The 121,896-nt window shown below is 41.3% G+C and overlaps 1 protein-coding gene across 1 annotated transcript; it reads left to right on the forward strand.

The window, feature by feature from the left end:
- The first annotated feature begins 55,565 nt into the window (after positions 1-55,565).
- On the forward strand, positions 55,566-119,386 carry LOC118388993 (V-set and transmembrane domain-containing protein 2-like protein). The gene is made up of 4 exons (XM_035778643.2): positions 55,566-55,903; positions 111,678-111,844; positions 114,440-114,484; positions 114,643-119,386. Exons 1-4 carry the CDS (start codon positions 55,786-55,788, stop codon positions 114,955-114,957), a joined length of 645 nt encoding a protein of 214 aa, XP_035634536.1. The 5' UTR covers positions 55,566-55,785; the 3' UTR covers positions 114,958-119,386.
- The last annotated feature ends 2,510 nt before the right edge of the window (positions 119,387-121,896 follow it).

Below are 121,896 nucleotides of genomic sequence, written 5' to 3' on the forward strand. Positions count from 1 at the left end.
ATCTAGAGAGGGAGGGACAACAAACAGATCCAGAGAGGGGGAGGGACAACAAACAGATCCAGAGAGGGGGGGACAACAAACAGATCCAGAGAGGGAGGAACAACAAACAGATCCAGAGAGAGAGGGACAACAAACAGATCCAGAGAGAGAGGGACAACAAACAGATCCAGAGAGGGAGGGACAACAAACAGATCCAGAGAGAGAGGGACAACAAACAGATCCAGAGAGGGAGGGACAACAAACAGATCCAGAGAGGGAGGGACAACAAACAGATCCAGAGAGGGAGGGACAACAAACAGATCCAGACAGGGAGGGACAACAAACAGATCCAGACAGGGAGGGACAACAAACAGATCCAGAGAGAGAGGGACAACAAACAGATCCAGAGAGAGAGGGACAACAAACAGATCCAGAGAGAGAGGGACAACAAACAGATCCAGACAGGGAGGGACAACAAACAGATCCAGACAGGGAGGGACAACAAACAGATCCAGAGAGAGAGGGACAACAAACAGATCCAGAGAGAGAGGGACAACAAACAGATCCAGAGAGGGAGGGACAACAAACAGATCCAGAGAGGGAGGGACAACAAACAGATCTAGAGAGGGAGGGACAACAAACAGATCTAGAGAGAGAGGGACAACAAACAGATCTAGAGAGGGAGGGACAACAAACAGATCTAGAGAGGGAGGGACAACAAACAGATCCAGAGAGAGAGGGACAACAAACAGATCTAGAGAGGGAGGGACAACAAACAGATCTAGAGAGGGAGGGACAACAAACAGATCCAGAGAGAGAGGGACAACAAACAGATCTAGAGAGGGAGGGACAACAAACAGATCTAGAGAGGGAGGGACAACAAACAGATCCAGAGAGGGAGGGACAACAAACAGATCTAGAGAGGGAGGGACAACAAACAGATCCAGAGAGGGAGGGACAACAAACAGATCTAGAGAGGGAGGGACAACAAACAGATCCAGAGAGGGAGGGACAACAAACAGATCCAGAGAGAGAGGGACAACAAACAGATCCAGAGAGGGAGGGACAACAAACAGATCTAGAGAGGGAGGGACAACAAACAGATCCAGAGAGGGAGGGACAACAAACAGATCCAGAGAGGGAGGGACAACAAACAGATCCAGAGAGGGAGGGACAACAAACATATCCAGAGAGGGAGGGACAACAAACAGATCTAGAGAGGGAGGGACAACAAACAGATCCAGAGAGGGAGGGACAACAAACAGATCCAGAGAGGGAGGGACTTCCATTCAGCTACAAGAGCATTAGTGAGGTCGGGCACTTATGTTGGGCGACCTCACTAATCGGACGCTTATGTTGGGCAATTAATCCCAAAGGTGTTTGATGGGGTTGAGGTCAGGACTCTGTGCAGGCCAGTCAAGTTCTTCCACACCGATCTTGACAAACCATTTCTGCATGGAACTCGCTTTATGCACAGAGGCATTGTCATGCTGAAACGGGAAATTGCATTCCCCAAACTGTTTCCACAAAGTTGGAAGCACAGAATAGTCTAGAATGTCATTGTGTGCTGTAGTGTTAAGATTTCCCTTCACTGGAACTAAGGGGCCTAGCCTGAACCATGAAAAACCGCCCCAGACCATTATAACTCCTCCAGCAAACTTTACAGTTGGCACTATGTATTCGGGCAGGGAGTGTTCTCCTGGCATCCACCCAACCCAGATTTGTCTGTCAGACTGCCAGATGGTGACGTGTTCTCTGGAGTGACGAATCACACATTTCCACTGCTCCATAGTCCAATGGTGGCAAGCTTTACACCACTATATCTAACGCTTGGCATTGTACATAGAGATATTAAGCTTTTTATTTGGCTGCTCGGCCATGGAAAACCATTTCATGAAGCTCCAGATTAACAGTTCTTGTGCTGACGTTGCTTTCAGAGGCAGTTTGAAACTCAGTAGTGAGTGTTGCAACCGAGGACAGACACTTTTTATGCGCTTCAGCAGTAGGCATTCCCATTCTGTTAGCTTGTGAGGCCTACCACTTCGCGAACTCACTTGTTAGAAACGTGGCATCCTGGGACAGCTCCACATTTAAAGTCACTGAGCTCTTCTGTAAGGCCATTCTACTGCCAATGTTTATGTGCTCGATTTTTATACACCTGTCAGCAACAGGTGTGGCTGAAATAGCCGAATTCACTCATTCTATGGGATGTCCACATTCATCCTCCAAGGGAAAGGGGGATACCTAGTCAGTTGTACAACCGAATGCATTCAATTGAAATGTTTCATCCGCATTTAACCCAACCCCTCTGAATCAGAGGGTCTTCAGCACCTGGGGAACAGTGGGTTAACTGCCTTGCTCAGGGGCAGAACGACTGATTTTTTACCTTGTCAGCTCGGGGATTCGATCTAGCAACCTCTTGGTTTTTGGCACAATGCTCCTACCCGCCAGGCTTACCTGCCCAGGAAGATATGAGGTAAAGCAAAGAGCAAGCCGGGGCTAATTAAACAAAGTAAAGTGTCATAAATCCCACAGGCTGACATCATAGGAAAGGTCAGGTATGTTTGAGCTCAGCCGAGCCTTCAGCAGCCCGCAATACTTTTCAAAGGCAAATGCAGCCGGGGCTCAACATTTCCACCCGGATCACATAACTCTTTGTGTCCTCCTATCTGAGCTCTCCCCAGTGCAAACACTAAATGAGAAGGTGTGTCTATGTGGCACGCCGCATCACACGAGGGGATTTGAATTGTTTGTCACACTGATGCTTTACTGCCTTGAAAGGGAAATGTGTATTGTAGAAACACAGGGATGGATATGAAGACAGCCTTTGATGGTGGAGGAGTTGAAAGGGGCTATCAGTTACATCACATTAACATTACAAAGCTGTCTCGGAGCATTGATTAATCAATAAGAAAAATAAATAGAAATAGAGAGAGAGAGACAAAGAGAGGGAGGAGGAGGAGGAGTAAAGAGGAGAAACACAATCAGTTCCATTCAAGAGAAGGACGTTTGTCAAGGTCTTGATGAGCCAATATAGTACTTTAGAAAAGATTCCAGCTTCAGCGCTGTCACAGCAGGCCCTTTCATGGAAGACGTTCTTCACCGACATGAAGTTAAATGCAATTTATGCGTGTATTATGAATGTAGAATACATGTCGGTGTTCCCATATTCCTATATTGGATCACTGGCAGAATTGTTAGAATATGTTATAATGCCTCATTTGAAAAAGAGAGGTATGATCACCCTATACCAGAGAGGCTTTTGTGTGGAGGGTGTCACAGGTTCGAGAAGAAACTGATCAGTCTCGCCATCTGTACAGACAGGGATGCTGGGTGAAAAAAACAGCATGTCCTCTGTGGAGAAGTAGAGCACATCTCCATGTAATCCCTTAGAAAATGAATATGCACAAAGCACGGGAGCCGTCAAAGGAACAATAGCCTGCAGATAGACTTACCCAAAAAAAACTAATGGCGAGATAAGCCTCCTAAAGGGAATGAAGACATACTTGCCACAATCACAGTGGCTATGTAAACAAAACAATAACGTACCTGGCGTTGACAACTATATGAATGGATAGGATACTTGCTGCACTTGCTCTTGGCCTTTAATCACACATTTCTTATAAGGAGCACATTCCTGCTCGGTCGTGACCATTAACCAAATGGATTCAAATCAAATTCTATTTGTCACATGCGCAGAATACAATGAGTATAGACTAAACCGTGAAATGTTTGCTTGCGAGCCCATCCCAACAATGCAATTATAAAAGAAAAAGAAAGATAGTAAAACGAGGAATAAAATACACAAGAATGCACATTAATACACATTAATAGACATTGGGGATTCGAGAGCGCCATATGATGCCTCAATTGGACTACGGCGTGGTGTTTCATATGGAAGCTTCAATCACTGGACTGATCTGAGGTCAGTTATGTGTAACAACTGCAAACATCAAATGTTAGGTGGGTGTAAACCATGTAAATAATGGGAGTTTAGTATTTATGAGCAAATGCCAACCAACATACCTTTGTATATACTGTATAGTGTATGTGGACACCCCTTCAATTTAGGGGATTTGGGTATTTCGGCAACACCCGTTGCTGACAGGTGTATAAAATTGAGCACACAGTCAATCGAGCACACAGCGAAGTAGTAGGCCACACAAGCTCACAGGACGGGACCAGCAGAGTGCTGAAGCGCGTAGCACGTAAAAATCGTCTGTCCTCAGTTGCAACACTCCCTATCGAGTTCCCAACTGCCTCTGGAAGCAACGTCAGCACAAAAATTGTTCGTCGGGAGCTTCATGAAATGGGTTTGCATGGCTGAGCAACTGCACACAAGCCTAAGATCACCATGCGCATTGCCAAAGTGTCGGCTGGAGGGGTGGTAAACTCACCTCCATTAGACTCTGGAGCAGTGGAAACGTGTTCTCTGGAGTGATGACTCATGCTTCATACACACACACAAACACTTGGGTATATTTGTATGCAAGCAGAATATGCAAGATCACTTAAAACACATCTAGCCGTGCCTGAATATCTCCCAGCCAGCCTATCATTAGCTAGTCCGACAGCAGTCCATCAGCACAACTCTGATCTGCTCATTTGAGATAAAAGAAGGCAGGCCAGCTCTCCAGGGCATTAACAAGCACTCCTACACCTTACCATCTCTCAATCCACCTCTCAGTCCTCACTGTGTCATTTCAGTTAGAGCCATCTCAGGGAGAAAAATACAGCAAAAGTATGAGCCAACTATATTAAAGGAGCCGCAAATGAACATAACTTTGGCTGCTCTTTTTTTGGATGCCCTTGAATAATTCATAACACTTTCGAGATGGAATATGAAATCATCAGCATATCCACAAATCATATCCAGTTTTGACAGGGCTTTAATCCAGCCCTGAAAAATGTATGGTTTTAAAATAAATATGAGGTGTATATGAATAAGGCCTCCAACTACAGAGGAGACAAGGAGTTCATGATCACTAGCCTAGAGTCATACACATTCTTTCACAATGATGATCATTTACTGTATTTTGCCCGAGGATCTAGCACAGCTAGCTTTTCCTAAAACATTATTTTACAACACAGTTTCTCATAAGGCTTTATATGCTGCACTGTGGGTTATGGCCAGCCCAGTTCCAAAGCTGCTTGAGACTAACACATTCCTTGGTACTAAAATATATATTGTGGACGTTTAAAGAGCCACTGAACACTGAACGATTTGCACATGTGTTTTTTTGTTTGTTGTTCATTCGAAAAACGAGATTTCAGTCTTGGAGGTGTGTGCCCCCCATGAGACACGGTAGACACGGAAGCCTATTTCACATCCTCAAAATCCCCTAGAATGAATCAAAGATAACTCAAGAAATCTGTCATAAATGTTGACGTTTTTGCCGAGGATGTTTTAGTTGCGCAATTTCACCTCAAACTATGGTGTTTATAGTACAGTATTTCTCAAGAGATAAATGTGCGACGTGTAAACAAAGTCGGTGCTGCTGGGCAGGTCTGTCTCACGGTCTGTGCTATTGGATAGAGAAAAATCACCGCAGCTGTTCACCCCATGTTAGTGGGCAAATGAACATCATCAAATCCAAACCCAACCTTCATTTACCAGTTGTGATGCATGGATGTTCCAAGACAGACTATGACCAAAATGATCCTATTTACACTTTGTAGTCAATTTTGACACTAGAATAACTGTTTCTGACTCATAACGATGCTGTCTGTCTTCAGAGGGATTGGTTACTTTGTAAAGGCAGTCACTCTTTAAGCCACTGCATCTTAAAAATATTTTAAGTGAATCCCAACCGTGGAATTAGGCTTCATCGTTTACGCATATTGTGCACTGCCGGCCATATTCTCGAGGACTCTCTGTCTCCCAACACATCAATAGTACTACAGTATTTTGCATGCAACCAAGCATAGCTCTAAACCTGACTACTCAACACCACAAACACATTAGTCTTTCATCTTATTTGAAGGCAATTTTACCTCAGATTTTCTGTTTAATGTGTCAAAAACAACACAATCACGAGCTTCGATTTCAAGTTTCCCTATCTGAAGGCTGTGGGGTAGAGTTATAATTTAATCGTTCTGGCTATTGTTATTTAGCAAACACGTATAATGAGATTTGGTTTCATTCTGAAAGTAATATCTCCTCCTGTTCCCTGCAAAGGAAGATTATGTGAGCCAATGAACTGGAAAAGCATGATGAAGTCATTACTAAACTATTATTCTAACATAATGATGTGCATAATGATTAATATATGATAAGCCACATAATGCATGATAACTACCTATTTGAATATCATAATATTTGTTTTCTCTACGCCAATCTGAATAAAATTGATGAAATAAATGAATACTAGATCTCTAGACCAAGAATCCACCCTGCAGTGCCTTTGTTGCGTTACAGCCTGAATTTGAAATAGATATTTTTTTTTATTCTCAAAAAATGTTTGCAAATGTATTGAAAATTAAATACAGAAATATTTAATTTACATAAGTATTCACATCACTGAGTCAATCAGTGGCGGTCAGTGCCGTTTATTATGAGGGAGGATGATTTGTTTTTTCATGAGCATGGCCTTATTTCTAATACAGAATGTTGGATGACTGTCATTCATATTCCATTCACCCAGTTCAATGTACAATCGATAGGTTTAGGCTACTACATGATGCTCGAATTTTCCAAATACCCATCATGAGGTTGCTACAACCTAGCCAATGAAATAAAGTTTACAATGTAGGTGCACACAGGTTTAGAGAAAAATTTGAGATGACAGACAGTGACACGTGGACAGACAGTGACACATTCAATACCGCCTGTCACAGTCTTACCTGCAACTTGCTTACCTAGGGTATAATCATTAGCCCAACAGCTGCAAACAAGAGTTTCTATTGGACAAATTCAGGTATTTTTATCCCTTTTCATTTGCTTCTGTTTAAGACATGTTTTTCAACAAAATCCGCAGAGTTAATACAACCTGATCACACATAAACACAGTTCACTTTCATAGCAGCCACATTGTATTCCTTCTCGCCTCTATGCACTTTCCTCCTCTCACCTTTTCCTTTCGTTTCAATGAACAACACATCAGCTGCATGTGACCAGGAGAAAAATAACATTTCCAAGCTAAACTATGTCATAACCGCTACACACAGCCTACATCGTTGTCCCCATATTAGCTAAAGTAACGTCCTAGTCAACATAGCTAATATAACTAATGCCTTAGTAAACCCAATACATTTATGCATGTCACGTTCTGACCTTAGTTCCTTTGTTTTGTCTTTGTTTTAGTATGGTCAGGGCGTGAGTTGGGGTGTGCAGTCTATGTCCTTTTTCTATAATTTGGGATTTCTGTGTTTGGCCTGGTATGGTTACCTAGGTATGGTTCTCAATCAGGGACAACGATTGACAGCTGCCTCTGATTGAGAACCATACTTAGGTAGCCTGGTTTCACCTTTGAGTTGTGGGTGATTATTTTCTGTTGTGTGTTTTTGTGTACTCACCATACAGGACTGTTTCGGTTTCATTTCGTTCTCTTTGTTGTTTTATTCTTTAGTCTTCTGAGTTATAATAAATATCATGAACACTTACCACGCTGCGCATTGGTCCTCCGATCCTTCCTACTACTCCTCCTCCGTTACAATGCAGTCACGTTACAGTGCAGTTACACCGGCGGGCCCCGGTGGCAATAAATCTATAAAACCAAATGCTTACCTTAACTTGGAAGAGTTCCAGTGTTGTGTTGGATAGTCAGCTAGCTAACATAGTATTCCTCTCTAGCATCCCTCTCTATACACTCTCTATACACACACTAGCAATTGAGTTAGGAAGGATGCCTGTAACTTTGTTGTGACTGGTTGTATTGATACACCATTCAAAGTGTAATTAATAGCTTCACCATGCTCAAAGGAATATTCAATGTCTGTTTTTTTTTTTACCCATCTACCAATAGGTGCCCTTCTTTGTAAATCATTGGAAAATCTTGAATCTCTGTTTGAAATTCACTGCCTGAATGAGGGACCTTACAGATAATTGTATGTGTGGGGTACAGAGATGAGATAGTCATTCAAATATCATGTTAAACACTGTTATTTCACACAGAGTCCATGCAACGTATGTGACTTGTTTATCATAGTTTTACTTCCGAACTTAATTAGGCTTGCCATTACAAAGTGGTTGAATACTTGACTCAAGACAGCTTTTCCTTTTTTATTAATTAATAAACATTTCAAAAAACCTAATTCCACTTTGACATTATGGGCTATTGTTTGTTGGCCAGTGACACAAAATCTCAATGAATGAATTTTAAATTCAGGCTGTAACACAACATAATGTGGAAAAAGTCAAGGGGTGTGAATACTTTCTGAAGGCAGTGTATTCCAACATTATTTAGCCATTGTTGAATCAAGTCAAGTTGTTGATTCAATTTCACTTCAATCAGCTTAAAGTTATCGTTTTCTTCCCCGTACTGCAGCCATATAAGTAGCCTCCAGTAAAACCGATAGTCAGTCTCGCAGGGCCTCATACGATGGACAAGAATCTTCAACTTATTCTGGTTCAGTGTGTACCCACTACCCAGCATATCTTGGTGTGACATGAAACAATTTATTCTAAATGTACTACATTATACTTTTGATGAAAAAGTTCAAAATCAAGACCTCGATCAAGATGCAGAATACAAGTAAAGTGTTTAAAAAAAAAACATGATAGCTATTAACACAGTTTGAATAGGTGCTCTTACTTTAAATGTCAAATTTTGATGCCATGGAAACAACTAAAGGTATTAATTTATTTCCCATCTGCTCTCACTAGCTCGTACTCCAAAGCTCTGTATTTGAGGTTACACTGTAGTTACTGTGCAGCACACAGTAAGTTTAACAAATCAAGAGTGCTAACCTAGTACATGAAGACTGCATTTCTACAGTATATATTGCATCTTAGATTTGAATTTAATTTGGGGAAAAAAATACATTCAATTAATCTCGTAAACATTGTGGAAATATACATATATTGGACGGCTTTGCAGGTTTTGTGTTAGGAAATAATTAACTTGTTCCACCTATAGGTTATAGGACACAAGCAGTATAATCATTGCACATAATGTAATCAACTAGCCTGAGGTCAATACTGGTCCCCTTGTATTTTTCAAACTTAAATGTACCCTTTTGTCTTTGAATTTAATCAAATGTTATGCCCCTTTAGGAACGGTCTTATCTCAATTTAGCAAATTAGTTAGCAACAAGGCTTGTCAGAGAGGCAGAAAATGCCTTTTTCAAGTGTGTCATTTGAAGTTTATGAGCACTGGCTGGCAGAGCCGCTCTGGTTGTCACTGTCGATCAGTCAGAGGACGGCGCAGCAGCAATATGCAAACAGGTCATGATTGGCAAAGCAGCCATCCTTGAGAGAACATAGAAGATGGGAAAGTTGAAAGAGTGGTAGAGAGAAAGAGAGGGTTGGTGGGGTAGAGAGAGAGATTGACAGTGAAAGAGAGGAGAAGAATATAGGGTGACAATGCAAGAGTCACTGTGAGAGGAGGGGAAGAAAAGGCAGAAGACCCCCATTCCTCACTTGTTTGCTTTTCCTGCTTAGATGCATCTGTTATCGGCGAGTATAGCCATGGCAACGATGGAAACTGACATTTTTTTACGAGGTTTGTGTAGGCCGTCACATGACCCATTCCACTCCTATTCTGTTCCCATCATTGGCCAAGTCAATGCACATGCAATAAAACTCTTGCCTTTTTTGTTTACGCCACATACTATATACTATATTGTGCACATCCCATTACCAACAATAAAGAAATCACACATTGCTCCCCTCTTGGAAAGTATCTAGATGTGAGGATTCTTGGAGAAAAATGTAGATGTATGCTTACAGAGAGAGATAAGGGGGGCACTGGCAATTTCCTAAAACATCACATCATTAAAAAACTTATTTGGGATCAGTGTCCCTTCCACGGGACTATTGAGCTAATGTAGGCTAATGCAAATAGCATTAGGTTATAAGCAACAAGAACATTTCCCAGGACACAGACATATCTGATATTGGCAGAAAGCTTAAATTCTTGTTAATCTAACTGCACTGTCCAATTTACAGTAGCTATTACAGTGAAATAATACCATGCTATTGTTTGTGTCAGGCTTAGAAGAGTGATGGGTGTGGAGTCAAGTGCAGAGAGCAAAGGATTCGGAAAACCATTTATTCCAGACCAACAACAACGAACAAAAGAGGGTAACTCCGAACACAGGCATAAAACACTCCTAAATGTACAACAACGGTACACACACTGTAAGCGGACATAAATGAAAAGGACACTCAGGAACCAAAAAGAGCTAGCACAGCCATGACAAAGCAGGCTAGCTAAGTAGCTAGCTACATTAGCTAAAAGTCAGAATATTAACTGAAAATACAAATTAGCTAGCTAGCTAGTAGGGATTTCAAAAATATACTTATTCTCCACCATTTTATTCTAAAAACAATATTACCCTTCTTCCCTATAGGCTCAAGAGGGATCAACAGAGCCTAGATAGATAGGTGATGTTTTTTTCTCTGTCTGTCGCAACCGAGAACCAATCAGTTATTTCAGCAATGTTTCCCATATATATATTTATATATATATATATATATACCTTGGGGCAAAAAGTATTTAGTCAGCGACCAATTGTTCAAGTTCTCCCACTTAAAAAGATTAGAGAGGCCTGTAATTTTCATCATAGGTACACTTCAACTATGACAGACAAAATGAGAAAAAAAATCCCAAAATCCAGAAAATCAGCCAGAAATCCTGCTTGTTTGTAGGTGACCAAATACTTATTTTCCACCATAATTTGCAAATAAATTATTTAAAAATCCTACAATGTGATTGTCTGGATTTCTTTCTAATTAAGTACATTTCACCACAGAACTATCTTTAATAGGAATTGCATTATTTCCAAAACAGGAAGCACCTTATCGAAACGAGTAAACCATGTAGTCATCACCTATCATGTCAGTGGGGATGGTCAGGTCTTTTGCTGACATTGGCAGTGAAGTGGGCTATGCTTTTATAGCCCAACAAATGGGAGATTGAATGAGAAAGGGTTGACGCGCTTACCTTAACTGTAAACAACTTTATTTTACATCGTATTTATTTATTCAGAAAATGTATGAATGAAGGTGCTTCTGGCAGCATGACCAATGCATTATTACATTGACATTAATTACATTGACTGAACTGTTGGCCTATTGAAACCATTATCAATTGTGTTGGTATCTATCAAATAAAAATAGCATACTCTATATTTATCGCATGTGGACATTGTAATTTATTACATTTCTCATCTGCTGAGTTGAAATCTCTGGTATTGCGCTACATTTCAAAAGTATCTTATTTCTGTTTTCACAACATACCGTATCTCACATCCTGAAATTGATGTTAACTTGAAATTTACATTTACATTTACATTTAAGTCATTTAGCAGACGCTCTTATCCAGAGCGACTTACAAATTGCCATATCCTGCAGGAATATCAAAATCCTGCAGGTTTTGGTCCTGCATGATTCCTGCAGGAGTGTACTTGGTCCTGCAGGTATTGCCATATCCTGTACGAGTATCACAATCCTGCAGGTTTTTGTCCTGCAGGACTCAACCTGAAATTGACTTGGTCCTGCTGGAATTGCGATATTCTTCAGAAATATTCAACATTTCTGCAGTACAAGCCATACTCCTCCAGGAGTCCTGCAGGAGGACACCTGCACAATCACTTCACAAGAGGTTGAATTCTTGCAGGATTCCTGTAGGACATTTTTGTAAAGGTTGCAACATTGCAGACAATTTAATTAAATTCTGTTTTGTCAGAGGTGTGCTCTATAGACATTATCAACATCAAAATATTTTGATGGTGTTTTAATCTGCTATTCTCACCATAGACTGTAAAAAGAATCGTCATACACTGTTGCACCTACTACACTAATCTGATGAGCACTGTAGGAGCTCCGCCCAAGCAAGGCAATTGATTGGTTTGACATTTAGCGAGGCGTCACTGATTTACACTGGTTTGCCACCCTTATTTCGCTATTATTTGGCTATTTTTTCCCCCATGAACTTCCCCAAGCTTACCTTAAGAGAATTAGAGAAGCCTGGTTCTCAAAAAGGGTAGCTTCGCAGAAACCAAGCCCCGGGCCCTTAGGCTCTATTAGGATACAATACGCATTTCTCAGACTGGCCTCTGCCTGGGGCCTCCAAATCCACCCCTGGAGGGAGGGGAAGGGGAGAAAGAGTGGAAGAGAATGGGAGATAGAGGGATAGAGATAGAGGGAGAACGAGTAAGCCTCCTACCCAAACTGTCACTGTCTCGAACGGAACCAACTCAATTACTGGCACTTGTTTGTCCCAAGGACTCCAAGGCATTCAATCTTCTGATTGGATAGCTCAGGAAATTCCATCACCCTGCTCCATCTCAGAAAATAAATAAAAACATTCATACTCTCTCTCCCAGCCCTCACTTTTGTGTGGGTTGCCTTTCAAACTCAGCCAGTCCAGGTAATATAATGTCAGAGGTTCTGTTGGTAAATGCAGCCAGCTTGGTGGGTGATTAGATCTCTCATGCATGATGTAATTGACAACATTAAAGAAGATTAAAATTGGTTGATCGAAAGCCATCCGTTTTAACATGTGCAGAACACTGTAGAAATGTATTGTAAAGATAAACATTTTTTTGTGTGTATTTCATTAAGTTTCCATAGCTCAGTCCTAGCACTTCTTTGTGGACTTAACTGCCAAGATATTTAAATGGATACCGTAACTCTCACCTGGCCTTGTTGGCGCGTGAAGACAAATTCTTCATAGATCTAAATGAATAGATATGCGGCAAGAACTTGTGTGAGCTTGTAATATGCTAACCGTGATAGCCTTTATAACCTTTTATAATGTTATGGATCATAAGATTGATAACATAATCTGACTTGGTGTCACTACATTGGTGTCAAACGTTGGATCTTTCAAACTATCAAATCTCATAAAATCCTCTTGCATTGAGGTTTGTTAGCACATACGCATGGTTATTATTTCTGCAATATGCAAAAAACAAGACCTCAATGTTTCTTGCTTCAAAAACATCCCGAAGACACTTCAGAACACTTTTCTTTCCCCTACCAGTGTAAACGCTATCCTCTCTGCTTCTCTGTAGTAGAATTGAGCCATATGCTATGAGGAGGGAACACATTTGAGCAAGCCAATTTTTTTATTTTCCAAATTGGCAGCCTGGTGGTCAACACCTCGGTGAAAATGGAAATACCAAATCTCATCCAATGGCACTATTATAGGGCTCTGTTTCAATCAGACAATGAAGTGGCCTCAATGAGATGTGATAAAACTCATACATTTTAACAAAGATGCTGGTCTCCCTCACTGCCCGGCCGCCCTGATTCCAGGACATCCCCTGTCCAGCCCAATCAGCTGAAGTGTGGACAGACACTCTGGGGTTAATCAGTGTCACTAATGGAGGACCGGCCGCTTAGAGACGTGTGGCTATTACCAATGGAGCGCAGGATCATGGGCTACGGAATGGTACAGTCAAAACTAATTGAAGTCAGTTGACTGCATGGGAGGGTAGGAAAGAGAGGGTACGCTGAGAATGTAAATGTCCACTACTTACCAGATAACATATGTAGGAGAAGAAAGAAAATCTGAGACAAGTTTCCAAACTCAATTTGTGTATGAAACAGTTGTTTATTGAAAGATTAAGATTATTTGGATGTATTTCCAAGAGTTGTATACAGTAAAAGACATACTATTTCAGAAATTCAAAATAATTGTATAATAAAAACACAAAAATTGGTACAGTATTATTGTATATAAACGTGACAGAGCCATAATTTGCTGTAATGGATTATTTTGGTTACAGTTCAGTGACAGGTAGGCCATTTTATGACATATTCAAAAGTGCCATCTGTTTGCACGCTGCAGCATACCAACTCTCTTCTGGGGTAGAAACATCTGACCATCGTGCAGCACAATCCTCCATGCCCCAATCAGGCTGTCCTCTCCACCAGTACCCTCTGGTCAGTGATGTGCCATCCACCCAATTGACCCTTCGCTAAGCCCCTCCCCCCTTGGATAGATTTTCCCAGGAATCCTAATTTCCCATTCAACCACTGGCGAAATCCTCTCACAATGATCTCAAACTGTGTTTCTAATAAATAATGATATTAAACACAGACTACCCATTGATAATTAGGAAACTATTGGGTATGGTAAACTGGTCAAATTAGGTCTTTAATGTAGCTCGCCACAGAATGCCACTGAATTCACTGTCAGCATGCAGTCAAAGCTATAATTATTTTGGAACTAACTAGTGCTCTCATTGTATCCTGAGATATCCTGAGATACTGGGAATTACTGGGAATTAGTCAATTCAACTGGTAAATTAGCGAGCTAACACATTTTGAGAAAACAAGTTCGATTTAGTGGCTAGCTAGCTAGCGTTAGCAACGTTTGGTGGTCAATGAGAATAAGCGCTTGCCAACCAGTTGATCTAGCAAACAACGTAACAAAAGTATAATTTCGGATTTGAAAAATACTCCAAGAGCCTCTGCATTTCAAGTACTCTGCATAGCAAGTACTCCTGGTGCACTGTTCAATTATTCAGCCATTTAAACATTTATTTTTTAAAGAAAACTCTCAGATTTTTGTAATTGCCCTCACTTGCATTCATGCGATTTAAGTGAGCTTGTCCAAGTTTTTGGACTTGATGACCGTTACTTCTCTGTATACATCAATGATGTCACTCTTGCTGCTGGTGAGTCTCTGATCCACCTCTACGCAGACGACACCATTCTGTATACTTCTGGCCCTTCTTTGGACACTGTGTTAACAACCCTCCACAGGTAGAGATATTGGTGTGCAAAAGAGCAGAAAAGTAAATAAATATAAACAGTATGGGGAAGAGGTAGGTAAAATTGGGTGGGCTATTTACCGATAGACTATGTACAGCTGCATGGATCGGTTAGCTGCTCAGATAGCAGATGTTTGAAGTTGGTGAGGGAGATAAAAGTCTCCAACTTCAGCGATTTTTGCAAATCGTTCCAGTCACAGCCAGAGAGAACTGGAACGAAAGGAGGCCAAATGAGGTGTTGGCTTTAGGGATGATCAGTGAGATACACCTGCTGGAGCGTGTGCTACGGATGGGTGTTGCCATCGTGACCAGTGAACTGAGATAAGGCGGAGCTTTACCTAGCATGGACTTGTAGATGACCTGGAGCCAGTGGGTCTGGCAACGAATATGTAGCGAGGGCCAGCCGACTAGAGCATACAGGTCGCAGTGGTGGGTGGTATAAGGTGCTTTAGTAACAAAACGGATGGCTCTGTGATAAACTGCATCCAGTTTCCTGAGTAGAGTGTTGGAAGCTATTTTCTAGATGACGTCGCCGAAGTTTAGGATCGGTAGGATAGTCAGTTTTACTAGGGAAAGTTTGGCGGCGTGAGTGAAGGAGGCTTTGTTGAGGAATAGAAAGCTGACTCTAGATTTGATTTTAGATTGGAGATGTTTGATATGAGTCTGGAAGGAGAGTTTACAGTCTAGCCAGACACCTAGGTACTTATAGATGTCCACATATTCTAGGTCGGAACCATCCAGGGTGGTGATGCTAGTCGGGTGATGCTAGTCGGGTGATGCTAACGGTTGAAAAGCATGCATCTGGTTTTACTAGCGTTTAAGAGCAGTTGGAGGCCACGGAAGGAGTGTTGTATGGCATTGAAGCTCGTTTGGAGGTTAGGTAGCACAGTGTCCAAGGACGGGCCGGAAGTATACAGATTGGTGTCGTCTGCGTAGAGGTGGATCAGGGAATCGCCCGCAGCAAGAGCAACATCAACCTGTCGGGCTGTATCACCGCCTGGTACGGCAACTGCTCCGACCACAACCGTAAGGCTCTCCAGAGGGTAGTGAGGTCTGCACAACGCATCACTGGGGGCAAACTACCTGCCCTCCAGGACACCTACACCACCCGATGTCACAGGAAGGCCATAAAGATCATCAAGGACAGCAACCACCCGAGCCACTGCCTGTTCACCCCGCTATCATCCAGAAGGCGAGGTCAGTACAGGTGCATCAAAGCTGGGACCGAGAGACTGAAAAACAGCTTCTATCTCAAGGCCATCAGACTGTTAAACAGCCACCACTAACATTGAGTGGCTGCTGCCAACACACTGACTCAACTCCAACCACTTTAATAATGGGAATTGATGGGAAATGATGTAAAATATATCACTAGCCACTTTAAACAATGCTACCTAATATAATGTTTACATACCCTACATTATTCATCTCATATGTATACATATATACTGTACTCTATATCATCTACTGCATCCTTATGTAATACATGTATCACTAGCCACTTTAACTATGCCACTTTGTTTACATACTCATCTCATATGTATATACTGCACTCAATACCATCTACTGTATCTTGCCTATGCCGTTCTGTACCATCACTCATTCATATATCTTTATGCACATATTCTTATCCCCTTACACTTGTGTCTATAAGGTAGTAGTTTTGGAATTGTTAGCTCGATTACTTGTTGGTTATTACTGCATTGTCAGAACTAGAAGCACAAGCATTTCGCTACACTCGCACTAACATCTGCTAACCATGTGTATGTGACAAATACAATTTGATTTGATTTGATTTGACATAATTGATATATACAGAGAAAAGAGTCGGGCCGAGAATTGAACCCTGTGGCACCCCCATAGAGACTGCCAGAGGACCGGACAGCATGCCCTCCGATTTGAGACACTGAACTCTGTCTGCAAAGTAGTTGGTGAACCAGGCAAGGCAGTCATCAGAAAAACCGAGGCTACTGAGTCTGCCGATAAGAATATGGTGATTGACAGAGTTGAAAGCCTTGGCAAGGTCGATGAAGACGGCTGCACAGTAGAATACGTGGACAACTACAAATACCTAGGTGTCTGGTTAGACTGTAAACTCTCCTTCCAGACCCACATCAAACATCTCCAATCCAAAGTTAAATCTAGAATTGGCTTCCTATTTCACAACAAAGCATCCTTCACTCATGCTGCCAAACATACCCTTGTAAAACCGACCATCCTACCAATCCTCGACTTCGGCGATGTCATTTACAAAATAGCCTCCAATACCCTACTCAACAAATTGGATGCAGTCTATCACAGTGCAATCCGTTTTGTCACCAAAGCCCCATATACTACCCACCATTGCGACCTGTACGCTCTCGTTGGCTGACCCTCACTTCATACTCGTCGCCAAACCCACTGGCTCCATGTCATCTACAAGACCCTGCTAGGTAAAGTCCCCAATTATCTCAGCTCGCTGGTCACCATTGCATCACCCACCTGTAGCACGCGCTCTAGCAGGTATATCTCTCTGGTCATCCCCAAAACCAAGTCTTTCTTTGGCCGCCTCTTCTTCCAGTTCTCTGCTGCCAATGACTGGAATGAACTACAAAAATCTCTGAAACTGGAAACACTTATCTCCCTCACTAGCTTTAAGCACCAACTGTCAGAGCAGCTCACAGATTACTGCACCTGTACATAGCCCACCTATAATTTAGCCCAAAAAACTACCTCTTTCCCTACTGTATTTAATTAATTAATTTATTTATTTTTCTCCTTTGCACCCCATTGTTTTTATTTCTACTTTGCACATTCTTCCACTGCAAATCTACCATTCCAGTGTTTTACTTGCTATATTGTATTTACTTCACCACCATGGCCTTTTTTTGACTTTACCTCCCTTATCTCACCTCATTTGCTCACATCGTATATAGACTTGTTTATACTGTATTATTGACTGTATGTTTGTTTTACTCCATGTGTAACTCTGTGTCGTTGTATGTGTCGAACTGCTTTGCTTTATCTTGGCCAGGTCGCAATTGTAAATGAGAACTTGTTCTCAACTTGCCTACCTGGTTAAATAAATGTGAAATAAAAAAATAAAAAAATAAACTATCTATTGGAGCGTTGCAATTGGTTGCCCAAAATTCTGGGACAGGGCTTAGCGAAAGGGTCAATTCTAGACCTGTTCTTCTCTACTGTTTATGATCACCAGGTCTGCTCCTCTTCTCAGAGAGTCCTGTCTGCTCTCTTCCCAGGTTTTCTTCTTTGTAGAGATGAAGTACAAACTGGACTTGTAATACCCCCATTCCTATTTTACACGTTGTTCTCGCACAGTGAGCTTCGCCTGGAGATATTCTCTCTATGCTTGGGGTTGGTCTCTCTCTTTAGTCATGGCATTGTACCTGGTCTGGAACTGGTCTCTTTCTGTTGAGGAGTTGGTTTTATAAACTAAGATGTTCTCCTCAAAACTGCCCATCACTTCATTATAGTCACACAGAGGCCTATGATCCCAGTCAGTAGGAGAACACACAGAAGTACAAGACACACTGCAGCAGTCTCCTCTCTGAACTCTCAGTACCTGGGTTTTTAGCCCATGGTCTGCTCTTCGGAGTGAAATAATTTTCCTTGCTTTTGGAGTCATGAGAACTGATATAAAGAAGTTATACCATCTTCATTGGTATAAAGATTCTCAACCCGTTCTGCAGCCCCATTATTGTCAACGCCAAACTCATCATTGGTGTAGATCTCGGACATCTCCATTGTCTACCACTGTCTCTGTGATTTTACCTGACAGACTCAATGCTCTAATTTCAGAGCTGTCCAGCTTTCTGGGACTTAACATACCCTATGTTTCACTAACCAGTGCTTAACTTGGGGTGTAGCTCTATTTTTGGGGGGAACTGTGTACTGACTCCTCTATAAAACAATGTAGCCTATCACCGGCCCGGATTCACACACAGTGGCTAAGAGTCTGTTCAAGATTAAGAATGCACACCTTGAGAATGAGCACGATGCGCTGTTTCAAGTTGTCAAATCCAGGGTTGGTATGGTCATGAAAATCCTGGAAAGGTCATCAAATGTTTATTGTTTTTCTGGCCTGGAAAAGTTATGAAAATTAGTTTTAGAATGTAAGGCACACGTACAAATCTACATTGGAGACATACAGGCTTCTCAAAGCCACAGCTCCAAGAGGCCATGGCACTTTCATGTATGTCCATTAGTATTTACACCTGCCCGCTTTTTACATCATCCTTTGCCACAAAAGATGGACTAAGACCTTTTTATCTGTCTTGCTGTCGAGCCTTCATTGACAAAGGACAGCAGAGCACACAAATCACCACATCTTACATACACTTGCAGGGTCTTTGTAATGTAGACGCAGGGATTCAGGAAGCAAGTGCAGTTAGTGAGTTTAATGGCGAAGAACATGGAACAATACAAAACAAGAGAGGCATCTAACATGGAAACATGAACAATATTGCCTGGTGGGTGACAACAAAGGAGTGCTAGATAAAGGGGAAGTAATCAGGGTAGTGATGGAGTTCAGGTGTGCCTCATGATGTGGCGCACGTGTGCATAATGAGGGTTGCCAGGTCTGCGTAATGAAGGATTGCCAGAAGCGGTCGTTAGTAGACCGGCGACGTTGAGCGCTGCAGAGGGGGAGCAGGAGTAGATGTGACAACCAAGGTGGCTGAGTAGAGCAGGATGTCGGCGATATACATGACCTGGCGCCCAAGCATGTCCCAAAACACCTCGTTCACGAATGCCTGGAACACCGACCGAGCATTGGCTCAACCATAAGGCATCACAAAGTACACAGTGCTGAATGTCATCTTCCATTCATGTCCCTCCTGGATGCAGATCAAATTGTAGGCACTCCGCAGGTCCAGCTTGGTAAAAAACGGGCCCTGCGGAGCTGTTCAATAGCGGTGCTTGGTGGCGATGGCATTGAGACCTCTATAGTCAATACACAGATGAAGACCCCCCCCCCCTTTCTTGGCCACGAAGAAGAAACCAGCCCGCGCAGGGGAGATGGATGGGGGGATGAAACCCTGTTAGAGAGCCTCCTGGATGTACGCATCCCTTGGTTTCAGCCACTGACAGGGGGTAGATGTGGCTGTGCTGAGGCGCAGAGTCTGTTAGCAGGTTGATGGTACAATCTCAGGGGAGATGAGGAGGGAGACAAGTGGCACAAGTCTTGGACAAAACCTCCCGGAGATCCTGGTAAACCTCCAGGTCAAAAGAAGGGAAGGAGGCGACGGGAGTGCTGACGCTCCTGGAGGAAGTTATTCAGATGGGTGGCCATCGTGATGAGTGCATCCAATGAGAGAGTGTTATCTCGGCATGCCAGCTCCGACTGGACCTGGCATTTGTATGAAGTCCCATTATATTTGTCTGACAGGGACAAATGGGCATCTCTGACCTGGGCAAACTGCTGAATTGGCTGGGGTTGGGGGTGATGCCCCTTGGGGAAGATCTTGATGATGAAGAATGTGGAGGACCTCATCATTCACCGTCCCCAGTTGTGCCAGCTGATCGTGGTGTTGGCGAAGTTGGTCTCCCTGTTCGCCGACCATCTGGGAGATGTCTTGGTTGGCTGCTGCTTCCATTTTGTGAGGCAATATTCTGTAACATAGACGCAGGGAGTCAGGAAGCAAGTGCAGTTAGTGGTTTAACCTCTTGAGACTAGGGGGCAGTATTTTCATTTTTGGAAAAATAACGTTCCCAAAGTAAACAGGCTATTTCTCAGGACAAGATGCTAGAATATGCATATAATTGACAGCTTAGGATAGAAAACACTCTAAAGTTTCCAAAACTGTAAAACTATTGTCTGAGTATAACAGAACAGATATTGCAGGCGAAAGCCTGAGAAAAATCCAATCAGGAAGTGACTCTTATTTTGAAACCTTTTGCGTTCCTATGCCTCCCTATTGAGCATTGATGTGTCTACAGTCACAAGACATAGTTTCAGGCTTTTATTTTGAAAAATGAGCGTGAACGACAACATTGCGTCAGTGGTCAGCTGGTGGCTATGGGACAAAAGGCCCGCCATGTTAAGCAATCACGAGCAGTCAGAACAAAGGCAGGCCGCGCGCTCAACCAGCGAGCAGCAGACAAAGACTTGTGGAAAAAGACACAAACCAAAGAGTTGTCCTGCATTCAATATTGAGTGTAAAAAATGTGGCAAGATAAATCCCTTTTCAGCTCTGTGTAGGTAAGGGACACGTACTGTCACGAAGTCCATGCCTCTCCTTGTTCGGGCGGTGCTCGGAGGTCTACGTCACCAGTCTTCTAGCCATCGCCGATCCATTTTTCATTTTCCATATGTCTTGTCTTGTTTTCCCACACACCTTGTTCTCATTTCCCTCATTATGTGTTGTGCATTTAACCCTCTGTTTCCCCCATGTCTTAATGTGGTATTGTTTATTCTGTTTCATGTTATGCGCACGTTAGTCTGTTGCACTGCGTTATGTTAGCTTTTATTGTTATTTTGTGTTTACTTTGCCGTGTGCTTTTGGTTCGCCTAAATAAAAAGCTCCGTTGGCTACCCAATATCTGCTCTCCTGCACCTGACTCCCTTACAGCAATTTATGCATACCTGACAGCCCATATAAAGTCTGTTATGACCGAGTATACCTTTTTAAAGAATGTCTTCAATTGGTATTACCAAAAAGAAATGGTAAATCTTTGGGAGCCATGCCATTCTAAAGAGGTTTATTCTACCTGTAAGATTTATGGGAAGATTGTTCCATTAAATTAGATCTGCGTTCATGTTGTTGAGTAATGGGATAAAGTTATCTTTATATATTTGTTGTTTGTTGTTAAGCATCTTGTTGTTAAGTATTTCATATTATTTTGTGGTCCACTTACAGGAATGCTGTAGATCATGAGATATTATTTGTATTTTTCCCATTTCATTTTTTTCCCACATTCACTTCATATCCTGAGATTTTAAGAGTATTCTGAAAATATTTTTTACAAGGGGGGCATTGATTTTTCAATTTTAGTCAGGTATATCAGGAGATCGTCTGCAAATAAGGCTACCTGCCACCCCCAAAAAGCATTTATCAGATAATGTATTATTGGTGTATACTTTTGCTTTACAATATTTACATAATGTTTTTCCAAAATGTATTTGACAGCTTCCAAAGTTTGGACTGAAAAAGGCAATTCAAGACAGTCAAAAGTATTTTGACATCAACAGCTACTATTGATAAATCTACATCGTATTGTGTTATACTGACACATTTATTTGTTAGTGTCTATTTTGAATAAACCCATGTTTGATTAATACGTGTGAAGTCTGGTAAGACTTTTGCCATTCTGTTGCTTATAAGTTTTGTTATTATTTTATTGTTGCAATTTATTACATGTATATGTCTGTAATCTGCAGGGGACTCCAGGTTTTCCTGGTTTTAAATAGAACTGAGATTACTGTTTGATACATGGAACTAGGAAGCACTGAATTGAGTGACGTGTGTTGTCATTTAAGTAAATAGGTGCGCTACTCCCAGAATGCTGAGTAAAATTCTATTGGAAAATATACCTGGTGCCTTTCTCTGCGCGAATGTTTTAACAGTGTCTAACGGAACACATTTCCGTTTGTTGGCAATGTCAACTCTTGCTAGCTGGACCGGCAAAAGCTGCTGAGTACTAAACTCTAAACCAATCAAAACCCATGGACTATCCATGGTACTATCTCTGCTGATCACGTCAGCCAATCACGTTATCGGTACCTAAGGTTGTAGACAGCTGGTCTCCATCCGACAAATTGCTATCGTGATACCATCAATGCAAGCTGTAAAATAATTCCCAATTTAGAATGCAGCAAACTTAGTAACGTAGTTAGCTTGCTAGTTACCTAGCTAGTAATCTCTCGTTGAGAGATTCACATGTAATTGTCTAATTATGTAATTATGAGCAGCAGTAGTTCCTCATTTTGGGTTTTCTTTATTGATTATTTGGACGAATCAGGATTAGCTAGATCCTACAGATGTAACCTGTATAATCCTGGTGTAACTCCCTGTCAGAGAGATTGGAGGGCTAGGCAGGAGGCCCTGGGCCAGCAGGAGGTCAGGGGTGAGGGTTCTATTTCAAGCACACTCACTACCTCTATCCATCTCTTTCCAGACGCTACCGAGCCCGAATGGTCCAAGGACCTCCAGAGCCTTCTGACCAACGACCTGAAATCTCTCCAGAGCACAAAGAAGTAAGCTGCACTCGTAATAGTATACTTGATGTACCCTGTTAAATCTTCTTCACTATAGCAGTCTGCCTGTGTGATCGCATTGTATATTATCCAGGGCGACTCGTTGGATTAGATTTAAAATACACTAGTTATGCTATTTTGGAACCACCAACCTGTAATTCTTGTGTTGATACTTTTCATAACGACAGTGACAAGTTTGACGTCGGATGACAATAGAATGTTCATTATGTCACTGCGACAACTGTTGATAGACGTAGTATAAACCAGCCTTTAGTCTTGAAATCTTTGGTGGTTTAGTACACGGCCTCACATGGGAATCCTTAAAGAGACAGATGGGGCTAAGGCTTAATAGGGTCTGAACGATGGTAAATGGGTGTACACAAAGAAGAGCTCTCCAGTAGGTTTACCAAACAATCCAAGGGCCATTTTCTCAAATGTGAGGTTACAAGTTTATCAACTTTCAAAGCAGAATTACTTTCCCATTGTTCCTCAACTGTAGTGTATGATATCAAATGTTCTAGCTCTGAGTCTTTTATCCTATGTAAAAAACACCATTTCAAATTTTGCTAAATAAGACGTAATCGAGTCGGTCCATCACATATGTTGCACTAAGAGTTGATCAAAGTTGGTAGAATATTATACAAATGATTCACAGCTGTAAAACCCAATATATGCTTGATCCGAAAATGTGGTCAGAAGATTCTTATGGAGGGTGTGGCGCAATTGCGGAGCCTTTGGAGGCACACAGAGGCCTAATTAAGCCCCGTACTGCATCGCCGTGCTCCTCTTAAATTTTGTAACAATGCAGAGTGCTCCTTAAAGCTCTGCATCGAAATGATTGGTTGACAGTAGGTGGGGGCGGTACGTTCTCTATAAACACAAACTCACTTCCTTGACAACTTCCTTCTCAGTAGCTCTGCTCTGCTCCGCTAAGCGCAAAATGTATGAACGCCCTGATGTCTGCTGCGGAGGCTGCATTGCATAAATACAGCCACTTCAGACCACTGATTAACCATGCAAAGCCTTTAAGACTTCCACCAAGTATTAACTCTGGGATGTGAAGACCTACCCAATCAAGACATCTTCATTTTATTAATTAAAGTTAATTAAATGTTTCTTTAACTTTCTATCACTTTCAAAATGTGGAGTAAGATATGCAAATCTGTTGGAGGAAAATCTAATGTAATCCCTTTGTAGATTGAATTTTAAGGCAGCAAAATGTGAAGATTGTGCAAGGGATGTGCAGACGTTCACTTTTTTACTTTGTTGCCGTGCATAAAGCTACCTTTTCATCTACAGTTTCCGCCAGCGATGGGTATCCTGGGGTAAAATAGACTTTATTACAATTACCACCAGTAAAGGGGTAACATGTAATCTCTTGAATCACATGGAGCCCCAACGTTTCACTCCTGCTATGTCCTCCTAACGTGAATGCAGGAACCTTGAATCGCATGGAGTTGCAACGAAGTATCACTCCCGCTACTTTCCCAAACATGACCGCAGCAACCTTGAACCATCTGGAGTTGCACCAAGGTATCACTCACACCACATTCCCCTGACTTAAACACAGCAACCTTGAATTGTGTGGAGTTTCCTCCAGCTGAAGTTTCAACTTAATGGTTTCCACCTCAGCAACTTGTCTTTCATTTTTATTTTCATTCCCCTACATCACATTCACACCCAGCAGTATCCACCAGCTGCACACATATCAGTACAGAGATACTAGAGCTTATTAAACAAAGAGCTGGAGAGCTTATTAAACAGAGATAAGAGTCAAGGCAACGTAACAGAAGAACAAATGCAATAACAGCTAATGCAAAGCAATTGATATTCTACATCTCAAGGCAATAACAGCAAGTTGAATGCTACTGATATATATATATATATATATATATATATATATATATATATATAATTGAATAGATTACAAAACAATTTCACTTAGATCTATCTACCGAGCTATGTGGTTTCTGAGCTAGATTCACCTTCAATATCAGATTTTCACCTTCAGGACCTGTTTTTCCACTTTGTTGTCCTGCACAAAAAGTGTCTAATCAAAATCAAAGATCAGCGGCATATTGAGTTTGTCTTGTGGGAATGTAACAATAGAGACAACCTAGTTATCTTTCATTTACAAATGTCATGACGTGGCTCTGAGACGTTGCTATGAGATATGCTGTGCTAAAGTACTTTGCGGGAATTTTATTTACCTGAGCCTGCTAGCTAGCTAGAAAAATTTCGTATTGGTATAGCTAGCTGGCTAACTAGCTAGCTTATGCTGTTAATGATACCTATGCCAGAAAATAATCATAAATCATTTGTACTATGCAAATTGACGCAAGAAGACCAGACATTTAACAAAAATGTAACAAAATCTTTATAATTTCAAATCTTGATTACATTGGTACACCATCGCATACTGTATTTCTCTGTATTTATGAGTGGAAATACTTGGGGATAGATTTCCTAAAACAATTTTGAGCTGAATACTACAGATTTTACCATTTTTTCTGTTCAAATATAATAATGGTCACAAAACATTGGGAGTCTCGGCATCCTGAGTGGCGCAGAGGTCTAAGGCACTGCATTGCATTGCTAGCTGTGCCACTAGAAATCCTGGTTCTGTCGCAGGCGGCCGGGACCGGGAGACCCATGGGGCGGCACACAATTGGCCCAGCGTCGTCCAGGTTAGGGGAGGGTTTGACCGGCAGGGATTTTCTTGTCCCATCGTGCTCTAGCGAATCCTGAGGCGGGCTGGGTGCAATGCACACTGACACAGTCGCCAGGTGTTAACAATTAACTGTCACGTGTGCTCCCTCTTCGGCCTCTAGGTCAGCAGGCTGCTCGCTTAGGCGCACACCTGTCACCAGTGTTACGTGCATAATGACACTCACCTGGACACTCACCATCACCTCCCTGATTACCTTCCCTATATGTGTCACTCCCTTTGGTTTCTTCCCCAGTCGTCACTGTTTCTGTTTCAGTTTTACGTCTGTGCGTTGTTCTTGTTTCTTGTTTTGTATTATGTTTAGTTTATTAATTAAATCACTCACTCCCTGAACTTGCTTCCCGACTCTCAGTGCACATTGTTACATTAACAAGCTAGTTAGATACCACATGTCCTTGTCAAACTGTCAACAGTTGCTAGCAAGCAACAAGACATGCCAAATAATTGTCTAAAAACCACTTGAGAGCAAATAAATCAGATTTGACACATCACATTGCCAGGAATCAGATTTGTATCTGACTTCAAACCACCTAAGAAGGTGGCTTGGAATATCCGATTCCATTTGCTTTCTGGCTGTTCAGACTACAGGAAAAAGAACAGATTTGAATCGGAAATGCAAATAAATAAAATTTGAGTCACTTCAAACTGCCAATGTGAACATGGCTTAAGAGCTTTCCACACCTGGAAAAGCAACATTTGCCCATTATTGTTTTCAAAATTCTTCAAGCTCTGTGAAATTGGTTGTTTATCATTGCGAGACAACCATTTTCAGCTCTTCCCATAGCTTTTCAAGTAGGTTTAAACTGTAACTCTGCCATTCAGGAACATTCCCTGTCTTCTTTGTATGCAACTCGAGGGTAGATTTGGTCTTGTGTTTTAGGTTATTGTTCTGCTGAAAGGTGAATTAAATCTCCCAGTGTCTGGTGGAAAGCAGCCCGAACCAGGTTTTTGTCTTGGATTTTTCCTGTGCTTAGCTCTATTCTGTTTCTATTTTATCCTGAAAAACGCTCCAGTCTTTAACGATTACAAGCATACCCATAACATGATGCAGCCACCACTATGCTTGGAAATATGCTGAGTGGTACTCAGTAATGTGTTGTATTGGATTTGCCCCAAACATAACACTTTGTATTAAGGACAAAAACGTAATTAGGTTGCCACATTTTGTTTTGCTGTATCACATTAGTGCCTTGTTGCAAACAGGATGCATGTTTCGGGAATAATTGTATTCTGTACAGGCTTCCTTCTTTTAAATCTGTCAATTAGGTCAGAATAGTGGAGTAACCACAACATTGTTGATCCATCCTCAGTTTTCTCCTTTCACAACCATTAAACTCTGGAACTGATTTAAAGTCACGGAAGGACGCCTGTATCTTTGTAGTGACTCGGTGTATTGATACATCATCCAAAGTGTAATTAATAAGTTCACCAATGCTCAAAGGGATATTCTATGTCTGCTTTTTTGGTTTGTACCCATCTACCAATAGATGCCCTTCTTTGTGAGAAATTGGAACACTTCCCTGGTCTTTGTGGTTGAATCTGTGTTTGACATTCACTGCTTGACTGAGGGACTTTACAGATAATTGTATGTGTGGGGTACAGAGATGAGGTAGTCATTCAAAACTCATGTTAAATACAATTTTTGCACACAAGTCACAACTTATTACATGACTTGTTAAGCAAATGTCTACTCAAATTCTTGGTTACATACACGTGTGTAGCGAAATGCTTGTGATTTTAGCTCAGACGGCGCAGTAATATCTAACAAGTAATATCTAACAATTTCACAACATATACCGAATACACACAAATCTAAGTAAAGGAATTAAGTAATTAAGAATATAAAAATATATGGACGAGCAATGTCAGAGCGGCATAGACTAAGATACAGTGGAATAGTATAGAATACAGTATATACATATGAGATGAGTAATGCAAGATATGTAAACATTATTAAAGTGACTAGCGTTCCGTTTATTAAAGTGGCCAGTGATTTCAAGTCTATGAATATAGGCAGAAGCCTATAGTTGCTAGTGATGGCAGTTTAACAGTCTGATGGCCTTGAGATAGGAGCTGTTTTTCAGTCTATCAGTCCCAGCTTTGATGCAGCTGTACTGACCTCGCCTTCTGGACGATAGTGGGGTGAACAGGCAGTAGCTTGGGTGGTTGTTGTCCTTGATGATCTTTTAGGCCTTCATGTGACATCGGGTGCTGTAGGTGTCCAGGAGGGCAGGTAGTTTGCCTCCGGTGATGTGTTGGACAGACCGCACCACCCTCTAAAGAGCCCTGTGGTTGCATGCGGTGCAGTTGCCGTAACAAGCGGTGATACAGCCCGAAAGGATGCTCTTAATTGTGCATCTGTAAAAGTTTGTGGGTTTTAGGTGCCAAGCCAAGGCTCTGTTGCACCCTCTTCACCACACTGTCTGTGTGGGTGGACCATTTCAGTTTGTCAGTGATGTGTACGCCGAGGAACTTGAAGCTTCCCACCTTCTACACTGTGGTCCCGTTGATGTGGATATGGGGATGCGTCCTCTGCTCTTTCCCGAAGTCCACGATCATCTCCTTTGTTTTGTTGATGTTGAGTGAGAGGTTATTTTCCTGGCACCACACTCCCAAAGCCCTCACCTCCTCCCTGTAGACTGTCTCGTCATTGTTGGTAATCAAGACTACTACGGTAGGATCATCTGCACACTTGATGATTGAGTTGGAGGCGTGCTTGGTCACACAGTCTCAGGTGAGCAGGGAGTACAGGAGGGAGCTGAGCACGCACCCTTGTGGGGCCCCAGTGTTGAGGATCAGCAAAGTGAAGGTGTTGTTTTATACATTTACCACCTGGGGGCGGCCCGTCAGGAATTTCAGGACCCAGTTTCACAGAGCGGGATTCAGACACAGGGCCTCGAGATTGGTGATGAGCTTGGAGGGTACTATGGTGTTTAATGCTGAGCTAGAGTCAATGAACAGCATTCTTACATAGGTATTCCTCTTGTCCAGATGGGATAGGGCAGTGCGCAGCCTGATGATTGCATCATCTGTGGATCTATTGGGGCGGTAAGCAAATTGAAGTGGGTCTAGGGTGACAGGCATGTTAGAGGTGATATGATCCTTGACTAGTGTCTCAAAGCACTTCATGATGACAGAAGTGAGTGCTACAGGGTGACAGTCATTTGCTTCAGTTAACTTTGCTTTCTTGGGAACAGGACAAATGGTGGTCATCTTGAAGAATGTGGGGACAACAGACTGGGATAGGGAAAATTGAATATGTCCGTAAACATACCAGCTAGCTGGTCTGCACATTCTCTGAGGACGCGGCTAGGGATGCCGACTGGGCCGGCAAGGGTTAACATGCGAGGGTTAACATGCTTAAATGTCTTACTCATGTCGGCCACGGAGAAGAAGAGCCCACAGTCCTTGGTAGCGGGCCGCTTCGCTGGCGCTGTGTTATCCTCAAAGAGTGCAAAGAAGGTGTTAAGCTTATCCAGTAGCAAGAAATGGCTGGTTTTCCTTTTGTAGTCCGTGATTGTCTGTAGACCCTGCCACATACATCTTGTGTCTGAGCTGTTGAATTATGACTCCACTTTGTCTCTTTTGCCTCCACTTTGTCACTTTTGCCTGTTTGATTGCATTGCGGAGGGAATAACTACACTGTTTGTATTCTGCCATATTCCCAGTCATCTTGCCATGGTTAAATGTGAAGGTTCGTGCTTTCAGTTTTGTGCAAATTCTGCCATCTATCCACGATTTCTGGTTAGGGTAGGTTTTAATAGTCACAGTGGGAACAACATCTCCTATACACTTCCTGATAATCTCAGTCACCGAGTCAGTATACAGTGGGGAGAACAAGTATTTGATACACTGCCAATTTTGCAGGTTGTCCTACTTACAAAGCATGTAGAGATCTGTAATTTTCAACTGTGAGAGACGGAATCTAAAACAAAAATCCAGAAAATCAGATTGTATAATTTTTAAGTAATTAATTTGCATTTTATTGCATGACATAAGTATTTGATCACCTACCAACCAGTAAGAATTCTGGCTCTCACAGACCTGTTCATTTTTCTTTAAGAAGCCCTCCTGTTCTCCACTCATTACCTGTATTAACTGCACCTGTTTGAACTCGTTACCTGTATAAAAGACACCTCGGAAAAATCCAAATAACTTCACAGATCTTCATTGTAAAGGGTTTAAACACTGTTTCCCATGCTTGTTCAATGAACCATAGACAATTAATGAACATGCACCTGTGGAACGGTTGTTAAGACAATAACAGCTTACATACTGTAGGAAATTACGGTCACAGTTATGAAAACTTAGGACACTAAAGAGGCCTTTCTACTGACTCTGAAAAACACCAAAAGAAAGATGCCCAGGGTCCCTGCTCATCTGTGTGAACGTGCCTTAGGCATGCTGCAAGGAGGCATGAGGACTGCAGATGTGGTCAGGGCAATAAATTGCAATGGCCGTACGGTGAGAAGCCTAAGACAGCGCTACGGAAAACTGATCGTCCTCGCAGTGGCAGACCACGTGTAACAACACCTGCACAGGATTGCTACATCCGAACATCACACCCGAGGGACAGGTACAGGATGGCAACAACAACTGCCCGAGTTACACCTGGAATGCACAATCCCTCCATCAGTGCTCAGACTGTCCACAATAGGCTGAGAGAGGCTGGACTGGGGGCTTGTAGGCCTGTTTTAAAGCAGGTCCTCATCAGACATCACCGGCAACAGCGTTGACTATGGGCACAAACCCACCGTCACTAGACCAGACAGGAGTGCTCTTCACTGACGAGTCATGGTTTTGTCTCACCAGTGATGATGGTCAGATTTGCGTTTATCGTCGAAGGAATGCGTTTTACACCGAGGCCTGTAGTCTGGAGAGGGATCGATTTGGAGGTGGAGGGCCGTCATGGTCTGGGGCGGTGTGTCACAGCATCATCGGACTGAACTTGTTGTCATTGCAGGCAATGCGTTACAGGGAAGACATCCTCCTCCCTCATGTGGTACCCTTCCTGCAGGCTCATCCTGACATGATCCTCCAGCATGACAATGTCACCAGCCATACTGCTCGTTCTGTGCGTGATTTCCTGCAAGACAGGAATGTCAGTGTTCTGTCATGGCCAGCGAAGAGCTCGGATCTCAATCTCATTGAGCACGTCTGGGACCTGTTGGATCGGAGCGTGAATGCTAGGGCCATTCCCCCCAGATATGTCTGGGAACTTGCAGGTGCCTTAGTGGAAGAGTGGGGTAACATCTCACAGCAAGAACTAGGAAATCTGGTGCAGTCCATGAGGAGGAGATGCACTGCCGTACTTAATGCAGCTGGTGGCCACACCAGATGCTGACTGTTACTTTTAGTTTTGACCCCGCCTTTGTTCAAGGACACATGACGTTTCTTTTTTTTGCCCGAGTTTACATTTGTTGAAGAGCTCTTCTTTGTCTACACCCATTCAGCATTGTTCACACCCTCTTAAGGTGAAAATGATTTTTTTTAAACTAAGTCAGGGATGTTCTCATCGTCGTATTCATTTTCAGAGTCAGCATGGCATGATCGTCATCCAGAAAGTAATCCATCACAACTTTTCCCCACTGGTCTTTGTCGATAGCGCCTGCTAAATTCAGGGCAGCAATCTTGTTGAGAGCAGTAGCAACACCTTTGCAGTTCTCTATGGCTACTATATCTTCAAAAGATCCACAGTAGCAAGGAATATCTACACTGAGCAGCTCACGTTATAGACAGAAGCATGCTATATGACAGACCAATCTGAACTCATCTCTCGACAAGTCCAGCTCATCCGTTATCTCAGCCAATCATGGCTTGCAGAAAGGTTCCTGTCTTTTTCTGTGGCTACACCAACTAGGCTCGTAATTTAACAATGTTATATGTATTTACAGATGGCTTACACGTTTGTTATTAATGCACATGAACTTTCACATGTTCCAGAAGGCAATTCTTGCTCAAAATCCCATTTTGAATAAAAAAACATTTAAAGAAATGTTCAAATGCCTCTCCTGTGAAGTAGTGATTTGCAACATTTGCCTAGCTTCCTGAATCAGATAACAAATATCAATGACTTAAACACCTCAAACCAACAATAAATTGAGGATATTCATACAAATACTGAAAGCATTTGATGAGAAAACAAAAAGGTGTGCAACATGAACATATGGTCTCATTTACCTTGTGTAATTTATTGATGGTCTGTTACTAGCCTCTGAGATAGGCTATCCATGTCAAACCAACTTTGCAACAGTCACACATCAGCAGCCGCAAGCTAATTGGCTAAATAATTTGGCTAAGTCTTCCCACCTGTAAACACACACGAGACACCCAAATCAAACCACCTCACAAAACCGACTTGTGTTTGAATTAAGTCATGGCCTTTAGCATTTCTTAATGAACAAAATCTAACACGAGGCCAAATCAAGAAGTGCAGTCTTTAATAGTGAAGAAGTGCAGCCTTTAATAGTGCAGCTCTTCAATGTATTACGTGACTCGTTTCAGGAAATTGCAGTTTCAGTGACTCGCATGTCGCAAGTCAGGAGAGGCATTTGAATGTCAACATAATTCAAAAACTCTAAATGTGTTTTTTTTTGCAGAAATCCCTTCTGAAAGACGTGAACTTTCATGTGCCTTAATAACAAACTTGTACTACCTTACTGTAAGTTGTTCTCCACAAGACGAACAGTTTCAGAAAACATCTGTTCAGAGAACTGGACTAACTGGGTAGCAGCCATGTCACAGCCTACTTGAGGGACCATTGGCTATCTTATGCAAAATTGTGGGCCAATTTTAGATCCTTCTTTAACCATAACAGTGAAATGAAAAACAAGGCAGAGAGGTTGGTATTCTTTGTAGCAATACATTGAAGCTAATCTGTACTGTCTGATGTAGTGTAACCAAGAGAGGCAGTTAGACAACCACCCCCCACCATTAAAACATATATATTTTTTGCAGATTTGTCCTTACTCTTAAATATCAATATCTGCAAGGGCAAGCTAATCGTGGCGTGGACGAGCTTCTGCAACTGCTGTGCGGAGATGTACAGAAGTACTACAGGTAATATCCTTTGACTGTTCTCTATGGACTCCTCCTACTATTGTCTTTAATATATCCATCATCCTACCCTGCAGAAATTAGCCAAATATGGGTGTGCTTTGATGGAAGTTGAGTTGTGGGATCGTCCTCTTCTTTTCAATTTTCACCTAAAATGACATACCAAAATCTAACTGCCTGTAGCTCAGGACCTGAAACAAGGAAATGCATATTCTTGATACAATTTGAAGGGAAACACTGAAGTTTGTGGACATGTGAAATTAATGTAGGAGAATATAACATATTAGATCTGGTAAAATATATTTTATTTTGTACCATCATCTTTGAAATGCAAGAGAAAGGCCATAATGTATTATTCCAGGTTAGGCACAATTTAGATTTTGGCCAATAGATGGCAGCAGTGTATGTGCAAAGTTTTAGACTGATCCAATGAACCATTGTGTTTCTGTTCAAAATGTTGTATCAAGACTGCCCAAATGTGTCTAAATGGTTTATTAATACATAACTGTACATAACTGTGCACTCTCCTTAAACAATAGCATGGTGTTATTTCACTGTAATAGCTACTGTAAATTGGACAGTGCAGTTAGATTTACAAGAATTTAAGCTTTCTGCCCATATCAGATATGTCTATGTCCTGTGAAATTTTCTTGTTACTTACAACTTCATGCTTATCACATTAGCCTACGTTAGCTCACCCGTCCCACGGTTGTAACAATCATTCTATTATCATGAAGCTTTTTTCACCTGAAGTCCAAATATTTGGTCTAATGTACATGTAGTTGAGATTAATGTTTTCAGCATCATTGCCTTGAATAGGCATTTCTTATTCCAATTCACCTTCTTCAGAGCGAAAATAAGCTGTCCCCGAATTAACTTCCTGGCACGCTAAAAGAAGAACCCACTAGTTTTTACAATCTAAATTCAAAACTGCTGGTAAGGAAAATAATAGCGAGGGAAGGGTAGTAATGGAACCGTGGCAGGGGGCTTTGTCGACACCCATCAGGGAGAAATCATTACCTCTATTAAACAACCTTTCACACCTTACCACAGGCACCCGCACACACACACACACACACACACACACACACACACACACACACACACACACACACACACACACACACACACACACACACACACACACACACACACACACACACACACACACACACACACACACACACACACACACACACACACATTGAATTAAACTAATCTAAGATGCTGCTGAAAAGCCTTGTTGCAGACCAAATACACTGGAATACTTGTAAAGTATGATTGAATGAGAATATGCAGTTTTCAGGGTATATGCATTATTCATTATCCAAACGTATAGGCACAGAAGCTGGACATTTACCTTCTTTCAGTGGCCTATGCAGTATACCCTTTCAGTAAACACATGCTTTTTCAACTAATGAGCCCAACCTTACAGAGAGAAAGCATTGTGAAAAGAGATGGCATTTGGCATTTGTGCATGGCATGCTGAATTTGTGCATTGATATACTGTGGGACATACAGCATTCTAAACTGAATTCCAAGGGTATGTCCCAAATGGCACCCTATTCCCTGCATAGTGTACAACTTTTCACTAGACTTTGTTCAAAAGTAGTGCACTACATAGGGAATAGGGTGCTATTTGGCACACATTTAAGTATGCAGCTTGGATCAATTCATATCACTGGCCCTTGAGGCTTTACATGTAAGCAGGTCATCCAATGGCAGAATCCAATATGGAATACGCACTCCTTAGCATTCACATAGCATCATTAAAATATATGGCCAGGGAAGCAGGCAATGGCAGAATGCTATTAAAGGGCATACTGTAGCATATCCCTAGGATATACCTATGCTCTTATGATTAATGCCATTGTAATGCATGTTCATGTTTCTCACGCTCTTCACATTCAACAGAAGTCTGTGACATAGTCATTAGCAGTGTATTTCAAGGTCACTGACTTTTTTGAATAGCCTCCTAAAGCGGTATATTGCATTAAAAGGGTCATTGTTGAATTAAGGCTGTCTAATACAGAGCCTTCAGAAAGTATCTCTTTCCACACCTGGATTGTGCAACATTTGCCAAAAAAAAAAATCAGAATTATTCAAGCTCTGTCAAATTGGTCATTGATCATTGCTAGACAACCATTTTCAGGTCTTTATATAGATTCCCAAGTAGATTTCAGTCAAAACTGTAACTCGCCCACTCAGGAACATTCAATGTTTTCTTGGTAGGCAACTCCAGTGTATATTTGGCCCTGTTTTAGGTTATTGTGAATTAATCTCTAGGTTTTCCTCTAGGTTTTTGCCTGTGCTTAGCTCCATTCCGTTTATTTTTTATCCTCAAAAACTCCCGGTCCTTAACGATTACAAGTATACCCATACAATAATGCAGCCACCATTGTGCTTGAAAATATGGAGAGTGGTATTCAGTAATGTGTTGTATTGGATTCGCCCCAAACATAACACTTTGTATTCAGGGCTAAGAGTTAATTGCTTTGCTACATTTTTTGCAGTATTACTTTAGTGCCTTGTTGAACAGGACGCATGTTTTGGAATAGTTGTATTTTGTACATGCTTCCTTTTTACTCTTATCTTTGTAGTGACTGGGTGTATTGATACACAATCCAAAGTGTAATTAATAACTTCACCACGCTCAAAGGAATATTCCATGTCTGCTTTTTTTTACCGATCTACTGTACCAATAGGTGCCCTTCTTTGATAGGTATTGGAAAACCTCCCTGGTCTTTGTGGTTGAATCTGCATTTGAAACTCACTGCTCAACTGAGGAACCTTACAGACAATTGTACGTGTGGGGTACAGAGATGAGGCAGTCATTCAAAAATCATGTTGAACATTACTATTGCACAGTCCATACAATTTATTATGTGACTTGTTAAACACATTGTTACTCATTAACTTATTAGGCTTGCCATAACAAATGAATACTGAATACTTATTTTTGAATACTTATTTACTCAGAATATTTCAGATTTCCATTTTTTATTAACGTGTAAAAAATAAATAAAAATCCACATTGACATTATGGGGTAATGCATGTAGGCCAGTGACAAAACATCTCAATGTAATCCATTTTAAATTCAGGCTGTAACACAACAAAATGTGGGGAAAAATCAAGGAGTGGGACTACTTTCTTGAAGGCACTGCATAGGTGACATATAACCAATACATCTTCATAGGTGACATTTGCCAACATGAAGGAAACGGCAACATAAAGTGTCTTAATATGTCGTTGGGCCACCACTAACTGCCAGAACAGCCTCAATGCATCTTGGCATATGTTCTACAAGTCTGGAATCATATGTTCTACAAGTCTGGAATCATATGTTCTACAAGTCTGGAATCATATGTTCTACAAGTCTGGAATCATATGTTCTACAAGTCTGGAATCATATGTTCTACAAGTCTGGAATCATATGTTCTACAGGTCTGGAATCATATGTTCTACAAGTCTGGAATCATATGTTCTACAGGTCTGGAATCATATGTTCTACAAGTCTGGAATCATATGTTCTACAGGTCTGGAATCATATGTTCTACATGTCTGGAATCATATGTTCTACAAGTCTGGAATCATATGTTCTACAGGTCTGGAATCATATGTTCTACAAGTCTGGAATGTGGAAATACACCATTCTTCCATGGGAAATTCCACCATTTGGTGTTTTGTTGATTGTGGTGGAAAACGCTGTCACAGACGGTGCTCCAGAGTCTCCCATAAGTGTTCAATTGGGTTGAGATCCGGTGACTGAGACACACACACACACACACACACACACACACACACCATTTGAGACCCCTCTTTCAAAGTCACTGAGCTCTAATCTTCTAGCCATGGTAGTCATAATAATGGGCAACTGGGAATTGTTATACATGACCCTGAGCATGATGGGATGTTAATTGCTTAATATTCTCAGGAACCGCACCTGTGTGCTAGCACCTGCTTTCAATATACTTTGTATACCTCATTTACTTAAGTGTTTCCTATTTGAATAATTAAGGTTTTGTACAGCCTGATTTGTTTTGGGGGGTATCTAGATAGGGAGTATCCATTCTGCCTTCCAGCACTGAACAAGCCATGGGCATACGGTTATATAAACACTGTCTCCTGATAATTGGCATGGTAATGGTAAATATACTGTCCCTTTCTCCCTCTCGCCCACCCCTCTCTGTTTCCTCTCTATCTCTCTCTCTCCCTTCGGTGGGGTAACTATTAAAACAGCAGGAGTAGATGAAAAGAGCCGGCTGGGGGTCAGAGAGAGGAGTGGCCTATCTGTCAATGCCACAAAGGCCGTGTGCATGACATGCCAATAGCCTAGCCCACCAGGCTTCTTTCACAATGTCCCATACCTGGGAGACTGAGAGCAGTGTTGGGGTCCTGCAAGAAATATAGAAAGTTAATTTGTTATTCTATAACTACAGAGTATCAGTCATATGGGCAGACCATGTCACTGGTCCAACTCTCTGTGAGGTATTCACTGTGGTGTAAAAAACAATTGACCTTCTCTCTCTGTCTGTGTGTGTGTGTGTGTGTGTGTGTGTGTGTGTGTGTGTGTGTGTGTGTGTGTGTGTTCGCACATTGCACTCTGACCATAAAATTGCATTAGGAAATAGAGATGGATGTCCAAGTACAATATTAACCTCAGTGGAAAAGCGTCAGAAACCTGTGTCTTTCTTCCCTCAAGACACTGTTCCGACAAGGATTCTGTTACATAACCAGGTAGTTCACTGAAATCGTAAATGCTTCTCTTTTCAATTTCAAATCCTACCGGAATAAAGTTTGTCTCTGTCGTAAATCATTCAAATCAACAAACATAAACAGTGTGTATCCGCAAACTGCCATAAAACTGTTACGGCAAACCTTACAGAAGCTGGGGTCACACCATATCGAAAATATTCTATGGAGCGATATCCATCTAGAATTGTATACATTTTGTATTGATTGGCAGCATGACTACGAGAGAGTTAACTACCTTTCCATAACCTCTCCAATATCCCTCGTCTCTTCACCCTCTCTATCCATACCAGAATATCCATCTCATCGATCTGTCTCAGCCTGCAGAAGGACACGCTCATTTCACAGGTCAATTCATTTTAATTACCCAGCATCTCAATAGCCCATCATTGGGGTGGAGTGGTGTGTGTGTGTATGTGTGGTGGGAAGGAGAACTTAATTAACCTTAAAGTTCTGAGACACCTATTCACCCAGGCCACGAGTCAAGACATTTTAAATGTAATTTGACAAGACACGTGCCTCCTTAACTTTTACTTTTAGTCTAGCCTATCTGTACCTTTTTGTCGACAACCTCAATGAATTGTAGCTCTACATGTTCTTGCAGCTATTCGTGTCTGTTGTCATCCCCACCCTCATCCGTTTGCTTAAATGTAGTGGTTTTGTACTTGAGAACACTTGACCTTAACCAATGCTACCAATTGCAATATCTAAGCATTGTGTACCACTTGCGGAAAAAGAACACCATGTTGCTACGCCATCTTCAATTGAGCCAACCCATTTGTCGTCACGAGAGTGTGGAGATTATTTGCCACCGACGAAACGATCGAAGGCTATATTGGCAGAAAAAAAGGTTCTCGATGGAGGTGGGCCAGACAAAGAGCGTTCCGGTCAAAAGACCAGCAAAGACCAGCTAAAGTAGCTCGTTTCTGCACGAACACACCCCACGTTCCAGATCACCGTCCCCTGCCTCAGCTCATTATCCACCTGCTCTCTGCGTTGAAGGTAATTTGGCACCAACTGATTTAGATTAATGCTGAGCCCTGTGCGCAACAGCTGCTGCCAGCCAACCACTTTTTGTTGCTACCCTAGAGCGGCTGTAGCCTGTTACATTGCATTCCAATGAAGGCCATAGTACTTATTCAACATTTACTGTGCAACACTGCGATTGTTACAGCTGATCTCTGATGCTTACTAATAAGGGCAACAGTGAACGCCCAAAGCATACCATCACCATTTGTGTTTACTTTGAACATTTTGGGGTGGGATATGGCTTGGTTTGTAGTGCGCCTCTCGATTTCTTCCAATTCACAGAACTTAAATGAAGTGTCAGAAACAATTTTAAAAAGCACCCGCACGTCTGAGTTATCTTGTGACAGGTGCGTGGGAACAATGCGATAATAAAACGAGAGAAGGAAAACTCACAGACTGCTCTAGCTAGTATAACTTATTTTATTCAATGTTGTCCTTGTGGCCTTCGTCAGAGCATTTTTTTCAGATGTCATATACACTGATGATAGTTCAAGTGGACAAAGCGGTGTTAAACAACTGAAATATGAACTAGATCAAATGCAAATACTGGCTGAGAGAACTTCATTGGCCTACAATTCAGTTATTTTCCGCCTTTAAAACCAAGGCGAGACCCAGATGCAGACACGTGAGTAAAAATAAAGAAAAACCCTGTAATGAGTAGGTGTGTCCAAACTTCTGACTGGTACCGTATATACGTTCATACACACCATATTCACCGACAGACACTCCCAAGACCCTGCAAGAGAAAAGGTACACACACACACACACACTCATCCAATATAAAATATCAAGTAATCAGAAAACCAAGACAGCTCGTCCGGGAAAGATTTCAGGAAATATTCACAAGCATGTGTTTGCGGGAAAAATAAGCTGACGTTTTAGGTTTGAGTCTTTGATATTTATTATAATCCAAAAGGGTAGGCAAGAGAATGGTCGTGGACAGGCAAAAGGTCAAAACCATATCAGAGTCCAGGATGTACATTATGGCAGGCAGACTCAAGGCTAGGGCAGGCAGAAGGGTTAGGCAGGTGGGTACAGAGTCCAGAAAACAGGCAAGGGTCAAAACCGGCAAAGAGAGACAGAAAATACAGGGATAAATACACCGGGAAAATAAGCAACACCTAGAGGGGGTGGAGACATTCACAAGGACAGGTGAAACAGATCAGGGTGTGACACCAAGAGTGAATTGACTCACCGGTGCGTCAATCTAAGTAACATAATAAAAAAATCCCCATCAAAATCTGTCAGTTTAAGCTAGAGATATCTGTTTTTGCATTGGGTTGTATCTCAATCCTCCACAGCCACTGATGTCGCACTTCTGCTTCATCAGGTGGCAGAGCTAGAGCGGTGTTTGTCAGACCATGAGATATCCCAAAAATCAGTTCTCACAAAAATGTGTGTATGGTTAACCTACAAACTAATGTAAAAAAAGGGGAGATTCTCACGAATACGATGGTTTTCTCCGTTTTGCTCTTCGACTCCCACAACTGTCACAGGACTCGCTGGAAGGTAACCGGTACCGGTTGTAAAAAATGAATTGAAGTATGAAGATAGTTTTGTGCCTACCCCCAAAAATTGGTTAAAAAATATATATATACAGTATATTTCCTGATCGTTCTTATATTTCATAGATATAGGACACACTTCAAAACCTTGTTTCTTATCATTTATTTTTGGACTGTCTTTTTTGCCTTTCATTAATGTGTTATTCAATTTGTTTCTCTGGGCTATAGTAGGTAAGGCCATATTCAATATTTGTGACTTGTTTCAGGAAACTAGGAGTATGTCGCACATCACTACTTCACAGGAGCGGCATTTGAACTTAAACATCTCTTTTTTTATCAAAATGTGTTTTTTGGGCAGAAATGCCTTCTGGAACATGTGAACTTTCATGTGCCTTAGTAACAAACTTGTATTCCATCCACAAGCCTAGTTGGTTTAGCCACAGAAAAATGGAGGAACCTTCCAGCAAGCCGATTGGCTGAGATAATGGCGGGGCTGGACATGCCGGTAGACGAGTTTTGATTGGTCTGCCATGTAGAATGCTTTTGTCTATAACGTGAGCTGTTGAGTATGTGTTGACAGTCCTTTCTACCACTCTGTTTTGGAAAGATATAACGTTAGCCATCGAGAACTACAAAAGTTTTGCTACTTTTCTCAACGACATTGATGCCCTGAATTTAGCAGGAGCTATCGACAGACAGAAAAAGTGATGGGCTACTTTCTGCACACGCCACAGTCAGTGTGAACTGGAGTGACTTGACACAATGCTGGCCAAACAAAATGTAGCTACAAACAAAACAGAGTTAAATGGTTCCTGTCTGCTGTGAAGTGGTCATCCATGTATACGCATAAGAGTCTAGCTACATTTTCCGATATATACGTTTCTAATTTTGTCATAGTTGTTTTTATTGCAAGTTAGCTAGCAAATGTTAGCTTGCTGGCTCGCTAGCTAACGTTACGTGTATGATCTGTATGGTAATATTATTTGAATCAGAAATCCATTTGCATTGCTAGTTATAGCCTAATGTTAACTAGCTAACATTGAACCGAGTTTGTTAGCTTTAGGTACCTGCAGATTCACACTGCAGCTATGACAATGTTTGTATTGGTAGTAGTATGAGTCGGGATTATGCCGGTTCATTGTTTAACTAACTAGCTACGTCTAAACAAAGACTCCACTTTGGCCGGATTATTACATTACCCATCAAATTAGCCAGGTGTGTCTGGGGGTGATTATTGCCATTTATTGTATTTCAAGAACAAGTGTACATGTCTAGAAAATAGTGATCCAACTAGATGGGGCTGGGGGGTGGTTAGAGAATTTCCTTCACATTACCCATTAATTTAGGCAAGTGTGTCGGGAAAGCATAATTTAATATTAATTAAATATTGACAAAATATTTTTATCTCGACACTTTCTGTTTTTGATGTTGATACCACTTCACTGTATCATTTACACCTTCTGTATCCTGTGCATATGACAAATAAACCTAGATTTTATTTGATTTACGTAGCTTGTGTTTACCACATGGCCTCACATGTGAATCCTAAAATAGATGGGTGGGGCTAAGGCTTACGAGGGTGTGAACGATGCTGAATGGATGTCGATAAATAATAGTTCCCCAGTAGGTGTACCAAAACATTCAAGGACCTTTTTCTCAAAAGTGAGGTTACAAGTTTATCAAATTTGAAAGCAGAATTACTTTCCCATTGTTCTTCAACTGCAGTGTATGATATACTATTTTGTAGCTCAGAGTCTCTACTTTTATCCAATGTAAAAAACACAATTTCTAATTTTGCTACGTACATTTTTTTATACATAAAGGGGACCTGAAATTCAAAATCAACTAGCTAAAAGATCCATAGTATGACCATCTTAAATCAATTCCATATGTCAGTCAAAACATTAGCATAACAAACAAGGTTTTGAAGTGTTTGTCCTTTGTCTATGAGATATAAGAAAGCTCAGGAAATATTTATAGATTTTTTGTTACACATATTTAACGGCCCGTCTGGAAGTCCAGGATCAGGTTGCAGAGGGAGGTGTTTAGTCCCTGGGTCCTTAACTTGGTGATGAGCTTTGAGGGCACTATGGTATTGAACGCTGAGCTGTAGTCAATGAATAGCGTTCTCAGGTGTTCCTTTTGTCTAGGTGGGAAAGGGCAGTGTGGAGTGCGATAGTGACTGCATCATCTGTGGATCTGTTGGGGCAGTATGCAAATTGGAGTTGGTCTAGTTAGGGTTTCTGGGATGATGGTGATGATGTGAGCCATGACCAGCCTTTCAAAGCACTTCATGGCTTCAGACGTGAGTGCTTCGTTCGGTAGTCATTTAGGCAGGTTACCTTAGTGTTCTTGGCACAGGGACTATGGTGGTCTGCTTAAAACATGTTGGTATTATAGACTCAGACAGGGAGAGGTTGAAAATGTCAGTAAAGACACTTACTAGTAGGTCAGTGCATGCTCACAGTACACATCCTGGTAATCCCTCTGACCCTGCGGCCTTGTGAATGTTTACCTGTCTCTCTAAAGGTCTTACTCTCATGGGCTGCAGAGAGCATGATCACACAGTCGTCCGGTACAGCTGGTGCTCTCATGTTTCGGTGTTATTTGCCTTGAAGCGAGCATAGAAGTAGTTTGTCCGGTATGCTTCTGTCACTGGGCAGCTCTCGTATGTGCTTACCTTTGTAGTCTGTAATGTTTTGCAGGCCCTGCCACATCCAACGAGCGTCTGAGCAGTTGTGGTACAACTCAATCTTACTCATCTATTGACGCTTTGCCTGTTTGATGGAGCGTCGGAGGGCATAGTGGGATTTCTTATAAACTTCCACGTTACGTACTGTCACAGTGGGGACAATGTCATCAATGCACTTATTTATGAAGCCTTATTTATGATGTGGTGTACTCCTCAATGCCATTGTAGGAATCCCGGAACATATTACAGCCTGTGCTAGCAAAACAGTCCTGTAGCTTAGCATCTGCTTTATCTGACCACTTTTTAATTGATCTAGTCACTGGTACTTCCAGCTTAAATTTTTGCTTTTAAGCAGGAATCAGGGTGATGGAATTATGGTCAGATTTGCTCAATTGAGGGAGAGGGAGAGCTTTGTATGCATCTCTGTGTATGGAGTATAGGTGGTCCAGAGTTCTTTTTACCTCTAATTGCACATTTAACATGCTGATATATATTTGGTAACACTAATTGAAGTTTTCCTGCATTAATGTACCCGGCTACTAGCAACACCGTTTCTGGATGAGCGTTTTCTTGTTTGCTTATGGCAGATAATGATCATTCAGTGCTATCTTAGTGCCAGCCTCTGACTGTGGTGGTATGGAAACAACTACAAAGAATATACAGTTGAAGTCAGAAGTTTACATACACTTAGGTTGGAGTCATAAAAACTCGATTTTCAACCACTCCACAAATTTCTTGTTAACCTCCTCAGTGTATGGGGCAGTATTTTGATGTTTGGATGAAAAACTGCATATTTCTCACGCCCAGAATCTAGAATATGCATACACTCTAAAGTTTCCAAAACTGTCAAAATATTTTCTGTGAGTAACTGACATTGCAGGCGAAAACCTGAGGAAAGTTACTTTTAAGGGTGGAACCAGCATGCAGTACTTACAGCAGGCAGAGAGGCAAGAACCATTAATTCGCCCACTCAGGGATATGCAACAATGTTCACAGCCCTGTGTAATGTTCAATATAATGTCATTACTTTACTTTTTGAAACGTAACGTATTTGTATTTTTTTTAAACTTTTTAATTTGACATCCCATGTGTTAGGGATAGGGAGGTTGTTAAGTGGGGGTGGGGTATTAATGGGAAATATGTAAAAATAAAATAAATATATGGTTTAACCTCTCTGGTACAAGTGGGATGCTAGCACAACAGCCAGTGAAATTGCAGGGCTCCAAATTCAAAACAACAGAAATCCCTCAAACATACAAGTATTATACACCATTTTAAAGATAAACTTCTTGTAAATCCAATCACAGTGTCCAATTTCAAAAAGGCTTTACTGCGAAAGCACACCATGTGATTATGTTAGGCCAGCGCCTAGTCACAGAAAACCATACAGCCATTTTCCAGCCAAGGATAGGGCTCACAAAATTCAGGAATAGTGAATAAATTAATCACTAAGCTTTGATGATCTTCATCAGATGTCACTCCCAGGACTCCATGTTACACAATAAATGTGTGTTTTGTCCAATAAAGTTAATCTTTATGTCCAAAAACCTCACTTGAAATTGGCGCGTTATGTTCCGAAATGCATTGTCTCAAACAAACATCCGGTGAAAGTGCAGAGAGCCACATGAAATTACAGAAATACTCATCATAAACATTGATCTAAGATGCAAGTGTTTAACATTAAAGATAAACTTCTCCTTAATGCAACCCCTGTGTCAGATTTCAAAAAAGGCTTTATTGCAAAAGCACACCATGCGATTATGTTAGGTTAGAGCCTAGCCACAGAAAACCATACAACCATTTTCCAACCAAGGAGAGGTGTCACAAAAGTCAGAAATAGCGTTAAAATGAATCACTTACCTTTGATGATCTTCATCTGATGGCACTCCCAGGTTTCCATGTTAGACAACAAATGTTTGTTTTGTTTGATAAAGTTCATCTTTATGTTCAAATACCTCCTTTTTGTTTGCGTGTTTAGTCCAGTAATCCAAATGCAAAAGTCCAGACGAAAAGTCAATCTTTAGGATGTTTTTATCATAAACCTTCAATAATATTCCAACCTGACAATTCCTTTGTCATTAGAAATGAAAGGGAACGGAGCTCGTGCTCACTGCCACGTGCGTGACTAAACTAAAGGCTTTCAGCCTGACCACTGGTTCAAACAACTCTTACTCTCTCCCCTTTCATAGTAGAAGCCTGAAACATGTTCTAAAGACTGTTGACATCTAGTGGAAGCCTTGGGAAATGCAATCTGACCCCATAGACACAGTACATTGGATAGGCATTCACTTGAAAAACTACAAACCTCAGATTTCCCACTTATTGGTTGGACTTTTTCTCAGGATTTCCCCTGCCTCCTCTTCTGTTCCCATGGGTGAATGTGTCATAGACCTGACTGGGCCCAGCACCGCATGGTATGGATTGCTATATTGTCGTGTGGGTGTTTGTGTACTGGGGAACATGGAACTTGGTTACAGAAGAAAGCCACTTTCAATGTCCTTATGTTGGAGGCTTTCATCAAGGTAACATGACTTTAGAGCGTGTGTGATCCTGCAGCACAACACGTCACCCTTCATAAAGCACATGTTTATGTCATGTTCGACATTGGTGATTATGTGACACACTTATGCCACATTTTTGAACACGTTATAAAGCATGACATACAGTTATAGATGATTTGTGACACATTTATGAGACTTCAAAAGGGTGCTTCATCGATCACCGAGTCATATAGAGGCAATGTCAGCGCCTCCGATGAAATCTAATTAGCGTAATAACAAAATCCCTATCAAAATCCATCTGTTTAAGCTAGAGATATCTGGGGGGTTTTGCACCGGATCCGACGATGTCGGCCTTCCTCACCTGCGGTTAAAGGTGACAGAGCTACAGCTGTGTTTATCAGACCAGAAGACTTCTCGAAAATTGCGTCAGTATGGTTTGGCCTACAAAACTAATGAACTCTCTATGGAAAGATGAGATTCTCATGACCACGATGGTGTTCTCCGTTTTGTTACGACCCCCACAAGCATCAGGGGACTCATCTGAAGTTGGTACCGCCGATCTGACAACTTCTGTCTGTAGCGTCCGAACCCTTTGGGCTACACACTAAATTACATCAGAAATAGAGGAAGGACCAAATAGAGGAAAGACTAAAAACAAATAAAATATAACTATTGTAAAATAGATTGTGTCTGTAAAATGCGTATAAGATGTATAAACTGAAGGTAGAAGCCTAAGTGTTATTGTTTTTTAGTTTTTTTAATGTTTGCAGGGAATAATAAAGGTATATTCTAAAAAAGCATGTATGGCTGTATGTGTATATGTATGCATATGTGTATGTATATGGATATTTAAATTTAGCCCCCCAAAATATATGGGGGATTGGAAATGATGCAGACAATTACATTGATGGAAGCAACAATCTTTCCTCAATATTAAGCTGATCCACCTCTTAATATTTAAAAATAAAGAAATAAAACTAATGAACCCTCTATGGAAAGATGAGACTCTCATGAACATGATGGTGTTCTCCATTTTGTTACGCCCCCAAAAACGTCAGGGGACTCATTTGAAGTCGGTACCGCCAATCTGACAACTTCTGTCTGTAGTGTCTAAACAGTTTGGGCTACACACTAAATGACCCCGCCAACGAAAGGTGAGACTGTCACATTCGTTATAAGGATCGGACCAAGGCGCAGCGTGGTATACGTACATTCTTATTTATTTAAAGAATGAAACACTGAACAAACTAACAAAATAGCAAAATGAAACGTGAAGCTATACAAACGAGTGCTGAAAGGCAACTACACATAGACAAGACCCCACACCAGAAAGTGGGAAACAGGGCTGCCTAAATATGATCCCCAATCAGAGACAACGATAAACAGCTGTCTCTGATTGGGAACCATATCAGGCCAACATAGAAATACAAAAACCCCTAGACCTACAACAACCCTAGACATACAACACCCTAGACATACAACACCCTAGACATACAACACCCTAGACATACACTTTAGTGTACGAGACCTTCAGTTTCTTTGCAATTTCTCACGCGGAATAGCCTTCATTTTACAGAATAAGAATAGACTGACGAGCTTCAGAAGAAAGTTCTTTGTTTCCAGCCATTTTGAGCCTGTAATCGAATCCAGAAATGCTGATGCTCCAGATACTTAACCAGTCTAAAGAAGGCCAGTTTTATTGCTTCTTTAATCAGACAACAGTTTTCAACTGTGCTAGCATAATTGCAAAAGGGTTTTCTAATGACAAATTAGCCTTTTAAAATTATAAACTTGGATTTGCTAACACGTGCCATTTGGAACACAGGAGTGATGGTTGCTGGTAATGGGCCTCTGTACACCTAAGTAGATATTCCATGTCAAATCTGCCGTTTCCAACTACAATAGTCATTTACGACATTATCAATGTCTACACTTAATTTCTGATCAATTTCATGTTATTTTAATGGACAAAAAATGAGATTTTCTTTCAAAAACAAGGAAATATCTAAGTGACCCCAAACTTTTGTTTTGCACTAGGATGCCCAAAAGCCTGACAAGACTCATCTGAAGGTAGCCCAGTACCAGTTTAAAAAAATAAATGGAAGTATACACTGAGTGTACAAAACATTAGGATCCTTCCTAATATTGAGTTACAGACCCTTTTGCCTTCAGAACAGCCTGAATTTGTCTGGACATGGACTCTACAATGTGTCTAAAGTGTTCCACAGGGATACTGGCCCATGTTGACTCCAATGCTTACCACAGTTGTGTCAAGTTTGCTGGATCTCCTTTGGGTTGTGGACCATTCTTGATAAACACAGGAAACTGTTGAGCGTGAAAAACCCAACAGCGGTACAGTTCTTGACACACTCAATCCGGTGTGCCTGGCACCTTCTACCATACCCCTTTCAAAGGCACTTAAATATTTTGTCTTGCGCATTCACCCTCTGACACATATCTCAATAGTATCAAGGCTTTACATTTTTTTTTACTGCACCTAATGTCCCCTCCCCTTCATCTACACCAGCGTTTCCCAAACTCGGTCCCCAGGACCCCAAGGGGTGCACGTTTTGGTTTTTCCCTAGGCCTACACAGCTGATTCAAGTAATAAACTAATCAAAAAGCTTTGATCATTTGAATCAGCTGTGTAGTGTTAGGGCAAAAAATCTAAACCTGCACCACTTGGGGTCCCGAGGACTGACTTTGGGAAACGCTGATTTTCACTGATTGGATTTCACTGATTGGAAGTGACATCAATAAGGGGTCATAGCTTCACCTGGGTTCACCTGGTCTTGTTTTGTACACTCAGTGAATATGGAAGTAATGTTCCATCAAATAATTTGTCAAACATTTTTATGTACTTACAGGGGTACTCAAATTCAAAATGAAATATCTAAATTATCCTTGACATGACCTTCTTAAAACAATTCCATATGTTAGCTTAGTAGAAACCCAGCCCCAGACCGTTAGACCTTAGGGGGTTGTACATTAAGTGCAGTAATCAAGCACAGCAGTGTAGGAACAACTCCAGTTACCACCGTAATGCACATACTGTATCGGTGCATTTGTCTCTTGCTTGTCAAATGCAAGTCTCGTAAGATTCTGTGTCTGTTGAGAGCTAACATCCATCCAACTGCCAAATGCATAGGGATACACTGCTCAAGGGATGATCTATAGCAAGGCTTCAATGGGGCCTACAGTGTTTACGATCATTCATATATGGACAAACAAGATCATACAGGTCTCCCCAATGCAGTTGATGTGATGGAATGCCAATTGTGATGCATAATGTTCCCCAAACCGCCAGAGACATCATACGGGATGCACATCATGTGTGGCTCATTCATCACAACCAGTGGCCTCTTTTCATAGCCATATCCATATTAATTTCATGTCTCTGTCAAGCCATATTAACCCTTGGGAGGAAGGCAGTAAATGCTGAAGTTCATGTTCAGAAACTCCAGCTGCAGGGTGGCTGGTTGACATCTCCGCTCTCCGAGGCAGCGAGTTGAAATTGCTCTGGAAATGAACAGCGAAAGATCTACTGGAGCAAGAAGTTATAGTCAGTGAACCAGGAAATGGCCGCGAAGTTTCACCATCATATCATTTTTCCTGAGCGGTCAGCCCGATGACAGGTGGAGACAGAGGAAGGGGCTGACTGGGGTGTGAAAAAAAACATGTATTCCTTCTGTTGAAAACCTGTGTGAAAATATAACGTCATTTAGAGTTCATTTTGGCAAACGCAACACCGTAGCATTTACATCGCTGCAACTGACATATGATGGTGAATACAGAGTAATGAACACCGATTTAGTCTTACAAGTGCTCTTTTAGTGCTATCAAAACAATGTACTGCCACTTTCCTTGTATTGCAATTCATATTTCCCTCCCAGGTTCTAAAATAGAAAACCAGGCCTCCACACATTTACCCCTGTTTCTGTTCCATTATGCTTTTCAGTCTCTCACTGACCCGAGAGAAACTCTCCTCAAAGCATAATCCCTGCACGTCCTTACTGTGCAAAGTTACATTTCCCACTCCCTACATTTGACAAAATAGTCTCCGTTTTGGAGGGGATACCCATGTCATTTACAGTAACTTCAGATAGTATTTATACCCTTTGACTTATTCCACATTTTGTTGTGTTACAGTCTGAATTCAAAATGTATAATATATATATATATATATATATATATATATATATATATATATATATATATCACCCATCTACACACAATAATACCCCATAATGACAAAGTGAAAACATGTTTACAGAATTTTTTACAAATGTAATTGAAAATAATTACAGAAATATCTAATTTACAAAAGTATTCACACCCCTGAGTCAATACATGTTAGAATCAATCATTTGGCCGCGATTACGGCTGTGAGTCTTTCTGGTCTCTAAGAGTGTTGCACACCTGGATTGTACAATATTTGCCCATTATTATTTTCAAAATTCTTTAAGCTCCGCAAATTTGTTGATCATTGGTAGACAACCATTTTTAAGTCTTGCCATAGATTTCAAGCAGATTTAAGTCAAGTCTATAGCTCTGCCACTGGGAACATTCACTGTCTTTTTGGTAAGAAGTGTAGATTTGCCCTTGTGTTTTAGGATGGTGTCCTGCTGAAAGGTGACTTAATCTCTCAGTGTCTGGTGAAAAGCAGACTGAACCAGGCTTTCCTGCTTAGCTCCATTCCGTTTCTTTTTTACCCTGAAAATAAATGCCCTTCTTTGGAAGGCATTGGAAAACCTCCCTGGTCTTTGACGTTGAATCTGTGTTTGAAATTCACTGCTAGACTGAGGGACCTTACAGATAATTGTATGTGCGGGGTACAGACATGTAGTCATTCAAAGGGATTGAAGACTTATTGACTCAAGACATTTCAGCTTTTAATTTTAAATTAATTTGTCACAATTTCAAAAAGCATAATTCCACTTTGACATAGCCATTGGAGCCTTAGCCATTGGAGAATGTAAAGCCCATGGAATTAAACGCCTCCGGACCTAAATCCCTGCTGATCTTATAAAGGATAGCAGCGGCTTCCCTGAACAGCCTCATGACACAGGCAACAATTGAGCACGCAAACAGCTTCACCCACATTGAGCCATTACCTCTTGCAGTAAAGCTCAGGATATTTGGTTTCTCCAAAGCTCGGAGCATTGTTTAATATTCATAAAGGTATCGAGATCTCTGGTCACATGGGAGCTAATATATATTTTGTTCTACCGGCATTAAAATGGTGGATGAGGTAAACAACAGTGGTGAAAAAAGTAACTACACAGGAGAGAAGCCATTTTCAAGACAAACTACAAATTCTTTAGCCTTTTTGGAATATCAGCAGACGTAAACAGAACTTCAAAGCCATCCGAAATCCATCAGAAAATGCTTACAAGTTCCATTGCTTAGCAGAAAGTCTAAAATATAGCCAGACACATTTATGCCTACACATACTGACAACCTGTCTTTGAGAAAGCAAATGATTTATTCCATCGTGAACAATGCCTACAATCATATTTATTTCATGACAGAGGACAAGTAGAAGAAGTACGCATGGTTGAGAGAATCCAAGAGAATAACCATTGTGTTCTACCTGTTGAAGGCGCACTGGCCTTGGAAATAAATTCGCCTCATAAATGTAAAACATTGTATTCAAATGCAGCAGTTAAAAAGTCAACCTATAGTAATGTGTCAGAAACTCAATACATTCCGAGTTTAAAGACCATGGAAAAGCCACAGCTTTGACATTCTTCCAGTTCCACACACACACACACACGCACACATACCTTCCACATCTCTGGATGGGCTGTCTAAAGCATTTAGTGCCGGGAGGTGTGGAGCTCAGGGCTGCCAGGCAGTTGTTATGTCCTTCTCAGTGCCTCACGTCTGCATACATCAGTTTCACTTCCCCCACAGCTCCCCCGGCTACAGCCTGGACATGACACTTCCAGGGAGAGAGCAGAGAGGAGTGGAGCTCCTGGAGAGAAGAAAAAAAGACACGGACCTGACAAAAAGTCAAAATGAGAGAGTTTCTGCAAGACCCTAAAGGTTAACCGCTTTTCAAGGCCTTGACAGGATTTCTGACTTCTCTTCAAAGGGAATGTTGAAATCCTACTGTATGTCTACTTGAGAGAAACAAACATTTCCAGGTTTGATATACTGTATGTTCATTAAATGCTCAAATAGATGATATTCAAACTGAAAAATGTATATCATCTACTCATGTAACAGTATAACTTTAGACCGTCCCCTCGCCCGTACCCGGGCGCGAACCAGGGACCCTCTGCACACATCAACAACAGTCACCCACGAAGCATCGTTACCCATCGCTCCACAAAAGCCGCGGCCCTTGCAGAGCGAGGTCTCAGAGCAAGTAACGTCACTGATTGAAACGCTATTTAGCGCGCACCGCTAACTAAGCTAGCCGATTCACATCCGTTACACTCAGATAAAGCTAAATATAGAATATACACTGAGTATACAAAACATTAGGAACACCTTCTCTTTCCATGACATAGAATGACCAGGTGAATCCAGGTGAAAGCTATGATCCCTTGTTGATGTCTCTTGTTAAATCCACTTCAATAAGTGTAGATGAAGGGGAGGTGACAGTTTAAAGAAGGATTTGTAAGTCTTGAGACAATTAAGACATGGATGATGTACTTGTGCCATTCAGAGGGTTAATGGACAAGACAACATTTTTAAGTGCCTTTGAATGTGATATGGTAGAAGGTGCCAGGCGCACCGGTTTGTGTGTGTCAAGAATTGTAACGCTGTTGGGTTTTTCATGCTCAAAAGTTTCCTGTGTGTATCAAGAATGGTCCACCACCCAAACGACATCCAGCCAACTTGACATAACTGTGGTAAGCATTGGAGTCAACATGGGCCAGCATCCCTGTGGAACACCTGTAGACACCTTTTAGAGTCCATGCCCTGACAAATTGAGGCTGTTCTGAAGGCAAAGGGATCTGCAAGTCAATATTAGGAAGGTTCCTAATGTTTTGTACACTCAGTGTAAATAAAACCACTTCATTGTCATTGACAAGAATAGTTTTATATTGCTCTCTGAAGTTCAACCTCATATGAAATCAGAAGTTCAACAAATGAAATTAAATGGGAAAAATTATGAATAATCTTAATCTGCAAATAATATTACAGACTCATAACTGCATAATTTTGAATGTTCCTAGCAGTTTGTCCACATTGAACATTGTACCGCATATGGAGTTTTGTCAACAGGGTAAATAGTCCTCCTTAGTGCTAATGGTAATTAATAGCCACCCTTTGCCTTGATGAGAGCTTTGCAAACTCTTGGCATTATCTCAACCAGCTTCATGAGGTAGTCACCTGGAATGCATTTCAATTAACAAGTGTGCTTTGTTAAAAGTTAATTTGTGGAATTTATTTCCTTCTAAATGCGTATGAGCTAATCAATTGTGTTTGCGACAAGGTAGGGGTGGTATACAGAAGATAGCCCTATTTGGTAAAAGACCAAGTCCATATTATGGCAAGAACAACTCAAATAAGCAAAGAGAAACAACCGTCCATCATTACTTTAAGACATGAAGGTCAGTCAATGCAGAAAATGTCAAGAACTTTGAAAGTTTCTTCAAGTGCAGTCGCAAAAACCATCAAGCGCTATGATGAAACTGGCTCAGAGTTACCTCTGCTGCAGAGGATACGTTCATTAGAGTAACCAGCCTCAGAAATTGCAGCCCAAATAAATGCTTCACAGAGGTCAAGTAACAGACTGTGTGATTCAGGCCTTCATGGTTGAATTGCTGCAAAGAAATGCTACTAAAGGACACCGATAATAAGAAGAGATTTGCTTGGGCCAAGAAACACGAGCAATGGACATTAGATCAATGATCCTGTCCTTTGGTCTGATGAGTCCAAATTTGATATTTTTGGTTCCAACCGCTGTGTCTTTGTGAGACACATAGTAGGTGAATGGATGATCTCCACATGTATGGTTCCCACTGTGAAGCATGGAGGAGGAGGTGTGATGGTGTGGGGGTGCTTTGCTAGTGACACTGTCAGTGAATTCAATGCACACTTAACCAGCATGGCTACCACAGCGTTCTACAGTGATACGCCATCCAATCTGGTTTGCGCTTAGTGAAACTATCATTTGTTTTTCAACATGACAATGGCCCAACGCACCTTCAGGTTGTGTAAGGGCTATTTGACCAAGAAGGAGCGTGATGGAGTGCTATATCAGATGACCTGGCTTCCACAATCACCCAACCTCAACCCAATTGAGATTGTTTGGGATGAGTTGGACCTCAGGAAGCTGGTTGAGAGAATGTCAAGTGTGAGCAAAGCTGTCATCAAGGCAAAGAGTGGATACTTTGAAGAATCTCAAATATAAAATATATTTAGATTTGTATAACACTTTTTTTGGTTACTACATGATTCCCTATGTCTTATTTCATGGATGTCTTTACTATTATTCTACAATGTAGAAAACAGTAAAAAAGTACAGTAGGTGTGTCCAAACTTTGACTGGTACTGTACTTCTTAGAAACGTATAGAGCTAAATAGGTTCACTGTCTTGTTGAGGCCTGCTAGCAGGTCGGTATGTTTAGTTTGTTGAATTGTTAACAAGAGAATGCTGATTCCTCGAGATACATTATCAATACATGTGTTATTGTATCCAAGCCTTGGTAAGTATGTCAAATAGTCTAGACAGCACATTTTCTGTTTTTGTGTCTGCCTACTGAATACAACCCTGTTGACAATTGAAATGCTTTTAAGTAGATCTCCTCAAGTAATTAGTATGCTGAAACTGGACAAAAATCAAGGAAAATCTATCTTTGCAATGTGCTGTAAAGCTTTCACAGATAGCACAGGTTGTGAGAGAGGGAATGAAGAGGGTAGGCCACTGTGAGGAGACTTTATGTTAACCAAGCCACTGTTGTTTCCGTGAGAGTCGGGACAATTGTAATTGTAAGTACACTTGAAGCTCAGTCTTGTGTTGTGTGTAACTGTAACCAGAGAATCAGAAGGTCTCTGTTAGCTTGTGGTTTGGTGAGACCTCATGACTGTAGGAATTGTGGTTGCTTGAGCAGCTGTACAGCACAGTAAAGCAGCAAAAACTTGCCTTTTCTACAAGAGAAAGGATTGATTTGTCTCTACTAACTAGGGTACCTATTGTAACTTGTGAGTACTTGGGAGAGTGTTTGAGTGAGTGTCCATGTGCTTGCGCAGGTGCCTGTAAGCTGTGACTGCGCCAAGGGCTAAAATATGGTGTGTTGTCTCTTTGTGTGCAGGGCAAATAAAAAGAATCCAACCGGCAGACCTGCAGTTGTGGCAGTGTCCTAATTAAAAGTACACAACGCAGATCGAACCAAGCTACATCTATATGGGGGCAGAACCCGTATTAACTTGTATAGAAGCTAGTGTTGCCAAACGTAGTTCATTCAGTATGACGAACGAGGCTCGCATGCTTTTTTTAAATTAATGCCCTGTGTAGGTGTTCAACTACACTATGTGTTCAACCACATGTGTCCCTTAATTAAGAGCCTGCGAGCTCACTGCATGCCAATACGAGCCCCATAGGAGGAAATGTACGGTTAGGCTAACAGCTGCAGTAGCGCTGAGTCCTAGGTTAATACTGCTGTAAGGCCATGTGTTAGATGTGATGACAGCAGGTTGTATTCCTCTAGTGGTTTGGAAAAGGACAGTCTCGCATAAAGTAGCATTTCTATGGAATCAATCTGTTTGCAGTAGGCTGAGAATCATATGCCTAACCCAATATCACATTTGATCAAATATACCAAATATATCCATTATATTATAGTGGAATGATTTTGAGATGCTTTTTTTCTATGATTTGGGGAGATTTGAATGTCGTGGTCTTTCTTGAATAAACTGATGAATAGATAGATTGCTAAAGCCATGCTAGGTATATGGAATGCAATACAGGCCAACTGCAATTGTAAACGTTGCCTATGCCCAGAAAAATACACATTAGGCTCCCTTTTTGAGTTGCCTATATAGCAAGTAAAAACATATTTGTAAAGAAGTAAGAATAACAGTACAGGAGCTTTGACTATTGAACATATATTTTTTATAATGAGTATTCAGAAAAAAAGGATGTTAAAACCTCAGATCCCCCAATGTAACTTGTTATAAAAGTTAATAACAGTAGGCCTATAATTTTTCTAGATCCCTCCGCCTAATTGACTTTCTCTGCAAGCCACTGCACTTGTCCCCATGTATTTCTCCGTCCGCCTCTACTGGAGGTGCTTGCTTGCAGAAATACAGGGAACCAGTGCTGATAATATCCCGCAGGCGAATAGGGTACACCTTGCGCCTCATAGCGCAATTTTTGTCCGGTGCTATTTTGTATCTAATCTCCGAGGGTGCTGTCATCCAGGAAGAATTTGGATACTATTTAGTGAGCGTGCTCCGCCTAATGTGAGTTTTTCGACCACGACTTGAAACAAGAACAAAAGCAATGGGAGCATTTGGAGTGATAATATGGATTTTACATTATATGGGACTCTATATTCAATTTAACGCCGCTTACAAACCGACTGTGCGAACCGAGGTGGACAATCATATATCTGGAAATGGTAGGTTTAATTCCGTCGGTAATTATGTAGCCAATTCATTATGTTGCATATTTAATACAACTGATACATTGTGCCATGCACTCGCGACTATTCTGATTGGGTGGGGTTGACTGATGTGAAGATGGTGATGAGTATAGAGTATAAAGTTATCTGGGACACACATTAATAGTGTCTTTTAAGCCCATGTGGGCCGGGCACCGGTAGCTAGGTGTATGACACGTAAATAAAATAAATCCTTCAATCATTAACATCTTTATGACAGAATAGCATTTTTAATCAATTTGGCTTTTTGACTTCCCTGGACTGTTGAGCCTGTATCTGTGAATATTGCTTTGTTATTATAATACATTAAACATGTGTGATATTAATGAACGCAACATTCCTTTATATGGCACGTTTGAGTATTGAAAAGGGGGAATGAGTTCATGTCAACCCGGAACAACTGTTACATTAATCCAACTGTGCAATACAATTGTATGACCTCAAAGACCATTTTTGTGAGGGGCAGTTCAAACTTGATATCTGACAATGCTATATTTGGAGCAACTGTTTTGAGCAATTGCTGTTGGATTTCGTATATGGTATTTCCAGTTAGGTAGCGGTGCATCTTGGGCTAATTTACTGACAGAACAACACAGACAAGAGCAAAATCAATGTTCATGTCCCAAAGCTATAAATCATCCATGTCATTTTAAGTTTGTTGGAGGATATATTTTCTTTTTCAACTTTTGCTTCGTTTGCGTGCTGTGAAATCAAGGGTGGCAGGGGGGTGCATTGTTGGCAGAGGTGGGATTTTAAGGGGAGGATTTTTGGAGGGAAGGAGTAGATAGGTGGCAGGTGATTCAGACCCGTACATGGCAGGTGTGAGGGCACTAGTCACGGTATGTTGAGGGTAAATATATGACTTACTTAGGAAGTTACTATGGGAATAACGGGTGAAATAGACCTCACATAGGAGCGCAGTGTGCAGAGTCTCATTTCACTTTCTAATGGATTTTTTTAGTAGCCAGCACCTGCTCAGAGACAATGGATGTGTGTAATCGTTCCCTATTCTAAGGTCCTATGGGAGACATTGGTAATGGATTGGACAGACAAAGCAATAGTTTAAAATCTGTATTAATCAATCATGTTATCTACAAAAATTAGTTTTCAAAATGTTAATGAGCCACCACCCTGAAACCCTGGATTTAGGTTGGGAGGAAACATAAATAAACCAATTTATCTCATTAAGATTTCTGGACTTTCTTTGAATGATTTCATGATTTTTTTTTCAGATTTTCTTTCAGATCCCCATTAGCAGTTGAAGAAGCATCAGCTATTTTTCCTGGGGTTGACACAAAACATAGAACATGACAAAATGCAGAACACAAATGGACAAGAACAGCAATGATATGTTGATGCATTATTTTAACAGCAATACCTTACCAGCAATGAGCGTGCTTGTACATACTCAAATAAAATGTAGCTCAGTAGAAGCTTACTAATTGGTGTGGCACTGCATTTTTGCCATATTCCCTGTCACAAAGATGTTTCTACAGTATTTTGGCTCTAACTGCAGGCTGCTATACAATTTAATTTGATCGTCGGCGATAAACACTTTATCATTGTGTCTCCCTATTCTGTCCCAGGAGCTCTCTCTCTCGCTCTCTCTCTCTCTCTCTGTCCTTAGCGCGTCAGCTTTAGCCAAATCAATATGAATGAGTGTAGCGTATACTGGCGCTGGATGAATTGACAATCTTGGATGGGTAGAAAAATCGATTACACGCATCACTCCCAGAGGGAGTTAATTAAAATGGGGTTTAACTGCAATGTTCTCTCCCCGGTCTTACGTGTAACCAGCCACAAAAGAGAATGGTTCAGGGTGGGGGGAAAGCTCATCACTTCAAAATAGGCTACTGTAGCGTAGCTATAACTCAGATCCTACTATCTTCATTCGCTGTTCTCTCTTTGGTGACCTGGAAAGAAATAGCCTTTTGTTTCACTCTTGGAGGTGACTGGCTTCTCAACCGAAATGAGAGCTGCATCCCATTGAGGTTAAGTCGTACCTCAACGTCAACTAAACAGATTAGCTGATCGTGGACTACAGGAGACAGCAGAGAGGGCATGCCCCCAACCACATCGACGGGGCCGCAGCGGAGAGGGTCAAAAGCTTCAAGTTGCTCTGCGTGCACATCACTGACAACCTGAAATGGTCCTTTCACACAGACAGTGTGGTGAAAAAGCTGCAACAGCGCCTCTTCAACCTCAGGAGGCTACAGATGTACCATTGAGAGCATCCTTCCGGGCTCTATCACCGTACCTATTGGCTATTGAGTAAGTTGAGGAGACTAAACTGGTGGGTGTAACCCTAGATAGCAAGCTGTCATGGTAAAAACATATAGACTAAATGGTCAAGTACCAGTACCCTGCCCTGGGCCCCTGCCCAGCTTTGTGGTCATGTGCAGCTAAGAAGGACATAGGTCAATTGCAGTTGGTCCAGAACAAAGCAGAACGTGTTGCACTTAGATGTAAACAGAGGGAAAGTGTCCGTAACATGCATGTCAGTCTCTCCTGGCTGAAAGTTGAGGAGAGATTCTCTGCATTACTGTTGGTCTTTGTGCAATGTATTGTTGTGTTGAAGGTACCGAACGGTCTGTTCAAGCAGTTGGCACACAGTTTAGACACTCATCGGTACAACACAAGACATGCAACCAGAGGTCTCTTCGCAGTCGTCAGGTCCAGAACAGAGGCTGGGAAATGCAAAGTATTAAGTAGAGCCATGACATCGGCTAACGCTCTTGGTAGCCGATGTGAACAAAGCCTTTAAACAGGTTAACATTCACAAAGCCGCTGGGCCAGACGGACTACCAGTACGTGTACACAAAGCATGCGCAGACCAACTGGCAAGTATCTTCACTGACATTTTCAACCTCTCCCTGACCGAGTCTGTAATACCTACATGTTTCAATCAGACCACCATAGTCCCTGTGCCCAAGAAAGCGAAGGTAACCTGCCTAAATGATTACCGCCCTGTGGCACTCATGTCAGTAGCCATGAAGTGCTTTGAAAGGTTGGTCATGGCTCACATCAACAGCATCCACCAAGATACTCTAGACCCACTCCAATTCGCATACCGTCCCAACAGGTCCACAGATGACACAATCTCAATCGCACTCCACACTGCCCTTTCTTACCTGAACAAAAGGAACACCTATGTGAGAATGCTGTTCACTGACTACAGCTCAGCGTTCAACACCATAGTGCCCTCGAAGCTCATCACTAAGCTAAGGACTCTGGGACTAAACACCTCTCTCTGCAACTGTATCCTGGACTTCCTGACGGGCCACCCCCAGGTGGTAAGAGTAGGCAACAACACATCTACCATGCTGATCCTTAACACTGGAGCCCCACAGGGGTGTGTACTTAGTCCCCTCCTGTATTCCCAGTTCACCCACGACTGCGTGGCCAAACACAACTCCAACACCATGATTAAGTTTGCTGATGGCACAACAGTGGTAGGCCTGATCACCGACAACGATGAGACGGCCTATAGGGAGGAGGTCAGAGAACTGGCTGTGTGGTGCCAGGACAACAATCTCTCCCTCAATGTGAGCAAGACAAAGGACCTGATCGTGGACTCCAGGAAAAGGCAGGCCGAACAGGCCCCCATTAACATTGACGGGGCTGTAGTGGAGCGGGTCGAGAGTATCAAGTTCCTTGGTGTCTACATCACCAACAAACTATCCTGGTCCAAACATACCAAGACAGTTGTGAAGAGGGCACAACAAAACCTTTTCCCCCTCAGGAGAATGAAAAGATTTGGCATGGGTCCCCAGATCCTCAAAAGGTTCTACAGCTGCACATCGAGAGCATCCTGACCGGATGCATCACCGCCTGGTATGGCAACTGCTCGGCATCTGACCACAAGGCGCTACAGAGGGTAGTGCGAATGGCCCAGTACAGCTTCTAGCCCCCACCCCCATTGTACACTGCTGCTACTCGCTGTTTGTTAGGTACCTATGCATAGTCACTTCGCCCCAACCTACATGTACAGATTACCTTAACTAGCCTGTACCCCTGCACACTGACTCGCTACCGGTGCCCCTGGTATATAGCCACGTTATTGTTATTCTTATTGTGTTACTTTTTAGTAATTACCTTCTATTTTAGCCTAGTTGGTAAATATTTTCTTCTTCTTGAACTGCACCATTGGTTAAGGGCTTGTAAGTAAGCATTTTACGGGTAAGTCTACACTTGTTGTATTCGGCGCATGTGGCAAATAAAGTTTGATTTGATTTGACTACATATAACTCTCTGCCACACCAGGTAACTCAAGCTAGAAATAAAACCAGTTTCAGGTTTGAAAAAAAACAGGTAAAAGAACACCTGACTGCACAAATGGGACCGTGAAGCGACAGCCATTTTATATATCTTGTATTGTAATTTGCATTGTACTATGTATTCAGTGGCGATTTTAGCATGTAAATCTTGGTGGGGCATAAAAAAGTGGGATGCATGCCAGCAAAGCCACAGAAAAACATAGCTGATATGGCAGACTTACTGTGGTTTCTACTGACCTTGAGCCTTCTTGGATGGGCACTTCTAAAATAACTTTGTCAGAACCCAAGGGGCAAACATTTTTGAGCACTAACCTTAGAATTGGGAATGATGTACTGTCCATGAGTGACAGAAAACTGAGTCAATCATGACAGAAAACTGAGCCAATCAGGCTCAACTCTCTGTATTTTCTGCTGGCTAGCCCCACCACCACAGAAAGCACTGATCTAGTCTGCCTTACTCAAGGAATAAAAAAAGAGACAATGTTTGTATGTGGCTTTATTAACTCAATTACATTGTTTGCAAGCTGATATGTGACATGTATTAATGCCAAAATATCAAGCAAAACAGACAAGCCCCCCAATTAATAAAACAAAAAAACACTATATATATATATATATTTAATTATTTATGTATTTATAACCTAAAAGTGTGATGCTCAAAACAGGTGGGGCCCACCTGCCCTGAATGACGGGTCGCCACTGTATGTATTAGACCTAGATATTGGGTGTATGTTTTGATATGTAGGCTGTGTGACGTTTTAGGTGTATGTATTTCAGTCCTTGACTAATAATGTTCTGTACTATGTATTATGTCATGTTTCATGTGGATCCCAGGAAGAGTAGTTGAAGCTTTTGCAGCGGCTAATGGGGATCCAAATAAATACCAAATACCAATACCACCTGGTATGGCAAATGCACCGTCCACAACCGTAGTGCTCACCAAAAGGGGGGTGAGGTCAGACTAAAGCATTATCGGGGGCAAACTGCCTGCCCTCCAGGACACCCAGTGTCACAGGAAGGCCAAGAAGTTCATCAAGGACATCCGCCACACAAGCCATGGCCAGTTCACCCCGCTTCCATTTATAAGGGGGACACAGTACAGGTGCATCAAATCTGGGACCAAGAGACTGATCAACAGCTTCTATCTCTAGGTCATCAGCTTGTTAATTCTTATGGCTTGGGGTTCCGCTAGCGGAAACCCTCGACAAAATTCCGCTGAAAAGGCAGCGGAACTTTCATACATTCACAAGTGCAATACACAAAATTAAAGATAAACTCCTTGTTAATCTACCCGTCGTGTCCGATTTCAAAAAGGCTTTACAGCTAAGTACACAATTTGATTATGTTAGGTCAGAGCCTAGTCACAAAAACACACACAGCCATTTTCCAGCCAAAGAGAAGAGTCACAAAAAGCAGAAATAGAGATATAATTAATCACTAACCTTTGATGATCTTCATCAGAAGGCACTCATAGCACTTCATGTTACACAATACATGTATGTTTCATTCGATGAAGTTCATATTTATATCCCCAAATCTCAGTTTACATTGGCGCTTTATGGTCAGTAATGTTGTGCCTCGAAAACATCTGGCGAATTTTCAGAGAGCCACATAAATTTACAGAAATACTCAATATAAACTTTGATAAAAGATACAATTATTATGCACAGAATTATAGATATACTTATCCTTAAACCAACCGCTGTGTCAGATTTCATAAAAGCTTTACGGAAAAAGTAAACCATGCAATAATCTGAGTACGGCACTCAGACACAAAAACATGCAGATACCCGCCATGTTGTGGAGTCAGAAAAGGCAGAAATAGCGTTATAAATATTCACTTACCTTTGATGATCTTCATCAAAATGCACTCCCATGAATCCCAGTTTCACAATACATGTTTTTTTGTTTGATAAAGTCCATAATTTATGTCCAAATACCTCCTTTTGTTAGCGCGTTCGGTAAACATATCCAAACTCACGAGGCACGGGCAAGTCCAGGCGAAAGTTCAGACGAAAAGTTCAAAAAGTCATATTACAGTTCGTAGAAAAATGTCAAACGAAGTATAGAATCAATCTTTCGGATGTTTTTAACATAAATCTTCAATAATGTTCCAACTGGAGAATTCCTTTGTCTTTAGAATTGCAATGGAACGCAGGTCGCTCCCACGTGTGCACGCGTAATCAGCTCATGCCACTCTGGCAGGCCTCTGGTTGATTCAGCTCTCATTCTCCCCCACTTCACAGTAGAAGCCTAAAACAACGTTCTAAAGACTGTTGACATCTAGTTGAAGCCTTAGGAAGTGCAATATGACCCCATAGACACTGTATATTTGATAGGCAAAGAGTTGAAAAACTACAAACCTCAGATTTCCCACTTCCTGGTTGGATTTTTCTCAGGTTTTCACCTGCCATATGAGTTCTGTTATACTCACAGACATCATTCAAGCAGTTTTAGAAACTCAGAGTGTTTTCTATCCAATATTACTAATAATATGCATATATTAGCTTCTAGGCATGAGTAGCAGGAGGTTTACTCTGGGCACGCTTTTCATCCGAACATGAAAATGCTGTCCCCTATCCCAAACAGGTTTTAAACAGTCATCACTAGCCGGCCTCCCCCAGTACCCTTTCCTGAACCTTAGACACTGTTACTAGCCGGCTACCACCTGGTGCTCTACCCAGCACCTTAGAGACTGGACTGCTTCACCCTATGTGTATAGAGAGACATTGAACACTTGTCACTTTAATAATGTTTACATACTTTTTGTGTGTAATGTTTTGTATTGTTAGGTGTTACTGCACTGTTGGAGCAACAAACCTCAGATAATATCTGCAATTGGTGTATCCGACCAATACAATTTGATTTGACTTTATATTTATTCAGTATACTGTATTCTCGTCATGGCTCATCCTATATAACTACTGATGTACAAACCTTTTATATTCATATGCTGCCCATACTGTCTATAACAAGGTTCTCCAACTATACTGTATACAGTGCCTTTGGAAAGTATTAAGACCCCTTAACCTTTTCCACATTTTGTAATGATACAGACTTATTCTAAAATGGATTAAAAAAGAAAATCAGAAATCTACACACAATACCCAATAATGACAAAGCAAAAACAGGTTTTTAGATGTATACCAAATTTTAAACATAAATACCTTATTTACATAAGTATTTCAACCCTTTTTTATGAGACTTGAAATTGAGCTAAGGTGGATCCTTCTTCCATTTTTCATCCTTGGTATGTTTCTACAACACAATTGGAGTCCTGTGGTAAATGCAATTGACTGGACATGATTTGGAAAGGAACACACCTGTCTATATAAGGTCCCATAGTTTACAGTGTATGTCAGAGCAAAAACCAAGCCATGAGGTCAAAGGAATTGTCCGTAGAGCTCTAAGACAGGTGTGACTCGGAAGCCCCTGTCACGGCAGATTTCCTCCTCTTCCTCTGAGGAGGTGAAACAAGGATCGGACCAATATGCAGCGTGGTAGGTGTCCATGGTTTTTAAGAAAAACTGAACATGAACACATATACAAAATAATAAAGTGAACTGGCAATGAACCGGTCCCGTGTGGCACAAACACTGACACAGGAAACAATCATCCACAAAATACCCAAAGAATATGGCTGCCTAAATATGGTTCCCAATCAGAGACAACGATAGACAGCTGCCTCTAATTGAGAACCAATCTAGGCAACCATAGACATACAATTTACCTAGAATGGAGCCAGCCCCATTAACTTACAAAAACCCCTAGACAAGTCAAAACACATAAATCCCCCATGTCACACCCTGACCTAACCAAAATAATAAAGAAAACAAAGATAACCAAGGCCAGGGCATGACAGCCCCTGCACCACTCGGGAGCCCCTCCCCCAACAGACACTGCGAGAAAACCAAGTAACCAAGATATTGATGGTCACTCTGACAGAGCTCTAGAGTTCCTCTGTGGAGATGGGAGAACCTTCCAGAAGGACAGGTCTCTGCAGCACTCCACCAATCAGGCCTTTATGGTGGAGTGGCCAGATGGAAGCCACTCCTCAGTAAAAGACACATTACAGACCACTTGGACTTTTCTGAAGGGCATGTAAAAGTCTCTGAGACCATGAGAAACAAAATTCTCTGGTCTGATGAATCCAAGATAGAACTGTTTGGCCTGAATGCCAAGCTTCACATCTGGAGGAAACCTGGCACCATCCCTACGGTGAAGCATGGTGGTGGCAGCATCATGCTGTGGGGATGTTTTTCAGTGGCAGGGACTGGGAGACTCATCAGGATCGAGGGAAAGATAAATGGAGCAAAGTACAGAGAGATCCTTAATGAAAACCTGCTCCAGAGTGCTCAGGACCTCAGACTGGGGGCAAAGATGCACCTTACAACAAGACAACGACCCTACGCACACAGCCAAGGCAACGCTTCCGGACAAGTCTCGGAATGTCCTTGAGTGGCCCAGCCAGAGCCCGGACTTGAACCCGATCGAACATCTCTGTAGATACCTGAAAATAGTTGTGCAACGATGCTCCCCATCCAACCTGACAGAGCTTGACAGGATCTGCAGAGAAAAATGGGAGAAACTCCCCAAACACACTTTTGCCAAGTTTTTAGCGTCATACTTCAGAAGACTCAATGCTGTAATTGCTGCCAAAGGTGCCTCAACAAAGTACTGATTAAAGGCTCTGAATAGTTACAGTATGTACATGTGATATTTCTGTTTTTCTTATTTTAGAAATTAGCTAAAAATTCGAAACATTTTTGCTTTAACATTACTTGGTGTTGTGTGTAGATTGATGAGGGAAAAAACGATTTAATACATTTTAGAATAAGGCTATAATGTAACAAAATGTGGAAAAAGTCAAGGGGTCTGAATATTTTCTGAATGCACTGTATGTATAATGGTGTGTAAACAGCATGAATACATTTTTTAGAGTAATGTGCAAATATTGTACAATCCAGGTGTGCAAAGCTCTTAGAAACGCACCCAGAAAGACTCATGAATACTTTCTGAAGGCATTGCACTCCTGAGTTTTTACCCCTGAGTCAATACATGATATAACCACCTTTGGCAGCGATTACAGCTGAGAGTCTTTCTGGGTAAAAATCTCTAAGAGTTTTGCACACCTGTCTTGCACAATATTTGCACATTATTCTTGAAAAAATTCTTTAAGCTCTGTCAATTTGGTTCATTGCTAGACAGCCATTTTCAAGTCTTGCCATAGATTTCCAGAACTGTAAATAAGCCGCTTACAAACATTCAGCATTGTCTGTTCAGCAACTCCAGTGTATATTTAGCCTTGTGTTTTAGGTTATTGTCTTACTGAAAGGTGGATTTTTCTCCCAGTGTCTGTGGGAAAGCAAACTGAACCAGATTTTCCTCTAAGATGAGGATGTTGCCAGTGCAAAGCTCTATTCCATTTCTTTTCATGCTAAAGAACTCCCCAGTCCTTGCGAATGACAAGCATACCCATAACATGATGCAACTACCACCATGCTTGTGGCACTCAGCGATGTGTTGTGTTGGATTCGCCCCCAAACAGTTCTTTGTATTCAGGACATAAAGTACATTTCTTTGTCACATTTCTTTGCCTAAATGCAAACAGAATGCATGTTTTGGAATACTATTATGCTGTGCAGGCTTCCTTCTTTTTACTCTGTCATTTAGATTAGTATTAGTATTGTGAAGAAACTACCATGTTGAAACTACCATGCTGTTTTAATGTCATCGTTGACCTCATGGTGAAATCCCTAAGCACATTCCTTCCTCCCCGATTAGGAAGGACTCCTGTATCTTTTGGGGATTCTAAGCTGACATGGAATTGTTTTAAGATGGCCATACCATGGATCATTTAGCTATTTGATTTTGAATTTTAGGACCCCTTTAGGTATCCCCCCAAAATATTAAACAATTATTTGATAAAATGTTGAATTTAACCTTTACTACTATAGCCCATAGAAACATTTTCAATAATACATTCATAAATGGCTAAAAAGACAGTCCAAAATAAATCATAAGTGTCGGTCCTATATCTAGGACATAAAAAAGAAACATCCTCTCACTGTCAACTGCGTTTATTTTCAGCAAAATTCACATGTAAATATTTGTATGAACACAACAAGATTCAACAACTGAGACTTAAAAAAGTTCCACAGACATGTTACTAACAGAAAACATAAGTAACAGTCAGTATCTGGTGTGGCCACCAGCTGCATTAAGTACTGCAGTGCATCTCCTCCTCATGGACTACACCAGATGTGCCACTTCTTGCTGTGAGATGTTACCCCACTATTCCACCAAGGCACCTGCAAGTTCCCAGACATTTCTGGAGGGAATGACCCTAGCCCTCACCCTCCGATCCAACAGGTCACAGACCTGCTCAATGGGATTGAGATCCGGGCTCTTCACTGGCCATGGCAGAACACTGACATTCCTGTCTTGCAGGAAATCACGCACAGAACGATGAAGCTCTGTGAAGTTATTTAATAGTTTATAAGAAAGCTTATTTTTTTTTACACATATGTAACACCTTTTTTGCATAGACACAAAACTACCTCTATACTTACATTACGGTACCAGTTACCTACGGACAAGTCCCGTGACACTCGTGAGAGTCTCCCCTTTCCATAGAGTGGTCATAATCGATTTTACGCCAAGGAGGCTATAGACGTTTTTGTGATAAGACCAGTTTTCAGGATATCTCATGGTCTCACAAACTCCGCTGTAGCTCGGCCACCTTTCACCGCAGATGCGGAAGGCCGCGACAGGCAGATCCGGTGGATTATTAGACAGATATCTCTATCTTAAACGGATAGATTTTGATGTGGATTTTTTAAATTATGTTACTTAGATTGACGCACCGGTGCGTCAATTGACTCTAGAAGTCATTAATAACTTCACCACTGCTCAAAGGGATATTCAATGTCTAGTTTAAAAAATAATACATATATTCATATTATGGAAGTGCTTTAAGATGGTCATACTTATGTATCATTTTGCTATTTGATGTTGAATTTTAGGACCCATTTAGATATACCAGAAAAATATTTTTCAAAACCGGTGCCCCAATCAACTTTTAATAACTTCACCATGCTCAAAGGGATATTCAATGTCTGTTTTTTGACATTTTTACCCATCTACCAAAATGTGCCCTCCTTTGCAAGACATTGGAAAACCTCCCTGGTCGTTGTGGTTGAATCTGTGTTTGAAATGCACTGCTTGATTAAGGGACCTTACAGATAATTGTGTGGGGTACAGAGATGAGGTAGTCATAAAACAATTATGTTAAACGCTGTTATGGTGTATTGTGTGTAGGCCTATGACAAAAAAAATCTCGATTTCATACAGTTTAAATTCAGGCTTTAACACAACAAAATGTGGAAGAAGTCAAAGGGAGGCATAGTATACATATGTCTGTCTCTCTCTCTCTCTCATATATATATATATTTACAGTACCAGTCAAAAGTTTGGACACAAGGGTTTTCCTTTACTTTCTACATCGAAGCTGGTTGAGAGTGTGCAAAGCTGTCATCAAGGCAAAGGGTGGCTACTTTGAAGAATCTCAAATATAAAATATATTTGGATTTGTTTAACACATTTTGGGTTACTACAGGATTCCGTAAGTGTTATTTCATAGTGTTGATGTCTTCAATATTATTTTTGCAATGTATAAAATGTAAAAATAAAGAAATACCCTTGATTGAGTAGGTGTGTCCAAACTTTTGACTTGTACTATATATATATATATATATATATATATATATATATATATATATATATATATATATATATTGTATATATAAAGCTCTGGAAAATATTAAGAGACCAGTGCAAAATGAGTTTGACTATTTATAGGTATGTGTTTGGGTAAAATATTTTTGTTTTGTTTTATTCTATAAGCTACTGACAACATTTCTCCCAAATTCCAAATAAAAAATATTGTCATTTAGAGCATTTATTTGCAGAAAATGACAACTGGTCAAAATAACAACAAAGATGCAGAGTTCCTCAACAACAACAAAAATCTCAAATAATGCAAAGTTCATATTCATTTTCAAACAACACAATACTAATGTTTTAACTTAGGAAGAGTTCAGAAATTAATATTTGGTGGAATAACCCTGATTTTCAATCACAGCTTTCATGTGTGTTGTCCTGCTCTCCACCAGTCTTTCACATCAATGTTGGTTGACTTTATGCTTCTCCTGGCGCAAAAATTCAAGCAGCTCAGCTTTGTTTGATGTCTTGTGACCATCCATCTTTCTCTTGATCACATTCCAGAGGTTTTCAGTGGGGTTCAGGTTTGGAGATTTGGCTTGTCGTGACAGGTTCTTGATCAGGTGCTCCTCCATCAACACGTTGATTGACCTGGCTGTGTGGCATGGAGCGTTGTCCGGCGGGAAAAAGTTTTCTTCCAGGACAACCTTGTACGTGGCTTTACTCATGCGTCCTTCACAAAGACAAATCTGCCCAATTCCAGCCTTGCCGAAGCACCCCTAGATCATCACCGTTCCTCCACCAACTTTCACAGTGGGTGCGAGACCTGGAGAGGCCTACAAGCCACAGTGTCTCGCACCCCGTGTGAAATTTGGTGGAGGATCGGTGATATATATATATATATACTCTGACATTGTTTGTTCTGATATTTCTTCATTTCTTTATTTCTTTATTTTTACTTTTTGGATAACGTGCATATTGTTTTGTTTTGGTTGGTATTATTACTGTACTGTTGGAGCTAGAAACACAAGCATTTCGCTGCACCTGCGATAACATCTGCAAATCTGTGTACACGACCAATAAACTTTAATTTGATTTATCAGGCCAGACACTGATGGGTTGATATATTGACCTGGCACCCAGGAGCTGTGCAGCACCGGCACTTATGTGTGGCTCAGTGGGTAGCGTACCCCGCTTGCAAATGCCAAGGGTTGAGGGTTTGATTCCCCATGGTGCCACCCATATGTAAAATGTATGCATACATGACTGTAAGTTGTGTTGGATAAAAGCATCTGCTAGATGGCATTTTATATTATATTATAGAACACAGCAGCCGATGCAGTGTTCCATAGAGTGTTTGTTTTATTTAGCCCAGGCTCATTTGTATCCAGCCCCAGATAAGTGCATTTGTCCCGGGTTTCGTGGCCCTGCATGGCCACTGCACATCCGACGTGTACAGGTCTGTAGGTCTAACACCTGTGCAGCTAGGCGGAACATTGCATGGCATCGGAAGGGAAGGTGAAGAAGTCAGGTCTAACAACACCTGGCTCCTTTGACACGTGTGTCTGGGTCTGCCCCGGTCTTGCCAATCTCACAGCATCAGGTCTCGGAAGGTTGCACAGAGAAAAGACGAGGGAGGGGGGGCAATGTTGAGTGTGTGTCCATGTGTACCTGGAAGAGCAATAATGAACACAGTACAAGACATAAGATCTACTCTAGTAGGTAACATGCGACATTGGACGTCATAATTGTCTCGTTGTAAATTGGTTCCCTAATAGTAGAGGCATCAGCTTATCACAAGGAAAATATGTATATTTTGTTCACGATGACACCAAGACGTCTAGCAAATGGCACATCATTATCTGTGTCACGCCCTGGCCATAGAGAGGCTTTTATTCTCTATTTTGGTTAGGCCAGGGTGTGACTAGGGTGGGCAATTCTAGTTTCTTTATTTCTATGTTTTCTGTTTCTACGTCTTGGCCGGGTATGTTTCTCAATCAGGGACAGCTGTCTATTGTTGTCTCTGATTGGGAATCATACTTAGGCAGCCTGTTTTGCCACCTTAGTTGTGGGTAGTTGACTTTGTTAGTGGCCTGTATAGCCCTAGTAAGTGTCACGGTTGTTTTTGTTGGTGACATTCAAAATAAAAAGGAATGTACGCTCACCACGCTGCACCTTGGTCTGGTAATTTCATTTCCCTGACGACGTTCATGACAGTCTGGTAAGATATCCAGGTAACAACCATCAGAACAAAAACACCAGACAACACCGGATGATCCGGATCAACACAACACCAGATGTATTTCTCCTGGTCGCTAAAAAAGCATGAAAAAAATCTGTAAGCCTATACAACCTGACCATGACCTCACAATATGTTATTGACGCCATTAAATTCAGTTTGCCCTAGGACACTGTTTTGTTGAATATTCTGCACTGTGACAGCAGTCCAATTTGACAACATTTCAAATCCCGCCCAACAGAACGTCAATGTACTCTGATTTTTCACCATGTAATCATTGTTCACGCTACATTTACCATCTGGACGTACTGTATAAGTTAATTACGCACAAAAAATATTTTTAAATTCTCCTCCACAGTATACCAATACTGACAACGACAACCATCATCAATACTGTCACACCCTGATCTGTTTCACCTGTTTTGGTGATTGTCTCCACCCCCCTCCAGGTGTCACCCATCTTCCCCATTATCCCCTGTGTATTTATACCTGTCTTCTCTGTTCATCTGTTGCCAGTTCGTCTTGTTTGTCAAGGCAACCAGTGTTTTGTCTCAGCTCCTGCTTTTCCCTCATCTCTTTTTCTCATCATCCTGGTTTTGTCCCTTGCCTGTCCCTGAGCCTGCCATCCTGTACCTTTGCCCCTGCTCTGGATAACCTACCTCTGCCTGACCTGACCCTGAAACTGCCTGTCGGCCTGTACTTTTGCCCCACTACTCTGGATTACCAACCCCTGCCTGCCTTGACCTGTCATTTGCCTGCCCCTGTTGCTGTAATAAACATTGTTCAGAACAGTCTGCATTTGGATCTTACCTGAAACGTGATAAATACCTAATCACCACCAAGTTCCTACCTTTTATTCCCTTGTTATCTTCACCAATAAGTAACAATACTATTACTCATATTGGCATTAATCATAAAAGCGGTCATATTAATAGTTATAATAAGAGTAATGATAGTTGTAATTATAATAATAACATCAACGACAATACAATCATCATCCTCACCATCAATAAGTCAAACGAACGGCAAAAACAAGAGTGTGCAGATATTCATATACAGCAGCTCATTATTTTCTCACGTTGTAAGTTGGCAGTCTTCAATCACACAACACAAGGTATATCAGACCATTTTGTTCAGTTCATTAGATTCCCTTGCCAATGAAAATGGAAGAAAAGTTCAGAAACAACATTATAGGCTCACTTAGGCCTAGATTCCATCAGATCAAGCCTTAACCAGTCATAGCAGATGTTGGAACTGCTGATGAAGACAGCTTGGCTGTCGAAAGGTTGGTAATTACATTTTTGCATCTGAGCTCCTAGAGTGTGCGGCTCTCTTTTATTTTCAAGTTGGAAATGCTTTTGCCATCATTCCTCACAAAGCCAAACGTTCAGAACAAGAAAGTGGGCTGCATGGGATTTCTGTTAATGTGACTCTGTTCAGCCACTGGCATTCAAATCAAATCAAATTTATTTATATAGCCCTTCGTACATCAGCTGATATCTCAAAGTGCTGTACAGAAACCCAGCCTAAAACCCCAAACAGCAAGCAATGCAGGTGTAGAAGCACGGTGGCTAGGAATAACTCCCTAGAAAGGCCAAAACCTAGGAAGAAACCTAGAGAGGAACCAGGCTATGTGGGGTGGCCAGTCCTCTTCTGGCTGTGCCGGGTGGAGATTAGAACAGAACATGGCCAAGATGTTCAAATGTTCATAAATGACCAGCATGGTCAAATAATAGTAAGGCAGAACAGTTGAAACTGGAGCAGCAGCATGGTCAGGTGGACTGGGGACAGCAAGGAGTCATCATGTCAGGTAGTCCTGGGGCATGGTCCTAGGGCTCAGGTCAGTTGAAACTGGAGCAGCAGCATGGCCAGGTGGACTGGGGACAGCAAGGAGTCATCATGTCAGGTAGTCCTGGGGCATGGTCCTAGGGCTCAGGTCAGTTGAAACTGGAGCAGCAGCATGGCCAGGTGGACTGGGGACAGCAAGGAGTCATCATGTCAGGTAGTCCTGGGGCATGGTCCTAGGGCTCAGGTCAGTTGAAACTGGAGCAGCAGCATGGCCAGGTGGACTGGGGACAGCAAGGAGTCATCATGTCAGGTAGTCCTGGGGCATGGTCTTAGGGCTCAGGTCCTCCGAGAGAGAGAAAGAAAGAGAGAAGGAGAGAAGGAAAGAATTAGAGAACGCACACTTAGATTCACACAGGACACCGAATAGGACAGGAGAAGTACTCCAGATATAACAAACTGACCCTAGCCCCCCGACACATAAACTACTGCAGCATAAATACTGGAGGCTGAGACAGGAGAGGTCAGGAGACACTGTGGCCCCATCCGAGGACACCCCCGGACAGGGCCAAACAGGAAGGATATAACCCCACCCACTTTGCCAAAGCACAGCCCCCACACCACTAGAGGGATATCTTCAACCACCAACTTACCATCCTGAGACAAGGCTGAGTATAGCCCACGAAGATCTCCGCCACGGCACAACCCAAGGGGGGCGCCAACCCAGACAGGATGACCACAACAGTGAATCAACCCACTCAGGTGAGGCACCCCCTCCGGGGACGGCATTAGAGAGCCCCAGTAAGCCAGTGACTCAGCCCCTGTAATAGGGTTAGAGGCAGAGAGTCCCAGTGGAAAGTCCCAGCATTGTCCCGCTTTAGGTATAATGCCAGGAGCCGCTTGTGGATTTAACAGCTCTGACGCAGTTCCAACTCCGTCACCGTCAAACAACTGCTATGTGGATGTCGGCCAAAGCGGATCTGATTGAATAGAGCCATTATTCACATTCAGACAATCACAATAGAGGAAAGGCAGATCAGCCCAGTTTGTTTCAAGTTCATTAGATCCGAATGTCAGTGAAATGAGAGAAAGAAATTGAAAACAACAAGAGCAGTTTTTAAATGTCCATTACTCACACGTTGGCTATTAGGCAGAGAACATATTTCCACATGCCATCCTTGTTATATTCTAGTATTAAAAATACTCATTTGAAGAACTGGCAATAACTGATAACGGGTATCCGCTTTACACATCACAACACCCTTGAAAGAACACATAATCCTCATTTGGAATCGCCCTTGACACTGAAGGACAAGTATGGTAAAATAATAATACATCTCAATATGCAGATCTGGTAATTGGAGCGATTATTAAATATGTATATTTTAACTGTAGATCTACCTATATGAAATATTATTGTAACGGTTTTCTTTAGGTGAAGTAGAGGCGGACCAAAATGCAGCGTGGTGGTTATTCATGTTCTTTAATAAAAACACTAGACATGAATAAACGAACAAAAACAATAAACGTGGAAAACCAAAAACAGCCCTATCTGGTGCAAAACACAGAGACAGGAACAATCACCCACAAACACAGTGAAACCCAGGCTACCTAAATATGGTTCCCAATCAGAGACAATGACTAACACCTGCCTCTGATTGAGAACCATATCAGGCCAGACATAGAAATAGACAAACAAGACATCCAACATAGAATGCCCACTCAGATCACACCCTGACCAACCAATACATAGAAACATACAAAGCAAACTATGGTCAGGGTGTGACAATTATACCATGACCCCTATTATATCATGACCCCTTTTCCATGATTTGGAAAAGGGGTCGGAGAGAGAAAGGTAGCGTAAACCAAACGAATCAGATCAAAATGTCCTGCCCCATGGAAAGTAGTGGTTTAAAATGTACTTTCTTAAACCAGCTACTGTTGGGTTTACTCATTTAATTTAGGCTAACATTAGTTTGACTCGATGTTAATTCCCCACAACACTTCCCTCCATCAGAAGACCAAGGGGAACAAAGGTAACATTGGACTTCATATCTTCACCTCAACACACTACCTCGTGGAGGGTTTTTCTGGTTCACCTGTAATGGTTAGTGCAGTGCAGAATGGCTACACTTCTACTAATGTGATCAGCATTAAGGTTATGTCTGTCTCTATATCCTTTCCATTGCCTATTGGTTGAACTTAGAGTTTGCTGTTCAGGAGTTATTCACAACTTGAATGCTATGGTTCATGTACCTACAGTACTTACCACAGGTATCAGAGAGTCAAACGTGAAGAATTCCATCTCATGGAACCAGTTTTTTACCACAGATGAAAGTTCAGAATTGCGAATATGGAGTCTTCAATACACCTGTTTGAGTGAGTAATTCACCAGTTTTGCACAGTAAACCCTTTGAGTCTTGAACCTCACATGGGGGATATCCAGGATTTCTGCAGCCAATAATAGATAAGGCCTTGCAGGCTTGCACAAAGCCCAATCCCCCAGGCTCCCTGCTAAGTGTCACGTTCTGTGGACCTATTTATCGAAATGTTACACTGCCTGTGATCTTGATTGCCGAAGACTCCTCTCATCAGATCAAAGGCTCAGAGCATTTCTTTTGATATTCCTTGCCATAAATTCAGTGCCATGTCTAGCCCCAAAGTCCCCAGGAGCCTAATTGTTATTACACCACATTCAATTGATAGCATGGTAGAGAAGCATGTGCCTATTTCAGAATCCGTTTATTGGCCCGACAAGACTCTCGGATGATCGTCATATTGAAATGCAACACATTTATATTTGAAGTATTTCCAACTTCCTGAGACTGAATGTTACAAAATGTGACGTTGGTGACATAGACTTATTTTTGGCGTCAGACTAACAGTAAACATTTGACAGGAAACATGAGATTTCCTAAAAACAGTATAATTCTAACGCACGAACAAATTCCCAGACCAATCTATCATACAGTCATAGAGTCTTAGAGAACTACTTTTGTGTAGAAATCTTGTGGATTGACCCTCCAAGGTTCAATCTTTGCTACAAAGTGGAGCTCCTTTCCCCGGTGTCCTCCTCCAAAACACACCACTGTGCATCACTTCATCCATGTCAGACCTGTCATTCCGCTCCACTCACTCACCAGGTCTCTGTCATGACCCTCTGCTGTGACAGTGTAAATGTCCAATCTGTTGGCCCCTCTCTCACAGCCAGAGCCACATTCAATTGAAAGCCAATGCAAACTGCCTGGGCAGATGAGACTCATTAAATGGACACCAAGCAGAGTGTGTAGGAGGTTTGCAAAGACTTTTTGTGCGTAATTCATTTATACAGTACGCCCAGACGGTAAGTTTAGTGTGAACAATGATTACATGGTGAAAGAGTGCATTGACGTTCTGTTGGGTGGGATTTCAAATGGTGCCAAATTGGACTATGCCCTCACAGCGCAGAATATTCAACAAAAGACTGTCCTCATGGTCAGGTTGTATAGGCCTACAGATGTTGTTGTTTTTTCATGCTTTTTAAGCATACCAGGAGAAATACATCTGGTGTTGTGTTGATCCGGATCATCTGGTGTTTTTGTTCTGATGGTTGTTACCTGGATATCTTACCAGACAATGATGTGCCATCTTTGCTAGACGTTTTGGTGTCGTCGTGAACAATTATGACGTCCCATGTCGCATTTTACCTACTAGGGTAGAGCTTATGTCTTGTACTGTGTTCATTTTTGCACTTCCAGGCACACATGGACACACAATCGACATTGCCTGCCTGCCCCCCACACCACTGCCACTCTCTGTTGTCATCTATGCATAGTCATTTCAATGAACTCTACCTAGATGTACATACCACCTAAACTTATTGGTGCCCCCGCACCAATTGCACTTTAATTACTTGTTACTTTTATCTCTTATTCTTATCCGTATTTTTTGAAGCTGCACTGTCGGTTAGGGGCTCGTAAGTAAGCATGTTCACTGTAAGGTCGCATCGTGTGACTAATACATTTTGATTTGATTTGACATTGCCCCTCCCTCCCCCCGTTTCCCTCGTCTTTTCTCTGTGAATCCTTCCCGATACCTGATGCTGTGAGATTGACAGGACCGGGGCAGGCCCAGACACACGTGTCAAAGGAGCCAGGTGTTGTTAGACCTGACTTCTTCACCTTCCCTTCCGATGGCATGCAATGTTCCGCCTAGCTGCACAGGTGTTAGACCTACAGACCTGTACACGTCGGATGTGCAGTGGCCACGAAACCCCAGACGAATGCACTTATCTGGGGCTGGATACAAATGAGCCTGAACCAAATCTACCAATACTAATACAGAATTATAATAATATACACTTCTCTTTCCATGACAGACTGACCAGGTGAAATCTATGATCCCTTATTGATGTCACTTGTTAAATCTTCTTCAATCAGTGTAGATGGAGGGAATGAGACAGGTTAAAAAAATGATGTTTAAGCCTTAAGACAATTGAGACAAGGATTGTGTATTTGTGCCATTCAGAGGGTGAATGGGCAAGACAAAAGTGCCTTTGAACTGAGTATGGTAGTAGGTGCCAGCAATGCTTAATTTCAGCCATATCCTGCCAGAACAGAGATCCGGCACCTCTCAGGTTTGACCTTGTTCGTTCCGGCACCTCTTTGACTGGCTACGGTACCTTTCACAGCCTTATTTATACAATTTGTTCACTGTTTGCATTGAATTTTTTTTTTTTTTAAGCGATCAGAGTTAAATCAAGTTGCATCCTGGTCATTTCTCCCGCCTCCCTGAAAAACCATAATGTAAAAGCACAGTGATCCTTCTGTGCAACCATCCTATCCTTCCACACTGATTTCAGACCTGCTCTCTTATTTGTACATATAGGTTATGGGGTGGGCCGGCAAGGTAGGTAACTGATTTTGAAGCAGGTCTTGGCAGTGGTGGTCAGCTAGTGAAGAGGTCCCTACGTAATCATGTCAGATAGCATAGGCTAGTAGTCTCCCTACTGAATTTTAAACATGGAAAAGACAAATACAAAATGGATAAGCAAAGGCAATCAACTTTAATGAAGATTTTCAAGTCCAAAAATCCTGAAAAAGATGGTGAATCGAACCTGAAACGAGCCAGAGAACTGTCAATGGCGGATGAGAGGAATGGGTCAGAAGTTTACATACACTAAGTTGACTGTGCCTTTAAACAGCTTGGAAAATTCCAGAAAATTATGTAATGGCTTTAGAAGCTTCTGAGGCTAATTGGAGGTGTACCTGTGCATGTATTTCAATGCCTATCTTTAAACTCAGTGCCTCTTTGCTTGACATCATGGGAAAATCAAAAGAAATCAGCCAAGACCTCAGAAAAAAAATATAGACCTCCACAAATCTGGTTCATCCTTGGGAGAAATTTTCAAATGCCTGAATGTACCACAGTCATCTGTACAAACAAGAGTACACAAGTATAAACACATGGGACCACGCAGCCGTCATACCCATCAGGAAGGAGACGTGTTCTGTCTCCTAGACATGAACGTACTTTGGTGTGAAAAGTGCAAATCCATCCCAAAACAACAGGAAAGGACCTTGTGAAGATGTTGGAGGTAACAGAAACAAAAGTATCTATATCCACAGTAAAACGAGTCCTATATCGACATAACCTGAAAGGCCGCTCAGCAAGGAAGAAGCCACTGCTCCAAAACCACCATAAAACGGCCAGACTACGGTTTGCAACTGCACATGGGGACAAAGTTCGTACTTTTTGGAGAAATGTCCTCTGGTCTGATGAAACAAAAATAGAACTGTTTTGACCATAATGACCATTGTTATGTTTGGAGGAAAAAGGGGGAGGCTTGCAAGCCGAAGAACACCATCCCAACCACGAAGCACAGGGGTGGCAGCATCATGTTGTGGGGGTGCTTTGATGCAGGAGGGACTGGTGCAATTCACAAAATAGATTGCTTCATGAAGAAGGAAAATGATGTGGATATATTGAAGCAACATCTCAAGACTTCAGTCAGGAAGTTAAAGCTTGGTCGCAAATGGGTCTTCCAAATGTACAATGACACCAGGCATACTTCCAAAGTTGTGGCAAAATGGCTTAAGGACAACAAAGTCAAGGTATTGGAGTGGCCATCACAAAGCCCTGACCTCAATCCCATAGACAATTTGTGGGCAGAACTGAAAAAGTGTGTGCGAGCAAGGAGGCCTACAAACCTCAGCTAAACCAGCTCTGTCAGGAGGAATTGGCCAACATTCACCCAACTTATTGTGGGAAGCTTGTAGAAGGCTACTCGAAACATTTGACCCAAGTTAAATAATTTAAAGGCAAAGCTAACAAATACCAATTGAGTGTATGGTAACTTCTGACCCACTGGGAATGTGATGAAATAAATAAAAGCTGAAGTAAATCATTCTCTCTACTATTATTCTGACATTTCACATTCTTAAAATAAAGTGGTTATCCTAACCTACTTAAAACAGGGATTTTTTTACTCAGATTACATGGCAGGAATTGTGAAAAACTGAGTTTAAAAGTAGTTGGCTAAGGTGTATGTAATATTCCGACTTCAACTGTATCTGCTGGTGGAATTGTCCGTAATCTGTTATCTACGTTAGAGGGTATGAAGTTTACTGAAAAAAAACCCTAATTGGAATTGCGTGTGATTGTGCGTCTGTCATGCTGCCATGCAAGAGCGAGGTAGTAACAAGGCTTCAGGCCCTCTTCCCTAATATAAGTGTTTGACACTGCTCGGGCACACAGGCTTGAGCTCGCAGTAGGTAATGTGCTAAAAGAGATTAGAGCAATCAATTATTTTAAAATACCTATGGACAAGCTATATACGGTTCATAGCGTATCCAACATAAAACAAATGGAGCTAAGAGAGTGCACAGAGAGTTTAGACATTCAGCTGTGCAAAAACGGCAGGATCTTTGATCATCCAGTTTTTGAGTTGTAGAGTCTGTGTGGAACAATTACCCAGCTCTTCACAAGCATTTCACCACAGCAGCTGAGGATGCCCGCCGAGTTTAAGTGGTCTTGCCATGCAAGTATCTCCGCATGCGTTTGTTAACAATCTAGGCTTTACGTTTGATGCACTTCAAGAACTACCTGAATTGTCACTCGAGCTCCAAAGGAGAGATTGCACAATTATTACTGCACACAGGGCAGTCATCAGGGAAGCATTGCAATGGCAGAGCAGCCAGGCCGACACACACGACAGCCAGAGAGGGATTGAGAACTCTTTCCAATGAGTCAAACTGAATGGTGGAAGACCCAGCGACAGAGTCCTTAATCAGAGGGATTTTTACAAGGGCTTGGCGAGGAACATGGAGGCTAGAATGTTATCTCAAGGAGGACGGGCGGTGGACAATACAGGATACAGACAGTTCATCAAGGAGCTGAAGATGCTTTACGCGCAATACTGGCCAGAGGACGCAGGATCACTGTACAGAGAAACAGAGATAGAGTCTCTCTGCCAGCGGTTTGGCATTGACAGTCCACTTAGGGTCATACAGGCCTACAGGGAGTACAGGTACTACAGGTACACTCATGGTAACGGTAAAGGTGCCATTCTAGATGGACCTAAAGAGCTGTTGGTGGCCGTCAGCACCAATGTAGAATGCGAGTGAGGATTTGATCATATGAATCTGATTTGCACCTCAACCTGCGCCCCTCTGCATTCCTCCACCATATCAGCACGTTTCTTTCTGAACCTTGTTACCCCCTGATCAAATTCAAGCCAGTTCCCTATGTGAGATCATGGATTTCTAAAGGACACAGATGTCACCGACACCGGGAGCAAAACAAGAAATAGGGAGAAGATGCACAAGGAAATGTGTGTGTGGAGATTTTTGAAAACTAAAAGGTAGGAACATCTTTTTCCTTTGCATACTTGTTCTGCACTGTGAAGTTAATGTGAATATGCACTTCATGTTATCACAAGTAGGAGGCCTATATATTCTGATGTGTGTTCTGCTGTAGCCTACATTGGATACCGAACAGAAATCGTAAAACACAATGTGTCAAGTGTTGGTCCCATGTTTCATGAGCTGAAATTAAAGATCCCTGACATTTTCCATACACACACACAAAGCTTATTCCTCTCAAACATTGTGCACAAATTTGTTAACGTCCCTGTTAGTGAGCATTTCTGCTTTGTCAAGATAATCCATCCACCTGACAGGTGCAGCATATCAAGAAGATGATTAAACAACATGATCATTACACAGGAGGGTTAAATGGTAGGATCCCGATTACTGGGATTTACCGCCCACAATCACACCCTTTTCCCGGGATAAATAACTGTGAGAAACCGGTAAATTATAATAAATGATTTGTATTAACAGCATGGCGTGAAATAGAACTATTATATTATATGTGATGTCTAAATCTGGCTTCTCTATGGCCTCTGCATGATGAATCAACGCTCAGGGTGGGGACAGACAGCCCACCTCAGTATAGAGTGCAGTTCACAATGCATGTAGACCTATCATCTCATCATGGTAATGTTTTTTCTTGTGAGAGGTAGGCCTACATTTGTTACAGCATAGCATAGCCTATGCTACAGTGATATAAAGACCGAATGCGCATCTAATTTACCCATCTCCATCTGACTTTCGGGGGTTACCTTGGTTTTTAATTGTAATGATTTGTTTTTTTTGAGAGTTTTGAGAGTTTTTAAACAGCCAATCACTTAAGCAGTCTTTCTCTCCATCAACTCCATTCAAATCGGATCCAAAATAGATAATCCTGTTCTAGATTGATATATGGCACTAAATATAGATGTCCAAGTCTACCTCTTTCAGGTAATAAATACAATGTAGTATTAGCCTTATATTTAGCTAATTAATGATGGGTTATGCATAATAAGCTTCTGTCTCTTGCGCAATACACACGCAGCTCTGCTCCACTGGCTTCTCCTTAAAAACACTCCTTAGCTCTTGAACTAGAATAGCTTGCTGGACATAATTTTTTTTATTTCTTATACGAATAGACTATTCCAAGAGGGACGCAAGCTCTTTTTTCCTCTATGTTAAATACAGCAGCCAATAGAACTCATGGGTGGTTTGAAAGAATAGTTGAAAGCACGATGGCTGTAGACTATAGCGGTTATTTATTCAAACCCATAAGCAGAGCCCCACCTGTTTTGAGCCCCACATTTTTAGCATTTATTTTTGGGGGGCTTGCCTGTTTTGCATGTTATTTTGGCATTAATACATGTTACATATCAGTTTCCAAACGATGTAAAAAAATAATATATATATTTTTTTTTTGAGTAAGACAGCTCCAAAAGGCAGGTGTTTCAGCCTAGCTCAGAGCTTTTTGTGGTGGTGGGGCAAGCCAGCAGAAAATATGGAGCGCTGCACCGTGATTGTCTCAGTGTTCTGTCACTCATGGGGACTTTACGTCACTGCCAAGTGTAAGAGGAGACATTGAAAATTCTAGCCCTTCGGCTGCTGCCATAGAAGTGCCCATCCAAGAAGGCTCAAGGTCATTGGCCACGGATAAAATGACGTCAAATCACGCTTAATGTACAGTAGCTTATATTGGACTGATCATGTCAACATCACACTTACACAATCTTAGCCTAATAATTTGGTCTATTTACCTCTCTTTAATTTTGCATACTGTTCTACCGTAGCCTATAACCTGTTTTAGATAAATGCAATCATCGAATAGTGTAAGAGTTTTCATTGTCTTCTAATATGCCCCCTTTATTTATTCTACAGTTCTAACTTGGTGTACAGGGAGAGCACTGAAAGAACGGCCCATGTTCTGAATTCTATCGCTGTACATTTCAAAAGTGCTAAAAAAATAGTTATATTTACTAACATTTCGTCTGTCCTAGCTTGCTCGTTGTCTTAGTCGAAATTACGAATTGCCTCTTATGCGCATGTCGTCCCATTATGCCATAGTTTGTACATCTCAATTGTCATTAGAAACCACATTTGCTAAAGCAAGTCAGCCATATCAGCTACGTTTTATTTATTCAGTAAATGAGGTTGAATGAACTGTTTCGCTGCCAGACAAGGCTCCGCTGATAACCAGGTGTAGCAGTGGTAAGATGTTGGGACTAGAGGTCGACCGATTAATCGGAATGGCCGATTAATTAGGGCCAATTTCAAGTTTTCATAACAATCGGAAATCGGTATTTTGCCTTTTTTTATACCTTTCTTTAACTAGGCAAGTCAGTTAAGAACACATTCTTATTTTCAATGACGGCCTTGTCGTGTGTATTGTGCACTAGCCTATATCATATAGCCTATCCTATTGGATAACGACACAATCATTTGGGCTTTTTTTTTCAACAGAACAATGACTCAACACAAGTCCAGCATGTGTAAGGGCTATTTGACCAAGAAGGAGAGTGATGGAGTGCTGCATGACCTGGCTTCCACAATCACCCGACCTCAACCCAATTGAGATTATTTGTGATGAGTTGGACTGCAGAGTGAAGGAAAAGCTGCCAACAAGTGCTCAGCATATGTGGGAACTCCCTCAAGACTGTTGGAAAATTATTCCAGGTGAAGCTGTTTGAGAGAATGCCAAGATTGTGCAAAGCCGTCATCAAGGCAAAGGGTGGCTACTTTGAAGAATCTCAAATATAAAATATATTATGTTTAACACTTTTTTGGTTCCTATATGATTCCATGTGTGTTATTTAATAGTTTTGATGTCTTCCAGATTATTCTACAATGTAGAATATAGTAAAAATTTACTGGTACTGTATATATACAGTGGAAAGTATCAGACCAGTTAACTTTTTCCACATTTTGTTACGTTACAGCCTTATGCAAAAATGTATTAAATTAATTTTTTCCTCATCAATCTGCACACAATGCCCCATAATGACAAAGCAAAAACTGTTTTTTTTAAATACATTTTTGCAATTGTATAAAAATAATAATAAAACAAATACCTTATTTACATAAGTATTCAGACCCTGAGCTCAGGTGCATCCTGTTTCCATTTATCATCCTTGAGACGTTTCTACAACTTGATTGGAGTCCACCTGTTGTAAATTCAATCGATTGGACATGATTTGGAAAGGCACACACCTATCTATATAAGGTCCCACAGTTGACAGTGCATGGCAGAGCAAAAACCAAGCCATGAGGTCAAACGAATTGCCCGTAGAGCTCCGAAACAGGATTGTGTTGAGGCACAGATCCTGGGAAGGGTACCAAAACATTTCTGCAGCATTGTCCCCAAGAACACAGTTGTCTCCATCATTCTTAAATGGAAGAAGTTTGGAACCACCAAGACTCTTCCTAAAGCTGTCCGTCCGGCCAAACTGAGTAATTGGGCGGGAAGGGCCTTAGTCAGGGAAGTGATTAAGAATCCAATGGTCACTCTGACAGAGCTCCAGAGATCCTCTATCGAGATGAGAGAAACTTCCAGAAGGACAACCATCTCTGCAGCGCTCCACCAATCAGGCCTTTATGAAAGTGGCCAGAGGAAAGCCACTCCTCAGTAATAGGCACATGACACCCCACTTGGAGTTTGCCAAAAGGTACCTAAAGGGCTATCAGACCTAGAGAAACAAGATTATTTGGCCTGAATGCCAACCGCCACGTCTAGAAGAAACCTGACAACAGCAGCATCATGCTGTAGGGATGTTTTTCAGCGGCAGGGACTGGAAGAATAGTCAGGATCGAGGGAAAAATGAATGGAGCAAAGTACAGAGAGATCCTTGATGAAAATCTGCTCCAGAGCGCTCAGGACCTCAGACTGGGGTTAAGGTTCATCTTCCAACAGGACAATCATCAAGTCGATTTGACAACATCCGGTGAATTGGCAGAGCGCCAAATTCTGATTAAATTACTATAAATATTAAACTTTCATGAAATCACACATGCAATTCTTGGATGGTTTGTCCTAGGGGTTTCTCCTGCCAAATAAGTTCTGTACTCACAGACATCATTCAAACAGTTTTAGAAATGTCAGAGTGTTTTCTATCCAAATCTACTACTAATAATAATATGCATATCCTAGCTTCTGGGCCTGAGTAGCAGGTAGTTTACTTTGGGTACGCTTTTCATCCGGACGTGAAAATACCGCCCCCTAGCCTAGAGAGGTTAAAGAATCTCTTCCGTGGTGCCCCAAAATCCCAATGAGTTAATTGTTACACAATTAATTTAATCGGATAAAAATTAAACATAGTTAGTGGATTAAATAATAACAGTCTTCAGATTAATGAAAGTAATGTCATGACACTGCAGTAACATGACATACCTAACGCCATGTATCACTCAAAACCTCTCAGTGCTCTTTAAATTACTCTCTGCATGTATAAGACTAACGACTGTGTAATATGTTATTTTCAACAAATTACTCTACAAGCTAGTATCTATTTGATAGTAAATTTCCATGATATGACAGTTCAGTTACAAATTTACAAGCACAGTAACTACACACAATGGTCGAAGCGATCGGAACGTCCAGTGACTGCAACCCTTACTCTTTGTTGACTACGGATGACCATTTAGGATTAATATTTAGGCCTGACGAAAAACAAGTGCAGGAAAGGTGGTCCTTCTGTAGCACAGTTGGTAGAGCATGGCGCTTGTAACGCCAGGGTAGTGGGTTCGATTCCCGGGACCACCCATACGTAGAATGTATGCACACATGACTGTAAGTCGCTTTGGATAAAAGCGTCTGCTAAATGGCATATAATAATAATAGAAAGGAAGCAGGATTGATGGAAAGTGTTGAATGGAATGAGAGAATGTGCAATGACAACACACGACTTTGACAACACAGTGTTTTGTTTTTGTTTTCTGTCACCGTTGTCCGTCTTTTCGCCTGATCAGGCATCTAGTTCTCGGTTCCAGACGTAACGCATATGGCTCTAACCCATGGTAATTAGAGTACTGTGATTTGGCCAAACTCATCCAACTCCCTTTAGAAAGACTGAACGACTGAAAGAGAGAGAGGGAAGGGAGAGAGAGAGAAATAAAAAGAGATTGCCAGATCGACCTCACGCTGGTACTTCCTCGCTGGATTTATCTGTCTAATTTCATGTTCGACTCCCGTGAGGAGGGAGCGAATTTTATAGAGTGGCGTCTCTCGAGATTGAGCTATGTTTACATGAATTGGTTTAGATATTTATTTACTTCAAGCACTTTCCGCTTTATTTAATTATTTATCCCCTTTTCATTTTTAATGAGGTTTCAGGCGACAGCTGCCAGCAGTGTCTGTGTGTTAGGGCCACATTTCTATCATAGTGCTCCAAGTCATACAGTGAAAATGCCACGTGTGCGCAGGGCGTTTAAAAATGCACGTGTTGCATCTTCAAACGAGCATCGTCTGCAACTGCCGGGGGAGGATTATGACACCACTGCCTTTATGAGGTTTTCTGCTTGAAACTGCACAGTAGCAAATTTAAAATTGCTGGCTAGCAAGGCTGACTGTACGTAACATTATTCAAGTTGACTGAACGAGAATGTTTCAATTTAGAAACTGCTCCCCTCTCTTGGAAGGATTTTTGTGGTAGTACGAAATACCACAAAGGTGTCAGTATTGAAATCCAAACGTTGCCGTTTGATTCCCGCTGTCGTTCTCAGTGGCGAGAGGCCGGCGAAGCGGACTGGAGGTATGCAACATGTTGACTTATCATCCAGCCAAGGTTAGAGGATTGATTTCCCACCACACTAATGTGATTTAAGTCACGAACGTGCTGGATGTTTGCTGAGCAGGCCTGTCAGGACCTGACGTTGGCACAAAGCACCCTGGGATATGGCCTGTTTGTCAACAAGTCATGTTTTATACTTCGCTGGAAGAAGGCGCCTGCATACTGAGGTGGAAGGCAATTTGACATCTGTCAGATCAATAAGGCAGGGAGACAGAGAGAGAGAGAAAGAGAGAGAGAGATGCAGAGCCCTTTTCCAAACATTATTTGCTGGTGGTGATGATGTGTTGTAAATAGAAGTGTGTGCTCAGCATGAAGTGTTGATGTGAGTGGGTGGATGGAGATGTGTGTGAGTGAGTGAGTTTGTGGGTGTATTGTATGTACTTGTGTGTGAGTGTATAGGCAGTGCTTTGATGATTGAAAAAAATATATACAGTGCCTTCAGAAAGGACTCATACTCCTTGACTTATTCTACATTTTGTTGTGTTGCAGCCTGAATTCAAAATGGATTAAACAGATTTTTTTATCTCACACATCTACACACAATTAAGTGATAAAGAAACAAGAGGCCGTGCTCTACAGTATGATGAATATAGTCACAGGTAAATGGCATTGTCCGGCCAGACGTGATAGCGGGGGGTCGGTCAACCCATTTACCTGTGACTGTATTCAGGATACAGCACTGCCTCATGTGCCTTATTTCTTTAATGTGTCCCCAACATATTAATAACATATTAATACAAATGAATTACATATTTTCAATACAACTTTATTTTAATAAATACATTCATAAAATGTCATTATTCTACCAGAAAAAAAAAGAAAAAAAAATCTGGTTGTTCATTATTTTGGTCATGTTGCTACAGACAGGAACGACCCAGTTATTCATTATTTTTGTGTAGTCGCTATGCAAACAAAATTGTTGCTATGTAGGCTGGATAATGTTCTAGCTAGCGAGCCAGCCAACTTTTCAGCTAACTCATTCATGTCAAACACTGAACCTGGAATGACAGTACACAAGCTGCATTTTCATTTGTTATATATTGTTTTCTATTGGCATTTACTTGGATTTGTCCATGATAATGACGTTGTTTAGTGATTTCTAACGACGTTGTTGGTTGATTTCATCTAGCTTGGAGAAAGTTGTCTTGTCTTGTCTGGACACTCTCTGTGTTTAGTACAGAGATCAAAATTGAAAAGTTAAATATTGTTTTTGGGCTTATATTAACTCCCACTGTAGCAAACTAAATGCTAGGCTGGAAGCAATGGGAAATAATGTGCGAGTTGAGATAAATACAAGAGATGATTCGGACAGCAGCATGAACATTATATTCTTATGAAGGCATGGGGATAATTTTCAGATGGAACTGTTAGCAGACATAGTGTGCCTGTGCCTGTGCCAGCAAATACAGGGCGGCTCGGAATGCTGCTTGTCCAATCAGAATACAGGGTCAAAACAACTAGTTTTATAATACCCCATAAGGACAAAGTGAAAACATGTTTTCATACATTTTTGCTAATTTATTGAAAATGAAATACAGAAATATCTAATTTACATAAGTATTCTCACCCCTGTGTCATTACATGGCTGTGATTACAGCTTTGAATCTTTCTGGGTAAGTCTCATAGAGCTTTGTACACCTGGATTGTACAATATTTGCACATTCAAAATTTATCAAGCTCTGTGAAGTTGGTTGTTGATCATTGCTAGACAGACATTTTCAAGTCTTTCATAGATTTTCATGCCGATTTAAGTCAAAACTGTAACCAGGCCTGAATCACGTTTTCCTCTAGGATTTTTTTATTAGGGGGGTAGAGCAGCTTTAATATTGCAGACAGATTGTGGCTTCTATAAATGTAATTGTCTGCATCATTTCCAATACCCCATATTGTCACGCCCTGGTCGAAGTATTTTGTGTTTATCTTTATGTATTGGGTCAGGCCAGGGTGTGGCATGGGGTTTTTGTATTGTGGTGTGTTTTGTCTTGGGGTTTTGGTGTTGGTATTGGGATTGTAGCTTAGTGGGGTATCTAGCAAAGTCTATGGCTGTCTGGAGTGGTTCTCAATCAGAGGCAGGTGTTTATCGTTGTCTCTGATTGGGAACCATATTTAGGCAGCCATATTCTTTGAGTTTGTCGTGGGTGATTGTCCTTAGTGTCTTTGTTCCTGTCGCTGTGTTAGTTGACAAGTATAGGCCGTTTTCGTTACGTTTATTGTTTTGTAGTGTTTGTGTTAATTCGTGTTTACGTTTGTTGATTAAACATGGATTGCAATCTACACACTGCATTTTGGTCCGACTCTCCTTCACCAAAAGAAAACCGTTACACATATATACAGTTGAAGGTGGAAGTTTACATCCACTAAGGTTGGAGTCATTAAAACTTGTTTTTCAACCATTCCACAAATGTCTTGTTAACAAACTATAGTTTTGGCAAGTCGGTTAGGACATCTACTTCGTGCATGACACAAGTAATTTTTCCAACAATTGTTTAGAGACAGATTATTTCACTGTATCACAATTCCAGTGGGTCAGAAGTTTACATACACTAAGTTGACGGTGCCTATAAACAGCTTGGAAAATTCCAGAAAATTATGGCCTGGCTTTAGAAGCTTCTGATAGGCTACTTGACATAATTTGAGTCAATTGGATGTGTACCTGTGGATGTATTTCAAGGCCTACCTTCAAACTCAGTGCCTCTTTGCTTGACATCATGGGGAAATCAAAAGAAATCAGCTAAGACCAGAGGGAAAAAAATTGTAGACCTCACAAGTCTGGTTCATATTTGGGAGAAATTTCCAAACGCTTGAAGGTACCACGTTCATCTGTACAAACAATAGTATGCAAGTATAAACACCATGGACCATGCAGCCATCACCCCTCAGGAAGGAGACACGTTCTGTCTCCTAGAGATGTACTTTGGTGTGAAAAGTGCAAATCAATCCCAGAACAACATCAAATGACCTTGTGACGATTCTGTAGGAAACAGGTACAAAAGTATCTATATCCACAGTAAAACGAATCCTATATCGACATAACCTGAAAGGCCACTCAGCAAGGTAGAAGCCACTGCCCCAAAACCGCCGTAAAAAAGCCAGACTACGATTTGCGACTGCACATGGGGACAAAGATCGTACTTTTTGGAGAAATGTCCTCTGGTCTGATGAAACAAAAATAGAACTGTTTGGCCATAATTACCATCGTTATGTCTGGAGGAAAAAGGGGGAGTCTTGCAAGTTAAAGAACACCATCCCAACCGTGAAACATGGGGGTGGCAGCATCATGTTGTGGGGGTGCTTTGCTGAAGGAGGGACTGGTGCACTTCACAAAGTAGATGGCATCATGAGGAAGGAACATCATGAGGATTTATTTAAGCAACATCTCAAGACATCAGTCAGGAAGTTAAAGCTTGGTCGCAAATGGGTCTTCCAAATGGACAACGACCCCAAGCATACTTCCAAAGTTGTGGCAAAATGGCTCAAGAACAACAATGTCAAGGTATTGGAGGGGCTATCACAAAGCCCTCACCTCAATCCTATAGAGGATGTGTGAGCAGAACTGAAAAAGCGTGCGCAAGCAAGGAGGCCTACAAACCTGACTCAGTTACATCAACTCTGTCAGGAGGAATGGGCCAAAATTCAATCAACTTATTGTGGCAAGCTTGTGGAAAGCTACCCAAAATATTTGACCCAAGTTAAACAATTTAAAGGCAATGCTACCAAATATTAATTGAGTATATGTAAATGTCTAACCCACTGGGAATGTGATGAAAGAAATTAAAGCTGAAATAAATCCTTCTCTCTACTGTTATTTCACAGTCTTAAAAACTGACCGACGACAGGGAATTTGTACTAGGATTAAATGTCATGAATAGTGAAAAACTTAGTTGTGTATGGTGTATGTAAACTTCCTACTTCAACTGTGTATACACACACACACACATATATGTATATGTATATGTTCCTTCTTTAGTATTTTCCCCTACCCCTACCACCCCTCCCCTAATTGGAGTAAACTAATTGACAACAATACTGACAACAATAGCATGTGTAAGCTGGAAGTTAAAACCTATATACATTTTATGGAGACAGTATATTTTAGTCATCTTTTTTAAATTATTCAGCTAGCCTCAACCCTTTCTCTCAAACCATCCAGTTTTAATTTCCATATATTTTTCAACTGTGCTGTGATGTTTCACAAAGTTTCTGAACCTTTATATTCTCATAGATTCTACAGATTGTAAATTAAGTGCTACTTGCAAAGTTAGCTCCAGGTAAATGTTTAAAGTCTTCAACCATTCCTGGACCTGTGACCAAAAACAGGCTACATTTCATTTATCACTATTTTCTTTAAACAATTTTGGTCTTTAATGTAGGGCTGACAGACAAGTTCCTTACCTTCTCCCCCTTCCACTTGTCTCTTCCAGTTTTGCGGTAATGCTGCAATCAGTTGAATGTAATTTTCAATTAGTATACGGTGCCTTGCAGAAATATTCATCCCCCTTGGCATTTTTCCTATTTTTTTGCATTACAACCTGTAATTTAAGTATAGTTTTACTTGGATTTCATGTAATGGACATACACAAAAAAGTCTAAATTTGTGAAGTGAAGTCAAAAAAAGAACTAATAATAAATTCAAATAAAAAACGGAAGTGGTGCGTGCATATGTATTCACCCCCTTTGCCATGAAGCTCCTAAATAAGATCTAGTACAACCAATTACCTTCAGAAGTCACAAAATGTATGAAATAATGTCCACCTGTGTGCAATCTAAGTGTCACATGTCACAATCTACCTGTCACATAATCTCAGTATATATACACCTGTTCTGAAAGGCCCCAGAGTCTGCAACACCACAAAGCAAGGGGCACCACCAAGCAAGCGGCACCATGAAGACCAAGGAGCTCTCCAAACAGGTCAGGAACTAAGTTGTGGAGAAGTACAGACCAGGGTTGGGTTATAAAAAATATCAGAAACTTTGAACATCCCACGGAGCACCGTTAAATCCATTATTAAAACATGAAAAGAATATGGCACCACAACAAACCTGCTAAGAGGGGGCCGCCCACCAAAACTCACGGACCAGGCAAGGAGGACATTAATCAGAGAGGCAACAAAGAGACCAAAGATTGGAGTATCTGTCCATAGGACCACTTTAATCCACACACTCCACAGAGCTTGGCTTTACGGAAGAGTGGCCAGAAAAAAAGCCATTGCTTAAATAAAAATAAATAAAAAGCATGTTTGGTGTATGCCAAAAGGCATGTGGGAGACTCCCCAAACATATGGAAGAAGGTACTCTGGTCAGATGAGACTAAAATGGAGCATTTTGGCCATCAAGGAAAACGCTATATCTGGCGCAAACCCAACCCCTCTCATCACCCCAAGAACACCATGCTGTGGGGATGTTTTTAAATCGGCAGGGACTAGGAAACTGGTCAGAATGGAAGGAATGATGGATAGCGCTAAATACAGGGAAATACTTGAGGGAAACCTGTTTCAATCTTCTAGAGATTGAAACAGAGAGACTGGGACGGAGGTTCACCTTCCAGCAGGACAATGACCCTAAGCTTACTGCTAAAGCAACAATCAAGTGATTTAAGGGGAAACATTTACATGTCTTGGAATGGCCTAGTCAATGCCCAGACCTCAATCCAACTGAGAATCTGTGATATGACTTGAAGATTGCTGTACACCAGCGGAACCCATCCATCTTGAAGGAGCTGGAGCAGTTTTGCCTTGAAGAATGGGCAAAAATCCAGGAGGTGCCAAATGTATAGAGACATACCACGAGAGACTTGCAGCTGTAATTGCTGCAAAAGCTGGCTTTACAAAGTATTGACTTTGGGTGGGTGAATGGTTTTGCACACTAAAGTTTTCGATTTGTCTTATTTCTAGTTTGTTTCACAATAAAAAATATTTTGCATCTTTAAAGTGGAAGGCATGTTATGTAAATCAAATGATACAAAACCCCAAAAATCTATTTTAATTCCAGGTTGTAAGGCAACGAAATATGAAAAATGCCAAGGGGGTGAATACTTTCACAAGTTTAACTATAATATTTGTTGTAATATTTGTTCTCTATTTCCTGCTGGATTAAACTGAAATTGAAACCAGCTTTCTATGGCTTGTTTTAAAAATAGCAATATTTTGGAGATTATTTTATTTTCAGACAACCGAAAGGGAGAGGTTGTAAACTGATTAAAGAGAAAAATACCATTCTTGAACATGGGGTGAGACATTTTTACTAATCTGCTACAACTGGTTTTGGATTGAAGTATAGCTTTTGTATGACTGAAACCTTTAGTGAGAGGTCCAATGTTAAAATATTTACTCCTTTCTGCCCTCCAAATTCATATTCGATATATAAATAGGCCTGTTAAATGTTATCTGACTTGTTGTTCCAAATAAAGTGGAATATTTTTTGCTCTTATAATTTAAAAAAACAAGTCATTAGGTGTAGGCAGCGCCATGAGCAAATAGTATACTGGGATATGACTAAAGAGTTAATCAGGGTGATTTTTCCTCAAATAAACAGGTATTGCCCTTTCCATAGTATCAAGATCTTATCTATTTTTGCCAACTTTCTATGAAAATGTATTAGAGTGAGAATTTCTTCCTTTCAGAATAGGAATACTGATTGTATTCCAGAGCGGTTAGAACAAATCTGTGTGGCTGTGCAGCAATCCAAATAAAATCCAAATATAAAAAAAAAACATGTTTTTAAGCCTTGGATTTATAGCACCTTGATATTATTGTTGGATCTGATATTAATAGCTAACATTTCGATAGCCATAAATAGATATGCCTATGGTGGACAACCTTGTTTTACTCCTCAGTTTAATACTTTCTGAGAAGCAGACAATTTTATTTGTACATCTGGGGTTAGTATACATAATTTTAACCCATTGTATAAAAGATTCTCCAAAATGAAAATAGTCCAGGCATGTATATATCAATTCCAAACTTACTTTATCAAAGGCCTTTTCAAAGTCCGCTATGGATACCATGCCTGGTTTCCCAGATTTGTCATAGTATTCTATTGTTTCCAGTACTTATCTTATATTATCTCTAATGTATCATCAATGTAAAACACTTGTCTGATTCGGATTAATATTTAAATCTGTGCTCTATGCATTTTGCATCACAACACGGAAGTGTATGGGGCCTCCTGTTTTTTTTAAATGGACTGGATCTTTATTTACCACCTGGGTCCTGTTTCAGTAATAGTGAAATCGGACCTTCTTGCTGAGAGTCTGACGGTCTACCATTTTTATAGGAATGGTTAAAACATGCTAATAACAGACCCTCTGAGTACACCAAATAATGTTTGATATACCTCAACTAGTATGCCATCCAGCCCTGTAGTTTAAAGCCTTTTATTGCATCACGAAGTTCAGAAAATAATCGGAGAGGATAATTCTGACCCACATACAACAATATCAAGATCACAGAATCAGGATTTTCAGTGCTTTGAACAGGCCTACACCGTGCCATCTACTGGACAGGTTGTGGTACTACTTCCACACTGTCATGGGGAAACAAAAAGTTAACTACATAAATTAAAGTAAGATTTTAAAAATGGTACATCTTTCATATCACTTATAAGTAGATGCATGTATTTTACATGTCTCAATATAACAACTGACCACATACCTATACTAGGGTCAATTTAACATAATGAACCTTTGGTTTTCAGATGTAATGTTTTTTAAATCTCACCTTAGTTACATTGGAATTTCTTGGTTGTGGTGCCTTCCTTTTCAGAGGATCAGAATAAAAATGTCAGTTTTGAAAAACCCAATTCCAACATTTAATCCTATCCGATTGCCGAAATCTGATGAATTCACTTTAAAAAACTGGGCCCTGTGTCAGAGTCTAGGTGATGTGGGTAAGAAGGAGTCAGGCGCAGGACACAGAGATGAGTAATTATAGTAACTTTACTCAAAAATAATCTTCCAAAAAGGAGAACGAAAATCCTGAATCACATAAACGAAACAACTGATAACAATAAACACGCACAAAACCATGATGGCTCCAGAGGGTTAAATAGGGAAATAATTCAAACATTATGGGAACCAGGTGTGTACAATACAGACAAAACAAATGGAAAAAGAAATGTAGATTGGTGGAGGCTAGAAAGCCGGTGACGTCGACCGCCGAACGCCGCCCGTACAAGGTGAGGCACCAACTTCGGCGGAAGTCGTGACCCCCTGGTTTCCTGCACATTAGTAGAATAAATATCACAAACAGGACAATAGGAGAAACAGTGACAAAAGGTGTTGCATTTTAGAAGTCATGGTCCTGCTGGGTTTTTCCACGCTCAACAGTTTTCCACGTGTATCAAAAATGGTCCACCACCCAAAGGTGTATTGGGAATAATTATATTTATTGTTTATCTTTTTACCCCTTTTTCACCCCAATTTCATGATATCCAATTGTTACTTACAGTCTTGTCCTATCACTGCAACTCCTATATGGAGAGAGGAAGGTCGAGAGCCATGCATCCCCCGAAACATGACTGCTTCATGACACACTGCACACTTAACCCGGAAGCCAGCCGCACCAATGTGTCAGAGGAAACACCGTACAACTGGTGACTGAAATCAGCGTGCATGCGCCCAGCCCTCCACAAGGAGTCGCTAGAGCATGATGGGACAAGGACATCCCAGCAGGCCAAACCATCCCCTAACCGGGACGTCGCTAGGCCAATTGTGCGCTGCCTCATGGGTCTCCCAGTCGCGGCCAGCTGCGACACAGCCTGCGATCGAACCTGGGTCTGTAATGATGCCTCAAGCACTGCGCCACTCGGGAGGCTGGGAATTAGTATTTGACATGTGTACATACAGTATATATACAGTGGGGAGAACAAGTATTTGATACACTGCCGATTTTGCAGGTTGTCCTACTTACAAAGCATGTAGAGGGGTTGCAACAATGGCAGCGGATAGTTTTAGAAAGAGAGGGTCCAGATTGTCTAGCCCAGCTGATTGTATGGGTCCAGGTTTTGCAGCTCTTTCAGAACATCTGCTACCTGGATTTGGGTGAAGGAGAAGCTGGGGAGGCTCATGCGAGTAGCTGCGGGGGCGGCGGAGCTGTTGTCCGGGGTTGGAGTAGCCAGCATGTCCAGCCATAGAGAAATGCTTATTGAAATGTTCAATTATCATGGATTTATCAGTGGTGACCGTGTTACCTAGCCTCAGTGCAGTGGGCAGCTGGGAGGAGGTGCTCTTGTTCTCCATGGACTTTACAGTGTCCCAAATCAATTCCCAAAACTTCTTAACCTCATTGAGCATTATGCACTGTGCTCTTGCGGTCATCTTTGCAGGATGGCCACTCCTAGGGAGAATAGCAACAGTGCTGAACTTTCTCCATTTACAGACAATTTGTCTTACCGTGGACTGATGAACATCAAGGCTTTTAGATACTTTTGTCACCCTTTCCAGCTTTATGCAGGTCAACAATTCTTTATCTTAGGTCTTCTGAGATCTCTTTTGTTCGAGACATGGTTCACATCAGGTAATGCTTCTTGTGAATAGCAAACTCAAATTTTGTGAGTGTTTTTTTTTATAGGGCAAGGCAGCTCTAACCAACATCTCCAATCTTGTCTCATTGATTGGACTCCAGGTTAGCAGACTCCTGACTCCAATGATCTTTTGGAGAAGACATAGGGGTTCACATACTTTTTCCAACCTACACTGTGAATGTTTAAATGATGTATTCAATATAGATATGAAAAATACAAAAACATTGTGTTATTAGCTTAAGCACACTATGTTTGTCTATTGTTGTGACTTAGATGAAGATCAGATCATATTTGATGACCAACTAATGCTGAAATACAGGTAATTCCAAAGGGTTCACATACTTTTTCTTGTCACTGAAAGGAAACAAATACTTTGACCCGTGTTTGTTCACAACCATTGCGCTATATCTATCTATCTTTCCATCAGTCTGTTTGTCTTACCATGTGTCTGTCTGTATGTCTGACTGTCTGTCTTTTTAGCCAGATGCTCTTTATCGACACGAAATATACAAAAGTATGTGGACAGCCCTTCAAATTATTGGATTCGGCTATTTTAAAATCTAACACGCAGCCATGCAATCTCCATAGACAAACATTGGCAGTAGAATGGTCTTACAGAAGAGCTAAGGGACTTTCAACATGGCACCGTCATAGGTGGCCACCTTTCCCAAAAGTCAGTTGGTCAAATTTCTGCCCTGCTAGAGCTGCCCCAGTCATCTGTAAGTGCTATTTTTGTGAAATGGAAACAAGGAGCAACAACAGCTCAGCCATGAAGTGGTAGGACACACAAGCTCATAGAACAGTAGCGCCAACACTCACTACCGAGTTCCAAACTGCACTGGGAGCAATGTCAGCACAAGAACTGTTCGTCGGGAGCTTCATGAAATGGGTTTCCATGGCTAAGCAGCCTAAGATCACCATGCGCAATGCCAAGCATCGGCTGGAGTGGTATGAAGCTCATCGCCATTTGACTCTGGAGCAGTGAAAATGCTTTCTCTGGCAGTCCAAAGGACAAATCTGGGTTTGACCGATGCCAGGAGAATGCTGTCTACCCCAATGCATAGAGCCAACTGTAACGTTTGGTGGAGGAGGAATAATGGTTTGGGGCTGTTTTCATGGCTCTGGCTCGGCCCCTTAGTTCCAGCATACAATGACATTCTAGGCGATTCTGTGCTTCCAACTTTGTGGCAACAGTTTGGAAAGGTCCTTTCTGTTTCAGCATGACAATGCCCCTGTGCACAACACGAGTTTCATACAGAAATGTTTTGTCTAGATCGGTGTGGAAGAACTTGACTGGCTTGCACAGTGCCCTGTCCTCAACCCTATCGAACACCTTTGGGATGAATTAGAACATTGACTGCAAGCCATGCCTAATCGCCCAACATCAGTGCCCAACCTCACGAATGCTCTTGTGGCTGAATGGAAGCAAAGCCCTGCAGCAATGTTCCAACATCTAGTGGAAAGCCTTCCCTAGAAGAGTGGAGGCTGTTACAGCAGTAAAGGGAGGACCAACTCCATATTAATGCCCATGATTTTAGAATGAGATGTTCGACTAGCAGGTGTCCACATTACTTACAGGACTCGTGCTCTGTATTTTTAAGCCTGAAGCATTACTGATATGAAACCAGTTATTTTCACATTTCTAAAACAGGCATGAGCAAGCAAAAACAAGATTAAGAAATGCATACAGTACCAGTCAAAAGTTTGGACACACTTACTCATTCAAGGGTTTTTCTTTATTTTTACTATTTTCTACATTGTAGACATAAAAACTATGAAATAACACATACGGAATAATGTAGTAACCAAAACAAGTGTTAAACAAATCTAATACTTGAGATTCTTCAAAGTAGCCACCCTTTGCCTTGATGACAGCTTTGCACACTCTTGGCATTCTCTCAACCAGCTTCATGAGGTAGTCACCTGGAATGCATTTCATTTCACAGGTGTGCCTTGTTACTGTAAACGCTCATTTGATTAATTACAATAACATCACATCAACAACCCTCTACCACTGCATGGTTATGAATTTCAACAACTCTAATTAAGAACGTTACCATGTTGCTGATTTTGCAAAAATAATTCACTGTTTCCTTGCATGTAGTCAATGCATAGAGAATCACTCTTCCGTGTTATTTTTTGTCAATTTCCTATACACGGGGGATACAATGCTTGTTTTCATCTTTGATCTTTGAAATGGTACTAATTCTCTGTAAATTGGTAGGGCCAAGGCTGCATGCATCCTTCCTTTCCTGGAGTATAGAAGGACATCATGGATGGAATTCCTACCTAGAGACGTCCTTTCCACTCTGCACTCACTCACACACACCCACACACAGACACACGTAAGGAGACACATAATCACTAGTGTGCCACTGAGAGCATCACTGTGTACCAGACAGGAGAGGAGGAATAGGGACTGCACACTCAGCGAGAGAGAGAGAGAAAAGAGAGAGATGGGGGGTTATAGAGAGGGAGTGAGTGAGGAGGAGAGAGAGAACAGAGGTGCAGGTGGGTATAGAGTGGGAGGAAGGAGTGAGAGAATAAGAGGAGAGGCAACAGCTCTCAGTAGAGGGGAACCAAGAGGGAGAAACCTGAGGGTTTGTTTTAGAGGAGGAAAGCAACTCAGTGTGAGTGTGAAACTGTAGGTGAGGGAGAGAAAGAAGGAACAAAAAAATAAAAGGATACACACCACAGGAGGTTGGTGGCACCTTAATTGGGGAGGACTGGCTCGTGGTAATGACTGGAGCATAATAAGTGGAATGGTATCAAATACGTTAAACGTAAAATGGTTTGATTCCATTGCATTCCCTCCATTTCAGCCATTATTATGAGCCGTCCTCCCCTCAGCAGCCTCCTCTGATACACACATATGAGAGAGTGAAAGATAACAGTCGAGAGAGAGGGAGGGGAATTTGAGAGAAAATGCTTGAGTCTGCAGAATTAGTATTTTTAGTAAGTGTCTTTTGGGTTGGATTTGAAAGAGCACGGTCTACCTCAAAGCTATAAGAAAGCAATTCCATGGTAACAATTTTGGTTTGTATGGACTTGACCAAATCTGCTCCAATCATAGACATCTATCTTCAACTTTGGACATCGCAGTACAGCACAGTAGAGTATAGTTCACTCTACTCTAGTGTGCACTACTGTACGGTACTGCAATGTATTGTACTGACCTATACTCTACTTTTCTTTACTGTACTGTACTTTGCTGTGCTGTCCAAACTTGTGAAAAAGACATATGTGATTGGTTCAGATTTGGACTACTTTTAAACGCCCATAGACGTCCGGTGTCAGTCTGTGCTTAGTGAGTGAGAGGGCTGGTTCCAGTAAATGGAAATAGAGGGGTCTCATGGGTAGGTAAGAGCGGGAAGAGGTGACATTAACTGAAAAGAGAGAAACAAGGAGAGAGAGAGGGAGGGCAGTCCAGATTGTTTTCACACTTTTGCTTTGACCACCACACAACAGAATGAGAAAGAAAACAGTTATGGGCTGAACATAACAGTATGCCAGTAGCAGGTGACCCAACTGTGGTTTGTGACTACAATGAATTCCCATTGTAGCCAATTCAGTTGAATCATATAAAATCACATTTGATTTGTCACATGCGCTGAGTACAACAGGATTTTAAAAAATTATGAAAAAGGCAATGCCACAGAGTGACATTCTCTACAATCGCACCAAAAAACAATTACTGAAAAAGGCAATGCCACAGAGGGACATTCTCCACAATCACACCATTGTCAAGACTAAATAAAAAGATTGCTTGAGTTTTCTAACATTTTCAAGTTTCCCAAGTGGAATAGAATAGCCCTGAAGGAAAGTTTATATCTTAGAATTTCCTCCCCCACTTTCTCTCCTCATAGACAAGAGTTTTTAAAAATAAAATAGTTTGAATTTTAGAGCCAATCTCAATCGAGATGACCTCCCATTCAAATCAATTATGCTTCTCAGATTTGACATACTAGACCCTACTAGACCCTATCCTACATACTAGACCCTACCCTACATACTAGACCCTACCTTATAGTGAAATGCTTACTTACAAGCGTGGACCTAGTGATGTACTCTACTGAGCCGTACGCACTACCCTCTGTATTGCCTTGCGGTCGGAGGCCGAGCAGTTGCCATAACAGGTAGTGATGCAACCAGTCAAGATGCTCTCAATGGTGCAGCTGTAATCTTTTCAGTCTCCTAAGGGGGAATAGGCTTTGTCTTGCCCTCTTCACAACTGTCTTGGTGTGTGTGGACCATGATAGGTTGCTGGTGATCTGGACACCAAGGATCTTGAAGCTTACAACCTGCTCCACTACAGCCCCATCGATGAGAATGGGGGTGTGCTCAGTCCTCTTTTTCTTGTAGTCCACAATCATCTCCTTGATCACGTTGAGGGTGAAGTTGTTGTCCTGGCACCACACGTCCAGGTCTCTGACCATAGGCTGTCTCATCGTTGTCGGTGAGCAGGCCTACCGCTGTTGTGTCATCGGCAAACTTAATGATGGTGTTGGAGTTGTGCAGTGTTGAGTGAACAGGGAGTACAGGACGGGCCTGAGCATGCACCCAGGAGGGGACCCCATGTTGAGGATAAGCATGCTGGTCAGGAAGTCCAAGATCCAGTTGCAGAGAGAGGTTTTTAGTGCCAGGGTCCTTAACAGAAGTCATTCTTTTTTTTGGTCATTCTGTTACAGATTTGGTTACAGAATGACACGTTTTAATCACTTAAACCAAATGTATATCAGTATAAACACTATAACTAATTGCTAGATCTATCTTGTTATGTGTTGGAATATTATATTCATTTGAGAGAGATTTAGTAATTTCTTCAAAAAATATATATTTTTCAAAATCAATTAATTATTGCAATAATGAAACCGTCGACCTGGCAGTCTTGCCTACCCTTTATAGACCATGCTGTTCCTTATATACCTGTTACTAAGATTGCTCCGTTTTAGCTGGTTCAACCCCTCCCATATAGATTGGGGGCCACTTTGGGTTCCTCCTGTGGGTCATCTGCCAGGATAATAATGAGGCCTTTGTTCTGTTCCTCCAGCCTATCTCTATCTTGGTGGCTCTCACCACATCTGATCTATGGAATGCCAGCTGTAGGTTTTTTATCACCAAGCCATCACTTAACCAGTTGCCAGCCCAAGCTCCATAAAGACTCCTCTCAGTTAACTCAGAACCTTACTCTAACAAATAAAACAACAATTTGGTGCATAAACATAACATTACATTGTAATCCAGCTACCACATTCCCCCATTTTGAGAATTCTCTCAACTTAAAAGCAGAATTATAAGGTTAAAAAAAATTCCGGTTAGTGCCTAATGAACATGCCCTAGGACAAGTATCATGATTCCACCATGTATAAGGCATCGCCTATGGACTCTATGTTCTATTAGCATAAACCTGCTATAGTTCCGGAGTATTATCATTATCAAAAATGACAATTTGGCAATGGATATAAATCCAATAGATTAAGGATCAAATTTACTCTCAGGACCAGAGTTCACCTCTCCATTCCCAAGGCATGCTGAGAATAGCCATTGGTCAACATCTTCAGTACACAACAACTTCTTTACCTATGTCACAATCATCATAACAACAATCAAAACAATCAATCCATAATACATGAATTGCTCCGATTAACATACCAAAAATGTCTCAAATCAATTGGGCAGTTTAAAGAATCATTCTGCTTCCAAATCATAATTAAAACCCAAATAATTATTCTAACAAAGTTTAGAATGACATTGCTCAGTGATTCACATTGGTTCTATCACCCAAAATGAAAACCCTCAACTTAACGCACTGACAGAATGTACATTTATATTACTATACAAAAGATTCATCTCATAATTCTATTATTAAGTTTCGCATCAGGGTTATAATTGCAGATCAGTATCTCCATGCATTCCTAGCCTAAATCACTATACATTTTGCAGTGTATAAACCTCCTCAATCAACCTGATACCCCAAAATAACAATTTTAGAAAAGTCTAAATCAGTTATGGGCACAGGTGACCAACCCCTTCCTTTTCCTGGCCCTCAATCTTGTGGCATTTCTTAATTTTTCTTCTGCAGATAGCTTTACAGTTCAAAGTGGATGGCCCATGACAATGTCCCAATTTCAATGTCTCACTTGAACCCCACCACAACTTCTACTATGTCTTGTCCATTTGCCAACCAGTATACAAGCAATATCAGAGACGTTTTGGAACGGATCTCTCCCCATGCTCACTCCATGTGGACTTCTGTTGTATTCCAGGGAGAAAAGGCATGAGAGAAAAGGCAGTTGATAACTTCAACTGGATGCTGTACACCGATTGCTAAAGTTCGGACTCAGGTCACTCGGTAGAGGTGGTGCAGGACAGGGCCGTAGTGAACACCATTTCTTCATCTGGTTAGAGGATGTTTTGAGGTCCACACCATTTGGTAAAAGTACCCCTCCCGTGCATTTAGATCCCATCTCCACCATAACCTTAAGAAAGGACAGATCAGAACAATAATTTAGTTCAGTGCATCATTGATTCCGTAAATCCAAACAAATGATCTACTGTATGACAAAGTATTAATGCAAATCTCTAAAACACATGTCTTTGGAAAAAAATAACATCACATTCTGTTGAATTTTTTTTTCTCCAATTAGCACTATACTCCCCTTATCACACTGTCAACCTCATGGCAGAGTCATATGATCAGGAAATGATCCCGATCATTCAGCAGACCCAATCTGGTGAGATTTATCGAAACAACCATTTGGTGCATAAATATAACATCATCTTGTAATCCTGCAACCACAGTTACTGCTGCGAAATGTAATTATCTTCCCTCCTCATGAAGGAGAGAAATAGGAAAATATCTTAAAGATAGGTGGGTTTTTTGGAACAGAATGACAATTATTTCTTAAATTTAACAGAAGGCAAATTATTTTTGCAAAGCTAAATATAAACGTTGATATTATTTGGCAGGGTCTTTAATTCAACATGAATGTGTTTTCATGTATTGTTAATACCTTTTAAGACTTTTTATGTTTTCTAAGACTGCTTTTTCATCTGATACCTCTTTGCCTATTCGACATTTTTAGGATGGAAAATGGTTGAATAATGTATATGCCTTAATTTCTCAAAAATATAGAATCTTAGCTTTCATTTTATGTGCTCCTATGAACTTCACGTTAGTGCTCGTGGGGATTTTTTTGACGTGGAAATGTCGAAGACCATCCTACTGTGGTGTGGAATCCCAAATCTAAGCCTCATACAGGACTCGCTGCATATCCCTGTCCTTGAGATGACTTTGTTTACTTTAGGGTTCCATCTATTAGGCTATGGATACAGAAGACTGAGGGCAGCAAAGGCAGTTTGTCAAAATTAGACTTCACTGTCTGCTCACTCACGGCTTTCATGGTTCTTCTCAAGCTGCATGCCTATATGAAAGTGATCACAAACCAAAGCTGTAGTTAATTTTCTCTCTGTCAACCACCATCCTTCACCTATTTATTTGTGCTCGTGTTTATCTTCTTTTAAGTTAGATAATATGAGCAAACAACTGTCTGGTGTATGCTGTTGTCAGTAGACTGCCAAGCACTGTTGCTATCTTGGGTATGCCACACTTTCATTTGGATGTTCCAATAAACCACTTTTAAAAAAGGAGAGTGCATGCCTTCACACTGTTCATGATTCAAAAAATGACAATGAAAGGTCAATGTTTGGGTCACTTTCTGTTCTGTGTGATGCACCCTTTGGAGCGTTTCAAGTGTGTGTAGGCACCCTTTAATTATATGTGTGCAGTTTTCAGACAGTTTTATAATGTAGCATGTACCATGACCATCGCCCTCCAAAAGTGTTGTTGGGTTTATCTCAGCGGTATAAAGTGGAGTATTGGTTTCCACATGTAAGATGGCGCCAACCGATATGGCAGCTCTGCTTCTAGCTCCGAAGAAACTATGCAGTATTTCATTTTTAGTTTTTTTGTTATTTCGTACATTATCAGTCCAGATTTCTTTGGTGTTATTATATACAGCCGGAAAGAACTGTTGGATATCAGAGCGGTGGTAACTCACCAGCATTACGACCAGGAATATGACTTTCCCAAATTGGATCCTATGTTCGTACCCCCCAGGGCAATTTAACTTATTCCAGAGACTGCTCCAAAACACCACTGGCGGAGAAGAGCTATTTGGAGTGGACTTCTGGTCCGACTCAGGAGGCGTGCACACTATCCACCACTTCTGAGTACAATACTAGCTAACGCTCAGTCTTTGGATAATAAAGTAAACAAGCTCAGGGCGAGGATCTCCTTCCAGAGACATCAGGGATTGTAACATACTCTGTTTCACGGAAACATGGTTCTCTCGAGATATACTGTTTCCTTCAATTCAGCCATCTGGGTTGTCAGTACATTGTGCACACAGGAATTAAGAACTCTCCGGGAAGAAGAAAGGCGGTGGTATATGTTTCCTGATTAACCACTCTTGGTATGATTGTGATAACAAACAGAAACTGACGTCCTTTTGTTCACCCGACCTAGAATACCTCACAATCAAATGCCGACCATATTACCTCCCAAAATAATTCTCTTCGGTTGTAGTCACAGCCCTCAAGCCGATACCATGACGGCCATCAAAGAACTACACTGGACTTTATGCAATCTGGAAACCACATATCCTGAGGCCGCATTTATTTATTTTTAACAAAGCAAACGTGAGGAAAACGCTACCGAAGTTCTACCAACACATTGACTGTAGTACTGGTAAAACATTGGACCCCTGCTACTCAACTTTTCAAAATTCCTACAAGGACCTCCCCCGCCCTCCCTTCGACAAATCTGATCACGATTCAATTTTGCTCCTCTCTTACTATAGGCAGAAACTCAAACAGGAAGTACCCGTGCTAAGGTCTATTCAACGCTGGTCTGACCAATCGGGATCCATGCTTCAAGATTGTTTTGATCACGTGGACTGGGATATGTTCCAGGTAGCCTCTGAGAATAACATCAACGAAAACACAGATACGGTGACAGAGTTCATCAGGAAGTGTATAGGAGATGTTCTGTGACTTTTAAAACCTACCCAAACCAGAAAATGTGGATAGATGGCAGCATTCACGCAAAACTGAAAGCGCAAACCACCGCATTTAACCATGGCAAGTTGACTGAAAGTATGGCCGAAAATGAACAGTGTAGTTATTCCTTCCATAAGGCAATCAAACAGGCATCACGTCAGTACAGAGACAAAGTGGAGTCGCAATTCAACGGCTCAGACATGAGAAGTATGTGGCTGGGTCAACAGACAATCACGGACAAAGGGAAAACCAGACACATCGCGACCACCCATCTCTTGCTTCCAGACAAGCTAAACACCTTCTTTATCTGCTTTGATGACAACACAGTGCCACCGACGCAGCCCGCTACCAAGGACTGTGGGCTCTCCTTCTCCGTGGCCAGCACGAGTAAGACATTTAAGTGTGTTAACCCTCGCAATGCTGCCAGCCCAGACGGCATCCCTAGCCGAGTCCTCCCTTATAGGGCCCCCCACAAACTCTGGGTCATGATCCCCACCACAATTGCAACACGGCCGCTCTTCACTCCGATTTTTGTACACTCCACTCGTCTGCACACACTTGAAACATGTCCAAATCCTTTACAGTTTTTACATTGTAGTGGTTTTGGGACAAATGCTCTTATCTCATATACCCTAAGTGCTCACTATCAAAAAATATAGAACTGACATGCTTTCTTCCTTTTCTCCATCTACCATCGGGGTCAAGCGATGAGCACTAATCAAACCTGGGATTCTCGATGCAAGGTTTTCTGCCTTAACTTCCCTCAACACCCTTGAGGTAACTTCCGTCGACACCCCTGGGATGACTCCCTTAACAGATGCCCAACTCTAGAGTTCGAAGCACGTTACTTCAGATGACACGATTCTTGTGAGGCCTGCTGTCCTTGTCCTCTATTCCTCAGGCACATCATTCATTATTAGAACAAGCCCACTCCTGGTCACTCAGATAGATTTCACTTTTCCCGGCAAACAATTCACCCGCTTCATGACCCAGATAAATATCATTGTTAGAAAAAAACATTTTTAACTAGGCAAGTCACACCCCATCCTGTGAACGGGACCGTTGTCATCATCTGACACTAATTAGCATAACGCAACGGACATAAATCTTCCTAGAAAATATTCCTATTCATGAAAATCACAAGTGAAATATATTGGAACACAGCTTAGCCTTTTGTTAATCACACTGTCATCTCAGATTTTCAAAATATGCTTTACAGCCAAAGCTAGACAAGCATTTGTGTAAGTTTATCAATAGCCTAGCATAGCATTATGCCTTGCTAGCACCAGGCAACCTTGTCACGAAAATCAGAAAAGCAATCACCTTTGATGAACTTCGGATCTTTTCACTCACGAGACTCCCAGGTAGATAGCCAAAGTTCATTTTTTCCCAAAAGATTATTTTTTGTAGGCGAAATAGCTCCGTTTGTTCTTCACGTTTGGCTGAGAAATCGACCAGAAATTGCAGTCACTACAGTCACTACAACCCTGAAAAATATTCCAAATTAGCTCCATAATATCGACAGAAACATGGCAAACGTTATTTAGAATCAATCCTCAAGGTGTTTTTCAAATATCTATTCGATAATATATCCACCGGGTCAATTGGTTTCTCAGTAGAAGTGATTGGAATAATGGCTACCTCTGTACTTTACGCAAGATTTTCTCCGGGAGCATCATGTGACCACTTGCGCAATGTAGCCCCCTACGGGTATTCTTCAACATAAATCGTAAAACTACGTCACAATGCTGTAGACTCCTTGGGGAATATGTAGAAAGCACATTCACAGCTCAATGGGGGACTCATTGGCATGCAGCGCTTTCAAAATATGGGGCACTTCCAGATTGGATTTTTCTCAGGCTTTCGCCTGCAACATCAGTTCTGTTATACTCACAGACAATATCTTTACAGTTTTGGAAACGTTAGTTTTAAGAACAAATTCTTATTTTAAATGACAGCCTAGGAACAGTGGGTTAACTGCCTGTTCAGGGGCATAACGACAGATTTGTACCTTGTCAGCTCAGGGGTTTGAACTTGCAAACTTCTGGCTACTAGGCTACCCTGCCGCCCCGATAAGAAGTGAACCCTTGTACGACATACACATATCATACCCTTCAATTTTCGACACCTTTTTCATTCCATTCTTCGACTACTACTGTTGTCTGTTCATCTTCTCCAACTCTGCACTTCTCATTTCAAATTTGACATCCACTTCCACCATGATTCCTCATGGTCCTCGCCCTACTATCGACGCCAAAAAACCATGCATGTAACCAAAATCCACACGTGTTTACTTGGTTTTGAGCATGTGAAATAAATTTAAACGACAGTACCGGTGGGATGAGATAACTTGTGCTCCATAAACCACACCCCAGTGGGCAGAGGCATGTTGCTTGTTCACTGGGACACATTGTACCACGAGAAAGACAGATAGCCCTCTCATTTTACAATGGTCTACGCTAGATAACAAGCCAGACCTGCTTGACATTCCTTCTCTCGTTGCCCTCTGTCCCTCTCTCTCTCCATCTCACAAATGAGGCTGCTCCCTGGCCACGAGCAGTGGAGCGTCGAGGACAGACTTGTGGGAGCTCAGTCAGTCAGTCTGTGCTGAACCTCCCTCCCGAAAGAAAATGTATTTCAATAAACACAATAGCATTTTCATTAGTTTATGCAACTGTAGGCTATATGTGCAAAATAATAAACACTAAAACACCACAATAAAACACCAAAATCCATTAAATAAACAACATCGCAAGGACCATTCATTATTCATTTGTTAAGGGCAGGTCTTAACTCTTGAAATTCTGGGGGCGGTATTTCATTTTTGGATAAAAAACGTTCCCGTTTTATACGGGATATTTTGTCACGACAAGATGCTCGACAATGCATATAATTGACAGCTTTGGATAGAAAACACTCTAACGTTTCGAAAACTGCAAAGATATTGTCTGTGAGTGCAACAGAATGTTACAGGCAAAACCCAGGTAAAAATCCAATCAGAAAGTGCCCCATATTTTGAAAGCACTGCATGCCAATGACTCCTTATATGGCTGTGCATGGGCTACGAGCTTACGCTTTTTACGTATTCCCCAAGGTGTCTACAGCATTGTGATGTATTTTTACGCATTTATGTTGAAGAATAGCCGTAAGGGACCACATTGAGCAAGTGGTCACATGATGCTCCCGCAGAAAATCTTGCGTAAAGTACAGAGGTAGCCATTATTCCAATCGCTTCTAATGAGAAACCAATTGTCCCGGTGGATATATTATCGAATAGATATGTGAAAAACACCTTGAGGATTGAATCTCAACAACGTTTGCCATGTTTCTGTCGATATTATGGAGCTAATTTGGAAAAAAGTTTGGCGTCGTAGTGACCACATTTTCCGGTCGATTTCTCAGCCAAACTTGAAGAACAAATGGAGCTATTTCGCCTACAAAAATAATATTTTTGGAAAAAAGGAACATTTGCTATCTAACTGGGAGTCTCGTGAGTGAAAACATCTGAAGTTCTTCAAAGGTAAATTCTTTAATTTGATTGCTTTTCTTATTTTCGTGAAAATGTTGCCTGCTGCTAGCAGGGCATAATGCTAGGCTATGATAAACTTACACAAATGCTTGTCTAGCGTTGGCTGTAAAGCCTGTTTTGAAAATCTGAGATGACAGTGTGATTAACAAAAGGCTAAGCTGTGTCTCAATATATTTCATTTGTGATTTTCATGAATAGGAAGATTTTCTAGGGATATTTATGTCCGCTGCGTTATGCTAATTCGTTTCAGGCAATGATTACGCTCCCGGATCCGGGATGGCCGCCCCAAGGACAAAGTAGTACATTTTCTGTGTGACATAGGATGTGAAATCTAAAACCACTTGACGCTGGAATGCCACTCTTAGCATTTCATTGGCTCTTCTGACAGTCCATCAACACCCTACATCACAGACACTGACAAAGCACATGCCTGCAATCCATATATTGTAGTGCAGCAGGAGAGAGTGGTTTCACCACTGTAGCACATTTATAACCATTCATCTAAAATATTTTGTACATTTTAAACAAAAAAAAAACACTATGTTTTTCACAGACGGGCAAAATTAATATGAGATGAAAGGTGAGAGCCTAACGAGTTCAGGAAGCCAAGATAAAGCTCTGTGCGATTCACAGCGATTGGGGGCAGGCATTTTGGTCAAGAGAGACCATTTAGAAAATATGCAAATGTTCTCTTACACTAAACATACACATATGTATTTTATAATTATAAGGAAGGTGAAATCTTATAGTTAGTAATTGTATCATTAGATTATACTATATTTATAAAGAATATAAGACATTTCAAGCCTTATTCATGTCACTTTTTTGAATAGGAAATGCATCATATAAAATATTTTGTATTTTCATATTTGAATCATATTTGTACTGTGTACTTGAGCTTGTGTCCTCAAAAGTGACTACACCTCAGCAATTTATAACAATTTGTACCTGCAAGGTGAGGTTTGAACCTTTCTTGGAATATGCAGCATTGCTAGTTATTGTTTATGGCCCTCTCATGATAAATAATAACTTTTGGGGATTACGTAGATTGCATTTTGTAACATTTAGCTGTTTTAAAGGCACTGTTATCACCCTCTTCAGAGGAGCTTTATTTCATAGACTAAAGCATGTTACCTCTCGTGCCCCCAGTCTAGTGAAATACTCGGTCTCTCTGGAAGATAGATGTATCCTATCATAATAAATACACTACTTTGACAGACAGCACCTCCCCTAGCCTACTTTCTACCCACCACGATACCTCGTACGGGTCCCCTTTTCATGGTAAACTTTTCCTTTGAACCGTACTCCAGGTCGCAAGTTTTCATTTCCCAACTTTCTTCCTTCCCACCATTCTCAGGCACAGCAGCAGCTGCACCTTCCAGACCTTCCGCTATTTCTCCACTCTTCGACTCACCCTTACTCTCTACAGCTTTCCCAATCTCCATCTCACTCCCTCTATGATCACTACCATCCAGAGGAGGCTGGTGGGAGGCGCTATAGGAGGACAGGCTCATTGTAATGGCTAGAATGGAATAAATGGAACGGAGTCATAAGTGGTTTCCATGTGGTTGATTTGTTTGATATTACATTTGACATTATTCCAATCCAGCCATTACAGTGGGCCTGTCCTCCTATAGCTCCTCCTCCACTGATACTATCAGAAGTAGAAGGATCAAGGTACTCAAGCTCAGTTTTATTTAATTATTCATGAAAAGCAGGAGGTGTATAAACCGGAGATGTAGGTTTCCTTTTTGGAGATCTACATCCGATTTTCCGCCATCTTTTTTTGCTCATCTTAATTTTGCGTTACTCATCGTGGTCATTATTTTTCTTCTTGTCCTCCATCCTGCTCAAATTCTCACATTTCCGCTCATTTAGCAGCATTTTGCTGTAGTCCGCCCTGAGTAGATGTAGCTTGCTTCGTGATATACCACTCAGGTGTTTATGAGAAGGACCCCGTATAGTGATGAGGTGTCCTCAAACTTGCCTATTTTATGGTTCTAGACGCAGGGAATTCAGAACACAGCCTTTCCTCTCAAGGTTAAAGCATTTGGCTGCTGAAGTACAGCAGTGTTTATGTACCTTTTAACATATTTACCATTTGCCCTCACCAAGAAGAGGTAAGAGTTGAATATCCCTTTGGTAAATGGACAGATGTATAATAATTTCTATTACATTTTAACCATGAGGTTTTCACTCCATCTTTTCGCTATATTTTGTATCCTGTGCAAATTTGAATTGTCTTGGAACTACTCTGCATGATCTGTTTATTTGATAAACAATATTTGTGCAAGAATATAAAATAAACAAATAGGAGTGACCCACTTGTTCAGGACAATGCACTTACTCCCAAAATAACTCACCACTGTAAGTACAAAGTCATATAAAATCAATATGGAGAGAGAGTGAGCAAGAGCGAGAGCTCTTTTTAGTAAAAAATGTGAGACTCAATGGGGTGTGATGAGTGTACAATCACACATGACCTCAGGCTGCTACGCTGTGTAGAGCAGGAACTGAATGTACTGAACATACATCTAGTTTCACCGCTCATTATTAACCACCATCATTAGCGTGACGATAGATCAAATGAAGATAGATCAAAATGATTGATGTGAATGTAATGAACCAGTTGTCATTGTCCTGAAAAGCTACTGGGGATGCAGGCTTTCGTTCCAGCCCAGCACTACCACACCTGATTTAACTTAGCATGGTCCAGATTGAAGATCACGATTAGTTGATTATTTGAAACAGGGATGTTCATGCTAGGCTGAAGCAAATGCCTGCACACCATGAATGGGAATTGGAGACCCCTGGAATATACCTTGATTTAATAGAGGCATGTGACGGTGATAATGTGTATTGTGTTCTCTAAGCGTTTGTCGTGCAGGGATGCGGGGACAATATTTAATCACAACACAAGACAAAGGCTGCTCTATGACCGGTGTAGTGTTTCCTTTATGTTTCTCTATATTCTATACACAAGGGGTCGCTGCAGGAGACATGGGAAAACAATAGGCAGCCAGGAAGGATTGCGAAATGTAATGGACGCAGAAATGCTTACAACCCTTTTCATTCTTTTCCATAGGGGCATATCTTTTCAGGGGCAAATCACTTAGATAAGACACACATTTTTCACAATCGTACTATCCATATCTATTGAAGTAGTTATTTATTATGATACATTTTGTACACATGCTTCTCATTACCTAAAGGGCAACATCCTTAAAAAGCATGACTCAAAATGCGATTAGATGAGCCAGTCGAATTGCAATTGTCTGATACATCTGCAATGTCTTTAAGACACACAAAACATCTCTCCTACTCACATCTCCCTACAGTATACAAGAACATCCCTTCCAAAATCCCCAAAGTGCCCTTCAACTTAACTATCTTCATCCTTGCTGAAGTTTTATCATCATATCAGATGGTGGTGCATGTTAAACAACAAGACATCGCTTAAACAGAATACCAGTGGCTACCTTATCTTTCAAAGACTTGTCTATAAGACTAAAGCACTTGGTGGAGGAAGCCTTTGTGGTGGTGAAGTTATGAAGGATGATTAGTCCATGAATTAGCAATGTGTTTTAAGGGAGCAGTTAACAGGATTTAGCGATGGTCTAATAGCTGGATGTGTGGGGATAGATAGGGGATATGAGGGAGTGATGTCTTTGTTTGAGAGATGTCCCAGGCTACTTTAGCCCTCTGAAGGATCACGAAAACAAAAAAGCCCACAGCAAAGCTGGGTGGTATTCATTAGGTGCCAAATGGAAAACAAACGACTGAAACAGGGAGGGACTAGCTGAAGATGTCCAATAAGAAACACTCTTTTTTTAGTGTTACTGTTCTTTAGCAAAGACTTTTTGACCCTTTCGTGATTTAAAGTCACAAATGTATCACTTTTATTTCCAGTGCTACCCCTGGTTGGTCACTTTTTCTGGTCACTTTTCGGGTGCATACATGCTCAGTCTCTTCACTCTTTCTCCATTAAGCTCTCTTCACGGAGGTCCCTCATGACACTACAACGCATAGCGGTCAGGATGTGGAGATGGCCTGTTCATTCCGAGGGGCGGGGCCCTCCTACTCCCTGGAGATCCAGTGGTGGTACATGAAGAACCACAGAGACTGGCCAGAGAAACCCGCCTGGACCTCCAATCAGGTGAGCCGCTGAGAGGAATGTTACGGTCGGAGGGCGGGACTTGCCTTTTAAGGGGAGATTGTTTTTGGCCGTTGGGTGTTTGGGTGACACGTGAGTCAACGATCCAAGTTACTGTTCTGTGATTCTGTTTGACATAGAGTAGCTGTGGTTGTGTTAGCTCAGGACTTGGTTAGCACAATTAAACAATGTAGTTCCACTCACTAAATATTAGTAACTGTCAATGCTGGTTTGTCTATTGAAAGGTTACAAATGGAGCCCCCAATCACTACTTGAGACACATGTGTCGGTGTGTGTATAACATTTTCCCAACCTCCTAGTGTCAATACAATATTCACTTGAGTTATTTTCTTGTTTCATAAAAGAGTAGCCCTGTATCTGATTATCATTATCATCAATATTTGATTAATTCTCAGCTAAAATATTTATTACCTTTTAAAATGTATTCTAAATGTACAGCAGTCGGGTTTTAGACCAGGTCATAGAACTATCTCTGCTGCATCCACAGTTATAAATGATGTTGTTAACTGTATGAATAAAAAGCAACATTGTGCTGCCCTCTTCATTGACCTGTCAAAGGATTTCAATACTGTTGATCTCTCACTGCTAATTCAGAGGCTTTCCTCAAATTGGCCCAGACCAGGCTGCATGTAAACTAGTTAAAAAATACTATAGATATAAAACTCAATGTACAGTACATTCTGAAAATATTTGAATTAAACATTTTTTGGTGCGTTACGGCCTTATTCAAGAATTGCTAAAATGTTTTTTTCCCCCTCATCAATCTACACACAAGGCAAAAACAGCAAAAACATTTTTGCAAATGTATTTTCAAAAAATGAACTGAAAAATCATTATTTACATACTGTACATTTTCAGACCCTTTACACAGGACTTTGTTGAAGCACCTGGCAGCGATTACAGCCTTGAGCATTCTTGGGTATAACGCTACAAACTTAGCACACCTGTATTTGGGAAGTTTCTCCAATTCTTCTCTGCAGATCCTCTCAAGCTCTGTCAGGTTGGATGGGGAGTGTCACTGCACAGCTATTTTCAGGTCTCTTCAGAAATGTTCGATCAGGTTCAACTCCGGGTTCTGGCTGGGCCAATCAAGTACATTCATTGTCCCGAAGCCACTCCTGCTGAGTCTTGGCTGTGTGCTTAGGGTCATTGTCCTGTTGGAAGGTGAACATTTGCCCCAGTCTGAGGTCCTGAGCGCTCTGTAGCAGGTTTTCATCAAGGATCTCTCTGTACATTGTTCCCTTTACCTTTCCTTCAATCCTGACTAGTCTTCCAGTCCCTGCTGCTGAAAAACATCCCACCATGCTTCACTGTAGGGATGGTGCCAGGTTTCCTCCAGATATGACGCTTGGCATTCAAGTTACCACATCCGGTCTCAGGGATGGCTAATTCTGGAAATCCCTTTGACCTCTATTGAGTGAGGTCAATCAGATCTTAGTTTTCTTGCATCTTATTATTGGAACACTTTTTTTTTAATGTTCTGGTGCCTCTAGGGAAATTCAGAAAGCTGATTGAGGACCTTATTACTGGTGAATGAGTTTGTTTTCTATGACTGTGTTTTTCTTGCATTTTTTGCATGCGTTTTGTATTTATATTTTGTTATGTGTATTTGTTAAGTCATTTATCATGGCTCATCGGTAAAGGAAACCTTGGTCTCAGTATGACTCCCTGAGAAAATAAAGGTTAAATAAAATACATTTAAAAAAATGTTTCAAAAAACATTCATTAAGCCCACATGGACTTTGTTAACACACTATTACCATTCAAAGAGATCATGTTCATTACTGTTGACAGAACTGAATCGACTGAATCCACATTTGTCTATAATACAGCACGCAGAGGGAATACATTACCCACAGCCCTTGGCATTGGAAATAATAGATAATTGCTGATTAGCATTTTACTAGCACTGTGGGAGGAGGTTGACTACTATAACTTATGGAAACTCAAACCCCCTGCTGTGATGCTAGACACTGTAATTGGCACTAAGGAAGGAATAGATTTTCCAAATCTCTGTTTGATGCATAATGCATACCCATGTCCCTAAGAACATTAACAACTTCATAGTTAAGAACACTATAATAATATGGAAGAAAATTAAACATATTCTACAAGAACCAACATCACTCCCTAAAAATACAACCTTATGGAACAATCTTTGGATAGGTTTTCAGAATAAATTATATATATATATATATTTACATTTATTTGAACAGTTCAACAGGGAGTCATGCTGAGACCAAGGTCTCTTTCACAGTTGAGACCTGTATATACATCAATACACTTCAAACACATCGATTTGTTTAGTTTTTTACCTTTATTTAACTGGGCAAGTCAGTTAAGAACACATTATTATTTTCAATGACGGCCTAGGAACAGTGGGTTTGTCAATATACTCTCTGCACATCAATAAACATCAATATACACATCAATATTCACATCAATACACTAAAAGCAAAACACAATCATAGAAAAACATGTGAAGTCATATTTGATTATATCTCAATTGATAATGTATGTCTCTTGCGAATGTTATTTCAGCCATATGCCTGACTTATTTTAACAAATTCCTTATAGGTGGTGCCAATGGAGGAGATGTCTAAGGATGCCACCAAAATAAGTGTGAGGAGACACATGTACAGTCTTCAGTACTGCACTGTAAACTAAATGGACTCTTAACTAAACATGATTAACTCATTATGAACCTAATTATTTCTGTTGAAACCCAGGAATATGATTCATATTCATGTGACTCACAAATACATGATCTCCTGCCACAGGTGGTGAAAGTGGCTGGGAGCAACATCTCCCACAAGCTCCGCCTCTCCAGCGTCAAGCAGTCAGACGAGGGCACATACGAGTGCCGTGTCATCGACTTCAGCGGCAGCGTTGCGCAGCACCACCGCGTCCGGGCCTACCTCCAGGTGGAAGCCGAGAGATGGCTGGGTCACGGGTCAGCAGACACCCAGCCCCAGGAGCCCCGACACAAGGGACAGGGGAGCCAGGTGCACCCCCACCAAACAGAGGACCGGGAACTGAAGAGGCGATCGGCCGATGACAGCACCACGGACTGCACTGAGAGCTGTGTGCTCTAGAGTCTGGTTCTGTGTCCGGATAGGAATAACAGGAGTGCATGTTCCCGATTTATCTTAAGAAGGATGATTATTTTTACACCAGCAGAGGCCTGGACAAAAACTGCTTAATTTATGTTAATTTATGAATCGATTTGTTTGGTTGTTTGTTAATCTGAGATTTGTTTATGTTTGTTTGAATTCGGGTTGTCACAGACCACCAGAGGGCATGATCGTGTTGTCTTGGTTCTTAAATGTAATGTTATTTCTCATCGCCTTTGTTAAATGCTTTGTCCATGATTTCTGACTCTGGAGTTGTGATGGGTGAAGATGAGGGTGTCGTTGGGAGGAAAGGATGCGGGGAAGGCCTGTATCTCAATTAGTATGAAGTATCTTCCTTCCTTTGTCTCCTTTCCTTAATAAGCACGGATCTGAAATGAATGGAAAGGACAAAGCAATATATACTTTCGGGCTCTTGAGTGGCGCAGTGGTCTAAGGTTAAAAGGTTAAATAAATAAAACAATTAAAATACTGAACAAAAATATAAACGCAACATGGAACAATTTCAAAGATTTTATTGAGTTACAGTTCATAGAAGGAAACCAGTCAATTTCATTAAATTCATTTGCTCTAATCTATGGATTTCACATGACTGGCCAGGGGCGCAGCCATGGGTGGGCCTGGGAGGGCATAGGTCCACAATCTTGGGAGCCAGGTCCACCCAGTGGGAAGCCTGGCCCAGACAATCACAATGAGTTTTCCCCCACAAAAGGGATTTCTTACGATCCCGCAGGTGAAGAAGCCAGATGTGGAGGTCCTGAGCTGGCATGGTTACACTTGGGCTGTGGTTTTGTGGCCAGTTGGATGTACTGCTAAATTCTCCAAAATGATGTTATGGCTTATGGTAGAGAAATTAACAGTACATTCTCTGGAAACATCTTTGTTGGATATTCCTGCAGTCACCATGCCAACTTGAGATATCTGTGGCATTGTGTAGTATGACAAAACTGTACATTTTAGAGTGGCCTTTTATTGTCTCTAGCACAAGGGGCTAGTGTAATGATCATGCTGTTTAATCAGCTTCTTGATATGCCACACCTGTCAGGTGGATGGATTCCTGCTCTTGGCAAAGAATAAATGCTCACTAACATGTAAACAAATGTGGGCACATAATTTGAGAGAAAGACACTTTTTTTTTGCATACAGCATGAATCATTTCTGGGTTCTTTTATTTCAGCTCAAGAAAAATGGGGCCAAAACTTTACATGTTATGTTTACAATTTGTTCAGTTTAGTAGCTACCAACCCAGGTATTTCTGTATCTGAAGTTATGAATTAAAGGAGACAATTAGAGGAAGTGATTCAGGAGTATTTAGACCCCATAGTTCATCGAAAGATACATATTGCTCTCGGTGACATACACTTTGAAATACCTTGTTTCTTAATGGTCTTTAATGAATGGAAACATATTCCAAAAAAAGCGACAGTATTTACATGTAAATAACACTTTTAATTGATCAAGCTCTGTGAAAGGACTTTGAAGGTTGTTCTTTGGTTTGTACTTACATTTTGCTTTGATGTTTTGTAAAAAAAAATCTTGATCGAAATGTGTAACTTTCTAAACCACTTCTAGAATATCCAACGTAAACCCAAACATACATGTATGCCTTCATAACATTGAATAAATGGTATATTATCTCCACACTGTACACACACACTTTTCCTATCAGCACGACACAAGGTATCAAGTGCTAATTAACCAAATTAATCATTGCACAATATGGGCCAGTTTCCCAGCCACAGATTAAACCTAGTCCTGGACTAAAATGCATTTTTAATGGAAATTCTCCATTGAGAATGATTGTTAGTCCAGAACTACGCTAAATCTGTCTGGGAAACCTGCCCTGAGAGTATGTTAATTCTAGCTTTTTTGTCTCAACTAGCGCTGGGTCTTTTTTCGTGCAATTATTTCGTCAATGGAGTTAAAATGACAAGTTGTGTTTTTTAAATATTTTTTAAAATCTTCTCACCCTTCTCTTCTTGACTGTATTTGTTCTTCAATCTAAGTGATGCTGTTTGATAGCTATTCTGTTAAATACATTGATTTGATGGAGAAAAAAAAACCTTTGGTCTTTGGAATGATTTTTTTGTTTATTGTTCAGTTACAGGACTATGATGTCCGCGTGATCTCCTGTCAGAGAAAAATCGTATGCCAAAAATCAAAACATTTCAACACGATAGTTCATGAAACAGTTGTATCTCAATGGCGGTATTGAATGCATGACAGGGCATTCTGTTCTTTTACATCTGCTTTGCTATGATCAGGAATCTACCAGAAAATAATTTTTTGAAGCATCTACAGTAACATTAAGAACCCCCCCTTTCCCTCAGAACAGTCTTAATTCGTTGGGGCATGGACTCTGCAAGGTGTCGAAAGTGTTCCACAGGGATGCTGGTCCATGTTGACTCCAATGCTTCCCACAGTTGTGTCAAGTTGGCTGGATGTCCTTTAGGTAGTGGACCACTCGTGATACACACAGGGAAAACCCAGTACTGTAGGCAGTTCTTGACTCCAACCTTATTGATGTCACTTGTTAAATCCACTTCAATCAGTGTAGATACGGGGAAGGTACCAACTACAGATAACAATCTACTTAAGCCATGAACTCACCAGTAGTGTTCAGTGCAGAGAGCCTTGTGTTCCTCAGTCGACGGCGTGTCCTGTCTTTTTCCTTTCAATAGTGAAAAGGTAACAAGGTGTGTAAAGTAATGTATTCAAGTAAAAATGTGTGAACACCATAGAATAGAAGACAGGCAATTACTGTTACACATTTTATTAATCTTTTTTCAAAGATTCTCCAATGGTAATAGATAGTAGGGACAACAATTCATATTTTAACTTAGTCAAGTTGGTTTTAACATACAATGCATACAACCATGGAATTATACTATGTGGGGTTATAAGATAGGTTTAGTAGAAGGGTTACAAGCCACAATAAACTTGGATTAATTTAACTATTTCTCATTGTCTGTTTGTTCGTAGCAGATTGGGATACAGTGCGCTGCTGCCACCTATAGGGCTAAAAATGAATTACAATTACTGATGCACTTCTCTTGAACAGATGATAGAAGTCCATGTAACACTATCTAATCACCTGACTCCTACCTATTCTCCTTTTCACAGTGATACATTAAATGCAATGTGTGATTTTAATGCCTTTGTTAATATTTAACAAACACACACACGTCCTATATCAACTTTGATTCAACCAGTGGGGAACTTCTAATCTTTTCCACGATGGTGGCTGTTATTCAATTGGACAATGGAATAAGTATTATACCGATCGTCAGTGGCCGTACTCAACTACAATACTCCAACAAATGTTTTAGCGTAAGCCAAGCGTTGTATGTAAGCGGGACCCAGTTTGTTTAGAAAGGACTTCATGCTCAAACACGAAGCAGCTCCTTTCTTCAGCACCATGTCAATGACGTCACGTGCATTCTCTTCCCTCACACAAATCCCCTTCACTGCTTTCACATCATTGGCAATAATCCCTTTCTGTTACAGAAGTCCATCCAGCAAAACATCAATAACAGGCTTTGACACTCAAGCCACAAACTCCTTCCCCACAGAGCGCTGTTGTTTCTCTGCAGAACTCAGCTGTTCCTTTGCTGAATCACTCTCAGCCTGGAAGAGGTAGAATATGCCTCTGCAAAAACTAAAGGGTTACCCTGCCACAGCAGTGCGTCTTGATCCATATTAGTCAGTTAGTGAGTTTAATAACGTCAAACATGGAATGATACAAAACTGATAACAGCGGTTCGCAATCAAGGGAGTAATGAAGTTCAGGTGTGACTGTTGATGCTGTGACGCAGGTGTGCGTAAAGATAGGTTGCCAGGACCAGTGGTTAGCATACTGGTGATGCCGCATGCCGGAGCAGATGTGACAATTGTTGTGACAGAACACTGAGACAATCACAGTGCAACTAGAGAACATACCAATCGACTATATCCATCAGTAATTTCTACTTTTTGCTCTTTCCAGATTCATTTGGATGATTAATTTAATCAAATGTTCTTGCAGCTTTTTCTCCTTTGTCTCACTCCTCCTAATGCCCCTTCTGTGGCTTCCTCAACTACTCCAGCCTGTAAACCAGCTACTGTCCGACCTGCTACTCTACCTGATGCACCATTCCCTATTTAAACTACCCCTCGTAGTTTAACTGATGTCCCTCCCAAAATTGCAACCTTTTCTCTGTCCCCAGCCATCTTATCTTTCCCATTTTGCCCCCATACATATGGCTTCCTTGTTTCTGTCTGGGATCACTAATCTAACCACCTGTAATGTATACCTTTCAGCTCCCAGGTCTTCTACCACCTCTAAACGTACCAATTCCAATCCTGCTGCCCCAGCAGCAACTCTACCTGCTGCCCCTGCATCTCTACCTGAACCTCTGCCTGCATCTGCCCGAAACTCTGTCAGACCTAAAAAATAAATAAATACAATTTGGTTGGGGGTATTACAGGTACAATATTCACAACAATTCATATATTAGGTTTATATAACAAAAGTAAGTAATACATCATATGATCACACAGGATTTTGTAATAGGGTTTCTCAAGGGACTACATTGCTCCTGAGTGGCACAGCGGTCTAAGGCACTGCATCTCAGTGCAAGAGGTGTCACTCCTGTGTGTTCCACACGGAACTGCTTCGGTTAGTTATTTCGCGTGTCGTTTATTGTTTTGTTTCAGTGTTCGGAGGAAGACAGCCGTTACACTGAGACTCTTTCTGCTTATGGCGATGGGCTTGTCCGGTCTGCAGTGAGCGGCCAGCTGGATAAAACTGCCGAAAGTGGTGTAGGGCTTCTTAACAACCAACTTTTTGGTCCTCTTGCAGAAGATTTGCTGGTACTGGACATCTCCTGGAAAGTGGACGAGACGTAGAACAACATTACTTTGTTGGTAATGGTATCAATCGAATGGGACCAGCTAGTTTAGGGACAATGGGGGGGACATTGGGAGCTGCTTTAGAGAGGAAAGATTAGTCAACAAAGTGAACGGGCTGGGAGGCTAAAGAAGGTGTGAAAAACTCTTACACAGTATGAATTGATGTGTATGGGAGATTGAAGAGAAATGGCACCTCAATCCAGTGTTGTATCGGTCTCAAGATTTAGACCACATATTGAGTGTCTTGGTCTTATCTCTGTGTCAGATATACTTACTCTGTCTTGGACAGTGAGGATTCATCATTTCTTCGAGACCAGCAGAGTAAAATAGATCAGCTTACACTCAGTCAGCAGATTAAACGGTTTTGCCAGGCCAAATATATACACTCCTTTCTTGAAACCTTAATATTTTAACAGCTTTTTTTATCCAGGGCTGCAACTTTCACTGGGGACTGAGGGGTCATGCCCCCCCCCCAGTTCTATCATTGCAATGTTATACAAAAAGCGGGCAACTGTGAGCTTTAGGATCATGCAGAGTTGGATTTAGGGCAGCACAGACACCACAGGCTGTGTGAAGGAAAAGCTTCTGGAAGGCTGGCTGGACCAGCACGGGAGAGTTGAGCATAGTTCAGTGTGTGTGTGGCGCTCTTTCACCGAGTTGTAAATGCAGAGCAGGAAGTGGCTACTATTTAGTTGGCTGATGTAGCTGGCAAGGTAACTGCAGGTCAGTTTTAGCCTCTTTATGTCTGTCATAATAGCCACCTCAAATCGCTATCTAACAGCTGTTATTTGTATGGAAATGTTTTGGAGCCTTTGTTTTGTCTCATTTCAAAAGTAAATTCACTTGGCTAGCTTTCGTCAGTTGATGTACCTGAACAGATTTTGGGTGTGTTCATAAATTCAGTCTACCTCCGTTTCAGAGCACTTGTCCGAGTGTGCCAGAGCGCAGAATAACGGATGAATTTACTAACCCTCAACAGCAGTTGAATATGGAAGGTGTCAGTAAAAGCCGGCAAAAAAAAAAGCATAATGCAATTGTTGCCAGCAGCACAGTAAGTCATCAACCCTCAGGATAACATGAAAACAGCCTAACCAGCACTGGAAGTAGCTAACAAGCTAGCCAATGTTAGCTTGGGTGCTTGACTGAGGTCAGAACATTCGGATCAACCCTACTCATTGGCCAGAGTATCCAGTGTGTGCAAAACGCTCTGAATTTACAAATGGACATTCGTACAGCACAGTTGCTCTGGATAACGTAACGGCCTAACCAGCTCTGTTAGGGCGAGTAATGTTCAGTGAGCTTGATGCACACGCCTCTTGGACGGATTGCAACACTCAACTCCCCATGGAGTGAAAGAGGTATGTGATTGCAGGTGCGAGTAAGGATGACAGAGGCAGAGAATATTATAATTTACTGGGAATTTATTTCCATAACACGGTAATGTGGGGAAAAGGGGCTGAACAGAGCAAAAGCAAAGAAAATACAAATTAGAGTCCTCTCTCCTACCTTACCTGCCTACCCACTACTTAGCTAACCTTATCGCCACCTGGTGCACCCAGGTCTTACCTAGTGTGCATTGACAGAGTACATACTCTATATATATGCCCGCAGGCCTCTTGCCTAAGCACTCCCAAGGTGTCTTCCCCTTCGGAACAAATGAAACAGAATACAAACTTAAAGTGAACAATCAAGAACACTGAGTCCTATTCATTCACACACACACACACACACACACACACACACACACACACACACACACACACACACACACACACACACACACACACACACACACACACACACACACACACACACACACACACACACACACACACACACACACACACACACACACACACACACACACACACACACACACACACACACACTTCAACAAAACTGTTTCTGTGCAACAACCAACTCAGGACATCCAAGAAGCTCTCTCTTCCACAAAGGGACACTGGCTTTTATCCAGCTGCAGAAGGAGTTTGTAATTGCCGACAGCTGTATCCC

This window comes from Oncorhynchus keta, chromosome 10 (genome assembly GCF_023373465.1).
Source record: "Oncorhynchus keta strain PuntledgeMale-10-30-2019 chromosome 10, Oket_V2, whole genome shotgun sequence".
In the NCBI taxonomy this organism is placed as follows: Eukaryota; Metazoa; Chordata; class Actinopteri; order Salmoniformes; family Salmonidae; genus Oncorhynchus; species Oncorhynchus keta.

What these genes read in the sequence shown, in the direction of transcription:
- LOC118388993 (XM_035778643.2), top strand. Translation starts at nt 55,786, where the DNA reads ATGGGAGCATTTGGAGTGATAATATGGATTTTACATTATATGGGACTC. An exon ending in CAATCATATATCTGGAAATG is followed by an intron (nt 55,904 to 111,677) that starts GTAGGTTTAATT and finishes TTCTCCATTAAG; the next exon opens with CTCTCTTCACGGAGGTCCCT. An exon ending in CCGCCTGGACCTCCAATCAG is followed by an intron (nt 111,845 to 114,439) that starts GTGAGCCGCTGA and finishes AATTCCTTATAG; the next exon opens with GTGGTGCCAATGGAGGAGAT.